At 43.5% G+C, this 144179-nt stretch overlaps 3 protein-coding genes across 4 annotated transcripts; 2 read left to right on the forward strand and 1 right to left on the reverse strand.

Moving 5' to 3' along the window:
• Window positions 1-4716: 4716 nt before the first annotated feature.
• LOC120026176 (high choriolytic enzyme 1-like) lies at window positions 4717-10349 on the forward strand. Its single transcript, XM_038971001.1, has 9 exons — window positions 4717-4753; window positions 4897-4962; window positions 5523-5572; window positions 7602-7683; window positions 8253-8367; window positions 8557-8729; window positions 9740-9821; window positions 10112-10233; window positions 10345-10349. The coding sequence occupies exons 1-9, from the start codon at window positions 4717-4719 to the stop codon at window positions 10347-10349; spliced, it is 732 nt and encodes a 243-aa protein (XP_038826929.1).
• A 10206-nt stretch (window positions 10350-20555) lies between these two features.
• On the forward strand, window positions 20556-28073 carry uck1 (uridine-cytidine kinase 1). Of its 2 annotated transcripts, XM_038971029.1 has the most exons (7): window positions 20556-20730; window positions 21639-21798; window positions 22123-22219; window positions 24055-24197; window positions 27298-27392; window positions 27603-27651; window positions 27724-28073. In XM_038971029.1, exons 1-7 carry the CDS (start codon window positions 20644-20646, stop codon window positions 27921-27923), a joined length of 831 nt encoding a protein of 276 aa, XP_038826957.1. In that variant the 5' UTR covers window positions 20556-20643; the 3' UTR covers window positions 27924-28073. The 2 variants fall into 2 exon arrangements, with proteins under 2 accessions (XP_038826957.1, XP_038826958.1); XM_038971030.1 differs by lacking the exons at window positions 27298-27392; window positions 27603-27651.
• A 3050-nt stretch (window positions 28074-31123) lies between these two features.
• rapgef1b (Rap guanine nucleotide exchange factor (GEF) 1b) lies at window positions 31124-103581 on the reverse strand. Its single transcript, XM_038971075.1, has 25 exons — window positions 103305-103581; window positions 71346-71491; window positions 69799-69977; window positions 62076-62232; window positions 61662-61753; window positions 61437-61574; window positions 55637-55751; window positions 55107-55293; window positions 54194-54751; window positions 53815-54032; window positions 40760-40849; window positions 40253-40335; window positions 39825-39933; window positions 38960-39035; window positions 38405-38489; window positions 38066-38158; window positions 37376-37490; window positions 35320-35390; window positions 35108-35192; window positions 34853-34947; window positions 34586-34664; window positions 34264-34365; window positions 34010-34107; window positions 33746-33874; window positions 31124-33358 (listed from the first exon to the last, which is right to left on the reverse strand). Exons 1-25 carry the CDS (start codon window positions 103330-103332, stop codon window positions 33208-33210), a joined length of 3279 nt encoding a protein of 1092 aa, XP_038827003.1. The 5' UTR covers window positions 103333-103581; the 3' UTR covers window positions 31124-33207.
• Window positions 103582-144179: the final 40598 nt, after the last annotated feature.

Below are 144179 nucleotides of genomic sequence, written 5' to 3' on the forward strand. Positions count from 1 at the left end.
ATGGAAGCAACCAAGTCAAGAAGTATTATGTAGAGTTAGGGGTTCAGCCAAACTCTTTTTCTTTTGTGAAGGTAGCAACAGCCAACATAGTCAGTATGCTGGCAGAGCTTAAATGCTCCAAATCCACAGGCCTGGATAATATTCCTGCAAGGTTTCTAATAGATTCTGCTGAGCAAATTGGCCCTTGTATTACGCATATCGTTAATCTCTCTCTTGAACAAGGCACCTTTCCCAGGGACATGAAACAAGCTAAAGTTGTACCTCTGTATAAGACGGGGATAAAGTCTGACCCTGGGAATTATAGGCCTGTATCTATCTCTGTGTAACATCAAAGATCCTGGAGAGAATTGTACATGTGCAAATGTATGAAGATGTTAACAAACAGGGTCTAATGTATGATTTTCAGTCGGGTTTTAGAAAAACATACTCCACTGATTCATGTCCACTTTACTTGACTGACTTCATCAGGAAAGAGATTGATGAGGGAAATCTGTGTGGAAGGGTACTGATTGACCTACAGAAGGCCTTTGATACAGTTAACCACTGTCTCCCAATCTCCAAACTGGAGGCACTGGGGTTAAGCAGTATCCCTCTAGGCTGGGTAAAGTCTTATTTATCAGGAAGGGAGCAAGTAGTAGAGGTTAATGGTTCACTGTCTCAGGCAAAACCAATGAGTTGTGGTCTTCCACAGGGGAGCGTGCTTGGGCCTCTGCTGTTTTTATTGTATATTAATGATATGAAAGATGCTTGTTCTTGCCGTCTTTTTCTTAATGCAGATGACTCTACACTTCTGGTGTCTCACAAAAGTTAAACTATGTTGGAGAGCATACTTAGCACAGAGCTTACTAACATTAGCAAATGGCTTGGAGATAATAAGCTACACTTAGGGAAAACTGAAGCAATTCTTTTTGGATCCTGACCTAAATTGTGTAGGTCGTCTGAAATCAGAGTGGAGTTAGGGGGTGAGGTGCTGACTACTAAAACCTCTGTTAGCTACTTGGGATGTATCCTTGATGGAAGCTTGGGAGGTGTGAGCATGGCCAATAAGGTGCTAGAGAAGGTTAATGCCAGGACTAAGTTGTTGGCTAGAAAGTCCAAGCTGCTTGATAAGGACTCCATGAAAGTGCTAGCTACTGCCCTCATTCAATGCCATTTTGACTATGCTAGTACTTCCTGGTTTGGGTGCTTTTCTAAACTCATGAAGGGGAAGCTCCAGATAGCCCAGAATAAGGTGATCAGGGTAGTATTGAAGGTGAGTCCACGTACTCACATAGGCAGGAGCTGCTTTCAGGAACTAAACTGGCTGCCTGTTGAGGCTAAGGTGTCCCAGATTAGACTAGGTTTGGTTTACAGGAGTATTTATGGTCCTGCGCCCAGATATCTAAGTGATTACTTTCCTCGTGTTAGGGATGCACACAATCACAGCACCAGCTCAGGTGTTGCTGATGTGTGCTTATACAGGTTCAGGAGTAATGCTGGGAAAGGTACTTTCTTGTATACTGGAGCCTCAGAATGGAATGAGTTACCTCTGCCTATAAAAACAACGTCCTCTCTGGACAGCTTTAAAAATAAAGTAAAAATATGTTTGATGTCCTCTGTGCCCATATGAATAACCCCTATGATGTAACTGGAATGAGATAGATGTTCTTCTTTTATGTTTTTGTTTTAATATTTCACTGCCATACTGTGTTCGATCTTGTCTAGCCATCTTGTCTCAAGAGGACCACAATGGAAGTCCCAGACTTTATTGTGTGTTATCCTCGATGATTTTATTCATGTGCATGTATGGCTTTTAAGTTTTATGTGTGCTTGTTTTTTTAAATGGTCAAATGAATAAACTAAACTTCTCTGGGGTAGGCTAACTCGGAGCTTTCTCATATATCCTGAATGAAGTGTCTGGTTTGCGAGTTAAGGACCAATGAAATCAGATCAATAGGAGTGGGGGAAAAGGGGCTTGTGCATTGATAAGCACATCACAGACGTTAACAATAGGTCAAATATGACACTTTTGCCCATAAGATGGCTCTAATTTGGACTATTTTACACCATAGCCTGATGAAATTTGCAATACCTTTTCAAGAGTAAAGGCGTCCCCATACATAGGTTCAGTTTGCTCCTAGCAGAACTCAGCTAGGTTATGCAAACTTCTGTGCTCGCACTACCTAAAGACCTTCGCTTGAGAAACTAGAAGAAAGAAGCAATATTACTGTTTGTCTCTCTTGAGCCACCGTAGTAACAATATAGCCAGAAACACTTCCTCAAAATAGATACAATAAGAAATCTGTATTGAATTTTTTATGTTTTTGCAGAGGAGGTCTTAGTCACGCAATTACACATCAGTTTAGTGCAGTTCTTCTCAAGTGAATGATCGCAAACACTTCATTGAAGAATCCCGTCCATAGTTCCCACCCCTACTGTGAACCAATCACTGATGAAGGGGTGTAGACTTCGACTACCAAACTTCGACTTTCCTCAACAAAAAAATTGGTGTGTACACCAAAATGAACATAAACTTCACAAAATGTATAAGCTTAAACTGTTTCGACTGGGAAGCATGTGACAGCCTTTTAAGGAAGGTGGACGAGCAAAATCCACTATTGTAGTACGGATGAAGCCTGAGCTGGAATGTGAAGCTAACTGAAGCTGGCTAGATTTAATAGACCCTGAGTAGATTTAGCTTGCTTCTTGGTATACCACTCTGGGAATACCCTGGACTTACGACATGGGCTCTATGCTACATTATGGACAGAACTGTTCACTACTCTATACTATGGATGCACATGACCACTGTCTATACTGCACTATACATGAACACTAACACTGTCTACACTGATTCCCACAGCAGATATTTATTTTCTGTCAATGGGGAGCCCACCATCATAGCCAAGATCCACAACAAGATATCAGAGATGGGCCAGAGAACACATAGGACTGAACTAAACATCCAGAAAGTCTGAACGCTCTACAACTGTGGCTGTATGACATGCCATACTCTTTTTGACCAGACGGCATCAGATACATGGCCTATACGTGTACACATGGCCTACACATTTAGCCAGCAGCATACCACCCTGCATTCCACTGCTGGCTTGCTTCTGAAGCTAAGCAGGGTTGGTCCTGGTCAGTCCCTGGATGCGAGACCAGATGCTGCTGGAAGTGGTGTTGGAGGGCCAATCGGAGGCACTCTTTCCTCTGGTCTAAAAAATATCCCAATGCCCCAGGACAGTGATTGGGGACACTGCCCTGTGTAGGGTGCCGTCTTTCGGATGGGACGTTAAAACGGGTGTCCTGACTCTCTGAGGTCATTAAAGATCCCATGGCACTTATCGTAAGAGTAGGGGTGTTAACCCCGGTGTCCTGGCTAAATTCCCAATCTGGCCCTCAAACCATCACGGTCACCTAATAATCCCTAGTTTACAATTGGCTCATTCATCCCCCTCCTCTCCCGTGTAACTATTCCCCAGGTTGTTGCTGTAAATGAGAACGTGTTCTCAGTCAACTTACCTGGTAAAATAACAAATAAAAAAAGATACTAAGACAGAGGAGTGCTGTTTTGCTGTCTCAGATGTTTTATCTGAGGTTGATGTGTCTTTCTGTCAATAATGTACAACTGCAGCCCACATTTCAGGGTGTTCCTGCATCTGCTACATTATGCACAGTACTGTTCACTATATACTATGGATGCACCTTAACACTGTCTATACTGCACAATCTGTTGTTGAGGTTGAATACTTAACAACAAGTGGTCACACCTGCATCTGTTCTGGTGACACAGGAGTTTGAAGTGGAGGGAGTACAGGGCTTAGCAAGTCCTTCAAGGAGGCTTGAATATTTTCAGAAGGAGTCGGGTAATTGGTTAAGGGAGGAGGATTGGAGGGAAAGAGAGAGGAGGTTGAAAAGACTGAGGGAGGCAGAGGATGGGTTTGTATCTGTTGAAGATAGAAATGGCAAGGGAGAGGGTATGTCGAGGAAGATTGGTATCAAGTTATAACAGAGTGGGCCGGACACCAGTTTGAGTTCTGGAGGTGAAATGGAAGGGGTAGAAGGTGTTGTATGCAGAGGAAGTGAAGAAGGTAGTGGAGGGTGGATCAAGTGTGAGGGATTCTGAGAGGATCCCTGTGAATAGTAGATCTTTGCCAGAACAGAGGGATAGGCCAATGAGTGATATATGTTTCAGTGAGGTTGGCTTAGCATTCATAGCAATTGTTATCAGCTGTACCGCAGAGATGACACGTAAGTCATAGAAAATAGATGTTGTGGTGGCAGCTGCAGAGAAGTACTTGGGGGTACGAGATTCGATTTCAGAAGTGTTACAGGGTGTGTTGAGTAGTAGTGTCTCGCCCTCTCGGGTCGTTGGCCTGGGGTAGGATAAGACAGGGTTAAAGTAGTGGAATAAGGTGATGGGTTTTAATGAGTGTAGGGTTAGTTAGTAGAGTCATTACATTTTTCACGTTTCCCCTTTCCCATGTTGTATCACAAAGGTAATGGATTCATACTATAGTTCAGTAGAGGGCGATAATGCAACATATTGGATGCCAACCGTCGTTAAACCTCACAGAAGAAGAAGAAGAAGGAGAAGAAGGAGAATGCACCTGTTCTTTTGTGATTGCTGCCCTGCCCACTATTTGACTGGAAGGAGAGCTATTGCACACATTTGTTTGTGCTGTTTCTTTGGTTGTTTTCTCCCAAATCTTGGGGGACAATCGTTGTTGCAACATGGTTTGGTTTCTGATTCTCATCTGGTTTGTCCAAGGTAGGACCAGTCATTTTGTTTTCGTGACATCCTATTTTTGACTGTTGTCCATTTGAGGTAGGTCAGGCCAGTCTCACTGCGGACGCTAATTGGTGCATCATGTTATTATGTAACATGTATTATGTTACCCATGTGTATTTCAGTGGGCAGTGTTCCCATCGCCAATTTCATAAATGCTACTACTTCAAATTCTGCTTTCCCTGCCACAGGTAAGCAGGGCTGCATTGGAGACCAGTTATTTCGTTAGGTGACAGGCTGAAAGCTAGGCCTCTAATCCATTGTTATTTCATGTAGGCCAGCCCCACTGCAAAACTGTTGTTCTGTTCCTCTTTATAATATTTTCTTTCTGTATTTCAGTGTACAATTCTACAAACCCATCAACAATTCTACAAATGTGACTTTCACTGACACAGGTAGGCCTCTACTGTGATTCTCAAGTCAATCTTTTGGCGTGATGGGCCTAAAGAAACAATTCCATTGGTTGTCTTGGAGTTCATGCCTTATCTATCAAAAATAAAATATTGCAAAATGTGTTTAATGTTAACAATTCCCTTTAGATTCTACTGCCTCAATGGGGCCACGTTACAGACAAAATGACTGGGTTAAAACGGCTGAAACCAGAGAAGGTAACACATTCATTAGATGAAGTGCACTATCCTGGACCTCTATCATGAGGTTTGGACTTTATTAATGGCACTGGAGGTAGTGACTTGTAACCAGTACATGTCATGTCAGTGTGGTTGTTTCAGACCCTCTGTCTCTGTTACAGAGGACTTACAGTTCGACATTGCTATTGTGGAGGGAGACATTATGATTTCGGTGAGTCTATGATCCCTATTGCCTAGGTCCTGTTACTGTGTTTTAGGATGATGAATCAATCAAACTGTGATACCAACTTCTGGTATACACAGCCTGAAACTAATGACTGGACAATCGTTCAAGACAGAATGTTGACTAAAATTACATTTGAATTTACTCTACGGGTAAGTTTGTAATTCACTACTCGACTGAGGGACCTTAAAGATAATGGTATGCGTGGGGTACAGTTATGAGGTAGTCATTCAAAAATCATGCTGGAAACTATTGCACAGTAAGTCAATGCACATAGTTGACTTGTTCAGCACACTTTTCCTCCTGAACTTATTTAGGCTTGCCATAACGAAGGGTTGAATATTTATTGACTCAAGATGTTTTAGCTTTTCATTTATAATTAGTGTTCAAATTGAAAAATAATTCCACTTTGACATTAAGGGGTACTATGTGTAGGCCAGTGTAAACACATTTTCCCAAGGCATATTGCTTGTTCTTATGCTCTGAGTGACTCAATCATTATAAAATCAATGGGGCCCCCATTCATGCCATTTTAGATTCTCCCAGAATGTGTTTTTTAGAATTTATTTAGGTGAATATTAGTTATCACATCTTATAAAAAATATATTCTGAGTGTACAAAACACTAGGAACACATTCCTAATATTGAGATGCACCCCCTTTTGCCCTTAGAACAGCCTCTATTTGTCGGGGCATGGACTCTACAAGGTGTCAAGTGTTCCACAGGAATGCTGTTCCCATGATTTTGCCAATGCTTCCCACTGTTCTGCCAAGTTGGCTGGTAGTGGATCTCTACTCTGAAATGACTTGTTCCATCTCATCCCACAGATGCTTAATTGGATTGAGATCTGGTGACTGGTCAGGCCACTGCAGTAAGCTAAATTCACTGTCATGTTCGTGGAACCGTTCATAGACAATCCTAGCCTTCGGAGATGGTGCATTATCATGCTGAAAAAAATTATATTTGTAGATGGATACTCTGCTGCTATGAAGGGATGCACCAGCTTTTCAATGCTGTTCAGATATCCTGTGCCATTCAAACGTTGCTCCACTTAAATCATGGGGCCCAATTTGTGCCATGAAAATGCACCCCACAGCAAGACACCACCACCACTCACCAGCCTGCAATGTTGACAAGTGGCATGATAGATGCATGTACCCGTGGGTTTCTCCATACCCTAGTCATCCCATCAGCGTGAAACGTCAAGAACCGGTGTTCATCAGACCAGACAACGTTTTTCCAAATCACCATTGTTTCTTAGCTCACTGCAACCACAGTTTCTTGGTGGAATTCTGTAAGGTTTTGGGTGTCATACCCCATTCGTGTCAAGGTACTATAAGTTGTGAAATATTTTATGGGTCTTTGGGCATCAATGTTATACTTGACTGTCAGTTGACTAACTGTTGCTCGGCACAATTCGTGTCAGCCTCCTTTGTCCTCTAACATAAATGACCCGTTTTCGATCATTGGCCTGCCGTTGGCCGGATGTCCTTTGGGTGGTTGTCCATCCTTGACACACGGAAAACTGAGTGTGAAAAACCCAGCAACGTTGCAGTCCTTGACACTCAAATTGATGAATCTAGCACCTACTACCATACCCTGTTCAAACGTACTTAAATGTTTTTGTCTTTCCCATTCACCCTCTGAAAGGCACAGATACACGATCCATGTCTCAAGGCTTAACAAGCCTCCTTTTAACCTGGTCCTACCCTTCATATACACTGATTTGAAGTGGATTTAACAGGTGGCTTCAATAAGGATCAAAGCCTTCACTTGGTCAGTCTGTCATGGAAAGAGCAGGTGTTCCTTATGTTTTGTACACTGTGTATATTGCTCCGTTACCTTTTCTATATAGTTAATCTGGTTTTAGTCATTTAAGTTGACACTGAAAAGGTTTCTAATTCATAATTTTAAGAAATAATTTCTGGAAACGCAGAAATAATTGAATGAATTAATATCTGAGGCCTATACTCTACCGAAATCTGGATTTAAGACGATGTGTTGATTTGTCCTACAGGAAGACCGATTAGCTGTGAAGTCACTTTGGCCAGAGAAAGAAGGCGTCACTTCTATCCCCTACAAGATCAACGATGATCTCGGTCAGTGTCGAATACAGTAGGAGAGATGAACACTGTAACACTAGATGTTTTTTAATACAGTGGGAATCAGTGGTGGGAAAAGTACCCAATTGTCGTACTTGAGTAAAAGTATAGATACCTTAAAAAAACATTACTCAAGTAAGTCACCCAGTAAAATACTACTTGAGTAAAAGTATTTGGTTCTAAATATACTTAAGTTTCAAATTCCTTCTATGAAGCAAAGCAGGCACTCATTTTAAAACAAGAAAATGATGCCGGATAGCCGGGGGCATACTCAACACTCAGACATAATTTACAAAAGATGCACTTGTGTTTTGTGAGTCTGCCAGATCAGAGACAGAAGGGATGACCATGTGTGTGAATTGGACCATTTTCCTGTACTGCTAAGCATTCAAAATGTAATGAGTACTTTTGGGTGTCAGGTGAAATGTATGGAGTAAAAAGTACATTATTTTCTTTAGGAATGTAGTGAAGTAAAAGCACAGATACCCGAAACTACTTAAGTACTTTACACCGCTGGTGGGAATGGTATGCACCGTCTAATGGTAGATTGTCTCTGATCCACACAGTGGACAGAAAGAGAACCATACTAGCAGCGTTCAAGCTCATTTCAGACCAGACGTGTATCCGCTTCCACGAATACACCAATGAGATTAACTACATCGAGTTCATCTCTGGGACAGGGTGAGTCCAAAGTGGGCACATTAACACATTCTCTCCTTCCCAGCAGTTTACAGTTAACTCACAACCTCTCCTTCCTTTTCCTCTGTTCAATCTTCTATTTTTTTCCCCTCTTCCCGTCATCCCCTATTTTTCCTTCATTTCTTTCCTCCCCCTTCTCTCACCTTTTTCTCATTCTTCACTTAACTCTAGCTGTGCTTCTTATGTAGGACTTCAGGGTGGGGCCCAGCCTCTGTACTTCGGTAGAGCCTGCAATGTGGGGAACCTGTGTCATGAGCTGATGCATGCCCTGGGCCTGCACCACGAACACACACGGCCTGACCGTGACCAATACGTCACCATACAGTGGGACAATGTGGTCCCAGGTAACTCGCACCAACAAACATACTACACCACCTCACGGGCATTGCTTGTGGATCAGGGGCTGGGCTGGTCAATTTATCCCATGGAGCGCTGCAGTGTGTAAGCTTTTGTACCAGCCCAACACTAACATACCAGATTCAGCTTTTTGTGGTCTGGAGTGAAGACCGTATAGAATAACTATTGACATTTAGTATTTTATTAGGTACTGCCTAAGCAGCAGCTACTCTTCCTGGGGTCCACACAACATGAAACGCTATATAACATTTAATAGACAGTACAGCACAAGGACAGAACGACATTAGTTTAAAAAAAGAATACAGGCTTACATACATTTATGCCTTAATGTTCCATTCATGTACTTAATATAACGGAAATACTGGAGTCATTAATGGCCCCATTGTGACCCTTTGCTTTACTGTTAAAATTGCTTTGTCTCAGCAGGTCCTGATATCCTAATCTCACAGCACCAGTTCTGTAAACACCAGAGAATCTCACATCAGGAACCATGAGTGTTCTTGTGTTTGATGCCAATACTGTGCAGACTTATGTAATTCATAGACTACTGAATGCGAGTGCAACACATGGAAATGCTATTATGTGGAGTTTAACTGAGGTCAACTCATTGTCCCTGGTGTGAACAGAGCCACATATCGTATTGATTTGCACCTAAGTTTCACCCCTGCTTTGTTCCCCTGACGTGAATGCTGGACCTTGTTTCGCTAAATTCCCCTGACATGGATAACGCTACCTTGTCATCTACAGTTACTGCCCGTAATGGGGTAACATGTAAGCTCTTGAACTGGTAGGCTGTTTTATGTTACCACCTGCTATGGGGTTCATTAGGTAAGATGCAATATTCATGCCTTGAATTGTGTAGTTTCCTCCTGCTAGAGGTTCAACTTAATGGTTTCCATCTCAACAACTTGTCTACATTTTCATTCCCCTATATCACATTCAGACCCAGTAGCATCCACCAGTCACACAATCTACCTCTTGTAACTCTGTCTTCCAGGAAAAGCAAAGAACTTTGTGGTGAAGAAAGGAGACACTCAGGACCTGCCCTATGACTACGACTCCATAATGCACTACGGAACGTCAGTCACACTCCTCTCCTCCTTATTCCCACTAAAGTCCTAATTTTACTCACCTTGTTTTTAAACTGCTAGCAATAAGTACATATTAGTTTTACTGGGCCTCTGTACAGTATCCAGCTCCAGTAACATTTCCCGGTGCTTACCAAGTGGATCCCTATTTAGGTCACTATTTTTTACCTGGGCTCTGGTCAAACTATGTGCACTATATTGGGAATGGGGTGGCATTGTGACGCAGTCCTTGTTAAAGTAGCAAGTCCTCTAATCCCCCATTGTTGGGTTTCTCCTGGCAGATACTACTTCTCATCAAACCGGAACCCCACTATTGGCTCCAAGAAGAGTGGAGTCCAGATTGGACAGAGAAATCACCTGAGCCCCCTGGACATAACACGCCTTAACAAACTCTATCAATGTGGTAAAGACATGCACACACAGAGACAGGAAAAATATCAGAGTTGGGCTGCCTTTGTAAATGCAGTCATTCTCATGCTGTATTCTAACCATGTTCATGTCCTGTCTTTCACAGAATAACAATGCACAGTTTAGCATTTATTACACCATCAAAGATTTCAACACTGCTGCTGTCGACTGAAGATTCCAACACAAATGGCACTGACATTTTAACTTCTCAACAATGAATAAGTTGAACTAGTCCCTTAAAGCTTTCTGATGTATTATACGTGTGTTCAGCAGCAGGCAGTAGTTTAATTTGTCCTGTGTGCTCTTGCTGCCTTGAATTAGGCCTATTCCACTGCACTTGTCTTGGAAATAAATAAAATGACCTAGACTGAAAAGAATCCAGTCAGTGTGATGTTTCTTGCAGTGTTCTATTTCATTCTATAATGGACCTTCTCAGCTATGCTCATCATACATCCCAAGGTGGGATCAGAGATGAAGTAGATCTAGCATAGAAGGAGAGACGACTTAAATTAATGGTGATTAAGGTATAAAACTTGGCTGACTAGCTAGGCAACAAATTATTTAAAAACGATGATGCTGTAACACAGGACTTAGACAGAAAAAGTTTGTGGTCACTTAGAAATGTCCTTGTTTTTGAAAGCCTTTTTGTCCATTAAAATATCAACTTCATCAGAGTGTAGATAATGTAAACTATTGTAGCTGGAAAAGGCAGATTTTTAGTAGATTATCTACAGTTGATTTCGGAAGTTTACATACACCTTAGCCAAATACATTTAAACTCCGCTTGAAACAATTCCTGACATTTAATCCTAGTAAAAATTCCCTGTCTTAGGTCAGTTAGGATCACCACTATATTTTAAGAATGTGAAATGTCAGAATAATCAAGATTAATTTCAGTTTTTATTTCTTCACGTTCCCAGTGGGTCAGAAGTTTACATACACTCAATTAGTATTTGGTAGCATTGCCTTTAAATTATTTAACTTGAGTCAAACATTTTGGGTAGCCTTCCACAAGCTTCCCACAATAAATTGGATGAATTTTGGCCCATTCCTCCTGACAGAACTGTTGTAACTGAGTCAGGTTTGCTTGCTCGCACATGCTTTTTCAGTTCTGCACACAAATTTTCTTTAGGATTGAATTCAGGGCTTTGTGATGGCCACTCCAATACCTTGACTTTGTTGTCCTTAAGCCATTTTGCCACAACTTTGGAAGTATGCTCGTGGTCATTGTCCATTTGGAAGACCCATTTGCGACCAAGCTTTAACTTCCTGACTGATGTGTTGAGATGTTGCTTCAATATATCCACGTACTTTTCCTCACTCATGCAACCATCTATTTTGTGAAGTTCACCAGTCCCTCCTGCAGCAAAGCCCCCCACAACATGATGCTGCAACCCCTGTGCTTCACGGTTGGGATGGTGTTCTTTGGCTTGCAAGCCTCACCCTTTTTCCTCCAAACATAATGGTCATTATGGCCAAACAGTTTTATTTTTGTTTCATCAGAGCAGAAGACATTTCTTTAAAAAGTACAGTCTTTGTCCCCATGTGCAGTTGCAAACCGTAGTCTGGCTTTTTTATGGCGGTTTTGGAGCAGTGGCTTCTTCCTTGCTGAGCGGCCTTTCAGGTTATGTTGATAGGACTCGTTTTACTGTGGATATAGATACTTTGTACATGTTTCCTACAGCATTTTCACATGGTCCTTTGCTGTTGTTCTGGGATTGATTTTCACTTTTTGCACCAAAGTACGCTCATCTCTAGAAGACAGAACGCGTCTCCTTCCTGAGCGGTATGACAGCTGCATGGTCCCATGGTGTTTGTATTTGCATACTATTGCTTGTACAGATGAACGTGGTACCTTCAGGTGTTTAGAAATTACTCCCAAGGATGAACCAGACTTGTGGAGGCCCACAATTTTTTTCTGAAGTTTTGGCTGATTTATTTTGATTTTCCCATGATGTCAAGCAAAGATGCACTGAGTTTCAAGGTAGGCCTTGAAATATATCCACAGGTACACCTCCAATTGACTAAAATTATGTCAATTAGCTTATCAGAAGCTTCTAAAGCCATGACATCATTTTCTGGAATTTTTGAAGCTGTTTATTAAAGACACAGTCAACTTAGTGTATGTAAACTTCTGACCCACTGGAATTGTGAAATAATCCGTTTGTAAACAATTGTTGGAAAAAAATGACACACCTACTGTGTCATGCACACAGTAGGTGTCCTAACCGACTTGCCAAAACTATAGTTTGTTAACAAGAAATTTGTGGAGCGGTTGAAATAACGAGTTTTAATGACTCCAACCTAAGTGTACGTAATCTTCCGACTTCAACTGTACATAGTTGTACAGAGGCCCATTATCAGCAACCATAACTTCTGCGTTCCAATGGCACATTGTTAGCTAATCCAAATGTATCATTTTAAAAGGCTAATTGATCATTAGAAAACCCTTTTGCAATTACGTTAGCACAGCTGAAAACTGTTCTGATTAAAGAAGCAATAAAACTGGCCTTTAGACTGGTTGGGTATCTGGAGCATCAGCATGTGTGGGTTTGATACAGGCTCAAAATGGCCAGAAACAAAGAACTTTATTCTGAAACTCGTCAGCCTATTCTTGTTCTGAGAAAATAAGGCTATTCCGTGCAATAAATTGCCAAGAAACTGAAGATCTCGTACAACGCTGTGTACTATTCCACAGAACAGTGCAAACTGGCAATAACCAGAATAGAAAGAGGGGGAGGCCCCGGTGCACAACTGAGCAAGAGTACATTAGAGTGTCTAGTTTTAGAAATAGATGCCTCAACTGGCAGCTTCATTAAATAGTACCCGCAAAACACCAGTCTCGACGTCAACAGTGAAGTGGCGACTCCGGGATGCTGGCATTCTAGGCAGAGTTGCAAAGAAAAAGCCATATCTGACTGGCCAATAAAAAGATTAAGATGGGCAAAAGAACACAGACACTTGGCAAAAGAACACAGACACTGGACAGAGGAACTCTGCCTAGAAGGACAGAATATTCATTGGGTTTACACCAATCTTACTACTACCGCACTGATCACAATCAAACAGAAAAGGCTGATGCTTGCAATTCATTTTTATTGTAAAGTTGCATGATATAAAGCAGGATGAATTAACATCCAAAAGCCCATTTAGGGCCATGGCAAACTGCCTATCATAGTCCCTCTCCCTCTTCCTCCATGGTGTCCTCCAGCAGCTCATGAAAGCAATGCTGTCAATCCACATGGAAGCAGAACATAGAGTGCTCCTGTAAAACAATTATCCCGTCAGGAATGAATCAAACAGTCATTGAACGAATGGGATTCACAGTAATACATTTGTCTGAGAATTTTCAATCATGAACCCCAGTTCTGGAGCCCCTATCCTCTCATCACAAGCCCAAGCACTTACCTCATCTGCTCTTCTGTGTTTTCCTCTTCCTGCCTCCCTCCCTTTCATCCTTTCCTATTGATGCTTCAACAGATAAAGTGACCTCATATGCCACAATCTGTTTCAGGAAAAAAACATCCGAAAGCCCACTCACATGAGGTGAATAATCACATGAGATCAGGAATTGTAGTGTTTGAGTTGAAAGACATTGCATAAATGCACGTCTATCAACACTAATACAGTTGTCTACAGAGAACAGGCGTTGATAGTAAACACTTACCTAATGTAGTCATCCAGCTGTGCTCCTGCAAACCTCCCATCCTTTCCAATTGATGCTTCAACAGATCTGTTTCTTTGGCTGCTCTTTTCATCTATCTCAGACTTGAACAGGCTTGGAAAGAGGACAAAAGGAAACCAAAGCAACTTTAAAAGAGAAGTAGAAGAGGCAGACTTCATTTCTTTTTGACATGTCTGTTGGCTCTTTTTCCTGTGCTCTTGGTCTTCTCCTTTTCTGCTCATCCTTAGTTATTTAGATAGTTATTTTGGCCATATGTCCATCAGAATTCTAGTTCAATCTCATCTCTTTTACTCTTATAAAATGTTTTCACCTCTTTTCTCTGGGACTCTGTTTATCTTGCCTCCCCCCTTGTGTTTTCCATTACTTTCTTTTGATCCACTCAGCTCTTCTTTACTGCTAATCTCAATTACCTTTTATCACATGGTCCTTCCTGAATCTGTCCATCAGAACTTGAATTCTATATCTTCTACTGACCTCCTGATAAACCACTCTGGTCTCCCTTCCTCCTCTCTCATGTTTCCTCCTCTTCACCCTCATGCCTGGCTTCCTTATAATTTTTTCCTCCTTTTGCTTATTTTCTCGTTTTTTGTTAGTTTTTTCTCTTTAAAAAAACTAATTTGTTTTTGTTTATTTACTTCTATTAACATACCTAGGAGCATTGACTTGTACATTTCTTCTTTTGTCTACTCCCTTTCTTTTGTCATCTACTCAAAAGTTGTCAATGCCTCGTCCGCCGCTTTCTTCTGCTTCTTCCTTGTTCTCCTCTTCGCAGACTGTGCGTGAGCGGTCTCTGGACGCTGCTCCCTCTCTTCCCTCCGCACAGAGGCGTCAGATGTAGACGCTGTGACCTCGTATGCCACCACCTGTTTTGCTCTCTGTCTGCCCTTTTTTCTGACACAGCGCACGCCTCTTTTCTCTTTCAATCTGTGCATTCCTCTCTTCTCTCTCATACAGTTTCTCCATCTCCATCTTGAACCTGGCCTCGTGATCTTTTATTCTTTGAAGCTCTGCTCTCTTCTTATCCTCGTCCCGTATCCTTGCCCTTCTTTTCTGTTCCTCCTTCTCTTGTTCCTGCTGTATCTTCAATCTCCTTTTCTGTTCCTCCTTCCTCCTCTTCTCTTCTTTCTCTCGTGCCTTTTGCTGCATCTCCAACACCTTCATTCTCTCCTTTTCCCTGTTCCTCTCCTCCTCCATCCTCTGTTTCTCAATCTTTTTCAACTTCTCTGCCCTCTTTTTCTCCATCTTTTTCTCTTCCTCTGCCCTCTTTTTCTCTTCTTTTGCACGGGCCTTCTGTTGCATCTCCTGCTTCTTTCTTTCTTTTTTCTCTTGCTCTTGTCTCTTTTTCTCATGTTCGATCTTTAGTTTCATCTCTGCCTTCTCCCTTTTCCTCTGCTCCTCTAACTTGTTTTTCTCCATATTTTCTGTCCTTTTCCTTTCCTCCTCATTCAATTTCTTCTGTCTCTTTTCCCACTTTTTGAGCTCTTCGTCCCTGGCTTTTTCCTTCCTCCTTTCAATCTTCATCATCTCTTCATTTCTCTTAGCCTCGTCCTTGAAATATTTGATCCTGTCTGCGTAGCTCATGGCATTAAGTTCTTCTCTCCCTCGGCTCACCATCACAGACATTGCATTGGCGGTTGCATATCTCCCTTCCATTTTACCACTATCAATCTCCTTCCTGTCCCTCTCACCATAAGGTTCCCTGAGTAGACATCTCTGCTGTTGTCCACTCATGCTCTCCTCACTTTCACTACTCCCCTCCTGACTTGTGACCTCACTCACACTCTGAGACACATCATCCTCAGACGAGCACGAGGGAGTCACAGCCTTCTCAGTGATGACGCGGAGCGCCTTGATGTAGTCAGCTTCTGTGTTCACCCTGTGAGCGAGCGGGCACAGCTCCTCGTAAATGGACTTCCATGTGAGTGACTCCTCACAAACGTTGTCAGGCAGGTATAGATCAGATGATTGCCTCTTGAGCACATTCACAACCTCTGCCAGGTCCTGCTGGGTTTCCCCCTGAGTGTCCTCTCGGGCGGCCACTGGCGTGGCGTCTGGGCTGGCCGGGCGCCCGGGAGCTGTGGCAGGGGTATTGGATTGTTCTACTGCAGAGGAGCAGGAGGCCTCAGTGTCATCGTTCTTGTCATTGTTGTTTACCCTTTTCTTCAGAATCTCTTCCTTTCTCTTTTGGGCCATCCTCTCTTTCAGCTGTGCTTTATACATATTCGCAATTTCTGCACCTCTCCGTTGAACTTCTTCAGACAATTCCTCAGACGATGTAATTTCTGGCCTATAGACCTCTTTCTTGACCTTTGCCTGGCCAGTCAATGAGGACCTGGGGTGGACATGCGGATGGGTCTGTCTCATCTGGGCAGGAGGGCCGGAAGCCAGGGGGTGGGATGGGACAGCAAATCGTAGTGAAGCGTGTGGGTGTGACATCTTGGACTGAGAAGGAGGCCATTTATCAGGGGAGGTGCAGCTCTGTGTGTCCAGAGGGGGAAAGATTGACTGTTTCTTAGATGGGTCCTTCTGGGTGCCGGCAGCATGCTGGTCAGGCTCCGATTGGCTGTTGGCGATGTACCTATGGAGGATGTACCAGGGGAAAGCTGGCAGTGTCGGGGAGACGGGACAAAGAATGGAGGAGGTGGAGCGCTGCTTGATCACCTCTTTATCCACCCCAATCTGTATGATGACAGACACATTTTTATTACTTAATAGCTTGATGGTCATTGATATTACTATCTAAAAAGAATTACATGTGTATGGGTAATAAATATCATAGAGAAAACATGTTTTATTACTGTATATTAGCCTATTAGGAAAATGGGAAGGTCCACACTTGTGGATTTATTCCAATTCTTCAATTTTTTTCAACTTTATTCTAAGAATGCAGACCTTCCTAAGAATACAACCAGTGCAGAATGCAGACCTTCCTATGAATACTACCAGTGCAGAACGCAGACCTTCTTGAGAATACTACAAGTGCAGCATGTAGACCTTCTTAAGAATACTACCAGTGCAGAACGCAGGCCTTAAGAATACTACCAGTGCAGAATGCAGACCTTCCTCAGAATACTACCAGTGCAGAATGCAGACCTTCTTAAGAATACTACCAGTGCAGAACGCAGGCCTTCTTAAGAATACTACCAGTGCAGAACGCAGACCTTCCTCAGAATACTACCAGTGCAGAATGCAGACCTTCCTGAGAATACTACCAGTGCAGAATTCAGACCTTCCTGAGAATACTACCAGTGCAGAATGCAGGCCTTCTTAAGAATACTACCAGTGCAGAACGCAGGCCTTCCTCAGAATACTACCAGTGCAGAATGCAGACCTTCCTCAGAATACTACCAGTGCAGAATGCAGGCCTTCCTCAGAATACTACCAGTGCAGAATGCAGACCTTCCTGAGAATACTACCAGTGCAGAACGCAGGCCTTCCTCAGAATACTACCAGTGCAGAATGCAGACCTTCCTGAGAATACTATCAGTGCAGAATGCAGACCTTCCTAAGAATACTACCAGTGCAGAATGCAGTCCTTCCTCTGAATTCTACCAGTGCAGAATGCAGACCTTCCTCAGAATACTACCAGTGCAGAATGCAGACCTTCCTGAGAATACTACCAGTGCAGAATGCAGACCTTCCTCAGAATACTTCCAGTGTGCAGTTTTTTTCTTGCCTTCTTTTTTCAATATTTAGATCTCATTTCTGTGTATCAGGATTGGGAACATCTAAAGCAACTACAGTATATCTACTTATATGAAAGTCTGATTAAAGAAAACTGCTCTTGTTACCTCCTCCAAGAGTTGGTGCAGCCTAAATATTTCTCCATACAGCGCCTTAATCTCCCTCATGTTTCCTCGCTCAGTTCTCCATGTCTCTCTAGCCAATCTCCAATGGGCGAGGTCAAGGTCATGGATATCCTCCCGCATGCCTAGTTCAACCTGGGTTCCCTTCTCATTTAGCCTCTTCTTTTTCCTCTTCTTCTGGGTTGAATCGGTTTTCTCCTTGCCCTGCCTACACACCTTTAGGGCAGTAGGGATATTGAGGTTGGTATATGGTATATTTTATTTTACTCTTGGATTATTATGTGCCTTCCATTGTATTTCATTGATATACAATATCAATAAGGTATAATGTTGACACTAGATCAAGCCGTAGTTAGTACAAAGTTTACACTGATTGGCCATACATGAATAGTCTGGACCACTTTAGTGGGTCGTAGATTTAGCCTGCAGATGGGACTTACATTAAGGCTGGGGAGTTGTGAGGAGTTGTGAGGCTGGTGTGTTCTGGGCCTGTGGAGTTCAGTAGTTTCTGTGCAGAAATCGTCCTGTGCAGTCCGATTTGCCCATGGCTAGAAATGAAAATGATGACAAACATGCAGTCAGTAATGAGGTTATCGTGATACAAGTTTGTTATTTTCAATCCTAGAAAAGCTCATAGGCCTATATGTCAAAATGATGATTTTAAATCACTGGAGTTTTGACTATGAGGGTGGTGAGAGAAAAGAGATTCTAACCATTCTTATGATGAGCCTTGGGAAGGAGAACTTTCCCATAGTTCCTTCAATTACAGTAATCCTGAAAAAGATACAATATGGCTTAAAAATATGATTATATTATTTAAATCATCTAAATTAAATTGTGTCACAAAGTACGCCTACTCACACTAAATCACAAGTGATCACAACTACTTACCACCAATCACTTCAAAAATAACCATCCAAAATATAGCAATGATTTTGACCCTGAATTGAACTTTCAAGCGTTGCCGTAATGTGACAGTAACGCTATGTCAAACCATTTAGGCTGCCATCATATCAGAATACAATCATTTATGACATCACAATTGTGATGTAATGTGGTGCCATGGGAGACCACACCCCCCCTGACAGACAGCAAACACCAGAGCCACATAGGCCTGTTAACCAATTAATCCAGTTCTATGTTTAAAATACAGTATATTTAGTACTAGTAAGCTCATAAACATAGTAAAAACCACACTGTAGCAATGTGTATCACTTCACAGCTACTGTCCATAATGCATCATGAGTGGGTGTCCTCTGATAGCCAGGATGTCTCTAGGTCTGTGTCCTAAAATGGCACTCTATTATCTACGTAGTGTACTACAATAGGGTGCCATTTGGGATACATGGGACTATGTAAAAATGACCTTTGTTCGTCCACACGATCAGTTTTGTGTTGATATTAAATATTTTTTGCTAAGTGAACATTCTGGGACAACAAGAAAAAAATGTATTCATAAGTTTAAAAAATTACTCATTGTAATTTCAAAGTAGATTCCATGTTAACTCTTGTTGTACCCCCCCTGAAATCAAGGGTTCTTTAGAAACTATACTACAATACATTTAGAAAATGAACACTTGAACAACTGTTGAGTGGTTGATAATCATCATTGTACATCCCTTTAGAAGCATGGACTTTGATGCATATTATGATTGTTTTTATTTCATATATATATATATAAATAATTGTTTTTATTTCCTGAGGGGTCTCCTGTGTGTATTTGGGCCCGAAAAGACCACTTTCTTTCAAATGCACTAGTGCAATCATTGTAGTCCTCTCCTGCATGCTTCAGAGAACCAGTATGCCTATGCAATAGAACATTATTACAAAAACGACATGGTGGCCAATTGAATGTATAATTGCAACATTACAGATTTTTTACACACTTATTTAATGAGTTTTTCCCCAAAAAATTCTGAAGGAAGAGATGTCAGTGTTCTCATATGAACGTGAACATCTTATTGTTTTGTAAAGCAGGTGGACTGGGGAGACTCAGTATTGTTCAACAGTTGAGGGAAACTGATAGGCTGATTGTGAAGAAGGTGGATTATATGGTGTTTATCGCGCATGTGATTAATTGTAATGCACAAACGAACTAAAAAACTGGACATAGTAGTATCTGCGGCTGAAAGGTTTTTGGGTTTCAAGGTCTACACTGCTCAGTGCAAAGAATACTGTCCGAAGATGCTCTTTCTTTCTGTCCCCGGTGCCTGTAGGGATAGGCGTTGGCAGTTGAATCGGAATAAAGGAGTACACCGAGTTTTGTTTTTGTTCAGTTTTATTTTGTTAATTGTTTGGCCAGATATACAGCCAAAACAGTAGGTGGCGGCATGCACCAATATAATTTGTTTGCGGACCGCCATAATATCAAAGAAGAAGTCCCCGTACAGCAATACAGTGATCCCTCGCCACTTCGCGGTTCACTTATCGCGGATTCGCTATTTCGCGGATTTTCATAATGCATTTTTTTTTTTTTTTTTGGTGCATTGTGCTCTGCATTCTGATTCGCTAAAAACTCACTCCCGCTTCTTGTATCAAAACATGCTACGAATTGTGCTATCATTTTGTCGTCTCGTGCAGTTATGTGTACGTACATAAAACAGCTTGGCAAATTTACATTAAGTTGGCCAAATTATCTTGTAATTTCGAACATCTCCTAAACCCATAATGTCGACGAAACGGCCTACACGTGAGTCACTGTATTTGTATACATGTAATAGTTGCTAATTGTAAAAAAAAAAAAAGTTTTCTATTTCGCGGATTTCACTTATCGCGGGTCATTTTCGGAACGTAACCCCCGCGATAAACGAGGGATTACTGTACACCAATTTGTGGTCTGCCATATAACTTTCAAGAAGGAAGCTTTCTAAACAAGCGACGATAAGCCTGCTATTAATCGACAAATTGGCCCGATATGACTGCTATCAAACCATTCGAGATGGAGCGTCCAAGACACCGTCCGTTTCTGATTGGTGTTAGCGGAGGAACTGCCAGTGGCAAGGTAGGTAACTAATAACTAGTGTACCGTATCTAGCTGTATGGGTTAGTAAGAGCCAGTTTATGCTTGATCCAAAAATGTGGTCGGGGGCGCCGTATTGATGGTGTGACGCAATCGCGGAGCCTCTGGAGGCACGTAGAGGCCAAATTGAGCTCTGTACCGCATCGCTTTGCGTCTCTCAAATGTTGTAATAATGCTGAAGGAGTCGTATTGCTCCGCATTGACATTATTGAGGGCGGAAGGTCCTGTGTAAACACAAACTCACTTTAACTTCTTCACATCAGCTCTGCGAAGCGCAAGAATAATGAATGCCTTGACTCCTGTAGAGGCCATATCACCGTAAATGCTGCACGGCCATTGCAGATAACAAATTGACCATCAAACGCCTAGGTCGTTAGGTCGTGTTAACAACCAGTAACATTAGTCTCAAACGTTAGCTTTCGTTTCCCCGCGAACTGAGAGCAGACACGCCCCTGTACCAAGACGTGCGTCTATTTTCATTCATTTAAGGCACTTAAAGTTAGCTAGCTAACGTTAACGGTATGCAGCTAACTAGTTAGAATTATTGCGCCGTAGCTTGGTTGTCATGCAGGAATAGGATAACTCTTGATGTGACATCGCTAATGAGTTGGGGTTGTCACGATGTCTCTTGCCACCAATTCAACTAGTGTCTTGTTTTCTGTCTGAGATTATTTTGAAATGTGCCAACTACCGCTCTCTGCTCCGACCTCATCAAACTGAAAATATGCCAAATGTCAATACATTTTCTGCGTGTGACAGGTCTTTCACATGGCATATTACACACACTTCATGGAAACTACTCACAACTTGAAATACACAACCCCTTTCTATATGATAGATTTAGGTAAATTGTGCTAATCTAGGAAATAATAAACCTGTCTGTTTTTTAGTCTACCGTATGTGCCAAAATCATGGAGTTACTGGGCCAGAACAAGGTGGACCATCATCAGAGGAAAGTTGCTATCGTCAGCCAAGACAGTTTCTACAGAGTCTTGACACTTGACCAGAAGGCCAAGGCACTCAAGGGCCAGTACAACTTTGACCACCCAGGTAGGGGTGGCAGGTAGCTTAGCGGTTAAGAGTGTTAGACCGAAAGGTCGCTGGTTCAAATCCCTGAATTGCTCCTGTAAGTCGTTCTTGATAAGAGCGTCTGCTAAATGACTAAAACTTAAATGTAAAATGTACTACAGGCCTGTATGAATATTGTAATAATATAAGTATGATCATTGTAATACATAAGCTCTCCATCAGTCACTTAGATAACGTGGATTTAGTTAATCATGGTGGTTAATTAATCTTAGCTAGAATTATAAATAGCTAATGTTCTGGCCGAACAGTGTAATTGAGTTAATAACCTTGAAATGTTTATTACAGACGCTTTTGACAACGAGTTGATGTACCAAACCCTGAAGGATATTGTGGAGGGGAGTGTGGTGGAGGTGCCAACATATGACTTTGTCACGCATTCCAGGTGAGAAGGAAACATTCCATCCAGACCCAGTGTAACAGAGTTAGAAATCCCATTCTTGAATTCAGACAGACGGGATAAAAAATGCCCACATTCCACAGAGCCCAGATAGATGACCCTTGACTGAAAAGAAAAACCAAAATAACTAGGTGTATTCATTAGTCTGATTTCATTGCATTAGTCCATTGCAAAATGTTTTAGCGTTTACTCCAAATGAAAGCGTTTACTCCAAATGGAAAACTTTGTGCAATAAAAACAATTTTAATTCAGATAGGTCTTTCCCCTTTTTGTTAAGTCTGTGCACCGTTTGGTCCCTAAAGTAAACGGTTACTGTTGCAAAAGACCAAATGTTTTGCAATGGAATCAGACTAATGAATACAGTCCTGCTACAGAGTGCCTCTGTCTGAGTTGTCAGCTGCAATCTCTTACATGTTTTCTGACACACTGCACACTAGGGCAGTTCCCGAGTAAAACAAATCTTGGTCGACAGTCGTCTGTTCTTTGTATAAAAATATGTATTTTTCCTTAGATAGACACACCCTATGTTTGAATAAAGTAAACTATATGTAGGCTGTAGGCTATTTTGCGCAGGGGATAAGAAATAATCAGGCAGGCCTATATTGTGACGTTTCCACCGATCAGAGGATTACATTTTCTTTTGCCTTTCATGCTGAGTGGTTATCTCAATGGATGTTAAAACAGACTTCATTTACTTTCTGTTTGAGGCGAAGAAAAAAATACTTTGAGAAGCTCCACAGTGATGGTGAGTTAAGACAATCAGAAATAGTATCAGATCCCTAAATAGGCACATTTATAGGCCTACATTTGCGTGCAGGCCAGGTAGCCTAGGCCTACTTCTGAGTTACCAGGTGCATGTCCTTACTCAAGATTGACAGGAGCACTCCAAACAAAAGACAATGAATAAATTGACAACTCAGAAATAAACCTAGGTTGTGCACTCTGCAAACAACGTGTCCACTCCTACAATGACAACGCTAAGACTGTAATAATAATATAGTGAATGCATTAACAAAAAAACAGCTTTAGCAGAAACTACCAAAAACAGACATTGTAATTATAAATGATGGGAATTAACGGTAAATGTACTACTGGTGATACTGATGTGCCATCTTTGTGGTCTCCAATGGATTAGTCCACTGAGACAGGTGTGTATCAGACAGGTGTCGTGTGCCATATATATAAAAAAAAAAAATTATTTGCCACTGCTCTACAAAAAAAATATACAGCCAATCAATCGCCAAGTCGACTAAATGGGGTCAGCCCCACTTTACGCACTGCCCAGACTACAGACTCAAGCTATTTGTATTTTTTTCCTCCTTTTCTAACCAATTTCAATCTTGTCTCATCGCTGCAACTCCCCAATGGGCTCCGAAACATGGCCTGCCAAACCACGTTTCTTAACACCCCCCGCTTAAACCGGAAGCCAGCCGCACCAATGTGTCGGAGGAAACACCATTCACCTGACGACCGGGTCAGCCCGCAGGCGCCCGACCCGCCACAAGGAGTCGCTAGAGCGGAACCTGGGTCTGTAGTGATGCCTCTAGCGCCACTCGGGAGCCTTCTTTGTATTTCTTAAGCTTCACTTTAGTTTTCGCTGGGGAAGAGCACCCTACTACTCTGGCTTATTTGGCTCAAGGGTGTGAACTAACCGCAAACAGCTGTTCATCATCCTGATGTGTGCAGCCTCAGACATGTCATTGCATTTGCAGATGAACTAACACATGCCAATCATGCATTCAGGTGAAAGTTAGTCTGTCTATAGAATACCTCTGTGTACTATACATTTGGTGCTTAATGTGTGTGTACGTGTGTTCCAGGCTGCAGGACAGGATCACGGTGTACCCGGCTGATGTGGTTCTGTTTGAGGGCATTCTGGTATTCTACTCTCAGGAAGTGAGGGACATGTTTCACATGAAGCTCTTCGTGGACACTGACTCTGATGTCAGGCTTTCCCACAGAGGTACTACTGACAAACACAACTAACTCTTAACAAGGGGATGCACCAACTATGCATACACACATTTTTCTCTAGCATATTTGATGTATATACTGAATTGTCACATTTGTCTAGGTCCTGACCTGGTTGTGGTTGTTGTCTTGGTCCTGACCTGGTTGTGGTTGTTGTCTTGGTCCTGACCTGGTTGTGGTTGTTGTCTAGGTCCTGACCTGGTTGTGGTTGTTGTCTAGGTCCTGACCTGGTTGTGGTTGTTGTCTAGGTCCTGACCTGGTTGTGGTTGTTGTCTAGGTCCTGACCTGGTTGTGGTTGTTGTCTTGGTCCTGACCTGGTTGTGGTTGTTGTCTTGGTCCTGACCTGGTTGTGGTTGTTGTCTTGGTCCTGACCTGGTTGTGGTTGTTGTCTTGGTCCTGACCTGGTTGTGGTTGTTGTCTAGGTCCTGACCTGGTTGTGGTTGTTGTCTTGGTCCTGACCTGGTTGTGGTTGTTGTCTTGGTCCTGACCTGGTTGTGGTTGTTGTCTTGGTCCTGACCTGGTTGTGGTTGTTGTCTTGGTCCTGACCTGGTTGTGGTTGTTGTCTTGGTCCTGACCTGGTTGTGGTTGTTGTCTTGGTCCTGACCTGGTTGTGGTTGTTGTCTTGGTCCTGACCTGGTTGTGGTTGTTGTCTTGGTCCTGACCTGGTTGTGGTTGTTGTCTTGGTCCTGACCTGGTTGTGGTTGTTGTCTTGGTCCTGACCTGGTTGTGGTTGTTGTCTTGGTCCTGACCTGGTTGTGGTTGTTGTCTTGGTCCTGACCTGGTTGTGGTTGTTGTCTAGGTCCTGACCTGGTTGTGGTTGTTGTCTAGGTCCTGACCTGGTTGTGGTTGTTGTCTAGGTCCTGACCTGGTTGTGGTTGTTGTCTTGGTCCTGACCTGGTTGTGGTTGTTGTCTTGGTCCTGACCTGGTTGTGGTTGTTGTCTTGGTCCTGACCTGGTTGTGGTTGTTGTCTTGGTCCTGACCTGGTTGTGGTTGTTGTCTTGGTCCTGACCTGGTTGTGGTTGTTGTCTTGGTCCTGACCTGGTTGTGGTTGTTGTCTTGGTCCTGACCTGGTTGTGGTTGTTGTCTTGGTCCTGACCTGGTTGTGGTTGTTGTCTTGGTCCTGACCTGGTTGTGGTTGTTGTCTTGGTCCTGACCTGGTTGTGGTTGTTGTCTTGGTCCTGACCTGGTTGTGGTTGTTGTCTTGGTCCTGACCTGGTTGTGGTTGTTGTCTTGGTCCTGACCTGGTTGTGGTTGTTGTCTTGGTCCTGACCTGGTTGTGGTTGTTGTCTTGGTCCTGACCTGGTTGTGGTTGTTGTCTTGGTCCTGACCTGGTTGTGGTTGTTGTCTTGGTCCTGACCTGGTTGTGGTTGTTGTCTAGGTCCTGACCTGGTTGTGGTTGTTGTCTTGGTCCTGACCTGGTTGTGGTTGTTGTCTAGGTCCTGACCTGGTTGTGGTTGTTGTCTTGGTCCTGACCTGGTTGTGGTTGTTGTCTTGGTCCTGACCTGGTTGTGGTTGTTGTCTTGGTCCTGACCTGGTTGTGGTTGTTGTCTTGGTCCTGACCTGGTTGTGGTTGTTGTCTTGGTCCTGACCTGGTTGTGGTTGTTGTCTTGGTCCTGACCTGGTTGTGGTTGTTGTCTTGGTCCTGACCTGGTTGTGGTTGTTGTCTTGGTCCTGACCTGGTTGTGGTTGTTGTCTTGGTCCTGACCTGGTTGTGGTTGTTGTCTTGGTCCTGACCTGGTTGTGGTTGTTGTCTTGGTCCTGACCTGGTTGTGGTTGTTGTCTTGGTCCTGACCTGGTTGTGGTTGTTGTCTTGGTCCTGACCTGGTTGTGGTTGTTGTCTAGGTCCTGACCTGGTTGTGGTTGTTGTCTAGGTCCTGACCTGGTTGTGGTTGTTGTCTAGGTCCTGACCTGGTTGTGGTTGTTGTCTAGGTCCTGACCTGGTTGTGGTTGTTGTCTAGGTCCTGACCTGGTTGTGGTTGTTGTCTAGGTCCTGACCTGGTTGTGGTTGTTGTCTAGGTCCTGACCTGGTTGTGGTTGTTGTCTAGGTCCTGACCTGGTTGTGGTTGTTGTCTAGGTCCTGACCTGGTTGTGGTTGTTGTCTTGGTCCTGACCTGGTTGTGGTTGTTGTCTTGGTCCTGACCTGGTTGTGGTTGTTGTCTAGGTCCTGACCTGGTTGTGGTTGTTGTCTAGGTCCTGACCTGGTTGTGGTTGTTGTCTAGGTCCTGACCTGGTTGTGGTTGTTGTCTAGGTCCTGACCTGGTTGTGGTTGTTGTCTTGGTCCTGACCTGGTTGTGGTTGTTGTCTTGGTCCTGACCTGGTTGTGGTTGTTGTCTTGGTCCTGACCTGGTTGTGGTTGTTGTCTTGGTCCTGACCTGGTTGTGGTTGTTGTCTTGGTCCTGACCTGGTTGTGGTTGTTGTCTTGGTCCTGACCTGGTTGTGGTTGTTGTCTTGGTCCTGACCTGGTTGTGGTTGTTGTCTTGGTCCTGACCTGGTTGTGGTTGTTGTCTTGGTCCTGACCTGGTTGTGGTTGTTGTCTAGGTCCTGACCTGGTTGTGGTTGTTGTCTAGGTCCTGACCTGGTTGTGGTTGTTGTCTAGGTCCTGACCTGGTTGTGGTTGTTGTCTTGGTCCTGACCTGGTTGTGGTTGTTGTCTTGGTCCTGACCTGGTTGTGGTTGTTGTCTTGGTCCTGACCTGGTTGTGGTTGTTGTCTAGGTCCTGACCTGGTTGTGGTTGTTGTCTAGGTCCTGACCTGGTTGTGGTTGTTGTCTAGGTCCTGACCTGGTTGTGGTTGTTGTCTAGGTCCTGACCTGGTTGTGGTTGTTGTCTTGGTCCTGACCTGGTTGTGGTTGTTGTCTTGGTCCTGACCTGGTTGTGGTTGTTGTCTTGGTCCTGACCTGGTTGTGGTTGTTGTCTTGGTCCTGACCTGGTTGTGGTTGTTGTCTTGGTCCTGACCTGGTTGTGGTTGTTGTCTTGGTCCTGACCTGGTTGTGGTTGTTGTCTTGGTCCTGACCTGGTTGTGGTTGTTGTCTTGGTCCTGACCTGGTTGTGGTTGTTGTCTTGGTCCTGACCTGGTTGTGATTTTGACCTGCAGTTCTGCGGGACATGAAGAGGGACAGAGACCTGGAGCAGATCCTTAACCAGTACACCACGTTCGTCAAGCCAGCCTTCGAGGAGTTCTGTTTACCTGTAAATGTCCAGCAGAGCCACACACCGATACCATAGACCGATGATAACAGATAATGGACACTTTCATTCTTTATTAATAGGGCTAATTATGGACACTTAAAATATGACACATTTAACACTGTGACTAATTTGTGACATGTATATTCTGTTCTAAATGCAGTCTTTTGAAAGCATTAGCTACCAAATTTACATTGAGTTATTTTTCCCCAGACCAAGAAATATGCAGATGTAATTATTCCTAGAGGAGTTGACAACATGGGTGAGTTATAGCACTGATGAAGCCTATAGACTCTCTCCATATCCCTCTTATTAATCTTCCTCTCATTCTCAGTGGCCATCAACCTCATCGTGCAGCACATCCAGGACATCCTGAATGGGGACCTCTGTAAGTGGCAGCATGGAGGAGTGGTGAACGGGCACAGCCGTGGCTTCAAGCGGGCCTTCTCGGAGCAGGGGGACCTGGACAACGCCACCTCCAACCTTCCCCTAGGGAAGAGGGTCCTACTGGAGCCGAGCAGTCGCCCCCACTGAGGCAGCCATCTCTGTGCGTGTTTACTCTGACTGACAGTCTACTTCTATATACAATTTCCTAATATTGAGTTGCACCCCCTTTTGCTCTCAGAACAGCCTCAATTCGTTGGAGCATGGACTCTACAAGGTGTTGTAAGCATTCCACAGGGATGCTGGCCCATGTTGACTCCAATGCTTCCTACAGTTGTGCCAAATTGGCTGGATGTCCTTTGGGTGGTGGACCATTCTTGATACACAAGGGAAATTGTTGAGCTTGAAAAACCCAGCAGCGTTGCAGTTCTTGACACACTTAAACCAGTGAGCCCGGCACCTACTACCATACCCCGTTCAGAGGCACTTAAATATTTTGTCTTGCCCATTCACCCTCTGAATGGCACACATACACAATCTATCTCAATTGCATCAAGGCTTAAATCCTTCTTTAACCTGTCTTCTCCCCTTCATCTACACTGATTGAAGTGGATTTAACAAGTGACATCAATAATGGATCATAGTTTTTACCTGGATTCACCTGGTCAGTGTCATTTAAAGAGCAGGTGTTCCTAATGTTTTGTACACTGTGTTTATACAGAAAGTATTCATTCATACCCCTTGATTTATTCCACATTTGTTGTTACAGCCTGAATTCAACATTTATTAAATTCTACACACAACACCCCAAAAGGACAAAGTGAAAACATGTTTAGACATTTTTACAAGTGTATTGAAAATGAAATACAGAAATCTCATTTACATAAGTATTAATTTAAGTCTTGCCATAGATTTAAGCAATTTAAGTCAAATATAACTAGGCTACTCAGGAACATTCAATATCATTTTGGTAAGCAACTAGTGAATATTTAGCCTTGTTTAAAGTTATTGTCCTGCTAAAAGGTGAATTTGTCTCCCAATATCTGTTGGAAAGCAGACTAAAACAGGTTTTCCTCTAGGATTTTGTCTGTGCTTAGCTCTATTCAGTTTTTATTTTGTCCCCCAAAAAATCCCTAGTTGTTGCCAATGACAAGCATACCCATAACATAATTCAGCCACAATATGCTTGAAAATATACTGAACAAAAATAAATGTAACATGCAACAATTTTAAAGATGATGGATTTACAGTTCATATAAGGAAATCAGTCATTTGAAATAAATTCATTAGGCCCTCATCTAAATGCATCTGTTGGTCATAGATACCTAAAAAAATAGGTAGCGGCGTGGATCAGAAAACCAGTCAGTGTCTGGTGTGACCATTTGCCTCATGCAGCGCAACATCTCCTTTGAATAGAGTTGGCTGTTGATTGTGGCCTATGGAATGTTGTGCCACTCCTCATCAATGGCTGTGTGAAGTTGCTGGATATTGGTGGGGGCAGGAACACGTTGTCGTACACTTCGATCCAGAGCATCCGAAACATGCTCAATGGGTGACATGTCTGGTGAGTATGCAGGCCATGGAAGAACTGGGACATTTTCAGCTTCCAGGAATTATGTACAGATCCTTGCGACATAGGGCCATGCATTATCATGCTGAAACATGAGGTGATGGCGGCTGTTGAATGGCATGACAACAGGCCTTAGGATCTCATCACGGTATCTCTGTGCATTCAAATTGCCATCGATAAAATGCAATTGTGTTTGTTGTCTGTAGGTTATGCCTGCCCATTCCATAACCCCACTGCCACCATCAGGCACTCTGTTCACAACATTGACGTCAGAAAACCACTCTCTTATGGTAGAGATATGAACATTAAATTCTCTGGCAACAGCTCTGTTGGACATTCCTGCAGTCAGCATGCCAATTGCACTCTCCCTCAACTTGAGACATCTGTGGCATTGTGTTGTGACCAAACCACATTTTAGAGTGGCATTTTATTATCCCCAGCACAAGGTGCACCTGTGTAATGATCATGCTTCTTGACATGCAACACCTGTCAGGTGGATGGATTATCTTGGCAAAGGAGAAATGTTTACTAAAAGGGATTTAAACAAATTTGTACACCACATTGAGATCTTTTATTTCAGCTCATGAAACATGGGACCAACACTTTACATGTTGCGTTTGTTTTTGTTCAGTGTATGAATAGTGGTACCGAGTGATGTGCTGTGTTGGATTTACCCCAAACATGATGTTTTGTATTCAAGACAAAGTTCATTTGTTTACCGCAGTTTTACTTTAGTGCCTGACTGCAAACAGGATGCATGTTTTGGAATATTTTTATTCTGCACAGGCTTCCTTCTATTCTCCCTCTCATTTAGGTTAGTATTGTGGAGTAACTAATGTTGACCCATCCTCAGTTCTTCTTTCACAGCCATTAAACTAACTGTTTTAAAGTCACCATTGGCCCCATGGTGAAATCCGAGCGGTTTCCTTCCTCTCTGCCTACTTAGTTAGGAAGGACGCCTGTATCTTTGTGGTGACTGGGTGTATTGGTACACCATCCAAAGTGTAATTAATAACTTCACCATGCTCAAAATGATATTTAATGTCTGCTTTTAAAATGTTTACCCATCTACCAATAGGTGCCCTCCTTTGCAAGGCATTGGAAAACATCCTTGGTCTGTGGGGTACAGAGAGGAGGTAGTCATTAAAAAAAATCCTACTAGACACTTATTGCACACAATGAATCCATGCAACGTATGTGACTTAAGTACATTTTTACTCCTGAACTTATTTAGGGTTGCCATAACAACAGGGATGAATACTTGGATTGAACAGGTGACATAACTTTGACATTATGGGGTATTGTATTGTGTGTAGGCCAGTGACATTATTTTAAATTTAGGCTGTAACACAGGGGTGTCAAACTCATTCCATGGAGGGCCTAGTGTCTGCTGTTTTTTTGTTTCTCCTTTCAGTTAAGACAACCAGGTGAGGGGAGTTCCTTACTAATCAGTTAAGACAACCAGGTGAGGGGAGTTCCTTACTAATCAGTGATCTTATTTCATCAAGTACAAGGAAGGAGCAAAAACCCGCAGACACTCAGCCCTCCGTGGAATGAGTTTGACACGTGCTTTAAGACACTCAGCCCTCCGTGGAATGAGTTTGACACGTGCTTTAAGACACTCAGCCCTCCGTGGAATGAGTTTGACACGTGCTTTAAGACACTCAGCCCTCCGTGGAATGAGTTTGACACGTGCTTTAACAAAATGTGGAAAAAGTCAAGGGGTGTGAATACTTTCTGAAGGCACTGTGTGTGTATATTAATATATGTATGTGTGTGAATATGTATATATTAATGTGTGAATATGTATATATTAATATGTGTTATATATATATATATATATATATATGGTGTGTTGGATTTGAGCGTTGATGCTTTTACAGACATTGTCTGGGAGAGACTAGCCTGCCCTTAACTCACCCCTGTCACCTGCAGACTGCAGAGCATCCAGTCAGATAGGGAAGTCTGGAGGAAAATGAGTCTGACACATTAGTAATGATTCATTAGTATATTACTGAAATAGATACCACTGAAATTGCAAGCATCAATGAAACAGAGCAATCACAGGTACACAATACAACTCTTCCACTTTTTAATCACTCTGCCTTCTATGTTTTACCCTGCGATGGCTTGACTACCTCTGTGGCTGAAATAGGAGTGAGGGTGAGATGAAGGAAGGAAAGCTGTCCTTTTAATGTTAGTTTCAAGTTAATGTCTGTTTTGATTTTGGCTTTGCACATTGTGTTTTAGCTGTTGGGCTTTCACAGCCAACAATGAATAACTAGTAATGTAGTAGACTTCATGTACTACCATGATTCACTGTCTTTGTTTCATACTGAACAAATATATAAATGCAACATGTATCAAGATGCTTGAAACATGTAGAAATCAGATTATGTATCGAATATTATAGACAAATGAAGGATTTCATACAATATGTATCACATTTTAAGTATTCTTTAGACTTTGCTTCATGAACTGTATATTTGTTGGATCATTCCTCGATGCCAAGGTAAATTCATGCCTTTATTTTGTAAAACATTTTCCAATGACCATGATATTTAAGAAATATTAAAAATATTACGTTCACTATCAGTGGCTTGTGGTTGTTATTGTCTAACCAGAATGACCAGTTGGGGCTGAATCCTAACTTGCGAGCGCAACAAGACTTCCATTGATATCAATGCATGATAATGCAAAAGTCAAAGTTAGGAGCGCCAATCTGGTTGGGATTTTGCCCATAAGGAACATATAAGCAGCATAGTCTGTCAAACCTCTTAAGATGGTGATACACAGTGATGCCTTGATGTATAGAAACTGAGCAGTTTTATTGCATAGTGTAATGAGGATGACAGGATTATTCCAAAGGAATCAGAATGAAGAACTACAGCACACAATGGACAGACAAACACAGATCACACACACACACACACACACTACTGGCAGTTCTCTCACTCAAACATGGCACACAATGATTGAATATGACATACATAGATCACAGCATCTTTAGTCATTCTCTTTTTGGGTCTTTTTGTTGTGTTGCTTTTTAGAGTGCACATTATGGCACTTGGGTAGAAGCTGAGCGCTTCTCTTAATAGCATAATAAACATCCTTTTTAAGAACAAAAGGAGCACTGTATAATACATCACAACCATACATGATTAATAATAATACACAATATCCCAAATACACTTGCTACAAGTCCAGTCCACCTCTACTAACCCTCAGATTCCCATTCCCTAGACTGCAGTCCAGAATACTGACGATTCCATGGATACAAGGAACTTTATCTTCCTTCAATGTTGGAGGGAAGTTAAGTCAGGGGAGGGGGGCAGTAGGGGCTGACCCAATGGTGGCACACACTATGTAGGGAGGAGGAGAAGGGAATAGGGTGTTGGTATCAGGGTGTAGAGGAGCTTTCACCTCCCACTTACACACTAAAATGGGAGAGGACGGGGAGCGGTATCTCCACATCCTCCTTACATGACGTCTCTTATACAAGTCTTTCTCCTCTCTCCTCCCATTGGCTAGGAGTTTCTCCCCTGCCAACAGCAGTTCGGGGTGGAGAAAATCCCATGTCAATCATAAAACCCCCATAATATCCCAGTGTAGCAGAGCAGTGCAGTCATTTAAAACCAGTCTTTTCCTCCATACTAGCCTACTGTATGTGCTCTGGTCCGGCCCTAGTCAGTCACTCTTCCCATGTTAGTTAGGTCCAACTGATTGTGTCCATCCATCTATCCTTTCCGTCCGTCTGTCTGTATGTCTGAATGTCCTTCCATAGTAAAGTGGAGTTAGTGTCTGTAGCACAGTGGTGGTCCCTCGGTGGGACCTGGTCCCGGGTTTGGGCACCACGCCGTGCCCCTAGGTCTTCTCTTCGCGCTCTGTCCGCCTCCGGGTGATGTTTCGAGGCTTGATCTTCAGTGAGAGCTCCCACAGCGCCTCCTCGGCCAGGTGGTCGCTGAAGTCGTTGAAGAAGCACACAATGTCGTCGTTACGCTTCAGCTCATAATGCCTGGGGTGGGTCGGAAACACAGACATAACGAGTTGATCAACTAGATGCCTATGGATAAGCCATATAAATATGAACGCTGGAAATGGTCCACCTTCTGTTGTATGGGGGTTAATATGAAGGTTTTCATATAAGATTTTGGTCACTGCTTACCTCACGTGGGATGACTATTGTAGTCTTATTGATTGACATGAAATAGACCAAGGAAGGCAACTGATGGGTGCCACAAAAAAAATCTGAACTCATGAGGAGCACAGTGGCTCCGCAAGCCTACAAAAGGGGGGGCCACTGCCAGTTGCCCATCCCTGAAATAGACCATATTTATACCATGCGCTCTATCTGTTTGGAGATTTGTGGATGCTTTTCTCCTGGGATGACCTTTCTACTCACACTTGCTGGAAGCGCCTCATGCTGTCCAGGATGTTGAACTGCTGCCAGCGCTTAGAGAAATTGACCTTCCCATCGATGAGATCAGGGTTCCCCAGGTGGACGAATGTCAGGTCCTGCAAGATTAGACCGCTGGGAGAAGAGAGGAGGATGAGTTTAGAGAGGAGAGAAGAATAGAGATAAAGACAGACAGTCCTATGAAGAGTAGACTAAAACCCAATGTGATGAAAAATCACCCGCCTCAGGTGTACATGTACACAGACTTACAGGTATGGGATGCATGGAGGCTCCACGTCGGCCAGAGCCGCCCGGTACACTCGGAAAGACGACGAGCTGTCAATCAAAGTGCAGTATTCCTCCAATCCCTGCGAGAGACCAACAGTGTGTCACAATGTGTTATACCCATAGTATATTAAAAAGAGATGCCATAAAAATACAATTAAACAATTTTAGTGTGGATATCTACTATACCTATATCACATATCTGTATGTTAGACTTAATACACTACTGTTTGAATCACCTCTGATGTCTGTTTCTGCCACTCCAGTCTGCGGAGGGGGGCTGAGTCCAGGGCAGACAGTATTGCCAAGTACGAGTTGAAATTGTTCAACTTTCTTAAGTGCTACATAAGAAGAGGAGAAATAGGATAAGAACAGTTGTCCAGAGAGTTAGTCATTAACTAGATATAGGAAGTTATATTAGGGTTTGGTCGGGGTAGGCCGTCATTGTAAATAAGAATTTGTTCTTAACTGACTTGCCTAGTTAAATAAAGGTTAAATAAAAAATATATATATTTAGTTAACAGGAAGAGCTGTGGTTGTATGAATGTTGAGGTTGGTCACCTTCATGATCTTAATGAACTTGAGGAGCAGCTTCTCTCTGTCCTGGCCTTTCTCCTGCTGAATGATTAGAGAGCGCACCCTATAGGACAAACACAAACAGTGTTCTGTGAGAGAGAAAGTGAGACTGTGTGTGTAATTTATTTTGCCATTTTGAGGTGTTGAACAGCCATTGCAAAGCTAGGTGACTTAGGAGTGATTAGGTCTATCTAGTGGGAGTTATGTAATGCATAGACAGCCTGTAAGTATAGGCTCAGGTCCAGCTCTCACCAGTAGCTCATATTGTTAAAGTGCTCTGTGAACTGAGTCAGATTGGGACTCTTTTCCTCGTTCTGTTCTTTGGCCCAAAGCAACACCTCAGGAATCTGAGCAGAGACAGAGATATAGAGTTAGGATAGTCAATAACCCCAACACCTCAGGAATCTAAGGAGAGACAGAGAAAGAGGGAGAGATATAGGGTTAGATCACTGGAGCACAATGAGAATTGGAAGCAAAACAAGGACAGTATAAAGGGCTCTCTGGTACCTCGATGTTGTAGAAAAGTTCTGCATCCAGGAGCGTGAGCTGATCGGCGATTTCATGGCTGCGGAAGTCATGCAGGGTTCCGGGCCTGTGGTCACACACACAAAAACACTTAATGACAGAAAGTAAACATGGATGGTACAAGCAAATGCAAGAAGAGGTTGTCATAGCCCCTCCCATTGTCTCCTGACCCTTAACCCCTGGTTGACGCCTACCTGGCGGACACGCCCCGGGCAGCCAGCGGCTTGAGGGAGTTGGTGCAGCGCAGCAGCTTCTTCTGCTCCACCTTCAAAACAATAACAACAATTCATTTACAGACATACCATTCAAAATGCCTCCCAATCACAAGCTACTGCAGAATGAGAGCCTTTCCTGAATATTCTAATTGACATTAACAATATATCTATACACGACAGCACTTTTATTAAGTGCAACACAATGTGAAGGTGTTGAAGGGGATAGGTGTTGAGGTGAAGGTGTTGAGGGAGGTGAAGGTGTTGTAAGAATATGTTGAAGATAAATACACAACGCAGAAGACGAGAGGTCAAGAGTGCTGAAAGTCAATATAGTACTAAAGGTCAATAGAGTACTAACGGTCAATAGGGTACTAACGGTCAATAGGGTACTAAAAGTCAATAGGGTACTAACGGCCAATAGGGTACTAACGGCCAATAGGGTACTAACGGCCAATAGGGTACTAACGGCCAATAGGGTACTAACGGCCAATAGGGTACTAACGGCCAATAGGGTACTAACGGCCAATAGGGTACTAACGGTCAATAGGGTACTAACGGTCAACAGGGTACTAACGGACAATAGGGTACTAACGGTCAACAGGGTACTAACGGTCAACAGGGTACTAACGGTCAACAGGGTACTAACGGTCAACAGGGTACTAACGGACAACAGGGTACTAACGGACAACAGGGTACTAACGGACAACAGGGTACTAACGGACAATAGGGTACTAACGGTCAACAGGGTACTAACGGTCAACAGGGTACTAACGGACAACAGGGTACTAACGGACAACAGGGTACTAACGGACAACAGGGCACTAACGGTCAACAGGGCACTAACGGTCAACAGGGCACTAACGGTCAACAGGGCACTAACGGTCAATAGGGCACTAACGGTCAATAGGGCACTAACGGTCTATAGGGTACTAAAGGTCTATAGGGTACTAAAGGTCTATAGGGTACTAAAGGTCTATAGGGTACTAACGGTCTATAGGGTACTAACGGTCAATAGGGTACTAACGGTCAATAGGGTACTAACGGTCAATAGGGTACTAACGGTCAATAGGGTACTAACGGTCAATAGGGTACTAACGGTCAATAGGGTACTAACGGTCAATAGGGTACTAACGGTCAATAGGGTACTAACGGTCAATAGGGTACTAACGGTCAATAGGGTACTAACGGTCAATAGGGTACTAACGGACAATAGGGTACTAACGGACAATAGGGTACTAACGGACAATAGGGTACTAACGGACAATAGGGTACTAACGGTCAATAGGGTACTAACGGTCAATAGGGTACTAACGGTCAATAGGGTACTAACGGTCAATAGGGTACTAACGGTCAATAGGGTACTAACGGTCAATAGGGTACTAACGGTCAATAGGGTACTAACGGTCAATAGGGTACTAACGGACAATAGGGTACTAACGGACAATAGGGTACTAACGGACAATAGGGTACTAACGGACAATAGGGTACTAACGGACAATAGGGAATTATCAATGGAAATAGTTGGTTTTCAGTTCAACGTCTGTTAGGAATGTCAGTCCTGAACTCATAGCTACGTGTGGCACGTTCTCATTGGTCCAACCTGAAATAGGATACTTGTTATTTGGCCATCGGCCCAGTTTTATTGCAAGGAATTCTAATTGGTCAACCACAGGCTAGGGCTGGGCTATAAAGTACATCCTGTCCCTTTGTTCTGTGGAGAGAATCCCTGGAGAGAATCACTGAGGACAGGGAAGGAACGACCATCTACCTCTCAGCATAACATCTATGATTTGAATAAACCTATTTTCCTCCCCCTGATTTGCTTTGGGTTCCGCGTTATTAAAGAATAACATCAACTGCTAAGAGTGTTGAGGTGAAGGTGTTGAGGGGAAGGTAGTGGTGTTGAGGGGAAGGTAGTGGTGTTGAGGGGAAGGTAGTGGTGTTGAGGGGAAGGTAGTGGTGTTGAGGGGAAGGTAGTGGTGTTGAGGGGAAGGTAGTGGTGTTGAGGGGAAGGTAGTGGTGTTGTTGGACAGACCTTGTCCAGGATGTTCTTACGAAGCACGCGGGCCAAGCTCAGCTCGCCGTTACACACCAGCCTGAACACCAGGTCCATCAGCTGCTTCAGGATGTCCTCTGTTAACTCCACCAGACTGATGGAAAGGGGGGAGAGGAGAACATTAAAGGGAGGAGAAGTTAATTCACTTAATACTGAAAGGTAAGTTAACATTGAGGGTTGTCTGCTTCCAACACACTCTTTGGAAGTAATTTCTATTCTGTTGGATCCCCAGGGCTATCTACTGCTTAAACAGTAAAAAGCCACTTCTGTGGCTGTACTGAGAGTCTGAGTAAGGTACTGTATAAATTATGTGACTGTACTGAGAGTCTGAGTAAGGTACTGTATATAATATGTGACTGAACTGAGAGTCTGAGTAAGGTACTGTATATAATATGTGACTGTACTGAGAGTCTGAGTAAGGTACTGTATATAATATGTGACTGTACTGAGCATGAGTAAGGTACTGTATATAATATGTGGCTGTACTGAGAGTCTGAGTAAGGTACTGTATATAATATGTGGCTGTACTGAGAGTCTGAGTAAGGTACTGTATATAATATGTGGCTGTACTGAGAGTCTGAGTAAGGTACTGTATATAATATGTGGCAGTACTGAGAGTCTGAGTAAGGTACTGTATAGATTCTATAGAATATGTCCATCCATACTCACCACAGTTCGTCCACCAGTCTAACGAGCACAAAGAAGGTGTTCTTGCTGACCCGCTTCTTAAACGTGTCTGGACTGTGACAGAACCTGGTGTATGTGGTCCGTGGTCAAGGAGAACACTGAAATGACCTGCACTCTCAAGTATTACGTCCCACATTCACAAAATAGTGAATATATTTTCCACTCTCACAGAAGTCACTTTAGGTGTCAACATAGTAGGGACACAATCACGTTTACCTACGCACCTTTTCTGTATTTATCTCATCACCACAAGCCAAATCCATTCAGTTGTTAGTATTCCAACACACAATATTCTAGCTGGTGGCGACCAAAAAAGGATATCTGTAGTGGAGCTTCTTAATGAGGTCCTCTGGGCTGATGAAGGTCCTGTATGTGGTCAGGAAGACCTCACAGTACAACACCAGATCTGTAAGGGAGCAGAGGAGAACACCACCCCTTTAGTGCACCCTTTTAAAAGTCCACCCCAAATTATCCGAGGTTGACAACTAACGGTGGATCATCTCAACTTTAGAGAATATGGATGACATGAATAGATGGGACACGTCTGGTAACCTCTGATATTCAGAGAAATATAAGTTGGTCAAGACATACTGTAAGTCAAGACATACTGTAGCTATTCTACAACTTAACATTTCACTGTAGACCAATTTAACAGACAAAAAGCGTGATCAGGTTTGAACTACATCTACGATACACACACACACACACACACACACACACACACACACACACACACACACACACACACACACACACACACACACACACACACACACACACACACACACACACACACACACAGTGCCACTGACCCAGAACCACAGTAACACACATTTGAATAGGGGCTGATGTCGAACGGTGATAAATGCTACCTACCTTTGCGGTCTGTCTCTGTGGCGTGGACTAACAGAATATCCCCTGATCCAGCACGCACATCAGGACCATCGTCATTCTGAGAGAGAGAGAGAACGAGAGAGATGAAGTGAGAGATGAATAGATGAAGAAAAAGAGAGCAGCGAGAGAGAGAGACAGGAGGGAGGCAAGGCAGATCGATAGAGAGAGGTGAGGCAGATAGAGAAAGGAGAGGGGAGAGAGGGAAGCGAGGCAGATAGAGAGACAGAGAAAGAGGGTTAGGGAGAGATTTTATGAGGATTAAGGCAGGAATGCAGTCTAGTCCAAAATGCAGCTCTCTCCTCTCTGTCCATGTTCTCTCGCCCTGCAGCAGCTCCACTGACGAGAGAGCGAGAATGAGAGAGTAGGGGGGAGAGAGAGAGGGCTGCTATACGCAGGACATACACTGATCACACAAGCAGACAGATCCCCAACAATAAAACTCTAATTTACCGCTACAGTTGTCCTTTGTTGTTTAACCAGACCTCCCCCTCTCTCTTTATCCCTTTCTGACCTTGCAGAATGGGGACCAACACACACACACACGTCTGTCAGACTGCACCAAACCGAAAAAAGGAAAGGGAATTTTAATGGAGAAACATCCCCTGCAGTTCCTCTAGAGGTCAGTAGTATACTAAGAGAAAGAAGGAATGTGAGTGAAATGTGAATATCACCAGTGTGAAGGTTGGTGTCTTATGTCAGAGTTTCACATACAGTATGTAACATGAACAAAATAGCATTTAAAGAAATTGTAGCCAAAGACAACCACAAGCTTTCTAGAGACAATGCTTACTTAGCCAATAGACATGGGTAATAATGTTAGTTCAGTCATGAATGAGGGCAGCATTACCTCCTGTTTAAGTGTTATCCGGGACATGATCTCTTTGTGGTCGATGAGAGAGAGCTCATCCACTTCCTCCTCATCGCTCTGGACCGAGTCTGTCGACTTCTGCCTCCTGCTGACAGAGAGACCGATGGAAGCACCATTAGGTCTGTTTACCTAAACTTACATACATAGATGCATAATGATTACCTAGAATAAAATTGTTACCCATGATAAATGTTCCATTCAAATTGCACTGGTCAGAAGGGGCTTAGTCTCTTCTAGTAATTCTCTCTCTATGCTTACATAGACCTAGCATTGGTCATTAATCAGTATCCATTTCATTCAATTGCTGTTTTACCTTCTAGGATCACCAGATCAAGTAAAGACATTACGCCTGAAGGGGAGAGGGAGTGTTTATGCAATGTGACCTGAACAGTCACTTTATCCCATACCTGTCCTTGTCCAGAGCCTCCTTGCTATTGGAGGAGTGCATTTGTGGCGCGGGGTCTTGAATGACATCGTCAGCAGCGATTGGCTGTGAGGGGCAGAGTAAGCTCTGTCAAGGTAGGTTGAGGAGCAGGAATCATGGAACACGTAATTTACACAAAGGCTGTCTCCATCAAAAGAGTTGAAATGGAGTTAGCTACCCCTAATGTAATAGGTAGAAGTTGTCATTAACCACTGATACAGATATTTGCTCATCCCCTTAATGGTTACAGTTAGTATTGTTGCAATAATCTGATCCTAGAGTTGTAATTTCTTAAGGAAAACAGTCCTAAACTGCCTTACGTAGTCACGTGTTTATTTCCCCACGCTTTAGCACACGACGTTTGGCATAAAGCAGGTTTTTAAAGGATCAACGAGTTTAGTCTGCTTTGTGCTTTCATTTTTTTGCCATGGAAAATCGAGTATTGTAGTATCGTGACAATCCTACTAGGTTGAGTGCATTAGTTACTTACTCTGAGGCAGGGAGGCAGCTCCAGCTCCCCATTGGCCTGGCTGGATGAGTACAGGTTGACATACTCGCCCTCGCCACCCTCGTCGACGCTCTACGGGAAGAGAAGAGGGACACCATGATTGAGAGGGACGGCCACAGAATAATTTAGCATAGAACATACTGTGGGGACAGCAAACTCAGAGCTACGGTGAGGTATGGAGAAGCACTTCTACATTGAGTTGTATGGTTTTTACTGGTTGGAAGTGTCAATAATTGGCCACCAGGTGGCACTGGTGTACATGATTAGTGTTTAATGAGTGTACAGTATTTCAGTATAATGCGTGTCTGTTGCACATGGTGAACAGGTGAAACAGTCAAAAGTTCTATGGGTTCCATTTAGACCCACAACTACAATCAGTCAGGATAATACAATAAGCAGTAGTCAAGAATCCCCAAAACAGGAGGAAATCTTTCACTATGGTCCACAGTTTAGATGCTTTGTGATTACTGGTATGACAAGATAAATGGTCCTGGAAATCAATGAGTCACCAACAATGTTATTGTCTGACGGGCATCCACCTTAAAATGACTCCTTATTACTGAAACATATCTCCCCGTTATCATCTTCTGTCTGTCTGTCTGTCTACCAGTATCACCCGTTTGTCCGCCCGTCCGTCCGTCTGTGTCTGCCCGCCCGCCCTTCCGTGTCTGCCCGCCCGTCCGTCTGTCTGTCTGTCAGCTCACCACTGCCGAGGTGCGGAGGAGAGAGTCAGTTAGAAGAGAAGTGGTCTCAGGAGGAGGAAGACAGACGGCAACAGAGCCCAATGAGTCGGCCAGGGAACCGTTGGGCCCGCCCCTGCTGCCTTCCAATATGGTGGCATTGGTCAAGGCGACCTGGTCTGAACTCTGCGATTGGTGGGAAGTAGGAAAGGAAACCAGGAATCAGGAAAGAAGGACAGTGTTATGACAGGTTGAGAAAATAAATCAGACAGAATCAAAGCTGAAAAGTAGAAAGAAAAAAAGTCCCCATTAGCACCTCCTCTCCTGGACTAAAGTGGATGTATGGTTCAACATACTGTAACAATGAATGGACTGATATCAATCTTTCCATGCCTTCCATGTGACTGTATGTGTGTAAGTGTGAATCAGAGTGTGTGTTTGTCTGAGATTGTGTAGTCATGGCGACCAGGTGAGCAGATTCCTGTGAGGAGGAGAAGCAGAAAGCTAGTAACCTGCTGTAACACGCTGTGCACTGTCTACCAACCCTGTTACGTTCAGTAGCGGTATATGAGCCAAATCATAGAGGAAGCCAAGCCAGTGAAAAGCCATATTACAACCTATGGTGTGATAATTGCGTTGTTTGCTCTATAACCCATTGGTTCAGATGCCACCGTGGTATGCAATAAGGCCGTGACAACAAAAAGACAACAGTCACACAGTGGCAGAATAAATTCAACTACACATAGGCTTGTTTTATCACAAAACTGTAGAGCAACATCTGTCCGGTGAAGTCCACAAAGCAAATACTGCATGTAACAAACAGTTATATCACCTGCATATACCAGTTATATCAGTCTCACATTAAGCATCTCCAATCCAAAGTTAAATCTAGAATTGGCTTCCTATTTCACAACAAAGCCTCCTTCACTCATGCTGCCGAACATACCCTCGTTAAACTGACCATCTTACCGATCCTTGACTTCGGTGATGTCATTTACAAAATAGCCTCCAACACTCTACTCAGCAAACTGGATGTAGTCTAATCACAGTGCCATCCGTTTTGTCACCAAAGCCCCATATACTACCCACCACTGCGACCTGTATGCTCTCGTTGGCTGGCCCTCGCTACATATTCGTCGCCAAACCCACTGGCTCCAGGTCATCTATAAGTCTTTGCTAGGTAAAGCCCCGCCTTATCTCAGCTCACTGGTCAAAATAGCAACACCCACCCGTAGCATATGCTCCAGCAGGTATATTTTACTGGTCATCCCCAAAGCCAACACCTCCTTTGGCCGCCTTTCCTTCCAGTTCTCTGCTGCAATGACTGAAACGAATTGCAAAAATCACTGAAGCTGGAGACTTATATCTCCCTCTCTAACTTTAAGTATCAGCTGTCAGAGCAGCATACCGATCACTGTACCTGTACACAGCCAATCTATAAATAGCACACCCAACTACCTCATCCCCATATTGTTATTTATCTTCTTGCTCTTTTGCACCCCAGTATCTCTACTTGCACATCATCATCTGCACATCTATCACTCAAGTGTTAATGCTAAATTGTAATTATTTTCCCTCTATGGCCTATTTATTCCCTTACCTCCCTAATATTCTACATTTGAACACACTGTACTTAGATTTTCTATTGTGTTATTGACTGTATGTTTGTTTATTTGTAACTCTGTTGTTTTTGTCACACTGCTTTGCTTTATCTTGGCCAGGTCACAGTTGTAAATGAGAACTTGTTCTCAACTGGCCTACCTGGTTAAATAAAGGTGATTTTTTTTTTTTTTTTAAAGCAACATGAAACATTGCATCAACTATCAACTTTGTCGAGCAGGAAGCTTGTACTAACAAACTTGCAACATTGTATAAAATATTCTCGACTGATCAAAGCATGACATTTTTTTCCCTTTTACGCCTAGTGGTTATCAAAGGGAGAGACAAAGATTTTTGAAATAGGCTACATTCAGGAACTATTGTCATTCTCAATGGATGTAAAAACAGACTGTTTACTTGCTGTTTGAGGTGAAGAAAATGTGTATTTTGAGAAGCTGCACAGCTCATTATTGGTGGTGAATTAAGACAATCAGAAATACTATCAGATCCCCAAAATGGGCAAATGTATAAGCCTACATTTGCACGCAAGCCTGGTACCCTAGACCAACTTCTATGCGTAATCAGGTGTGCGTTCTTACTCAACATTGACAGGATTGCTCCAAACAAAACAATTAATACATTGACAACTCGTAAATTGGAATGAAATAAATCAAAACTTGTTTCTCACTAGTGTAGCCTAGCTTGTGCGCTCTGCAAACAACGTGTCCACTCCAACAATGACAACTGTAAAAGACTGTAATAATAATAATAATAATAATATATTGAATGCACTACTAGAAATTACGGTAACCAAACAACCATTGTAGATGAGAAATTATGGGAATTAACTGTAAATGTACACTACCATTCAAAAGTTTGGGTTCACTTAGAAATGTCTTTGTTTTTGAAAGAAAAGCCAATTTGTTGTCCATTAAAATCACATCAAATTGATCAGAAATACAGTGTAGACATTGCTAATGTTGTAAATTACTATTGTAGCTGGAAACGGCTGATTTCTTTTAATGGAATATGTAGATATTCCATAAAAAATCTGCCGTTTCCAGTTACAAATGTAATTTACAACATTAGCAATGTCTACACTGTATTTCTGATCAATTTGATGTGATTTTAATGGACAACAAATTGGCTTTTCTTTCAAAATCAAGGACATTTCTAAGTGACCCCAAACTTTGAACGGTAGTATACTACTGGTGATATTGGTGTGCCAGCCCTGCAGCCTCCGCAATGGATTAGTCCACTGAGACAGGCGTCAATCAAGACGTGCCATCATTTTGTCTCTGCAGACGAATAGCCTATCAACCAACATTTACATTTTTATAAATGTTTTTATTTAACCTTTATTTAACTAGGCAAGTCAGTTAAGAACAAATTCTTATTTACAATGACGGCCTAGGAACAGCGGGTTAACTGCCTTGTTCAGGGGCAGAACGACAGATTTTTACCTTGTCAGCTCGGGGATTCGATCTAGCAACCTTCCGGTTTCTGGCCCAACCCTCTAACCACTAGGCTACCTGCCGCCCCACAAAACAAACAATCGACCAGTCGAGACTAAATGGGGTCAACCCTACATAGATCACTGATAAACACCACACACAGGCGGGCGTGTACACACCATCCCTCCCTCCCACACACACACACCATCCCACACACACATATAAGAGACACTAAACCTAAAGCAACATGGGTATGCAAAAGTGTAGTGAGAACGTATGAGGATGTTTCCACTGAAGACTAAGAACAGTTTATATTCTTTCCACCCAACAAAATGTTCCAACATACTATTCCCCACAAATGTACAACCATAAAACATACTACACACACACACACACACACACACACACACACACACACACACACACACACACACACACACACACACACACACACACACACACACACACACACACACACACAGACAGACAGACAGACAGAGCGGAGAAGAAAGATTTTCCACTGAAATGGCATTGTTGGCACTAAATCGAATTACTAAATCAAATATATTGCATATATTTTCTATTTCCTTCCAGACCTCCCATCCTCATGGCATCCCCCCAAAACATCACGCCCCGAGGACTTGAGGAATGTGAACATTCCATTGGCACAAACACTGGGAGGGGATTGAGGGGTTGGGGGAGGCATGAGAGGTGTGAGAGAGAGGAGGGTGAAGTAGACGGGGAGCGGGGATTTAAATTGTAAAGTCTACTGTAATGTTTAATGTGTAAATGAAGTTGGATTTGATTTAGTGGGCACAAATGGTTAGAGGTGAAATGGACTGAGAAAAGGAGAAGAGTGGTAGAGGAAGAAGAAGGGTAGAGGAGGAAGAAGAAGAGCAGGAGAGGGAATCTATTTTGCATCAGGCCAGGTCCAAATGGAGTGATTCAACAGGGAGATACACACCCCCTCTCCCCGATCTCCTCAGCGTGCCCCCCACACCCAGGGGCCATACGCAGTCAGCCCACTCCCCAAGACCAAGATCATCTGCTTCATATCCATTAGAGATCAAGGGTCACGGTATAACAGCAGCAAGTGTTAGCTTTGTTAAAGATGTCCCCGGTGATTTAAAAACAACAACTTTGTGTTGAAAAGTGATATCCTTTTGTACTGTAAAGTACAAAACTAAAGTGGGGGGGGCAAAATGTTGTTGCATTCAAGGAGTTGGTCTGATGGGAATCCGTGATGTCATCGGCCCCCTCCTTTGCTTGATGAACAATAGAGGAGCAATATGTTGAGGATGGTGATGTTGTTTTTTGTTTTTGTCAGCACATTGATCATATGTTGTTGACCATATGATCTAAGAATGCACAGAGCACAACTTTGGCTTGCTATACTTTTGTGCTACTTCTAATGTGGATCACTAGTAGGCCTACTGTATATACTAGTATTGATGGCTGTCAGCCCTATGACTTGATGGACTAGCCCATTGTATTGACTTAACTCTGTGTCATTGTGGATTCTATATGTTCAAAGTTGTTTTTATGTTCCTTTGCTACAAAACCAATTGCACTATGGGACATTAAAGTTGAAACTTGAACTTGGAGCCATTGAGAACAAAATAAATGCGTTAGTCATGCGCGCAGCTAACCACCTCAACCTCATTCATCAACAGGTATAGTCCATCTGCTGTGGAGGTCCCTGACGCAAAGACAGTACAGTACTATCACTTGCTCACGTAGGGTCTGCTTGCTTTGTATGAATGACATTTGGGACTCCTCTTTAGCCCCACTTTTTTCCACAGTATGCACCCACTTCTGTGTCAGTTGTTTCTTAGTCAAAACGCATTAATTTGTATCCTATGATACAAAGCCTGAGGTGGCTTAGAACACACTGCAACAAATGCACACGTAGTACGTACACACACTTACAGGTAACTGCCAAAATAAAGGAAACACTTGAGTAAATGAGGAATACAAAGAATATTGAAAGCAGGTGCTTCCACACAGCTGTGGTTCCTGAGTTATAAAAAAAAAAAAAAAAAATCAAATCAAATTGTATTAGTCCCATGCGCCGAACACAACAGGTGTTCGGCGCCTTACAGTGAAGACCTTACTTACGAGCTCCTAAGCAACAATGCAGTTAAAAAAATAAAAATAAGAAATAAAAAAGTAACAAGTAATTAAAGAGCAGCAGTAAAATAACAATAGCGAGACTATATACAGGGGGTACCGGTACAGAGTCAATGTGCGGGGGCACCGGTTAGTTGCGGTAATTGAGGTAATATGTACATGTAGGTAGAGTTATTAAAGTGACTATGCATAGATGATAACAACAGAGCTTAGCAGCGGTGTAAAAGAGGGGTGGGGCTATGCAAATAGTCTGGGTAGCCATTTGATTAGATGTTCAGGAGTCTTATGGCTTGGGGGTAGAAGCTGTTTAGAAGCCTCTTGGACCTAGACTTGGCGCAGAGAGAACAGTCTATGACTAGGGTGGCTGGAGTCTATTTCTGTTCTTAGTTCTACATTTTTTGAAAGGGGCGTGCTTATTTAAGATGGTGAGGAAAGCACTTTTAAAGAATAACCAGGGATCCTTTACTGACGCGATGAGGCCAATATCCTTCCAGGATACCGGGCCAGGTCGATTAGAATGGCCTGCTCGCAGAAGTGTTTTAGGGAGCGTTTGACAGTGATGAGGGGTGGTCGTTTGACAGCGGACCCATAACGGACGCAGGCAATGAGGCAGTGATCGATGAGATCCTGGTTGAAAACAGCAGAGGTGTATTTAGAGGGCAGGTTGGTCAGGATGATATCTATGAGGGTGCCCGAGTTTACGGATTTAGGGTTGTACCTGGTAGGTTCCTTGATAATTTGTGTGAGATTGAGGGCATCCAGCTTAGATTGTAGGACGGCCGGGGTGTTAAGCATATCCCAATTTAGGTCACCTAACAGTACAAACTCTGACGATAGATGGGGGGCAATCAATTCACATATGGTGTCCAGGGCACAGCTGGGAGCTGAGGGGGGTCTATAACAAGCGGCAACAGTGAGGGACTTATTTCTGGAGAGATGGATCTTTAAAAGTAGAAGCTCGAACTGTTTGGGCATAGACCAGAATAGTATGACAGAACTCTGCAGGCTCTCTCTACAGTAGATTGCAATTCCGCCCCCTTAAGCAGTTCTGTCTTGACGGAAAATGTTGTAATTGGGGATGGAATTTTTGGTGGCCTTCCTTAGCCAGGATTCAGACACAGCTAGGACATCAGGGTTGGCGGAGTGTGCTAAAGCAGTGAATAAAACAAACTTAGGGAGCAGGCTTCTGAGGTTAACATGCATCAACCCAAGGCTTTTACGGCTGCAGAAGTCATCAAATGAGAGCGCCTGGAGACACACAGGGCCTGGGTTAACCTCTTCATCACCAGAGGAACAGAGGAGGAGTAGGATGAGGGTACGGCTAAAGGCTATAAGAACTGGTTTTCCAGTGCTTTGGGAACAGAGAATAAAAGGAGCAGATTTCTGGGCGTGGTAGAATGGATTCAGGGCATAATGTACAGACAAAGGTATGGTAGGGTGCGAGTACAGTGGGGGTAAACCTAGGCATTGAGTGACGAGAGGTTTCATCTCTGGAGACGCCTGTTAAGCTAGGTCGGGTCTCCGCATGTGTGGGGGGTGGGACAAGGGGGCTATCTGAGGCATGTTGAGCAGGACTAGGGGCGCCACAGTAAAATAAAACAATGAGAGCTGCCCTAAACAACAGTATGCAAGGCATATTGACATTAGAGAAAGGCATAAAGCAATCACAGGTGTTGATTGGGAGAGCTAAGACAACAACGGGTGAGACAACAACGGGTAAACAGCTAGGACAACAACAACAGGGACAACAACAACAGGTAAATGGCGATGAATGGACAGAGCGGGTCAGTTAGCTACACACTGGCCCTGAGTTCAAGGCTGGGGCCGACAGATAAACAAAATGAAGTACCGTGTTAATGAACAGTCCAGTAGGCATCAGCTGTGTAGCCGAGCGATCATATGGTCCAATGAGCAGCAAAGACGAGACAGGGAGCTGTTCGGTAGTTGATTACTACGTAAGGCGAGCGGGAGACACGGCATTCAGGAAGCTAGCAGGCCGGGGCTAGCAGATGGATCAACACCAACATCCACGACGAGGAGGCCGGTTGAGCGCACATCGGCCGAATTACGTCAGCAGACCAGTAGTGATGGATCGGCGGGGCTCGTGTTGACAAAGGGTCCAGGCCAATTGGCAAGAGAGGTATTGTAGTTGGTGTACTTCGTTTGCTAGCCGGGAAATGGGCCAAGCTCGAGGCTAGCTGATGCATGCTTCTGGACAAGGGCGTTAGCCACAGTAGCAACTAGCTAGCTGCGAAGATCTGGTGTGATGGTCCAGAGCTTGCGGCAGGAATCCGGTGATGTAGTGGGGGAAAAAAGCAGTCCGATATGCTCAGGGCTGATATCATGCTGTGCAGACTGGCAGGTATTATCCAGGCTATCTGGGCTAAAGCGGCTGGAGTTCGAGCTAAAAGGTAAAGACCGCTAGCAGTGGCTAACAATGACTGAAAAGCTAGTAGCTAATTAGCTGTCTAGCTCCTGATGGAGGTTTCAGTTATAAGGTCTAAAAAAAATAGCAGATCCGTACCACACTGGGTGAGGCGCGTTGCAGGAAGGTATATTTAATAAAAAAATGGAAAAAAGAGACTGAGATGAAATGTACACAAAAAGAAAAAGACAATATTTACATGGGACGAAAACAAGCACGTCTTACTGCTCCGCCATCTTGGTTTTTGTACCAGGCAGTGATGCAACCAGTCAGGATGCTCTCGATGGTGCAGCTATAGAACTTTTTGAGGAGCTGAGGATCCATGCCAAATATTTAAAGTCTCCTGAGGGGGAATAGGTTTTGTCGTGCCCTCTTCGTCTTGGTGTGTTTGGACCATGTTAGTTTGTTGGTGATGTGGACACAAAGGAACTTGAAGCTCTCAACCTGCTCCACTACAGCCCCGTCAATGAGAATGGGGGCGTGCTCGGTCCTCTTTTTCCCGTAGTCCACAATCATCTCCTTTGTCTTGATCACATTGAGGGATAGGTTGTTGTCCTGGCACCACACGGCCAGGTCTCTGACCTCCTCCCTATAGACTGTCTCGTTGTTGTCTGTGATCAGGCCTACCACTGTTGTGTCATCTGCAAACTTAATGATGGTGTTGGAGTCATGCCTGGCTGTGCAGTCATGAGTGAACAGGGAGTACAGGAGGGGGCTGAGCATGCACCCCTGAGGGGCCCCTGTGTTGAGGATCAGCGTGGCGGATGTGTTGTTACCTACCCTTACCACCTGGGGGCGGCCCGTCAGAAAGTCCAGGATCCAGTTGCAGAGGGAGGTGTTTAGTCCCAGGGTCCTTAGCTTATTGATGAGCTTTGAGGGCACTACGGTGCTGAACGCTGAGCTGTAGTCAATGATTAGCATTCTCACATAGGTGTTCCTTTTGTCCAGGTGGGAAAGGGCAGTGTGGAGTGCAATAGAGATTGCATCATCTGTGGATCTGTTAGAGCGGTATGCAAATTGGAGTGGGTCTAGGGATTCTGGGATAATGCCGTTGACGTGAGCCATGACCAGCCTTTCAAAGCACTTCATGGCTACAGACGTGAGTGCTATGGGTTGGTAGTCATTTAGTCAGGTTACCTTAGTGTTCTTGGGCACAGGGACTATGGTGGTCTGCTTAAAACATGTTGGTATTACAGACTCGGACAGGGAGAGGTTGAAAATGTCAAGTTGGTAGTTTAATCTTCCGCGTAGGTCATCAATTTTATTTTCCAAAGACTGTACGTTTGCTAGCAGAATGGAAGGCAGTGTGGGTTTATTCGATCGCCTACGAATTCTCAGAAGGTAGCCCGCCCTCCGGCCACTTTTTCTCCGTCTTCTCTTGACGTAAATGACGGGGATCTGGGCCTGTTCCCGGGAAAGCAGTATGTCATTCACATCGGCCTCCTCGGATTTGTTAAAGAAAAAAAAGGATTCTGCCAGTTTGTGGTGAGTAATGCAGTTCTGATGTGCAGACGATATTTTCGGTCATAAGAGACAGTAGCAGCAACATTATGTACAAAATAAGTTACAAAAATTGTTCCAAAAAACACAATAGGAACACGTAAAATAGGAACAAGTAAAACGTCAGCCTTCTTCTCTGGCGCCATCTTAATTAAGCAATCAGCATCCCATCAAATTAAAGTGTGTGTGTGTCAGTCACCAGATCTCAACGCGATTAAACACTTATGGGAGATTATGGATCGGCGCCTGAGACAGCGTTTTCCCCCACCATCAACAAAACACCAAATGATGGAATTTCTGGTGGAAGAATGGTATAGATTTCCAGACACTTGCAGAATCTATGCCAAGGTGTATTGAAGCTGTTCTGGTGGCTCGTGGTGACCCAATGCCTTATTAAGACACTTTATGTTGGTGTTTCCATTATTTTGGAAGTTACCTGTTCATCATGAGCACACCTTTATCATAATCAATGTTAGAACCATGCCCAGAGACGAACAACAAAACACATCATAACCGCATAAACATAACAGCGGGCCGTGAGCCACTCAGGAGAAACACAACCACATCATTCAGGGCTATCAACAATCAGATCCAGACAACACAGCCCTGGAGGCCTGCCAATTTGGGCCGTTAGGGCCAATTAGGTAGACTCACCATGGGCGTGGTCAGCGAGGCATGTCCACTCAGGTAGGAGGAGCTAGAAACCAATAGGCTGAGGCCTAGCCCAGAGCCCGCCTCCTCCGCCGCCACCACCAATGACGGCTGGAGGTGGCATGACAGAGAGGAGGATGAGGAGGAAGAGGGGGAGGAAGAGTGGGAGGCCTGAGGAGGAGAGGAAGGAGAAAATGGAAAAACAAAGGAATGGGGAAAGATAGATAAGAAGAAAGAGACAGAAGCAGTGAGAATAGGGAGCAAAAAGGAATAGGGGAAGAAAAGGAAGAAAAAAATACATGAAAGATTAAGAAGAGACAAAGAGAGAAAAGTAGTAAAGTTTATTACCCTAGATATAGAGCAGATGGAGCAGCCGTTTTAGAACCAGAGACAGAAAAGAGGGTTAAGCAGAGGACAGCACCAGTAATGATGGTGACTGTCAGACATGCAGAAATCTACCACAGAAGAAGGGAATCAATGGAGAAAGGAGAAGACTCCTTGTTGCTGACACTGAACATGAATTCAGTGTAATTAGTTCAGCCACACGGTCAGCAAAAGTCAAAGGTCATCATTAGGGGTCAGAAGCTTAGAAGTCACCAAATAGTCCAGACACCTGTATTCGCTCACAGTGTTCAGATCTGACTGTGGCACGCTAAACCTACCAAGCTCTCATGGTCTGATTACGGTCCAAACTCTACAGCTTCAAACAAACCAGGTCAACTACAAGGCCCAAAACACACTTGAAATATGATTCTCCTCCCCCATCAGTCTTCTTATCTGACTGGCACTGGCAGACCGTCAAAATGACATTTTTTTCACAAAGCCGTGTAAATCCTGTGACATGGTGGCTTATTGGACAAGAGGAATAGGATGAGGAGGTAAACAGGCTTTTCCCACCCGGCCCTCGACCTCATTAAGTCCACTACACCACCAGCCAAGATTACCAGGCGAGAGAGAGGATGAGGACATGGAGGAGAGAGAGAGAGAGGGAGGAGGATATGGAGGAAAGAGAGAGGGAGGAAAGAAATACAGTTGGAGGAAAATAATACTTTACAACAGAAATCATCAAAATAAAGGTCTGGAAAGTGTTAAAATATAGAGTTGTTAGTGGACGGCAGAAGACCACAGACGGTCTCTCTCAGTCCTACTGTACGAAGTGACGTCTGCTTACTGTTAGGGCTGGGGGCTGATTCTATATGTATTGCGATTCTATACTGTGATTTTATTGTGATTCAATGTTCCAAACATATTGCTAAACACATGTCTCCTGCAGAGGGACAAGAGAGAGCCATGATAACACAAGTTTTGATCAGTCATTGACATAAGTGCTGAAAACAAATTGGCTCCCTTTTTAAAAAGAAGATGGAGAACAAGCTATGAAGGAAAAATACAACCAACTGGCTGGAATGGAATAGATGAAACGGTATCAAACACATCAAACATATGGAAACCACATGCTTGACTGTTCAATTTATTCTGTTCCAGACATTACAATGAGCCCTTCCTCCTATAGCTCCTCCCACCAGCCTCTGCTAGCCTCTACCCAGGTCTAGTCTGACAAATCAAATGACACTTGTCTAACTGGTGACACCATAAAGGTTTTATCTCTACAGGTTAATGCATAGTCTAACCTTACCACTTGACACCTCAATCCCCAGTTATGTTGAACCAATCCCCATTAACCTGAAAATCGATCTGACCTCCCTAGCCCCTCCCCCACAGCTCTCCCCTCTATAGACTGATTGACCGAGAAAAAGAGAAAAATGAGAGAGCAAGAGAAGAAAAAAAACAAGAGAACGAGAGACTAGGCAGACTGAACCAAACCTCTGGACTCTTGTCCTTTCCAGCCAACCAGCCTATAACCAACCTGACGAGTACAAATGACCTCAGAGTTTTTCTTCTAGGTCGTGTTCAAAAAGGACTGAAACAGAGAGGGTCCAATAAGAAAGGTCCCTTTTCCTTTCCTGTTGCACGTTTTAAAACATTTTCCATCACATGCCCTAATGAACACGACCCTGCTCTACATTGACACGTGTTCTGGTTGCAAATGACCTATAGACAGTCAACTGTCTTCTGGGGGGGTCATACAGCATAAATGACCCCAGTGAAAATCCGACGCCTCACCTTTGACCCCTAGGCAACTAATGTTGCATGACCATGACCTCACTGTTTTGGTTTCACCACATGGGGTTAAACTTTCACCTTTTAGATTACCATGCTTAATTGTTGACATGGAACTAAGTTAGAAGTGTTAAATCATTAACCTTCAACCCCTACGAGTAAAACATTTAACCATTCAGCACTCAACCATGACCACATGGATGTCCACCTGGAGAGGAGACCTCACACAAAGAACCTTGGGCCCCGATTCTTCACACTTTTCCTGTAGTGTGCACTGGCACGCTCCACCTTCATAACCAATGCATCAATCTCTAGTGTCCTTCTGAAACAAGACCTCTACAATGCATCAATCTCTAGTGTCCTTCTGAAACAAGACCTCTACAGAGGATTGAGAAATTCTGAGGTGGTGTAGCCAATAAGGGCTCCCAGAATGTTTGAGTGGGGGGTGAAGACTTGAGGGTGATCATACACACTCACCAGCTGCCTCTGCTTGGGGGGCAGGGCGGGGGGCGGGAAGAGGGGCATGGGAAGGGGTTCGTGGACCGAGTCGGTGCTACTGAAGGAGTCGTTGAGGCCGTAGACGTCCTGGAAGCGTTTGTTCCTCTGCTCATAGATGCTCTCATTCTGTGGGGTCTGGTAGAACACTGAGGGCTGGGGCTCTGAGTAGTCCTCCACAAACTGCATGTACGCCAGGACTGGAGGGAGATTACATAGCAGGAGATTAAAAGTGATTCAAGTGAAACGTTAAACACGCACACTACCAGCCTCAATTTTCTTTCCCTCCATCTCTTCCAGTCCTATCCCTTCCTTTCTCCAGCCCCCCCCCCCCCTCTCCATCTCTCCCTCTGCCACTCACCGTGCTTGCTCCTCTTCTCAGGCAGTGGCGGTGGACTAGAGGGCAGGTCGGCGCTCTCGCTAGCCAGGTACTGGGCCACGAACACCCCCCCGTTGCTCTGGGGCATGGGCGAGTTGGGAGTGAAGAGGGGCGTGGGGTGCAGCAGCTCCTCCTCCGACAGGTTATCGTATTGGGAAGGGGACCTCTCGTTGAGGGGCCCCCCCGAGGAGCCACACCCGTCCTGATAGGGCGAAACCTGGGAGCTGCGCCGCTTCTTCTGGGGTAATGCTGGAGGAGCACTGATGCGGGATGGTTGTAAGGGGATGATGTGGGAACCGGGCTGGGGTGTCCAGTACTCAGACTGGGGTGGGTGGGGTTGTTGGTGGTGGGGGGCGGGTGGTGACCTGAACCGGGGGTGAGGAGGCACAGGAGAGGAGCACTCACTGTGGGACTCGGGGAGGGGGGACAGGGACATGACCCCTGAGGGGGTGGCAGTGGAGGGCAGGTGGGTGTCCCCTGTGAAGACAGCGAGGTCCTGGTGGAGGAAGTCATAGTCGGGGTCGTAACTCTCTGTGTTGTCTGGAGAAAAATATATATGTTTTTACTGTCAAATACACCAGATAGGTGCAGTGAAATGTGTTGTAAAAGAGAGACAAGAGGTTAGAGAGGGGGACATTTGTAGAGAAAATAACAAGTGCTTGTGGTTAGGTGAGGCTGTTGACATGTAAAGTGGGTGTTTGTTCAGTCTATGTATTTTTGTCCATCTTTACTAAAACAATTGTGTGCATTCTATTGTGTGTATTTTCATTTTGTGTGAGAAAGTATGCACATGTTCAAAAATGTGTGTTTTTCTATTTCAGTACAGACAGTGTATAAAGATCAACCGTGACTATGATGACTGTCTAATTGTATGTATATGTGTTTGTGCCCCTACCCAGTGTCTCACAGCTAGTATTTCTGGAGCACTGTCCACTGTCCTGTTCCATGGAGCAGAGCTGCTCTTCAGACCTGCTGAGCTTCCCCATGCTGCTGTAGGGCGAGAGGCGCGGAGAGTCACACCCATTCGACTGGCTGCCCCCCGAGAAACGCCTCTGGAGGAACTCCTGCTCATAGTGCTGCTGCTGCACACACAGACAGACAGAGACAAAGACAAAGACAGACATATACACAGACAGACAATCAAAGAAGAAACCAGTGAAGTCGGCTACACAGTCAGTTTCATCAAACAATAGAAAACTTTGTGGATATATGATCCAGTGATGGCCGGCCTAATCAAGTCTGATTTAGTCAGTCACTAGTTATGTATCCATCACTGTATCACGTTATTTCACTATAGTCTGGTAATCCACCCTGATCATACTCTGATGCAGATGCTCTATAGTAGACCAGTGTACAAGATCACAGTATTACTATCGAGTAAGTGGGTGTTATTCAACCATAACCCTTGGTGTGGGTTGGTGGTACCTGTCTGTGGACGCTGCAGGGCAGGCTGGAGCCGCGGCTCATGGGGGCCACCACTGCCACCCGAGTGGGCGACGAGGCCGACTGACGTTTCTTTGGGGGCAAAGCTGGAGGAGGACTGGAGAGAGAGAAGTAGGACGTAGGACAATCAGTGAGAATGGAGGTTTTTAGGCTTCTGATACCCAACCAGGCTGACAAAAAAAACACACAGATTACTGCTCCTTGAGCAAGATTGTGGGATATGACACTGAGGGGTTGTTATGGTCAGCATTTCCTGCTTAATGCCTCTTTTTCGATCACCTCTGGAGTAGCACAAACAGAAGTTGGGCTTTCCAGGTTATCACACTGCAATCATCACAAGTCAATGGCAGATTTAAAGGCACAACATAAAATCAGCAGGTCAAGGATACATGTGGGACCATGACTGGGAAAGTGATGACAGTTATGATATGTACAAACCAAACAGATACATATATGAATGTTTATATGACATCATTGGTACACACTCATGCACCAAGCTTTCTCCTGATTGGATGAGGGCTTCATTGTACGGCGTGCATAATTAGGAACTCAAGCATGCAAGACAAGACACTCCACCAATCAGGCACTCAACCTATCAAGACTCTTCCGGGACGGGATTGGACAGTTATTAAGGAAGCAGGATGTCACAATGCAGGGGGATGACCCTACTGGCTAACGTACGTGTCAGTCTTTGTGGATCTCCGTTGGCCAGCGAAAGTGGGGTCAGTAGCCAAGTGTGCTCTGTTCCCAGGACAACATGGAGAGAGGGATGGAAAGTAGATAAAGAGAGTGAAAGAGAGAGGAAGAAAAAGTAAGAGACAGACAGCAGTGCACCTCAAAAGCCTAGTAGTAGTAGTATTCAAGGTTTTGATCTAATCTTCCGGCCAAGTCCAAGGCCTATTGATTTTTCATAGCTCCACTTCCTTAAGCCCACAGAAAATTAATGCCTGTCTACCACCTTCCGTTTCGCCACCTCTTATGACGACCCTTTTTCCACTAAAGAGGAGAAGGCCATCTAGGCCAGTGGTTCCCAAACTTTTTATAGTCCCGTACCCCTTCGAACGTTCAACCTCTAGCTGCATACTCCCTCTAGCACCAGGGTCAGCGCATTCTCAAATGTTGTTTTTGCCATCATTGTAAGCCTGCCACACACACTATGCGATACATTTATTAAACATAAGAATGAGTGTGAGTTTGTCGTCACAACCCGGCTCATGGGAAGTGATGAAGAGCTCTTATAGGACCAGGGCAGAAAATATAACAATAATCAATCATTTTGCTCTTTATTTAGCCATCTTACATATAAAACCTTATTTGTTCATCAACAATTGTGAATAACTCACCAGATTAATGAGAAAGGTGTGCTTGAAAGGATGCACATAACTCTGCAATGTTGGGTTGTATTGGAGAGAGTCTCAGTCAAATAATTTTCAACACAGTCTGTGCCTGTATTTAGTTTTCATGCTAGTGAGGGCCGAGAATCCACTCTCACATAGGTACGTGGTTGCAAAGGGCATCAGTGTCTTAACAGCGTGATTTGCCAAGGCAAGAAACTCTGAGCGCAGCCCTATCCAGAAATCTGGCAGTGGCTTCTAATTAAATAAAATTTTCACAGAACCGCTTGTTGCAATTTCGATGAGGCTCTTGTTCAGATATCGGTAAGTGGACTGTGGGCAGTGCATGAAAGGGATAACGAACCCAGTTGTTTGTGTCGTCCGTTTCGGGAAAGTACCTGCGTAATTGCGTACCCAGCTCACTCAGGTGCTTCGCTATATCACATTTGACATTGTCCTTAAGCTTTAGTTCATTTGCACACAAAAAAAAAATCATACAATGATGGAAAGACCTGTGTTGTCCTTGTTAATGCAGACAGAAAAGAGCTCCAACTTCTTAATCATCGCCTCAATTTTGTCCCGCACATTGAATATAGTTGGGGGAGAGTCCCTGTAATCCTAGATTCAGATCATTCAGGCGAGAAAAAACATCACCCAGATAGGCCAGTCGTGTGAGAAACTCGTCATCATGCAAGCGTTCAGGCAAGTGAAAATCATGGTCAGTAAAGAAAACTTTAAGCTCGTCTCTCAATTCAAAAAAACGTGTCAATACTTTGCCCCTTGACAACCAGCGCACTTCTGTATGTTGTGAAAGCGTTACATGGTCGCTGCCCATATCATTGCATAATGCAGAAAATACACAAGAGTTCAGGGGCCTTGCTTTAAAAAAGTTAACCATTTTCACTGTAGTGTCCAAAACATCTTTCAAGCTGTCAGGCAATTCCCTTGGCAGCAAGAGCCTCTCTGTGGATGCTGCAGTGTACCCAAGTGGCGTCGGGAGAAACTGCTTGCACGCAAGTTACCACTCCACGTGGTCTCCCTGTCATGGCTTTTGCGCCATCAGAACAGATACCAACACATCTTGACCACCAAAGTCCATTTGATGTCACAAAGCTGTCCAGTACTTTAAAAATATCCTCTCCTGTTGTCCTGGTTTCCAGTGGTTTGCAGAAGAGGATGTCTTCCTTAATTGACCCCCCATAAACGTAACGTACATATACTAGGAGCTGTGCCATGCTCGGCACCTCTGTTGACTCATCCAGCTGTAACGCATAGAATTCACTGGCTTGTATGCAACGCAGTAATTGTTTCAAAACATCTCCTGCCATGTCACTCATGCGTCATGAAACAGTGTTGTTTGATGAAGTCATTGTCTATATAGTTTTTTTGGTGCCTTTTCCCCCAGCATTGTCCCAGCCATATCCGCGGCAGCAGGAAGAATTAAGTCCTCCACAATAGCATGGGGCTTGCCTGTCCTAGCCACTCGGTAGCTCACCATATAAGAAGCTTCTAGCCTTCTTATTAATGGTATCTGTTGCTTTTATACATGTCTTACTACTCGAAAGTTGTCTTTATTCTCACTCAAAAAACTCCCGTGGCTTATTTTTCAAATTGTCATGTTTCGTTTCTAAATGTCTGCGCAAGAGTGAAGGTTTCCCACGAGAGAGTAACAGTTAATGTGATTGGATGTTAATTATTTGACTAGGCTACCTGTATTTGACATCGTGTTGTTATTTCGCTGAACACTAGATGGTTTAATTTTATTTTTGGCAGTGAAACGAGGCTACTCAGGCGAGAGAGAAAAAAACTCACCCAAATGTATAGCCCTGTTGAAAATAAATGTACTTGTTTGAAAATGTGAATCACATTTTTATTTGGCGTACCCCCAATGGCATTGTGCGTCCCCCAGTTTGAGAATACCTGGTCTAGACTTCAGAAAGTATTCACACCCCTTGACCTTTTCCACATTTGATGTTACGAATTGAGATTAAAATAGATTTAATTGTCTTTATTTTATTTTTTATCTACACATGTATTTATTTATTTTTGATGAATGGAATAAATAAAAATATATCTTGATTAGATAAGTATTCAACCCCCTTTGGCAGCAATTACAGTCTTTTTGGGTAAGTCTCTAAGAGATTTTCACACTTGGATAGTACAATATTTGCCCATATTCTTTTTTAAACTCTTCAAGATCTGTCAAGTTGGTTGTAGATCATTGCTAGACAGCCAATCTCAAGTCTTGCCATAGGTTTTCAAACTGATTTAGGTCAAAACCTTAACTAGGCCACTCAAGAACATTCAATGTTGTCTAGGTAAGCAACTCCAGTGTATATTTGGCTTTGAGTTTCAGGTTATTGTCCTGCTGAAAGGTGAACTTGTCTCCCAGTGTCTGGTGGAAAACAGACTGAACCAGGTTTTCCTCTAGGATTTTGCCTGTGCTTAGCTCTTTTCCACCCCCCCAAAAAAACTCCCTACCCCTTGACGATGATGAGCATATCCATAACACGATGCAGCCACCTCCATGCTTGAAAATATGAAGAGTGGTAGTCAGTGATGTTTGCCCCAAACATAATGCTTTGATTCAAGACAAAGTTAATTTCTTTGCCACACTTTTTGCAGTAATACTTTAGTGCTTTATTGCAAACAGGATGCATGTTTTTGAGTTTTTTTTCTTTCTGCACAGGCTTCCTTATTTTTACTCACATTTAGGTTAGTATTGTGGAGTAACTACAATGTTGTTGATCCATCCTCAGTTTTCTGCTATCACAGCCATTAAACTAACTTCCTCTCCAGCAACTGAGTTAGGAAGGACGCCTGTATCTTTGTAGTGACTGGGTGTATTGATACACTATCCAAAGTGTAATTAATAACTTCACCATGCTCAAAGGGATATTCACTGTCTGCTTTAATTATTTTTACCCATCTAACAATAGGTGCCCTTCTTTTCGAGGTATTGGAAAACCTCCCTGTTCCTTGTGGTTGAATCTGTGTTTGAAATTCACTGCTTGACTGAGGGACCTTACAGATAATTGTATGTGTGGGGTACAGAGATGAGGTAGTCATTCAAAAATAATTTTAGACACTATTATTGCACACAGTGAGTCCACGCAACTTATTATGTGACTTGTTAAGCAAATGTTTACTCTTGAACGTATTTAGTCTTGCCATAACAAAGGGGTTGAATACTTATTGACTTAAGACATTTTTTTTTTTTTTATAATTTGAAAAAAATTAAATTTAAAAAAAGATCCACTTTGACATTGTGGGAAATTCTGTGTATGTGGATCAGTGGCACAAAATCTCAATTGAATCCATTTAAAAATGTTAAATTCAGGCTGTAACAACAAAATGTGGACAAAGTCAAGGTGTGTGAATAATTTCTGAAGGCACTGTATGTTGTAGATTAATAGAATTCCTCTTTAAGATAAAAGTTTTCTACCAAATTTGTTTGAAAATTATGGATAAAGAGACTACAGCCATGGTCAAAAGAAGTGCACTACACAGGGAATAGGGTGCTATTTGCGAGATACCATGACATGTTTCAGACTCAATTAGACCTAATTCATAAATAGACCCTGACCTCATGTCAATCAAAAATGATTAATGCTGACTTGCATCAACATTTCAGTTTATCTACACTTCACCTCCTCTCTGGCAGATTTCTAAAATAAAACATTCAGAAGGTCTCATGCAACAGCACCAAAAATGATTTATGCTGACCAGCACAAACGTTTCAGTTTTATCTTCACTTCACTTCCTCTTTGGCAGAATTCTAAAAAGAAAAAGCTTCCAGAAGTGCTCACGCAACAGCACCACAGAAGCGGTCACTTACACCATGTGGCACTGGACCGCTTCTGCTTTTTTTCTGACTACAGACACTCGAGACTGCAGGTTCCTTCTCATTACTCTGGCAGGGGGGAACTTCTCTTTCCACTGGGAACTTACACTAACAAACATGACCGCTTTAAGACAGTCAGAAACAGGAACTTGAAAGCGATTGAATGACAATTTCACTCATTGAAATCAGTGTGCGACAACTCATACAGAGAGTGAAATATTATTTGTTTTTGTTTCACTAAGGTAAAGCGAGTCTAAGCGGGACAGTACTGAAAAACCACTCTCACGCTACATGGGTGCATCTCAATAGTCTCAAGTAGCTTCATCTCCTCATTTCTTCGCCTTCTTCCAAGTTAAAGAAATATCTCACTCAAAATATCTGGAAGAAGCCAATTCAATGAATTGCAGATGAGGACAGGGCGATGAGAAGATGAAGCCCTACACAACTGAAAATGTTGAATACACCATATTTAAGACCCAGGGAAAAACTCTGGGCCCTAAAACTAAAAGGCCCTAAAGATTCGGTCTGGTCTAGTGGGCCCTGGTGCATACTATTGGTATGCCACTGTCGATTATATCCAAAGATGGAGTCCAGTGTTCCTCACCTGAGTGCATCCATTTTCAGGCCAGGGAGGGGGGGTTTGGGCGGAGCTACGTCCTCCTCTGCCATGTCCGTCACAGCCTCGGTGAGCGGGGTCTTACTCAGGATCTCCCTCTCCCGTTCTGTCAGTGGCAACTCTGACCTGCTGGGAACAGCAGTGTGTGTGACAGAGATAGACTGACAGGAAAAAGTCTGGTGTATGTAGGGTTGTTTGTGTGCGTTCACTCACCTCTCTGGTGTAGTGACAGGTGGTGGTGGGGGTTTGTTGGGTATGGTGGGGGAGGGTTGCTCCTGTTTCTCTATGGTGAGTTTGACCAGCTCCTGTTAGAACAACAACTTCAATGTGTACAGTATACTGTTTTCAATCAGATTAAGATGTTTTCATTACATCATTTAGACAAAAACTGAGTGGTCATTCAGTTGCAAAGACTTTTGAAGTATTTGCACTTTCAGGACCATTCCATTTGGTGCCATTGTACGAGGCAAGCTAACCAAACCACAGCATACGTATTTGAAAGTAGGCCTATTTGACAAATGTATTTGCCCCAGCTCGGCAAGGGAGAAACAGACACTATGACCCTCTCTGAGAGCCGTGGAAAGCTGCAAGCTATCGTTTCACAGACCCACCGACTGTCCCTCTTACCTTGACCCCATCCAGGACGGCTTTGATGACTGTCGTGACCGCGACCACGTTGTCCTTGTCATCAAGGTCGATGCCGTCCAGCATGACGTGGTCGGACCAGCGGATCAGGTTGGCAAGGCTCTGGTACACCCGGTTGTGACACGACGACACAGCCGAACTGAAGAGAAAGGAGAGAAGTGACAGTAAATGACAGGAAGGAAGAGATGGACAGAAAGGGGAGGCTGAGATTGGGGGGGGGTGGAAAAGCAAAGATGGAGAAAAAGGGGGAGGGCGTAGAACAGTAGAGTGATGGCAGGATTACAGGGAAGAGGTAAGGAAGGATGGAAACAGAGAATGGAAGAGGGCAACAGAGAATGGAAGAGGGCAACAGAGAATAGAAGAGGGGAACAGAGAATAGAAGAGGGGAACAGAGAATGGAAGAGGGGAACAGAGAATGGAAGAGGGGAACAGAGAATGGAAGAGGGGAACAGAGAATGGAAGAGGGGAACAGAGAATGGAAGAGGGGAACAGAGAATGGAAGAGGGCAACAGAGAATGGAAGAGGGCAACAGAGAATGGAAGAGGGCAACAGAGAATGGAAGAGGGCAACAGAGAATGGAAGAGGGGAACAGAGAATGGAAGAGGGGAACAGAGAATGGAAGAGGGGAACAGAGAATGGAAGAGGGGAACAGAGAATGGAAGAGGGGAACAGAGAATGGAAGAGGGGAACAGAGAATGGAAGAGGGGAACAGAGTGGGGGTGTAGGGAAGAGGAGCGAGGGATACAACCTTTAATGTCAGGTTCTATAGATTGAGAATACGGACAACTAGCTAGACTAAAGGACTACATCTCTTCTCCCGCACTGTGACAGCCATATGCGTTAACTCAATGTCTCCCCTGAGGGGATTTATTGAGGAAGTGTGTGTGTGCGCGCGTGTGTGTGACTGGAAAAAGTGTGTTTGTGGTGGTATTAAGTGGAGAATGTGTCTGTGCTGGTTTAGGTGTGAGGTGTCTGTTCTGGTCTAGGTGTATGTGGCTCTGCTGAATGGACCCTTGAGAAACAGTAGGGCGTGGTGGAGGTTCAGACCAGTCACAACACGCTGCAGCTGATTCACAACTCTGGAATATCCCTCCTGTCTCTACAGGATACAGCTCAGAGAAATAGCATCTATACAACGGTCCTCCCCATGAGTTTACCAGTCAAATTTCAAGGGTTACAGGTTCCAAGCCTTTTCTATAGATTCTATTTCTATGATACTGCTACAGTAGAGCTAAGGGCTGTATGGGCAAAATGGAGCCTAAGACCGGGGCTTGGCTCGTGGCCACAATGAACAAACTAAGTGGGCAAGAGGAGAGAGCCAAGCAAAAGACAATTAAGCAATAACAACTGGGGTCATATTAAAGCATCTCAAAGTAGAAGTGCAGCTGATCTAGCATCAGATTTGATTTTTAGATCACATTGAATAAGATTACATGGACAATGAGGACCTGATCCTAGATCCGAGTCTAGTCTAAGACACTTTATGTCTAAGAAACTTTATGAATACAGGCACTGGACCCAGGTGGTTCCAGAAGCAGAGGTGTAGGACTTGAGTCCCTGAGGCGGGTTGTGATCTCGGACGGTTGTCACCAACCTTTTCCGAGCCAAGATCAGTTTCTGAGTCAAAACGCAGGCTGAGATCTATCGCTCAGAATTTAAAAAACAAGACATGAAAAACATAAGCCTATGCAACATTAAAACCAGTTCTGTAGCAATGAGGTGTGTGCAGTAGGCGATAGGCCCAATACAATGCTTGAATTTCCCTGCCAATGGCATTGCAACGTTGTTCTTCTCAGATGTTTTTATTATATTTCAAAACTTGAGGTATATGATCACACTGGTATTATAAAACGGGTGGGTCTAATCCTGAATGCTGATAAAACGGGTGGGTCTAATCCTGAATGCTGATTGGTTAAAACCGCAATCCAGCTGGTGTCTATTTTACAACTTACCACCCGCTAAATCTATGACGTTGAAATGCGTTGTATGACTTGTGGGGCAGAGCTGAGTGAGCATAAATTGAATTAATTTCCTAAATGTTTTATTTTACTGGACTGATGGTGCCTGCATCTGATGGTCAGTCTCAGTGGGGGAAGACTGACCTAAAAGGAGACAACGTCTTCCGGTTGGTGGCGAAAGTCGAGTTAGGAGTAACAAATAATGAAGTGCTATGACCAAAGAACGGGAAATATTCCTTGATATTAAAAAAGACACAAGCCGCTAATAATAACAAAACAAGCCTATTGATACACTTTGTAGCACGAGTGGATAAGAAGAAGCGTGTGGCTCATAAAAGTGTTGAATAAAGTGTTGACAGTGCTGAATAAATAGGTAAACATTAACTCAGTCAGAATAACAGGAGCTCTTTCCAGATATGAAATACCAGAGCACTCGAGATGAACAATCACACTGAAAACTCCAGGAAGCCTGAGGTGATTATATCTCACCATGATGTCACCAAGTGTAGCTCCTGATGATGTCACAACATCCGTTCTCCTTTTTGAGCAACGTTCCAACAGGACATGTCAAAAGCAGCTAGATAGCAGTTGATGATCAAACCACTTCAATTAGGTTGTTACATAACGTCTTTGGGAATGGAGACACCATTTGTTTACATTATTTTGGGGCAAAACAGCAAGAACATTCTGTGAGGATGTAGTACGCAGCCCATCTCACTAAGGGGCAACATGCCTAGGCTATGACTGGGTAACAATATGTAAGGAATGACCAACGGTCTCCCCTAAATGCTCAAACGTGTATATATGACACAACAAACAACAAAGTGAATAGAAATTTGGTAACAAAAAAACTCACCAAAATAAAAACAAAATACAGTATGATCATATACTGGGCCAAAGATCCCTCACCAATGCTGAATACTAACCAAAGCCCATTTCCTTTTACCTATAGTACCAGTCAAAAGATACAACTACTCATTCAAGGGTTTTTCTTTATTTGTACTATTTTCTACATTGTAGAATAATAGTGAAGACATCAAAATTATGAAATAACACATATGGAATCATGTAGTAACAAAAAAAAAGTGTTAGAAGGATCTAAAATCTAAAGTATATTTATATTTGTTTAACTTCTTAGGTATAGGGGGCGACATTTTCACTTTTGGATGAATTTGTGCCCAAATTAAACGGCCTCGTACTCTGTCCTAGATCATATGATATGCATATTATTATTACTATTGGATAGAAAACACTCTGAAGTTTCTAAAACTGTTTGAATTATATCTGTGAGTAAAACAGAACTCATATGGCAGGCAAACTTCCAAACAGGAAGTGAAAATTCTGAAATGGGTCGCTGTGAAAGGCATCGCCTATTCAATTGCCTTATATTTATGGATCTGTATGCACTTCATACGCCTTCCACTAGATGTCAACAGGCAGTAGAACATGGAATGAAGCATATAGCTTTATGTGGGACCGGATGAGAGCCTTTGGAGTGACAAGTCAGGCAGATTGCCAGTTCTTGGCCACGCACAGAGGGCATGTGATGTCTTTGTCTGCACTGCGTTAGATAGACATGAAGAAATGCTCCGTTTGGGACGTTATTGGATATATATGAGAAAAACATCCTGAAGATTGATTCTCAACTGAGTTTGACCAGTTTATTCGACTTGTAATACCACTTTTTGAAGTTTTCGTTCAACGTTTTCGTTCAATTGCGCAAGTGTTTGGACACGTGAACTGCACATGCTAGCCAAAGTTGCTAATTCGACAGAAGTAATGGACATTATAAAACAAAAAAACGATTTATTGTGGAACTAGGATTCCTGGCACTGCATTCTGATGAAAGATCATCAAAGGTAAGGGAATATTTATGATGTTTCGTATTTCTGTTGACTCCAACATGGCGGAGAATGGCTGAGCGCTGTCTCAGATTATTGCATGCTGTGCTTTTTACTAAAGTTATTTTTTTAAATCTAGCACAGCGGTTGCATTAAGAACCAGTGTATCTTTAATTATATGTTAAACATGTATCTTTCATCAAAGTTTATGATGAGTATTTCTGTATTTCACGTTGCTATCTATAATTACTCTCGCTATTTTGGAGCCATTTCTGAACATGGCGCCAATGTAAAACCACGATTTCTGGCTATAAATATGCACATAATCAAACAAAACATAAATGCATTGTATAACATGATGTCATATGACTGTCATCTGATGAAGTTGTTCAAAGGTTAGTGACTAATTTTATCTCTATTTGTGGGTTTTGTGAAAGCTATCTTTCCTGTGAAAAAATGGCTGTGTTTTTTGGGATATGGTGGTGAGCTAACATAAATATATGTTGTGTTTTCGCTGTAAAACATTTTAAAAATCGGACATGTTGGCTGGATTCACAAGATGTTTATCTTTAATTATATGTACAACATGTATTTTTCATCAAAGTTTTATGATGAGTATTTCTGTATTTCACGTTGCTCTCTGTAATTATTCTGGCTATTTTGGAGCCATTTCTGAACATGGCGCCAATGTAAAACCACGATTTGTGGCTATAAATATGCACATAATCAAACAAAACATAAATGTATTGTATAACATGATGTCATATGACTGTCATCTGATGAAGTTGTTCAAAGGTTAGTGACTAATTTTATCTCTATTTGTGGGTTTTGTGAAAGCTATCTTTCCTGTGAAAAAATGGCTGTGTTTTTGGGGATATGGTGGTGAGCTAACATAAATATATGTTGTGTTTTCGCTGTAAAACATTTTAAAAATCGGACATGTTGGCTGGATTCACAAGATGTTTATCTTTAATTATATGTACAACATGTATTTTTCATCAAAGTTTTATGATGAGTATTTCTGTATTTCACGTTGCTCTCTGTAATTATTCTGGCTATTTTGGAGCCATTTCTGAACATGGCGCCAATGTAAAACCACGATTTGTGGCTATAAATATGCACATAATCAAACAAAACATAAATGTATTGTATAACATGATGTCATATGACTGTCATCTGATGAAGTTGTTCAAAGGTTAGTGATTAATTTGATCTCTATTTGTGGGTTTTGTGAAAGCCATCTTTCCTGTGAAAAAATGGCTGTGTGTTTTGGGATATGGTGGTGAGCTAACATAAATATATGTTGTGTTTTCGCTGTAAAACATTTTAACATGTTGGCTGGATTCACAAGATGTTTATCTTTCATTTGCTGTATTGGACTTGAGATTTCATGAAATTATATTATATTATATCCCTGTGGCACTAGGCTAGGCTAGGCTATGCTAGTCAGCGTTTCTGATGACAGTTATCCCGGATCCGGGATGGGTGGTCCAGAGAGGTTTGTTTAAGTAGCCACCCTTTGCCTTGATGACAGCTTTGCACTCTCTTGGCATTCTCTCAACCAGCTTCACCTGGAATGCTTTTCCAACAGTCTTGAAAGAGTTCCCACATATTCTGAGCACTTGTTGACTGCTTTTCCTTCACTCTGTGGTCCAACTGATCCCAAACCATTTCAATTGGGTTGAGGTCAGGTGATTGTGGAGGCCAGATCATCTGATGAAGCACTCCATCACTCTCCTTCTTGGTCAAATAGCCCTTACACAGCCTGGAGGTGTGTTTTAGGTCATTGTCCTGTTGGAAAATAAGTGATCGTCCCACTATGTGCAAACCAGATGGGATGGCTTATCGCTGCAGAATTCTGTGGTAGCCATGCTGGTTAAGTGAGCCTTGAATTCAAAATAAATCACAGACAGTGTCACCAGCAAAGCCCCCCCACACCATGCTTCATGGTTGGAAACACACGTGGAGATCATCCGTTTACCTACTCTGCGTCTCACAAAGACACGGCGGTTGGAACCAAAAACTTTACATTTAGACTCATCAGAACAAAGGACAGATTTCCACTGGTCTAATGTCCATTGCTCATGTTTCTTGGCCCAAGCAAGTCTCTTCTTCTTATTGGTGTCCTTTAGTAGTGGTTTCTTTGCAGCAATTCGACCATGAAGGCCTGATTCATGCAGTCTCCTCTTTCTGACCTAGAATACGTGGACAACTACAAATACCTAGGTATCTGGCTAGACTGTAAACTCTCCTTCCAGACTCATATCAAACATCTCCAATCCAAAATCAAATCTAGAATCGGCTTTCTATTTCGCAACAAAGCCTCCTTCACTCACGCCGCAAAACTTACCCTAGTAAAACTGACTATCCTACCGATCCTCGACTTCGGCGATGTCATCTACAAAATAGCTTTCAATACTCTACTCAGCAAATTGGATGCAGTCCATCACAGTGCATTCCTTTTTGTTACCAAAGCCCTTACACCACCCACCACTGCGACCTGTATGCTCTAGTCGGCTGGCCCTCGCTACATATTCGTCGCCAGATCCACTGGCTCCGCTCCAGGGCATCTATACGTCTATGCTAGGTAAAGCTCTGCCTTATCTCAGCTCACTGGTCATGATAACAACACCCACCCGTAGCACGCGCTCCAGCAGGTATATCTCATTGGTCATCCCCAAAGTCAACACCTCCTTTGGCCGCCTTTCCTTCCAGTTCTCTGCTGCCAGTGACTGGAACGAATTGCAAAAATCGCTGAAGCTGGAGACCCTCACTAACTTTAAACATCAGCTATCTGAGCAGCTAAACAATCGCTGCAGCTGTGCATAGTCGATCTGTAAATAGCCACCCAACCTACTTACCTCATCCCCATATTGTTTTGTTTTTTACTTTGCTGCTCTTTTGCACACCATCATCTGCTCATCATCATCTGTTCATCTATCACTCCAGTGTTAATCTGCTAAATTGTAATTACTTTGCTACTATGGCCTATTTATTGCCTTACCTCATGCCATTTGCACACACTTTATATAGACTTTCTTTTTTTTCTATTGTGTTATTGACTGTACGCTTGTTTATTCCATGTGTAACTCTGTGTTGTTGTTTCTGTCGCACTGCTTTGCTTTACCATGCCCAGGTCGCAGTTGTAAATGAGAACTTGTTCTCAACTAGCCTACCCGGTTAAATAAAGGTGAAATATCTATATATTTTTTTAAACAGTTGATGTTGAGATGGGTCTGTTACTTGAACTCTGTGAAACATTTATTTGGGCTGCAATCTGAGATGCAGTTAACTCTAATGAACTTACCCTCTGCAGCAGAGGTAACTTTAGGTCTTCCTTTCCAGTGGCGGTCCTCATGAGCGCGAGTTTCATCATAGTGCTTGATGGTTTTTGCGACTGCACTTGAAGAAATGTTCAAAGTTCTTGAAATTTTCCGGACTGACTGACCTTCGTTTCTCTTTGCTTATTTGAGCTGTTCTTGGTCTTTTACCAAATAGGGCTATCTTCTGTATACCACCCCTACCTTGTCACAACACAACTGATTGGCTCAAACTCAAATTAACTTTTAACAAGGCACACCTGTTAATTGAAATGCATTCCAGGTGACTCCCTCATGAAGCTGGTTGAGAGAATGCCAAGAGTGTGCAAAGCTGTCATCAAGGCAAAGGGTGGCTACTTTGAAGAATCTAAAATATATTTTGATTTGTTTAACACTTTTTTTTTGTTACTACACGATTCCATGTGTTATTTCATAGTTTTGATGTCTTCACTATTATTCTACAATGTAGAAAATAATAAAAATAAAGAAAAACCCTTGAATGAGTAGGTGTCCAAACTTTTTGAGTGGTATTGCCCATACCATCTTGAACACTAGCCTTTCTCCTGTCCCGTCTCAGCCCACGTACCTGTGTGTTATCCGGGCCTCCACCTGCACCAGAGGTAGAATGGCCTCCAGCACCTTGCTGGCCGAGCCAGGCAGCATCTCCAGCACCTTCTTCTCCACCACCATCTTGTCCACGATGGTTTTGAAGTAGCGCAGCGCGCTCACCACCTCCTTCTCCTGCTCCTCCAGCCGACTCACCTTCTACAGAACAGAAAGAAATAGAATGACACATTCAGTAGGCACCAAAAGGATGGAAACAGAGTGAAACGGGGAGGTACTATTTGAACTTGTCCAATGAGAAACGCTCAGTCGTTTTCTGTTGCAAAATGGCCCTAATGAACACAATGAAACATGGTAAGCTCGGAGGAAATCAGCTGTCTGTGACATAATAATTGATGGATGGAGAAAATGCTATTTCCAAAGAGAGCTTCATCCAGGGATTATAATTAAAGCACACCTTTTGACGAAAACAACATTGTAATTTATCATTGTCCAAAAATCAAAAAAATTAATTATATTAAATATAATCCACATAATAATTCACATTTCACGTTGCTGTTGGATTATTTTCCTGTTGGGGCAAACTGGCTCAAATTAAGATCCTACATACTCTGAGTGTACAAAACATTAGGAACATTAGGTAAATCCAGGTGAAAGCTGTTATCCCTTAATGATGTCACTTGTTAAATCCACTTCAAATCAGTGTAGATGAATGGGAGGAGACATGGATTGTGTATTTTTAAGCCTTGAGACAATTGAGACATGGATTGTGTATGTGTGCCATTCAGAGGATGAACAGACAAGACAAAATATTTAAGTGCCTTTGAACAGGGTATGGTAGTAGGTGCCAGGCACACTGGTTTGAGTGTGTCAAGAACTGCAACGCTGCTGTGCTTTTCAAGCTCAACAGTTTTCCGTGTGTATCAAGAATGGTCCACCACCCAAAGGACATCCAGCCAACTTCCCACGACTGTGGGAAGCATTGGAGTCAACATGGGCCAGCATCCCTGTGGAATGTTAGAGTCCATGCCGCAACAAATTGAGGCTATTCTGAGGGCAAAAGAGGGTGCAACTAAATATTAGTAAGGTGTTCCTAATGCTTTGTACATTCAGTGTACGTACAAAACTGTCAGGGAATTGAAGTCATTACACTAAAGCCTTGGGAGTGAGAGAAGGTTATTCAGGAAACTGGCCAGCTTCAGTTCCATTCATATGTGTATGGATGTGTCCCTCAAATGGCACCCTATCCCCTAAGTAGTGCACTACTTTAGACCAGGGCTTTATGGGTAATAGTGCACTATATAGGGGATAGGGTGCCATTTGGGGGGGACCTACTGGTGGTAGCACCTGTTACCCAGCCAAAGGCAGCACTCACAACAACTCAGAAACCACAGGAAACTCTCACACAAACACACACAATAGGGCAGAGCAATACAATACAAAGCAAGGTACTGGACGGAAAACCACACACACACGTAGGTAAACAAGCGCATGGGATAGGTGGGAGAGCTGGGTTTCCCACAGCAAGCACACACACACACACACGTAGACGATTCTACACACACACACCTTGTTGACAGGTTTTTCTTGGCTCTTGACCACTGGTTCGACCTGCAACTGCTTGCCCTTCTTCGATGGCGTCCTCTTGATCTTGGGCGAGTGGAACTTGTCCATCAGCTTCATGGTGAAAGAGGAGAGGTGGGAGCGCTGCGAGTCTGAGTAGGAGAGGAAGAGAGAGATGAGACGTCAGTCAGAGGAGAAAGAATGGCAGAGAGGGGAAATAGAAGTAGCCTGGTAGATATGTAGGACTTTGGCACCACAGTGAATGTCAGAGAAGTAGGCTAAAGCAAAAACCATGGAAAAACCCAGCACAAAATGGAAAGAAACGTTTTAAAACAGACGGAAATGGGGAGAAACACTACATTTCAATTTCTAATACTTTACCCTAATGAACACAGCCCAGGCTAAAATAGAGAAACCATAAGAGTCTGAGGGATTTCAATAAGAGACAGTGCCAATCAAATGATCATAACCCTGACAAAATGGCATTGCAGTAGCAGTGTTTCTGTCAGTGCAGAAGGTCCTAGCGGTTGTACTAGCATTGGCCCAGCAGGCAGGCTGGTGTAGGCCTATCTGTCTGTGTTCAGCTGAGGGTGCAACAGAGATGCTATCAGGTCTTATCACGTTCTCATTTCCACTGTCTGTCCACAGACTTCCCTCGGGTGATAACATTGCTGCTGGTCTGGTCGATCCTATCTCTGAGAGGCCAGGCAGATCGGGGAGTACACACGCACGCACGCGCACGCATACAGGAGCTGACAGATAGACAGACACGAAAACATGCACACACACTTCAATCTCCACTGTCCATTGAGAATAGGCTGGTTAGTGGGAGAAGAGATGGAGAGATGAAAATCGCTTTATGCTGCATAATTGCCAGCAGCTTCATAATAGCAGAGTCATTCAGCGGAGTTTCCCCAAGCCGCTGCCGGAGTGTTGAAGATATTTGGGAGAGAAGACAGTGCTCCCCGTTTCTCTCCTCCCTGGAGAACCTCCCCCCTCCCTCTAACTCCATCTCTGGGCTGCACACACACACACACACACAGACAGACACACACACACACACACACACACACACACACACACACACACACACACACACACACAGACAGAGGTAGGAGATAAATACTAAATAGCCCTGTTATAAAAGAAAGAACGAGAGAATGAATGAGAGAAAAGAGAGACAGGAGAGCGAGAAAGAGAAGAGATGGAGGCTAGACAGAGCTGCTCTTCTAGCTGATGTAATCCCCTGTACAATGTAGTGACCATATTAATAGATCCAGACTTGACTTCTATGGTAGTGACAGACATCTGGCTGTGGACCATCATCACTGCAGAACCACTAGGGCAAACAACAACATAGGCCTCCATTCAGTGTGTTGTCTCTTTTTCCTCCAGTCAACAACAAAAAACACATGCATTCCAGGGTTGAATGGCAGGAAATCGGTTATTGAGATTTACCGCCCAAAACCACTCCCTTTTCCCGGGACAAATAACTGCAAGAAACCGATAAATTATAAAAAATTATTTATATGAACAGCATGACGTGAAATGGAACTGTTAAATTATACGCGATGTCTAAATGTGGCTTCTCTACAGCCTTCTCTCTACATGATCAATCATCAACGCTCAGGCTGGGGACAGACAGCCCATTTCAGTATGGAGCGCAGTTCACAATGTATGTAGACCTATCATCTCATCATGGGAACTTGTTTTCTTGTGACAGGTTGGCCCTACATTTGCTGCAGCACAGCCTATTCTACAGTAGAACCGCTCCAGAGTACAGGCCTCAGTGTAACGCTCATTCCTTCGACAATAAACGCGAATCTGACCATCACCCCTGGTGAGACAAAACTGTGACTCGTCGGTGAAGAGCACTTTTTGCCAGTCCTGTCTGGTCCAGCGACGGTGGGTTTGTGCCCATGGGCGACGTTGTTGCTGGTGATGTCTGGTGAGGATCTGCCTTACAACAGGCCTACAAGCCCTCAGTCCAGCCTCTCTCGGCCTATTGCGGACAGTCTGAGCACTGATGGATTGTGCGTTCCTGGTGTAACTCAGACAGTTGTTGTTGCCGCCATCCTGTACCTGCCCCGCAGGTGTGATGTTCGGATGTACCAATCCTGTGCAGGTGTTGTTACACGTGGTCTGCCACTGCGAGAACGATCAGCTGTCCGTCCTGTCTCCTTGTATCGCTGTCTTAGACGTCTCACAGTACAGACATTGCAATTTATTGCCCTGGCCACATCTGCAGTCCTCATGCCTCCTTGCAACATGCCTAAGGCACGTGTTCACGCAGATGAGCAGGGACCCTGGGCATCTTTCTTTTGGTGTTTTTCAGAGTCAGTAGAAAGGACTCTTTAGTGTCCTAAGTTTTTATAACTGTGACCTTAATTGCCAACTGTATGTAAGCTGTTAGAGTCTTAACGACCATTCCACAGGTGCATGTTCATTAATTGGTTATGGTTCATTGAACAAGAATGGGAAACAGTGTTGAAACCCTGTGAAGTTATTTGGATTTTTACGAATTATCTTTGAAAGACAGGGTCCTGACAGGGTCCTGAAAAAGGGACATTTCCGGAGTCGCCTCTTCACTGTTGACGTTGAGACTGGTGTTTTGCGAGTACTATTTAATGAAGCTGCCAGTTGAGGACTTGTGAGGCGTCTGTTTCTCAAACTAGACACTCTGATGTACTTGTCCTCTTGCTCAGTTGGCCCTTTATCTGTGGAATAAAGACTGATACAAATATTTCTGTGAAAGGCTAACATCGGCCGATAATATCAGTCAACCGATTTATCAGTTGGGCTCGAATGTTCAATGGAAGTATATGTGTGGAATTGGAGGTTGCTAGGCTAAATGACAGCAGTAAGTCACAGAGGTCTCAGTGCCAGCTGTTAAGTAATGGGAAGAGTACAAAGCAGCCCCCCCCCCCCACACACACACACACAGAGCAAGAGAGAGCGAGAGAGAGCGAGAGCAATATACAGAGAGAAGGGAAGGAGAGCAAGTGAAAAAACAGAGAGAAAGAGCAACACAGAAGAGAGATGGAGAGAGAACATCAGCTAAAAGCAGTAGAGAGGATTGGGTGATGATTAAATGAGAGTGAATCATCCGCTTAAAGTGGGACTCCCTTCATTTCCTCAAAGCACATATTAGCAGAAATTATGCATGGTGAATGACTAAGAGAGTTACTGATCACTTCCCGGGGAGTGTTCTCTTCTTCGGGGAGCTGCAGACTCTCTCTCTCTGTGTGTGTGTGTGTGTGTGTGTGTGTGTGTGTGTGTGTGTGTGTGTGTGTGTGTGTGTGTGTGTGTGTGTGTGTGTGTGTCACTGTATAAAAACGCAAGTGATTTAGAAACGTGCATAATTAAAAGCCCACGATAAGTAGCATTAAAAACAGCTTCACTAAGTGACTGACATAACGAGACTACACACACAAACACACTCTTATTTCTGACTATATTGAGATAAATCAGCTGTTGCAGTCGTACTCCTGTTGCAGGCCGAGGGAGGGAAAGCTTGTCAGCTCAAAATGAACCACTGCTCGATGTAGTTTGGTTATGAGAGCAGAATCTGCTATCACCAGAACTTCATAAACACGCTACTCTTCTTAGAAATGGATAGAACTGGAATGCTACCATCATGGGTGTACCACATAATTCATAGACCTGACATATAGTATACATATTCATGGCTAAATTAATTATAATACAGGATATTAGGGTTGTCACGATAACAGTATTGCGATACTCCGAGGTATCACGGCAAGGAAACAAAACATGGCTCGTACTGAATTTCCTGAGGAAAACAGTCCTAAAGCTGGTAACAAGCAGCCTGATGTTGTCACCCAGAATCCCATGTTTCTTTTCCAAGCTATAGCACACTATATGTCACATACAGTGGGTTTTTAAAGGACTAAAGAGTTTAGTCTGCTTTGTGTTTTCCTTTTTGCCAAGGAAAATCAGGTATCGTAGTATCATGATACCCTACAGGATATATTAAGTATATTACTGAAATAGTGCCGTGTGACCTGGCGGAACAGAGGCTGCTATTTGCAGTTAGACTCAAGCTGTTCTAGTCACAGATGAAGACCTCACCGAGTAACAGATGTGAAGTCTAAAATAAGAGACCTACAGAGAAATGGAAGACTTCTCAAGGCACGTGTGAGACCCCCCAAAAGGTTGAATGCTGAGTGAATGATTTATGCGTCGCCATTGTTTTGATGTCTATACATGTGTTGCCTCATATTGGGGTAGGCTTGGCAGGGATCATGGAGGACTGGGTCCTGTCCGGTGATTGGTGGGGGTTTTCCTGGTGGGATTCCGTTTCGAGCCACGCTCCAGAACAATGAGCCACAGGAAGGAGCACTGGGGCAGACAGGAAGTCAGATTGTGTTAAGGGGTGTGGTGTCAGTACACACCCCTTTGGGACTCCAGTGACCAACCACTCTCCATCCACTCCCATATAGTAGAGAAGGAGACTAGTGTGACTATGCCACATGTCAACTAAATGACTTGTAGGCATGTGAAGTCTTCCTCCAGTGTGTCTACCCATTCCTCGATCCCTCCCCTCAGTATGGACTGTGCTCCTTTAATGTTTTTAACTGACTTGCCTGGTTACATAAATGTTATATTGAAATAAATAAAATACAACACCCTGACTGTGTAAGTGAACTCTAATCCCCTACAGAATTACCAACTACGCACCATAACAACTCAGGACTACATTTTAATTTATTTACCCAAACTACAACACCCAGGACAACCTCTCCTTTTCCATCTCTGTTATGTCCTCCATCCGTCACACGCTCTCATTATTCGCAGGCTACGTGACGCGCGCTCACACACACACACGGTCTCCGTTCGTCAATGAGTTTTAATGCAGTTCAACATTTGACAGCGAGTAAATATCAATACACTGGGAGCTGATGTATTGGTGGACCATGTCTAACAGAGCATAGTGAGAATGTAAACCACAGATAGATCTACTAATACTGTGTGGATCTATCGTACTAATACTGTGTGGATCTATCGTACTAATACTGTGTGGATCTATCGTACTTAAGTGATAATGCCAGAGAAGCCGGTGTTTGGATTATACAAATCTCCGCTGTCGAAAACTAAATGTTAGTCTAAAAGAAACGGGAGATATTGTCAAGATGCTTTTTATAGTGGAGATCAATTGTATAAATTGTCTGGCTGGGCTGATGAGACAGTGGATTGTGCAGTGAGATGGAACAGAGTAAATAGGCATTTCAACGTCATAGCTTCAGTCAGGGGTAAATTGTGGAATAGACACCGGCTGGAATGAGGATTTAACCAATCAGCATCCAAGATTAGACCTACCCATTGTATAATATTATAATGAACAAGTGTGTTACGGTCTTTTGATGTCCCTCTATGGCTGTGATGTCCCCATACAATCTATTTTTGACAAACCTGAAATGCTTCGGCTCTAACCTCAAGTTTCAAAGATGACAACTAGATGTCTACAAGAGGAGATGCCCAAGTCTGATAGGGGAGTACGCCTACCATGTGACTATCAGGGGGAAATCCAGCTCTGTCAGTTACAGTGCCTTCAGAAAGTATTCAAACCCCTTGACTTTTTCCACTTTTATTTTATTACCCCTTTTTATTTTTCTCCACGATTTCGTGATATCCAATTGGTAGTTACAGTCTAGTCCCATCACTGCAACTCTCGTATGGACTCAGGAGAGGCGAAGGTCAAGAGCCATGCGTCCTCCGAAACACAACCCCCCCAAACCGCACTGCTTCCTGACACACTGCCTGCTTAACCTGGAAGCCAGCCACACCAATGTGTCGGAGGAAACACCGTACAGCTGGCGACCGAAGTCAGCGTGCATGCGCCCGGCCGCCACAAGGAGTCGCTAGAGCGCGATGGGACAAGGACATCCCAGCCGGCCAAACCCTCCCTTAACCCGGACAACGCTGGGCCAATTGTGCGCCGCCTCATGTGTCTCCCGGTCGCGGCTGGCTGCAACAACTGTTGTGATGCCTCTAGCACTGCGATGCAGAGCCTTAGACCATTGCGCCACTCGGGAGGCCCCGACTTTTCCCACATTTTGTTGTGGATTACAATTAGATTTTTTTGTCACTGGCCTACACACAATACCCCATAATGTCAAAGTGGAATAATTTTGTTGTTGAAATTTGTACAAATAAATAAAAAATTAAAAGCTGAAATGTCTTTAGTCAAGTATTCAACCCCTTTCTTATGGTAAGCATAAATTCAGGAGTAAACATGTGCTTAACAAGTCACATAAGTTGCATGGACTCACTCTGTGTGCAATAATAGTGTTTAACAAGATTTTTGAATAACTACATTATCTCTGTACCCCACACATACAGATAATTGTACGGTCCCTCAGTCGAGCAGTGAATTTCCAACACAGACTCAACCACAAAAGACCAGGGAGTTATTCCAATGCCTTGCAAAGAAGGGCAACTATTGGTAGACGGGGTACAAATAAAAAAAGCAGATATTGAAGTTATTAATTACACTTTGGATGGTGTATCTATACACCCAGTCACTACAAAGATAAATTCGTCCTTCCTAACTCAGTTGCCGGAGAAGAAGGAAACCGGTTCTTGAATAATAAAAGTTCTAAATACGCTTTATGAGTAGTTCATGACCCAAGGATGGAAACACAAATAATTGATTTTAAAATGAGGCTTTTCCATTTATACTGTTCAATCCAACTCCAAACAAACATAATTTTCAGGATATTGATCCATTTCTAAATTTCCTGTACTTTTATTATCATTTCCACACTGTGCCACGCAGTATGATAAGGGAAAATAATATAAGCCTAGTTAATTGGTGAAGTGTTGGAATCATGGAAATTTAAGGATTAATCTAATTCGAATAGTTGGAATATAGTGGGCAGCACCTTGAATACATTGCCGTTTGACATGACAACAAATGAATAAACCAGGGAGGAATTATTGACAGGGTAGGAACCAAAGTGTTGGTCAGTGTTTCCAGGTGACCCCAATTAGATGTTATATCCCGTTTTCTTACTTCATGTAGCTAGATTGCCAGCCAACATATTCCTTTCTGATGGGATACCACTGCACAAACATGCTTATTTAGGGCTACACCAGCACTGATACCAGTCAGTATTAGCTAACTAGCTACGCTTGCTCTGACTCTTAGTACATTTACCAAGCTAACTAGTGATTAGCATTAGCTGCTAACACAAATTATTTTAGCAACACCAAGACAAACTAGCAGAGAGTAGTTTGCAGACAGTAAGATACGAACTAAGCGTATAGAACGCTTGTGGAAATCAGCATGTCACCAACATTGTTGCATCCATCTAACCATGCAGAGCAAACGGCAATAAAGTGCTTGTGACTCTGTGATCGAGCAACTGCTATCCCTTTGAGTGACAGGGGGCAGTGCTTGGATTGGTTAGCGGCATGCAGCAGCAAGAGAAGAAAGAGAGAGATGACTCAAGTAGCAAACAGAGTAAACTATAAAAACTGACATTATACCCGCCGGAGTTGCATGAATACCGATAGCAAAATACGGTATGTCATCATGAGGCCAATGGTGACTTTAAAACAGTTAGAGTTTAATGGCTGTGATGGGAGAAAACTGAGGATAGATCAATCCTCAGACCCCTTGTGAGACCATATGCTGACACATGCACATTTGTGGCCTGCTGGAGGTCATTTTGCAGGGCTCTGGCAGTGCTCCTCCTTGCACAAAGGCAGAGGTAGCGGTCCTGCTGCTGGGTTGTTGCCCTCCTACGGCCTCCTCCACGTCTCCTGATGTACTGGCCTGTCTCCTGGTAGCGCCTCCATGCTCTGGACACTACACTGACAGACACAGCAAACCTTCTTGCCACAGCTCGCATTGATGTGCCATCCTGGATGAGCTGCACTACCTGAGCCACTTGTGTGGGTTGTAGACTCCGTCTCATGCTACCACTAGAGTGAAAGCACCGCCAGCATTCAAAAGTGACCAAAACATCAGCCAGGAAGCATAGGAACTGAGAAGTGGTCTGTGGTCACCACCTGCAGAACCACTCCTTTATTGGCGGTGTCTTGCTAATTGCCTATAATTTCCACCTTTTGTCTATTCCATTTGCACAACAGCATGTGAAATTTATTGTCAATCAGTGTTGCTTCCTAAGTGGACAGTTTGATTTCACAGAAGTGTGATTGACTTGGAGTTACATTGTGTTGTTTAAGTGTTCCCTTTATTTTTTTGAGCAGTGTATTTCAATGCCTACCTTCAAAGTCAGTGCCTCTTTACTTGACAACATGGGAACATCAAAAGAAATCAGCCAAGACCTCAGAAAATAATTTGTAGACCTCCACAAGTCTGGTTCATCCTTGGGAGCAATTTCCAAACGCCTGCAGGTACCACGTTCATCTGTACAAACAATATTACGCAAGTATAAACACCATGGGACCACGCAGCCGTCATACCACTCAGGAGATGAACGTACATTGGTGTGAAAAGTGCAAATCAATCTCAAAACAACAACAAAGGACCTTGTGAAGATGCTGGAGGAAATAGGTACAAAAGTATCTATATCCACAGTAAAACGAGTCCTATATCGTCATAACCTGAAAAGCCTCTCAGCAAGGAAGAAGCCACTGCTCCAAAACCGCCATAAAAAAGCCAGACTACGGTTTGCAACTGCACATGGGGACAAAGATCGTACATTTTGAAGAAATGTCCTCTGGTCTGATGAAACAGAAATAGAACTGTTTGGCCATACTGACCATCGTTATGTTTGGAGGAAAAAGGGGGAGGCTTGCAAGCTGAAGAACACCATCCCAACCGTGAAGCACGGGGGTTGTTCCCCTTGCTCTGCATGGGTAACGCTGCTTCGAGGGTGGCTGTTGTCGATGTGTTCCTGGTTCGAGCCCAGGTAGGAGCGAAGAGAGGGACGGAAGCTATACTGTTACACTGGCAATACTAAAGTCCCTATAAGAACATCCAATAGTCAAAAGGTATGCAGAATACAAATGGTATAGAGAGAAATAGTCCTATAAATACTATAATAACTACAACCTAAAACTTCTTACCTGGGAATATTGAAGACTCATGTTAAAAGGAACCACCAGCTTCATATGTTCTCATGTTCTGAGCAGGGAACTTAAACGTTAGCTTTATTACATGGCACATATTGCACTTTTATTTCTTCTCCAACACTTTGTTTTTGCATTATTTAAACATAATCGAAATTGTTTCATCATTGATTTGAGGCTATATGGATTTCTATTGATGTATTATATTAAGTTAAAATAAGTCTTCATTCAGTATTGTTGTAATTGTCATTATTACAAATAAAATAAAAATGTTTTATTTAAATCGTCCGATTAATCGGTATCGGCTTTTTTGGGCCCTCCAATAATCGGTATCGGCGTTGAAAAATCATAATCGGTCGACCTCTACTTTATAGCATCTGCTGCATCTTGCCTATACCGTTCGGCCATCGCTCATCCATATATTTATATGTACATATTCTTATTCATTCCTTTACACTTGTGTGTAAACGGTAGTTGTGAAATTGTTAGATTACTTGTTAGATATTACTGCATGGTCGGAACTAGAAGCACAAGCATTTCGCTACACTCGCATTAACATCTGCTAACCATGTGTATGTGACCAATCAAATTTGATTTGATTTAATTGAGTGTATGTAAACTTCTGACCCACTGGGAATGTAATGAAAGAAATCATTCTCTCTACTATTATTCTGACATTTCACCTTCTTAAAATAAAGTGGTGATCCTAACTGACCTAAGACAGGGAATTTTTATGAGTATTAAATGTCAGGAATTGTGAAAAACTGAGTTTAAATGTGTTTGGCTAAGGTGTATGCAAACTTCAGACTTCAACTGTATATGCAGGTAGGCCACCAGACAGACAGTCAAAACCGTGCACTAGGTCTATTAAAAGCTGTATCTTGCAATGGAATGCTGTATCTTTACATTTTTTGGCTTGCAATGTCTTGCAACTTCAGTAAAACAAAGCTTATCATCAATGAATAGGCTAGAATATTCAACACGCAAACGACCGAAGACTGAACACACACTTGCATCATTAGCGAAGAGCAAGAGCAGCTGAGTCAGCGCGAGGGAGAGAAAATGGGGGCAGACAAACAATATCTTGGTACTCTGTATCTCGCAATATCTTGTCTTGATGCCTCACAAATTCACCAAAGTAGCCTAAAGTTCACCTCTTCCCCTCTGGTTTTATTTAAAATTACACAACTTTCCCCAGGCCTTTATAGCCTATCGTCTAGCTAGGATATAACATGAAAAATAACGTTTTGTGATAAGCGCACTGAGAATTAAACTTTGTGGCAGTAAAAAACATTGTTTCCGGTTAAGGATTTTTCCTAACGTTAAGGATCCCAACTTCCTTTAAAAAGTTTGAATGTCTAAACTTTCACACCCCTACTCTAAAACAGGTCATTAAAAGCTCTTGGATAATATATTATTTGACATCAAGAAACCACCGCCACAGAACTTTATAAGGTTAATAAAATAAGTAACTTAAGATACATGTTGTATAAACACTGAATGAGCCATAGCCCACTAATTACATTCCAATACACTGTGTTAGGACTACAATGATCCCATTTAATCATAAGTCTTCCTTGGAAGAGTGGAACTATGAGACGTGTGCTTGAGGGTAATACAGGCCTATTATATTATCATCAAGACAGTCTTAAGAAACATGCTTCAACACCTATTCAGACTCAGAGGAGCCATTCTGTGTAAAATGTAGGACAGCAGCACTTTGACAGTAAGGAAAAGGCTGGGATAAGGGCTTGTGTGCACATTGTGTGGGGCACACATAAACATTGACCGAGACATGCCTCAATGCCGCCTCTGTTCAACTAAGTACGGAGCCAACAAAAGTCGCAATCGCTCTCTCTCTGCCTTGGGGAGTGTCATTTCTCACTAATGGCGTGTTGATTATATGGTTGAATGGTGCAAGGCACAAGCTGTATTAACATACTACTACACCACGAGGGCCCGGAGGTGAGGAAAAACACAAAACACATGAAATCTATGCATCTCTCCACACACACAATCAAAGAGAATAGCCTGGTGCTACAAACGAAAGACCTGTGTGTGTCCTGTATAGCCTATCCAGCATTTTCAAACAGCCCAGCAACTAACATCAAGCCTCCTGGGCCTATCACCAATCCATATGCAACTGACTGGAAAAACACTAGGTCAGATTATCTGGCAACTATTTATATTCCATAGCAGGGATGAAACTAAAGTTCTAAAGGACTTTACCCTTTTCGACATGGTCCCAATAAAGTTAAATGAATTGGAGTGAATGCTCCCAAGTGCAGTGGGCTTCCCAGGCATTGTGTGTGTACTCCTACATAGAATCCATGTAAAATGTACTTTTGAAGACAGATCCTTTTGAAGGTCTTTGTGTTCTCTTGAATGTTCATCCATCTATTGATATGGATCAGATCTGGGTTGAGGTCTTATCATGTACAGTAGGGATGGGGGGGGGGGGGGGGTATTAGTTTATGGGAACACTTGGCACGCCACCAGTGAGGCAGTATGGGTGTCCATGGGGACAGCACGGTGCCTGGGTGCTGGGTCATTCAATTGTCCTGTACACACACACCTATCTAGGCTATTCATGAGGCTATTCATCCTGACTCAACAAAACGACTCAAATACAAGAAAGAATGGACCAACTGGACTGCAGTCAAATGGCTCACAAGCCTTTGCAGAGAGCTTTTACTATTGAGGCTGTGACCCAAATGCTAGCATAAACACAACAAGCACACTCTCTCAGACAGACAGACCATACATTACATACATGTAGGCCTAAACTCCTTTACGCCATGATGTCCACAGAGCCATAGGCAAGGATAGGATTATGGTTATTATAGAATTTCTGTCACGTGACCTCCAGTCAGTAGGCCTAAACCCTGTCACGTGGTCACGTTTTCTACTGTTCTAGCTGGATGTGCATGTGTGTGTGTGTGGCCTGGTTGTGTATCATTCCAGCCTGGGTACCCCTCCTGCTCCTTCCCCCCTGACGCCAGCCAGGTCACTGCCACTATTTCCTGCCCCTCCCCCCTGCCGGCTCCCTCCCATCCTCTCTACCCGGCTTCACAGCCATTAACTGCCTGGGTATACAACATGCTGACTAACCTAGGATCACCAAGCTCACAATGCACACATACACAGAAATTAGATGCACGACACGCACACACACACACTTCAAGTGACCTTCTGTGTACTGTTGCTTGTATTTTGGCCGCTGGCCCTGCTTTGTGTTTCAGCAGAATGTTGTGAGGAGAGAGAGAGAGGCTGGGCTTGCAGCAGGTCACCTGAGACAAGCAGACTAACTAAAGCATCACAAACATATAGAAATTAGGGCTGGGACAATGCCAGATACTCGTATTGTGGCAAGATTTAACTTCTTTAGGAAAACAGCCCTAATGTTGGAAACAAACATCATTATATTGTCATCCAGAGATACATGTATATATTTTCCCAGCTACAGCAGGCAATATTTTACATCCAGCAGGTCTTTAAAGCTGCACCATGCAGAAATCCTCCAGAGTCCTCTTTGCATTCACATTGCTATGTTTATAAAGGAACCAAGATCTTTTTCCAACATTCACTCAAGCAGGCTGAGTTTTAACAAAGTGCAGGACAAGCCATTACATCAGAATGTGTTATCGGACAGCTAGATATACCTACCTACATTTTGGAAGCTAATAGATTGCATTCAGTTAAAATATGAGACATAATTGTAATTTGTTTGGTAACAGAATAAATAGCAATAGAATAACTGCATAATAAATGAAAATTGTACACCCAAGGTAGGCTACTGCCCCTTTAATAACCTCTTGAGCCTATGGGGGCGCCATTTCGACTTTGTAAAAATGAGTTCCCAAATTAAACTGCCTCGTACTCAATTCTTGCTCGTACAATATGCATATTATTATTACTATTGGATAGAAAACACTCTCTAGTTTCTAAAACCGTTTGAATTATTTCTCTGAGTGAAACAGAACTCATTCTGCAGCACATTTCCTGTCAGGGAGTGAGATTTCAGAAATCGAGGTCCCTGTTCTGAGGTCAGTTTATAAGTCCCCATGTAAGCCATCGGGCTACATGCACTGCATACGTCTTCCTCTAGATGTCAGTAAGCGGGGAGAATTTGAATGGAGTGGATTGCGCAATCTGGGACCTTATATAAGACCGTGGAACGGAAGTACCGTCCTTTTCAACGGTGCGCCTGACGCATGAAGACATCACAATGGCGTCCTGCAAACGCTTTCGTTTTAGTAGTTCTATATCTCCGGTCATGTTTTTATTCGTTATAGGTGTTAAAGACATCATAAGGTAGTTAATTTAAACCGACTTATAGCAGTTTATAGCAGTTTATTGCGATTTTCTGGGATTTCTTTGTCATGCGCTTTCACGAGTTGGACACGTCTCCAGTGGGTGGCTATCGTTAGCTGCTATTTCGACAGGAGAAGAGGACATCTTTCAACCCAAAGACGATTGTTCTGGAGAAAGGACACCTTGCCCAAGATTCTGATGGAAGCTCAGCTAATAGTAAGCAGTCTTTATGCTGTTAATTCGTACTTATGTTGACAAATGTCAAATAATAATTCCGCCATGAATTATGGTGCGGTCTCGCTTTGGCGCACGCTGTATTGCGCAGTAACGTTAATTTTAAAAATCTAACACAGCGATTGCATTAAGAACTAATTTATCTTTCATTTGCTGTCCAACTTGTATTTTTTAGTCAAGTTTATGAATAGTTTTCGATTAGAATAGGTGCCTCTCCAAGATGGCGCCGGACAGATTGCTTGAATTTTTGGCCACTATTCTCATTGTATAACCACGATTTGTGACGCTAAATATGCACATTTTCGAACAAACTCTATATGCATTGTGTAATATGATGTTATAGGACTGTCATCTGAAGAATTCTGAGAAGGTTAGTGAAAAAATTAATATATTTTGGTGGTTTATACGTTATCGCTATTTTTGCCTTGAATCAATGCTGTTGTGATGTTTGCTATTGTGGTAAGCTAATATAATGCTATATTGTGTTTTCGCTGTAAAACACTTAGAAAATCTGAAATATTGTCTGGATTCACAAGATCTGTGTCTTTCAATTGCTGTACGCTGTGTATTTTTAAGAAATGTTTTATGATGAGTAATTAGGTAATACACGTTGCTCTCTGTAGTTATTCTAGTCGCTTTGGTGAGTTGTGATGGTGGCTGCAATGGTAAACTATGATCATTACCTGAAATATGCAAATTTTTCTAACAAAACATATGCTATACAATAAATATGTTATCAGACTGTCATCTGATGAAGTTGTTTCTTGGTTAGTGGCTATTTATATCTTTATTTGGTCGAATTTGTGATAGCTACTGATGGAGTAAAAAAATGGTGGAGTAAGAAAGTGGTGTCTTTTGCTAACGTGGTTAGCTAATAGATTTACATATTGTGTCTTCCCTGTAAAACATTATAAAAATCAGAAATGATGGCTGGATTCACAAGATGTGTATCTTTCATCTGGTGTCTTGGACTTGTGATTTAAAAATATTTAGATGCTAGTATTTACTTGTGACGCTATGCTAGGCTATGCTAGTCAGCTTTTTTACTGATGGGGGATCCGGGTTTGGGAGGAACTAGAAGTTAAGAGCTAGAATAGATGTTTATACCCTATGGTTGTTTATACAACCTTATGCTGTGATTCTCACCAAATATAGCCTTCTCACACTATTCAAACCCCACAATCATAAGCAGTTTATGAAGCTCTTAGCCTATAGATTACATATACAGTACCAGTAAAATGTTTGGACACACCTACTCATTCAAGGGTTTTTCTTTATTTTTACTATTTTCTACATTGTAGAATAATAGTGAAGACATCAAAACTATGAAATAAAACATATGGAATCATGTAGCCACCCTTTGCCTTGATGACAGCTTTGCAAACTCTTGGCATTCTCTTAACCAGCTTCATCTGGAATGCTTTTCCAACAGTCTTGAAGGAGTTCCCACATATGCTGAGCACTTGTTGGCTGCTTTTCCTTCACTCTGCGGTCCAACTCATCCCAAACCATCTCAATTGGGTTGAGGTCGGGTGATTGTGGAGGCCAGGTCATCTGATGCAGCACTCCATCACTCTCCTTCTTGGTCAAATAGCCCTTACACAGCCTGGATGTGTGTTTTGGGTCATTGTCCTGTTGAAAAACAAATGATAGTGGGGCTAAGCGCAAACCAGATGGTATGGCATATCGCTGCAGAATGCTGTGGTGGTAGCCATGCTGGTTAAGTGTGCCTTGAATTCTAAATAAATCACAATGTCACCAGCAAAGCCCCCCCCACACCATCACACTACCTCCTCCATGCTTCACGGTGGGAACCACATATGCGGAGATCATCCGTTCACCTACTCTGCATCTCACAAAGACACGGTGGTTAGAACCAAAAATCTCAAATTTGGACTCATCAGACCAAAAGACGGATTTCCTCCGGTATAATGTCCATTACTCGTGTTTCTTGGCCCAAGCAAGTCTCTTCTTCTTATTGGTGTCCTTTAGTAGTGATTTCTTTGCAGCAATACGACCATGAAGGCCTGATTCACACAGTCTCCTCTGAACAGTTGATGTTGAGATGTGTCTCTTATTTGAACTCTGTGAAGCATTTATTTGGGCTGCAATTTCTGAGGCTGTAACTCTAATGAAGTTATCCTCTGCAGCAGAGATAACTCTGGGTCTTCCTTTCCTGTGGCGGTCCTCATGAGAGCCAGTTTCATCATAGCCCTTGATGGTTTTTACGACTGCACTTAAAGAAATTTTCAAAGTTCTTGACATTTTCCGGGTTGACTGACCTTCATGTCTTAAAGTAATGATGGACTGTCATTTCTCTTTGCTTATTTGAGCTGTTCTTGCCATAATATGGACTTGGTCTTTTACCATATAGGGCTATCTTCTGTATACCATCCCTACCTTGTCACAACACAACTGATTGGCTCAAACACATTAAATTCCACAAATTAACTTTTAACAAAGCACACCTGTTAATTGAAATGCATGACTTGTTAAACACTTTTTTGGTTACTACATGATTTAGTTTGTGTTATTTCATAGTTGTGATGTCTTCACTATTATTCTACAATGTAGAAAATAGTAAAAATAAAGAAAAACCCTTGAATGAGTAGGTGTGTCCAAACTTTTGACTGGTACTGTATATAGATCACATATATTGCAAACAAATAATCTGAACTAAAAATGTCTGTGCGTCCTCGCTAATCAATACCCCCAAAAAATGTCTCTCTTTTGTGGCACCAATGTGAGGGTTTATGGCAGGGGAAATGGTGTTGCAGTAGTCTAGTGTGTGGTGCAGGAATAATGACAATCGAACCTGGAGAGCTTTGAGTTTACATTGTCCTACAAAAGTGAACCAGAACATGGAATTCAAGCGAACCGAAATGTGCGTACCGTACGTCAGCTACAAACTGACAGAAATGTCCGTACGTCAGCTACAGATAGAAATGTCCATACGTCAGCTACATGGCAGGAAAATGAATGAGAGGTGGAAAATGAGATGACCCTTTGTCCTTCTTGTCTCTTATTCTGAAATGGTGACACTTTTTTAGCCATCTTTCCTCTCGTTTATGGACTTTTCTGTATTGATATAAATACTGTCAGTAGATCTAACAGTAGCTGAGAGCAGAGATACATATACCATCTGATCCAGGGAGATAAACACTAGGCCCTATAGCAGCTCTGTATGACGTGAACCACTGTTGTTTGGTGGTGGAGAGCGAGAAAGACAGAGAGGTGGGGGAGGCAGAGGAATAGAGGTAGACAGAAAGACAAAGGCTTTCTGAGAGCGAGAGAGGCAGCCTCTAAAGCTCTTCAGACAGAGACACTCAAAGCACATACAGCCCCAGATCAGCCAAGTACTTCAGCGCTGCTTAAGTGTGAGCAAGCACTGATGAGGATATGAGTAAATGACCTTTAGCACATTAGAGAGAAGAGAGTACTACTAGCCTATTTCTTCCTCTCCGTCGCTCTCTCGCTCCCTATACAATCCTCCTCTGTTCATTCAGCTCACACTCTGTCAGTGCTGAGAGAGATGAGGACTATGGAGAGATATGTGGAAGGATTCCCAGCTGATGTCCCCTATGAGATGTTCTGAGTGGGCAGGACTGGCCAGGAGAGATCCCTGCCGTGGTCTAGCCTCCAGACGGCCTGTTGCAACAGGAGAGGAAGAGGACATGAGGAAGTGGGTCAGGCTAAGCCTGATGTACTCAAGCAGAAAGCCCACACACTGCCTAGAGGGGCTAAAAGCAACCAACCGCCGCACTGCCTGATGGGATGACCTAGTGTGTGTGCGTGGTTGTGTGTCATACTGTGTGACACAGGTGTCTGAGGGATTGGTGAGCAGGCACAGGGCTGCCGTGGGGTTGGGAAGGGAAGAGAGGAGGGAGAGAGTTCACACACCCTTCTCTGCTTCCTATTTCAACTGGGTTCGGAAATGGATTAGTGGAGGAAGGAATACCCCTTTTCACACCCCCCCCCCGACATGCCTAAACAGGGAGCCCTGAAGTTCCACATTCCCCACACGCCTCGTCCCCACATGCCTTGTCCCATCCCCTAGTCAGCCTAAGCCAGTGCTATGTCTGCTCCCCTCCTCTCCGGCTACAGAAACATTACACATAATATGAGGTCTTTTACACTACATACATCGACTCCTGCAGGATGTACCCGGCTCCACAAGGGGGCTTAGCCCCCTCATTTGAAACTTGCTCTTCCTCTGTTTTCGTTTTAGATTCCCAAAAAGTGACAGGTTCCTGCTAAATCTGTATCTCCGCTAAGTCAGCACAATGGACAGAGCGCGGTGTGTGCAGGGGGGCTATGGAAAACCACTGGGGTGCAGGGTTTGTTAGCCGGTAATTGCCAGCTTTTGGACGACAACAATAATGAAAAGCTGATGAATAAAATTATAGCTGGCCAAATTGTCCAGGCCTGCAATGCTGGTGAGCATAGCGAGAGAGGAGCCTTGGCCTAGGTTACTGTTGATCGCAAAGATTGAGGCCTTTTTCATTTAAGTAAAACGAAAGTTAGAGTACTCCTATAGTGAAAAGCCTACATTAAGTCGTATTTTGCAACCTATAGGACACCTGGCTGTGGTAGTAAAAAAATGTATTGGTTGCATTGATGCGGGCTGCACATTCATTCCCCTCACTGAAAATGTCCTATTTTTTTTTAGGAGGCTAAAACCATGATTTGGTCAAACAGTAAAGTACATTATCCTCATGATTCCTGTAATGAAGGTGTCTGCCTGCCTGCCCCTGTACCTGTTTCACTGGGGCCTGCTGCTGTGTCGAGCGAGCCACTTTCTCTCTCCTTTCAAATGTTCCCGGAGAAAGACGTGCTCTGATTGTAAACCATTTTTTTATCCAATTGCTGGAAAAACACAGCTATCCTGTTGTCACAGATGGAGAGAGGATGTTCTCAGCTTTCAGTAGGTAAATGTTTTGTTTTTCAACTCTATGAGCTCAATAGCAACTATTTCACAAAGATATTTAATATGGCTTGGAGATATGGAGCATGCGAAATGCGCATTGGTCATTGTGGGTGCTTAGGCCTCATTAGACGGTAGGCTACAACTGCAAAGAAAATAAGGAAATTAAATGTACTGTTCGATTTATACACGGCTACTATGAGTGGGTATTATCTTGAGAGTTAGTGAGCTATCTTTAGAGTAGTTGTACAATGGCCTTACTGAAGAGCTCAGTGACTTTCAACGTGGCACCGTCAGCTCGTCAAATTTCTGCCCTGCTAGAGCTGCCCCGGTCAACTGTAAGTGCTGTTATTGTGAAGTGGAGACATCTAGGAGCAACAACGGCTCAGCCGTGAAGTGGTAGGCCACACAAGCTCACAGAACGGGACCACCGAGTGATGAAGCAAGCGCGTAGCACTGAAGTTGGAAGCAATGTCAGCACAAGAACTGTTCGTCAGGAGCTTCATGAAATGTGTTTTCCATGGCTGAGCAGCCGCACACAAGACTAATAGGCTGTTCTAGCAGCAAAGGGGGGACCAACTCCACGTTAATGCCCGTGATTTTGGAATGAGATGTTCGACAAACAGGTGTCCACATACTTTTGGTCATGTAGTGTATTTTAACAGTATAATATAACGATAGTATAAAATGCATGACAATCACTGGATTAGATGGCACATTAAAATATTTTCAATCACATCACAAGATGATGTGAGGGTTTGGCCGGGGTAGGCCGTCACTGTGAATAAGAATTTGTTCTTAACTGACTTGCCTAGTTAAATAAGGGTTAAAAAAAAAAAAAATGAAATAACATTTACTCAACACCATCTCTCAGTAGTCTACTACGCTTTTTAATAAAGCACTGTGACTTACTTTATAGGACTAATCATTTTTTCTATTGCGCAATGCCCCCCAAAAAAAGAAGTGGTGCAACCAAATTATGGGCTGGTGCCCCAGTGCACCCAGGGGAGTCTGTTAGTCTGAAGCCGGGCTACAAGGGGAATGTCTGTATGGAAAAGTTGTGATATTGTAGTGGACTAAGATGACTCAGCCAAAGCAGGCTATTGAGCAACTCCCTATTCAAGTAGGATGCAGTTTTGGAATTTAAACGTATTTATTTTTTCGTATTTAGTCATTTTTTTTAATGATAATTATTATTGTATATCATTATTATTGTAGGCATATTTATTAATCCAAACCATTTCTTTAAATATGCAAAACGTGCATTGTTTAATTCTTTTGAGACATTTTCCTTAGCTAAATCAAGTTTGATCTGTCTTTTTAATAGTGTGCTCCGTATTTAGTTTAAGATAGGTTATAAGTAGGCCCGTTGTAAAATGGTTATAAGTAGGCCCGTTGTAAAATGGTTATAAGTAGGCCAGTTGTAAAATGGTTATAAGTTAGACCGTTGTAAAATGGTTATAAGTAGGCCCGTTGTAAAATGGTTATAAGTAGGCCCGTTGTAAAATGGTTATAAGTAGGCCCGTTGTAAAATGGTTATAAGTAGGCCCGTTGTAAAATGGTTATAAGTAGGCCCGTTGTAAAATGGTTATAAGTAGGCCCGTTGTAAAATGGTTATAAGTAGGCCCGTTGTAAAATGGTTATAAGTAGGCCCGTTGTAAAATGGTTATAAGTAGGCCCGTTGTAAAATGGTTATAAGTAGGCCCGTTGTAAAATGGTTATAAGTAGGCCCGTTGTAAAATGGTTATAAGTAGGCCCGTTGTAAAATGGTTATAAGTAGGCCCGTTGTAAAATGGTTATAAGTAGGCCCGTTGTAAAATGGTTATAAGTAGGCCCGTTGTAAAATGGTTATCAGTAGGCCCGTTGTAAAATGGATATCAGTAGGCCCGTTGTAAAATGGATATCAGTAGGCCCGTTGTAAAATGGATATCAGTAGGCCAGTTGTAAAATGGATATCAGTAGGCCAGTTGTAAAATGGATATCAGTAGGCCAGTTGTAAAATGGATATCAGTAGGCCAGTTGTAAAATGGATATCAGTAGGCCAGTTGTAAAATGGATATCAGTAGGTCAGTTGTAAAATGGATATCAGTAGGCCAGTTGTAAAATGGATATCAGTAGGTCAGTTGTAAAATGGATATCAGTAGGCCAGTTGTAAAATGGATATCAGTAGGCCAGTTGTAAAATGGATATCAGTAGGCCAGTTGTAAAATGGATATTAGTAGGCCAGTTGTAAAATGGATATTAGTAGGCCAGTTGTAAAATGGATATCAGTAGGCCAGTTGTAAAATGGATATCAGTAGGCCAGTTGTAAAATGGATATCAGTAGGCCAGTTGAAAAATGGATATCAGTAGGCTAGTTGTAAAATGGATATCAGTAGGCCCGTTGTAAAATAAATATCAATATAAAGAAAGCAATCCAATGTTATTTGTTGCCTAGACTTTACTGCAAATGACACAAGTCTTGATAATACACTAATATTGCAGTTAGCCATGAGAGCCTTTATAATAGAACGCTTGTGACCACCCACCCACACTGCACTTGGGAGAAAAAGAAAAAAAACATCTTAAAGTAGAAATAGAATGAAACAAACAGGCATTCTATTTTTGCTCTATTATAGTGGCCACTATAGTAGACATCGATCAAGTGAACAAGGCTACATGTGTGCAAAAATAGCATTCACTGAGTAAAAAAAATATAATAATCCCCCCTCACTCACAAGTGTTACTGTCAATTTCAACACAACAAAAGCAATATCTTCAGGTTACACTGCACATTATTATATTGTACACTTTTTGCCTGTGGACATCTGTTCTACAATGTGCCAGCAGATTATGATACCCTTTGTTGGCATAATTGATCTCTTTCAGGCAGAGTACACCTGGCATACCCTTTTTTATCCACTGTATTGAAAAAGTGAGAAAGAGGGAAAGTGTGTGGTGTTCCTTTCACCTCTACAGTGGCATGCAGCTTAAGCCAGGCCCAGCTACAGCTACACTTGACCCCTGAATCCACTTGTTTAACAAGCAACGCCTCATTTTCACCTAATTCTCTCATTCTGAAAATTAACCACATATTGTAGAGAAACCATTTGGCCGGGGTTAGTAGTTAGTTCGTTAGCTAGTTCGTTAGCTAGTTAACATTTCACACAGATTTCCAGGTTCCAGTAAGCAACTAACGCGTTATAACTTGAGGGATGGCAAGGAGTCGTATACCAGTTAACGTAAACTCACCCCATTCCGTACAAATGTGCGCAACCGCGACATTCAAACGAGGCTGCAAAGAAAACTAATGGGACTGTAGCGACTGTGTTGACTTCAAAATCTGGGGTGTGAACTACGTTTCTATTCAAGCGTTGATCGGCATGGTAATGGCGCTAAAGTATTGGAGAAGAGTTGAAAAAACTGACCCTCCGTTACATCGTGACGTGTCATGCCGTAACGTACAGCACGCGTAAAGCAACTATTTCTGTCTTACAATCTCTCTCCACCAGGTGTAGCACTTCTCTCATCATTTAAAAACAAGAAATGGACAGTGACAGTAAGGGGGGATACCTAGTCATTTTTTGCGTCGTCACTGCAAGCGATCATGACCTTCAAAAGACAATGTTTACTTCTGAAGATCACTTTAGCACCGCCCTAAAAACCCGATTCAAATTCGACACAAACCTTTAAATAGGTATGCAATGACACATTATATAAACTCTTTATAGTGTTGTATTTACATTTTAGAGGCGATAAGGTGCTAAGTTGGACAGATCGAGTGGAAAAAAAGCAGATTTCACGTCAACCTGTCAATTGTTGGTCAAAAGCATGAGCTTTTGGTGGTATAGCGTGATACAAGCAGAATTCCAAATAATTCCAATGCAAGAACCCAAATGATGATATAGCTACTTATCGGTATGTTTCATCATAGAAATAGATCTATTCTATTATGGTTTTCTTGGAGGCCAATTGGTTTTCGTGGTAGGTAATGGAACTATCCTTATTGGAAACGTGTTTATGGTAGGCTGGCATTGCTTACGTGGGTCGAATTTGATTCACAGAAGTGTATTGTGCCATATCACAACGTGTTGCTGAACTCATGAGCGGCATGATTTTCCATGTCTGAAGTGGGCCTATTTATTTGGCAAGACAGCTGTGCATGGCTGCATCTCACTGTAGTAGGCTGTAGGCTACATCTCACTGCAGTAGGCTGTAGGCTGCATCTCACTGCAATAGGCTGTAGGCTACATCTCACTGTAGTAGGCTGTAGGCTACATCTCACTGTAGTAGGCTGTGGGCTACATCTCACTGCAGTAGGCTGTGGGCTACATCTCACTGCAGTAGGCTGTGGGCTACATCTCACTGCAGTAGGCTGTGGGCTACATCTCACTGAAGTAGGCTGTGGGCTACATCTCACTGAAGTAGGCTGTGGGCTACATCTCACTGCAGTAGGCTGTAGGCTACATCTCACTGCAGTAGGCTGTAGGCTACATCTCACTGCAGTAGGCTGTAGGCTACATCTCACTGTAGTAGGCTGTAGGCTGCATCTCACTGCAGTAGGCTGTAGGCTACATCTCACTGCAGTAGGCTGTAGGCTACATCTCACTGTAGTAGGCTGTAGGCTACATCTCACTGCAGTAGACTGTAGGCTGCATCTCACTGTAGTAGGCTGTAGGCTACATCTCACAGTAGTAGGCTGTAGACTGTTTTGGTTATTTGGATCTCCATTCACCTTATGTTTACTGCGTTTGTTTACTGTTAATGTAACTAGCCTAAATATAGATTGTGTCAAGCCTTTATCGAGCTGATATTTTGTTGACTAGGCCTACTATTTGGTAGCTCTGTTCACATTAATTTGTTCGCATTCACAGTTGTGTCGGTATTCTAAGCCAAACTGCTATTCAGTAACCAATGACCCCGGAGTCTCAACATTTTAAGCTTGTTTATTGTGGTATTGCGTGATTTAATCAGAATTCAATCATTCCAATGCAAGAACCTCAACAATAGTTTTACTCCCTCCCTAATTTCAATTGCCCCCTTACCTCCGCATGCTTCGGTTCGGCTGGCGTCTAGACGAACGAGTGCGCTCACATACTCCCTTAAAAGACCTTAGCTTGAAAAATGAGAAAAGGCGGCAATATTACTTTGTCCATCTTGAGGTGCCGTAGTCAGTATACACTTCTTCAAAATAGTCAGAATAAATCTAAGACAACTCATTTTTACCAAGGAAATTTTACATCTAACTAAGATAGTATTTGGTACAGTATTTGGTACAGTATTTCTCAAGTGAAAAAATTTGCATAAAACGAGTTGTCCATCATTGAATGTCAACAAACACTTCACTGAATAATCACCACTGTTGACCAATGACTGACATAGGGGCGTAGACTTTGGCTACCGAACTCACGTTGCCTCGAAAAAAAACAGTGTTCATGAACAGCGGGGGGGGAAAAACTCTTGCCAAAGACCAAAATTAACAAAAACGTCACAAAATGTCATCATAATATACGCATGAACTGTTCCGAATGGGAAGCATGCAGAGCTTTAAGTCACTTTATCCTGGTGCCGGGTCTGCTGCAGGACAACAAAGTGGGTGTGTGTATGTGCGCGTACACTGAGTGTACAAAACATTAAGAACACCTGCTCTTTCCATGACAGACAGACCAGGTGAATCCAGGTGAAAGCTATGAACCCTTAATGATGTCACTTGTTAAATCAATACAAGGCGGCAGGTAGCCTAGTGGTTAAGAGCGTTGGGCAAGTAATCGAAAGGTTGCTAGTTCGAATCACCGAGCCGACTAGGTGAAAAATCTGTTCGCTCTGGATAACAGGATCTGTTAAAATGTCAAATCAAAACGGTAGATGAAGGGGAGGAGACAGGTTAAAAGAAAGATTTTAAAGCATTGAGACATGGAGTGAGACATGGGGTGTAGGTGTGCCATTTGGAAGATGAATGGGCAAGACAAAATATTGAAGTGCCTCTAAACGGGGTGTGGTAGTAGGTGCCTGGCGCACCGGTTTGTGTCAAGAACTGCAACGCTGCGGGGGTTTTCCTGCTCAACAGTTTCCCGTGTGTATCAAGAGTGGTCCACCACCCAAAGGACATCTCGCACAACTGTGGGAAGCATTGTAGTCAACATCGGCCAGCATCACTGTGGAACGCTTGACACGTTGTAGTAGGGTTGGCCGATAAATCAATAATTAGAGGTAATTACTTCCCTCAATAACGATATAAAAACAATTAGATTCATTTTCGATAATGTCGACATAGAATAATTATGTACAGCAGTCCATTTCACCTCTGACGCAGCAGGAACGTGCGGAGAAGTGACAATATGCACGTGGAGAGGTATACGCCCACTAAAAACCACTTAGCACCTCGAGTGATGGAGTAGCCACTGTTAACCACGAAAAATGAGTGATGTAGGTGAAAACAGCGGCAGTGATAGCCATGGAGAAGGAGCAGCTTCCAACGAAGAAATGATTGATAAAAAGGGTTCAACTGTTTCAGTCATTTGGAAGTGGTTTGGCTTTTTGAAGTCCGACAAAGAGCAGAGCAATGTTCGGTGCAAATTGTGCCGTAGACAGGTGTCTACGAAGTCTGATAATACGACAGACCTTTTTCAACATCTGAAGCAAAATCACTCATGGAACATGCAGGAAGTTTGAGTTTGCGCCACGGTATTGATAAACGCCCCTCAAGCACCAGCCAATCTAGGGATGTTTGCCCGAAGCAGTCAACACTGACAGCGCTTATGCCCTACAAGCAAACATCAAAAATACGTCACAAATGCTAATATGCATTGCAAAGGACATGCTACCAATTAGCACAGTCAAAAAGGAAGGTTTCAAGAGGCTTATCAAATCAAATGTATTTATATAGCCCTTCTTACATCAGCTGATATATCAAAGTGCTGTACAGAAACCCAGCCTAAAACCCCAAACAGTAAGCAATGCAGGTGTAGAAGCACTTGCTCTCTGGCCGCAAACATGGAACAATTTTCATTCAAGTATAATTTTATGTGTAGCTCACATCATTTAAAAAAATGTAACCTTATTTAACTTGGCAAGTCAGTTAAGAACAACTTCTTATTTACAATGACGGCCTATCGGGGAACAGTGGGTTAACTGCCTTGTTCAGGGGTAGAATGACACATTTTTACCTTGTCAGCTCGGAGATTTGATCTAGCAACCTTTCGGTTACTGGCCCAACGCTCTAACCAGTTTGTTCAGGCATTCTTGAGTTTGAAGCAGATATGCACCTTTTAAACATTATTTGATTAATATTGTGATAATTATCGTTATCGAATGAAAAAAAATATATAGATATCGTAATAATTTATCTGCCATGTCGCCCAGCCCTACGTTGTAGATTCCAAGACCCCGGCGAATTGAGGCTGTTCTGAGGGCAAAGGGGGGTGCAACTCAACTCATGTTTTGTACAGTCAGAGGATGTGCGCACTCAATGTGGACCCAAACCAAGTAAATGACTGATTATCCAAAGACAGAGTGGCAAAGTTCAAAAGTGATAGAGATGGTAACATTTCCTGAGCAAAAAGCACAAAGTGAATTAGTGCACCTATATCAGCACCTGCAGCCAAGATATTCGCAGGCAGGGACCCACCTGTACTGCTGCGTGGCTCAACTTTGGTTGCAGTGAGGCCTATAGTGACTGTCTAACTACTGTACTAGCTAGCAGGTTTTCAGATCTCCCACCAGTCTGTCTGACACAGACTATTACTCACACACTGCTGAGGTGACTGCACAGGCCACGATGGGCACGCACACACACAGACACACACTCTTTTCCACCTGCCAGGTTAAACGCAGCAGCAAAGTTTCATTAGGCTCGATGGCGCACGGCGTGTTTTCAAAACATGGCATTACGCCACTCTGTGCTATGTAATTACACGATGGACTCAACCACCTCAATCACGGAGCCTCTCTTCTCTCTGTGCAAGCCTAGCAGCACACCTGGGTCTCTCGGTTCACACACTGCTAACTGGCTGAGCCGAAGAGGCAGTGATTACAAAGCTAAATAAATAGGGCTAATGTGGCTAACGCTAAATATTGTAAATGTTCCTGCTACTTTTCACATGGCACAGATCGACAAGGCCACCGGCTAGTAGTTTGAGACTCCCCAAACAAAATTGACCAAGAACAAGCGAAATCAATGGTTTTCAGTTTATATTTTTTGGAATAGCCTAACCAAAATTTAACCCCCCAAAAAAACAGTTTCTGAAGTTGGTGGATGTACAGATGAAACAGTGAGACAACTCAGGGTTGAGAGCCTAGGCCCATGCAGTCTAGTCTGGGCAGGCTGTAGAGAGCTGTGGCTAGTGGCCTCCTCTGGCTGGCTGGGTCCACCCTAGACTTCAGCACAGCAAATGAGCACCTTCACAAAAGCCACACTACATAAAAAACCTAGGGAGGAATGTCCCCAGCGCTTCATTTCTGCCAGCACTTCTATTTTTCTTTACATAAAAGCTCTAAAACAGGATGGCTTTGACAGGCTGGTCTTTGAGAAGAAAAGAACACAAGAGCCAGGTTTGTCCATCCATCCCCCAAAAAAGAAAACAAATGCAAGCATGGATACATTTAGCGCAAGAACAAATAGGCCTGCTGAGGTGCAATGGTGAAGAATTTTTCATTTGGCTTTATATTTAAGTCATTTAGCAGACACTTTTTCAAAGCAATTTACAGGAGCAATTAGGATTAAGTGCCTTGCTCAAGGTAACTTTTTTTTTTTGTATAGTCGGCTCGGGGATTCGAACCAGTGACATTTATATTACTGGCCCAACGCTCTTAACCGCTAGGCTACCTGCCTCACTTGTCAGGTCAAATAAAACCATTCAACAACCATTTAATATAGATAGCAAAAACATTCCAATATGAAACACGGTCAGTCAGAGTTTCAAATCAAATCTAGTTTTATTTGTCACGTGAGCCAAATACAACGGGTGTAGAATTTACCATGAAAGACTTGCTTAAGAGCCCTTCCCAAAAATGCAGAGTTCTAAAAAAAGTATGTAAAAATAGTCAAACAAGGAATAAAATACACAAGAATCAAGCTATATACAGTACCAGATCAATGTGCAGTGAGTTTGTCTTGTGTTCAGTACCGCCAAACTCTTGAAACTGAAACATAATTTAACCATACATGTCACGGTAGTCGTAAAATGACAGCCATCCCTGTTGATGCGACCATGTGTGTTGGTTTACCTGGCTGTTCCTCATCTAGTTCTCCCTGTGAAGAGGACTCTGTATCTTCAGAAGAGCCTTGGCTCTTCCAGCTTAAGTTTCCCATCCAGGAGACCTGAAGTCCTCTGATCAGACACTTGGTCCAGGTCGTCCAGTTTGATTCAACTGTGAACTTGTTCTGTCCAACCACTGTTTGCAGCCACCTCAATGGAATGTAGGCAACCTAGGCTAGATGATGATCACCAACCAATTTACAGAGTAGAAATAATTTCACAACTGCTGTTTACAGTCAAGCCACCGCTGTGTGATGAACTCCACAGTTCATTTAGAATGTGAATTGGCCAATCTTCTGTCTATGACTGTCAGTCATATTAATCAGTCACTGAACTGGCGTCCCATGACTCTGCTTGACTCAGACCACATAACATGGGTGGAAATATCAAAAATAGAACAGGCTTAACGATGAGCTGGATCAAAAGTTTCCTCCAATCACAAGAGGTTGAAGAATAATCTAGTTAAAGTCTTGAGAAATATGTCTGCAGTCACGTACTCTCGTCTCCTTCAGCAGTGTTTCTCAATAAACAAGTCAGAACAATCATCACTAAAGTAAGCTAGTCCATGACCGTCTGTATCAGTGACGTCCAGAGAAGGCTTGATTGAATATTGATTGACATTTAGACCACAGGGGTCGCAAGGACCGGGTCCATGATGTAAACACAGTGATCAAATCATTTTCCCTGCTGCATCAGATGCCAGAACACCCCGGAGAACCAGGAAGTCACTGAAACAGGTACAAGGGTGGATGCTGGATGTTGCACAACCGTGTGAGAAGTCACTTCAGTGCTAAAAGTTTCTGTACAAGAGTGGTTCCATAAAGAGAAGATGGTTGTGACTCCTGGAAACATTTATTATAGGGCTCCACAACTGATGCCAGAAATGCAACAGTGAGTGCATCCTTCAGTAGCTACTAGAAAACATTTTGGCCATGAAAATGTTCTGTTGGAGAAAGTCTGCTTTCCTCCAATGTAGTATTCAGCTCTGCATCGCTCTCCTCCATCCATTTGTTTGTAACTCCATTCCCACCAGGCCTCCAGTCTCCGCCCTCTCTGTCTCCCTCTCAACACACTTGTGCGCTCCTAAACACATAATTACAGCCCACGTAGGTCTATAGAGTAAATGCAAGTCTCATTCCAAGGCTGAGTAAAAATACTTCATTTCCACCAAACCTCAACATTGCAGCACCAGGGCTTATAGCTAAGGACTCTGGTAGTCAGCAAAATGTAGATGAACCCTGTGAGACACCTTATAGTCATAACCAGAGCTTCTAAATACATGACTCTGGTCATAACAATAACAGATACTCTACTCTGTACCCTGTTCGTTTGTAGAACACTAGAGATGGGAGAATACTGTCTGTGTCTGTCTATATAGTGCAGCAATGAGGCAAAAGATCTGTGAATGATTTTTTTAATGCAGTCAGCAGTCGCTGTGCTACCTGCTCATCCAGACGACTTGTGGCCTGGTCTGTAAGGCGTGTGCGCGTTCACACACACACACACACACACACACACACACACAGCTGGGGGTAAGGCAGGCAGAGTGGCTAAAATAAGGAACTAATGTTCCGCTGAGGCCGGCTGCTCCATTGGCTATGTCCAATCAGAGACAAGTCACTGATCTTATTATAAAGCCTGGGGGGTAGTGGTGGATGTAGCAGACATATGAGCAATATGTTTGGAATATCAAATCGCAATAAACTCACATTGTTGAATCGCAATACATATAGAATCGCAGTACATATCATATCGGCACCGAAGTATCATGATAATATCATATGGTGAAGTCACTGGCAATTCCCAGTCCTACTACCCACTCATATCAGCTGTCTCTATGAGGGAAATAGCCTGAAACAACCCACTCCTAGATAGAGTCAAACGAATGGTCCAGCCCAATGCTGCTCACCACCCCCACCTAGTCTGTGACAAACTGGACACAAACTACAAGTCTCTTTATATGGTGAAGGCTGTTGAAATCCCTTGCTGGCCTATTTCACTGTTCCCCTCCACCCCAGGGATAGAAGTTGTTTAAATTTTACAAACTAAAAATATATCCTTAAGAACAACTGTCACAGCAACAAACATTTACAGGTGCAAAAAATTAAAATCAACAGGCCGTCACACACACAGCATCCCCATTCATTCGAAAGCACTTCAAAACGGCCTTGAGGACCCCATTCCTTCATCAGTTTACCCTACATTCTTCTGCGTGCTAAGACAAGTTTCAAGTTTTAATGTCACGTGCACCAGTACAGTGCAATGCATTTCTTGCTCGCTCTTTGCCAACAATGCAGTACTGCATTTTTTTAAAGTTGAGTACAACAAAAACACACAAGAAATAGAAATAAGTAGAACACAACAAACACACACACACTTAATTCTTCCTCCACCCAGTTAATTTTCTCACTGTGGGAGGAAAACACTAGGATGTGAGATTGGCTTCCGGCTGTTGTTAGCTTTTGGGCGACACCAGAGGCACAGCATTTGTTACTGTTGAAGCCCTCCTAGTGAACGGGTGGTGTGTGTGTGTAAGATTGGGTTGCAGTCAGGACAGCCACCCTCTGGATGCCATCCCTAGTGCCTTCAGCAGACAAAAACACAGAACATTTCCAAACAGGTGATGGTGTTTCTCCCCACTGGGCCTGAGACAGCAGCAGCAGGACACTGTGCAAAATACCCCAGTGTCATATGTAAGCACACACTCTTCCTATCTGCTTCAGTTCAAGTACTGCTGTCAAGTTATTGGTTAAATGATCTCCTCTTAACCATGAGACTGAGCTATCTGAAGTCTCCTTAGAGCCCACACAACATAAACACTTCCTTTAAATTCTCTCTCTCAAACAAAACATATGCTTAGTTTTCACCAGCTCTGCTATACACCCAGTCCTTATGCCACTGGTGTGCATCTGCCTCCATTGTTTCCATGGTGCACGGGCCAGGCCTAGTCCCCGTTTCCAGCATAGTCTGTTGCTCTTCCCTGGGGGGGACATATAGTGTCTGGGATCGATGGGCACACGTGGAACAGAAAGTGACGCTCAAACAGGTGACCCGGTAAACACGAGCAGGTAGAAAAAGCCCAAGAGACCAGCCAGACAGCCCCCCACTTATGGTATTCACTCATAGGACAGAAAACAATTACTATAGTTTATTTGTGGGCAAAACACGACCTTTAAAGTCATACTCTCTGTGTGCGCACATCACGGCAGCTCAGCCAATCCATGGCTACTGCCATAACAACTAATTGACCAACAATCAGAAACTTTACGTCTGTTTGGAGTATTCTCTCCATGGACAACACTCACACCCCGCCCAGTGAGCTGCAGGCATCACCGCCCAAGGTTGAGGCGAAACCGGGAGACAGCTGGAGGGGTGGGATACTAGTAGGGAAATAGTTTCAAAAGCGGCGTCAGACCCCCCTCTGTTTACATCCCATTGCACTGAACACCGTGTGTATTGATATGCTTTATATTGCATACTGTTAACGTTTTCATCCCAATGTGGATATACCGTCAATAGCGTGCCAGACAGTGCTCGAAAAGCAGATATGCCACGTTCACAATGGAAAGTCAATTTGACAACACAGGGAGTGTGTGATATTACTCCGATTTGATTGAAACCCCAGTTACAGCTGGTGGGTTAAATTGAGTGCGCTAAAGTTACTGAGCCAGCTTGCAAGGTAATTGGCTACCACACGAGACGCGCTTGCCAGCTGTGTGGTCCCACTGTTTTTATCATCCATCCAGGCATCGGATAACTTCTTCAACGGGCTAAGCTAACCTTAGGTTTGAAACATCTGAAAATGAGAAATGATAAATTGATGAAGCTGAGAACGAATGTTTACAGTCATTACTTCGACTACTTAGCCAAATATAAGCTTGCTGCTTAAGATAAGGTAAAGAGCTCGCACTGGCTAGCTGGAATGTTGGCTAACTAGCTAGCTTTTCTACGCCGCTATCCCGACTCACACATCTTTAGCATGGAGCACCCGTTTGTTCGACTGGATAAGACAGAAGACCAATCTCCTACACACAAGCACGGCTAGCAAAAAGATTGTCCTATATGTGCCGGACAAAATTTGAAGACCCCTGAACGAGACTTTCAAACTGGGCCTACCCATCCCCAATGTGTGATATCACAGTACCTGACTTTATGCAGGGGTATGATGAGAGGCCAGTCGGCTGGGCTGCTTACCTTGCTTACTCTCTATTTTCCCAGACATTTCGTAACCAGCAGTGATTTCACTCGCTATAAAAAATGTTTTAAAAAATCAACTAGCCAGAAACCAACGCGTCTCCCTCGATTATTCCTGTATTCTTGGCTCACATGTGTCAGTAAGATGAATTCGTTGGAGGTACGAGACCAGATTTGTGGCACACACATCGATGTGTGAAACTGTTTCTGTCGGTCTCCAAGCTATTTTCACTGAGCGGAGAGTCCAACACAGGAGCGCTGCCTTGACCCCGCGCGTCCTCGGCATGATGCACAACTGCACCTCCTCGCGCATGGAATTAGCTACGTCATTCTTTCAACAAGAAGGATTTCAATGGAAAGTGCCCCTTGTGGCAAAAATCTGTAAAGCATTTTGGGCTGGTCAGAGCTGACCAATACAATAAAACCGTTTATAACAATGCTCCGACCAAATACAATAGGCAGGAACATTTGTATTTAGGTTTATTTGAAATCTGTATAAAGTCAACCTTGGCTGTATATATAACTGTTGTCAGAGTGCCCTCTACTGGATATTTTGTAAAGTCTTAAGTATTATATATTATAAATCATAAAATATACTGTATGTGGTTGCTCAGTGTCTGTCAACCCTGGTGGTCCTAATACACAATCATATGCCTACTTAAAAGACATAATCCTGGTTTTAGTGCATAAATTAAAGCACCCACAAAGCAGTCTGACATATTATGAAGTAGTCAGTGTGAGGATGCCCTTATCTTCTTGTTCTGAATAATTTATATAACTGGCAGAGTGGATCTGCGTTCCATCCTGTCAGTGTTGAGTGATCTGGGTCATCCTGATCTCCTGATGGGCCAGGGAAGAAGAATGGAGTGGAATCTTGGACCTCAAGCTGAGAGGTTGACATGGACATGACTCAAGCTTTTCTCTCAAATCTTTGGCATTTCTGGTATATCACTGTTGAGTTATAGTACATTGTCCTATCAATGTGTGGTGCCAATCGTAATTGCAGTAGATATATTTGCAATGTGAGAAGAGTGTACTAAGTCACAGGCAGCAGGTCTGCCTTCTGACTTTAGGTTGTGTGTGTGTGTGTGTGTTTGTGTGTGTGTGTAAACTGTGTGTAAACTGTGTTTGGAATGCATTTCCAGGGGCTATGGTGAAATCCCAGAGAGGAAAAATGGAACAGTGAGTTCCTGAGCAGAGACTATCCTGTCAGGACAGGATAGCGCTCTGCTCATTGACAGAATGATTGTCTGCTAGTTAGCTGCTTCCCTACGGGTGCCTCAACATACAGCACAGCCAATGCCTCTGCCAGTTTCTTCTACGTAGCTCTAAGCTCCTGCTATTTACTCCATATCACTGAGTGATTAGTCATTCCATTCAATATTGTTCACATTATTTATTTTGATTGTCACCCACAGTGTTGTTCATTCGCTGCAGGTAAGATTTGTTTGATAGTGTCACCCACAATGTGATTTTGTATGTAGAGACGTTAGTGTACTTTGTATAGTGGTGTGGCGTGTAGTAGATATAACCAACTTTGCCCAGGGAATTTATTAGGAAAGAGAGGAAAGAGGAAGTAGAATATTGATGATGATGATATTTATATATATCAGGGTAATCAACTCAAGGGTTGGTCACTGTATTAATAAGGATATTTTCCACAGAGCATTACGGGTACTGTATTCCAGTGTTAGGCAATCCTGGTCCTGGTACATGATGCTACAGCCACATTTAATCCAAACAGTGACAATGTAACATACTTTGGCCTTTCCGCTTCTAGTGGTGTGATGGTTTGTCGCCATTTTTGGTAGAATCAAAGATTGTACAGTCAGGTTTCCAGTTTTCACCCGTTTGCTAGAACCAGAATAGAATAGCTACTGGCTAACACCTAGGGGCCACACTTTGACAACACACTCTTAGTGACAAAAAAAAGACAGATGAAAAGCAAAGCACTGCCATTATTTTCTTTTCCACCAAGCGGTGCTCAAGTTCTGCGTTAGATCCATCTATGTTTAGAACGGGACTGCACTGAGTCTCCATTGGAGGAGGACTGCACTGCGTCTCCATTGGAGGAGGACTGCACTGAGTCTCCATTGGAGGAGGACTGCACTGAGTCTCCATTGGAGGAGGACTGCACTGCGTCTCCATTGGAGGAGGACATTGTGCAAAATGTTGGATTGGATTCCGTATGACACGGTTTCAGAACAATAACAGTACTGTATACTGTTACTATGGTAGTAACATCTAATTAAACCTCTAACCCCCCCCAAAGGAAGTAGTATTGTAAGAACTTTCTGATTATTCAAATGGAAAAGTCTAAATGGAATCCTTGGGAAGTCCTAACTCTGATATCATACCGTTGAAGTTTACAACGGTTAGGGTTTAGGGTCAGGACGTCCCGAGGATCCCGGATAGCACTAACCATATTCAAAGTGCCTGTTCTCACAGAATTTGATAAATCAGACTATTATCCTGTTTTAACGAGACTGTGAGAAGTTTGGGTATGGTTTGTGGTCTGAGGTTTAAATTCAACATTATGGATCACATAATCGGTTATTCAGGGGTGATGTGGAAGTTCCAGAGATGGACTGGTTTTGGTTCTGACTGCGGGACTGACCTGTTCTGGATCTGTTTTGCAGAAGGCCACCAGTAGATAACAAGTGGTTTAGTCTGGATCTCAGGAGCATAGTGAGCCTGTTTTTAGAATAGTAGGATGTTAGTACAGAGGGAGCAGAGAGACGTAGCCTAAGTTTGATCTCCACGATGGTGAGCGTAGAATGGAGAGCTTAAACCCAGTTTAGGTGTCCGTTAACCTTGGACTAGCCACCTGGGACTCTCCCTCCCTCACACATCAGAGAGCTGCAGAGAGAGGGAGGGATCAGTGGGGCTTAGAAAGACTGAATACATTTTCAGAAGGAGAAAAAAACACTCAACAACAAATGGAGTCCTCTGTCTTTGGCCCCTCTGCAATGACACGCCATCGACTGCATTTCTCAGAAGCATTTTGTTCAATGGTGGAATTAAGATAAACGGCCCAAGATAGCGTTGGGGGGAGGTTTGAACCCTAGCCGATACAGCCAGGAGATTGGAGGGTTGAGCCGTGGGCAAAGAGGATGAGGTGTCTAGGTTGGAACCCACTCAATACTGCATGAGAGTAGAGTACTCTGTCACTGACACAAACATACATACATACACACAGATACAAGGTCAGGAGACGAGGAGGAGAGCTATAGAAAGGCACTTACACACACATAGACAGACGTGCAAGGTCACACGCACTGTATGAAATACTATTTTTACACACCTATTCACAGACAGACAAAGACACACAAAGGTCAAAAAAATCTCTCACACGCTCTCTGACATACACACACACACACTCACACAGGCTCTAACAGAGGAATTATTTCTGTGCTGAGCCAGGCATTGTGTTGCTGCTCTTTGCAGCGCTACAGGGTGGTGGCCCTGCCTGGCTTTTGGAGAGCAGAGCTGCTTTTCAGGATCTCTCTGTCCTATCGCCCTGACAGTGGGGATTCTCTCTCTCTCTCTCTCGGTCTCTGTCTCTCTCCCTCTGTGGAACGTTCAAATGGTGGGATTGACCCCTCTCTGTGGTCTTCGTCACCAGACCCCCTGACTGACATTTCACGCCGAGAGCAGAGCAGAAAGAGGCCTGCAACCAGGCCAAGCTCTAGGCCCCGTAGGAACCCTCAGTCTCAGAGGTCAATGGAAGAAAACCAGGGTGGGACACAGACCGAGGTCTATAGGCCATAGAGTGGCAACGGCCCCAAGACACATCTCTGTGGTACACCCCCACTTAACTCTCTCCACTCATTTAGTAAATGTCATCCATTCATCCTGTCCTTTATTCAGCTATGCAGGACGGAAGCATTAATGAAGCATTTGAAGTCACCCCTAAAGGCCACCTCTGCCATACAGGACACCCCCCTAGGCGACAGAGATTTTGTTTGGAATTCAAGATTTTTTTTGTACGATTATATATTTTAATAACAATACAAAACATACACATACAAACGACAACATCATACAAACATCAACTATATTCCACCTGCCCAGACCCACTAGCACACACCCCCATCTCCAGCGCTGCATCACTTTCCACCACATGGCCTGAAACTGCATCATGTTGTTTCTCTCAGTAGACCACGCACTTTTAATATTTAAATAATAAATCATTAGATTTTTCCATTGTGTTAATGATGGCGGATTTATTGATTTCAAAGTTTTTAGTATATGTTTTTTCAAGATGTGTGATGAAAAGAGAATCGTCCAAGCTATTGGGTATCTCACTACACCCCCATATACCATGTCTTGAAATATGCAGACAGACGGATTAAAAGTATGTTTACATGACAGCCAACTTTCTAGCTCCGCCCACAATTTCCAGACTTTATAGTAATCCCAGAAAACATGGATTATTGAGTCATTATTAGTTTTACACTTAAGACGTGACTCTGCCATCGTGCTGTAGAATTTCTGAATTTTGTCTCTTGTGTAATACATTAGCTTACACTTTAATTTCCTTAGTTATGCTCCAACTTTCCCTCCATCTTTTTCCAACATCTGTTCTTTTTAAGTCTTGGTTCCAATAGTAAAAATAATTCTAGGGATTGTCAGTTGGATATGCTCTCTGCAAGGTTTTCTATCTCTTCCCTTTCATTTTTGTTTGGAATTCAATTAAACTATACACTTTGGGTGAGTGCCGATGGCAAAAAACAACAAGCACGGCCTCAAAATGTTTTTTTTAACAGGGGCAGGGTGGCCTGTAGAGGCTGTGGGTCTGTAGAGGCAGGGTGGCCTGTAGAGGCTGTGGGTCTGTAGAGGCAGGAGGGTCTGTGGGTCTGTAGAGGCAGGGAGTCTGTAGAGGCAGGGTGGCCTGTAGAGGCTGTGGGTCTGTAGAGGCAGGAGGGTCTGTGGAATTCAAGGGGGTCTGTGGTAGAGGCAGGGAGTCTGTAGAGGCAAGGGGAGTCTGTAGAGGCAAGGGGGTCTGTGGGTCTATAAAGGCAAGGGGGTCTGTGGAGGCATGGGGTCTGTAGAGGGAGGGGGGTCTGTGGGTCTGTAGAGGCAAGGTGGTCTGTGGGTCTGTAGACGCAAGGGGGTCTGTAGAGGGAGGGGAGTCTGTGGGTCTGTAGAGGCAAGGGGGTCTGTGGATCTGTAGAGGCAAGGGGGTCTGTAGAGGGAGGGGGGTCTGTGGGTCTGTAGAGGCAAGGGGGTCTGTGGGTCTGTAGAGGCAGGGGGGTCTGGGTCTAGAATCAGGGAGTCTGTAGAGGCAAGGGGAGTCTGTAGAGGCAAGGGGGTCTGTGGGTCTATAAAGGCAAGGGGGTCTGTAGAGGCAAGGGGGTCTGTGGAGGCATGGGGTCTGTAGAGGGAGGGGGGTCTGTGGGTCTGTGGAGGCAGGGGGGTCTGGGTCTAGAATCAGGGAGTCTGTAGAGGCAAGGGGAGTCTGTAGAGGCAAGGGGAGTCTGTAGAGGCAAGGGGGTCTGTGGGTTTGTAGAGGCAAGGGGGTCTGTGGAGGCATGGGGTCTGTAGAGGCAAGGGGGTCTGTGGGTTTGTAGAGGCAAGGGGGTCTGTGGAGGCATGGGGTCCCGTGTGGCTCAGTCATGGGGTCCCGTGTGGCTCAGTTGGTAGAGCATGGCGCTTGCAACGCCAGGGTTGTGGGTTCATTTCCCACGGGGGACATTTCCCACGGGGGACCAGGATGAATATGTATGAACTTTCCAATTTGTAAGTCGCTCTGGATAAGAGCGTCTGCTAAATGACTTAAATGTAAATGTAAATGGGTCTGTAGAGGCAAGGGGGTCTGTAGAGGTAGGGTGGTCTGGGTCTAGAGTCAGGGGGTCTGTAGAGGATGGGGTTCTGTGGGCAGGGGCGTCTCTGGGTCTGTAGAGTTAAGGGGGTCTCTGGGTCTGTAGAGGCATGGGGGTCTGTGGGTCTGTAGAGGCAGGGGGTCTGTGGGTCTGTAGAGGCAGGGGAGTCTGTAGAGGTAGGGTGGTCTGGGTCTAGAGTCAGGGGGTCTGTAGAAGATGGGGTTCTGTGGGCAGAGGCGTCTCTGGGTCTGTAGAGTTAAGGGGGTCTCTGGGTCTGTAGAGGCATGGGGGTCTGTGGGTCTGTAGAGGCAGGGGAGTCTGTAGAGGCATGGGTGTCTGTCAAGGTAGGGGGGTCTGTGGGTCCGTAGAGGTAGTGTGGTCTGTGGGTCTTTAGAGGCAGGGGAGTCTGTGGGTTTGTAGAGGCAGGGGGGTCTGTAGAGGTAGGGTGGTCTGGTTCTAGAGTCAGGGGGTCTGTGGTCTGTAGAGACAGGGGGATCTGTAGAGGCAGGGGGTCTGTGGTCTGTAGAGACAGGGGGATCTGTAGAGGCATGGGTGTCTGTTGAGGTGGGGGGGTCTGTGGGTCCGTAGAAGTAGTGTGGTCTGTGCGTCTGTAGAGGCAGGGAGTCTGTGGAAGGTAGTGGTTTATTCATCTATTATGGTCCTGCTGTGGTCTGCCCATGGGGTGCTATACTGCCTAGTAGGTCTGACAACTCTTTCAATGACTATCAGTGTACCAGGCCCACTGATTAAGTGAGTAATGGATTGGATCATGTAGTTAGTTAAGCAATAAAGCACGAGGAGGTGTGGTATACGGCCAATATACCACAGCTAAGGGCTGTTCTTACACACGGCGCAACGAGGAGTGCCTGGATACAACCCTTAGCCGTGGTATATTGGCCATATACCACAAACCTCAGAGGTGCATTATTGCTATTGTAAACTTGTTACAAATGTAAACAGAGCAGTAAAAATACATGTTTTGTCATACCCGTGGTATACGGTCTGATGTACTACTTGCACGCAATTCAAGCCTTGGGTAGAATAAGATTTTGGTGTTTTTCTGCCAATAGAAAATTGCACACTGCGCAGAGGCCACAGATGTCAACAATCAATCTTAGTATAATCATTGTTACTTGTATAATATATTAAATAATCGTAAATGACAACCAAAATGTACTGTTCTTAAGAGTGAGAGTTGGTTGAGAGGAAGGGTGTGAAAAGTGTGTTTGATGGGGGGGATGAGGTAGGTGAGTGGGTTTATGAATTCATGAAGTGTTGCAGTGGAAAAATGAAAGCGGTGCTTTTTGTTTGACGTATTTAATGTGTGGCTCAGACTGTCACATGCAGAGCAAGTCAGACTTAATCGCTTCCACTGTCGGGCGAAAACACACACTGACAGGTCATTATTAATGTAGAGCTGCCCTACCTGCTCACGCAAACACACACGTTTATAAATGCATACACACAGCACCCGTTTAGAAACGGATACACATTTTTAAACAAGCGCACACCTCAACTTCCCTCTCAGTATACACTGCATTCGGAAAGTATTCAGACCCCTTTACTTTTTCCACATTTTGTTACGTTACAGACTTATTTTAAAATTGATTAAATCATTTCCCCCCCTCAATCTACACACAACACCCCATAATGACAAAACAAAAACAGATCTTTAGAAATGTTTCCACTTTTATTTTGATATCGTATTCAGACACTTTACTCAGTACTTTGTTGAAGCATCTTTGGCAGAAATTACAGCCTTGAGTCTTCTTGGGTATGATGCTACAAGTTTGGCACACCTGTATTGGGGAGTTTCTCCCATTCTTCTCTGCAGATCCTCTCAAGCTCTGTCAGGTTGGATGGGGAGCGTTGCTGCACAGCTATTTTCAGGTCTCTCCAGAGCTGTTTGATCGGGTTCAAGACCGGAATCTGGCTGGGCCACTCAAGGACATTCAGAGACTTGTCCCAAATCCACTTCTGTGTTGTCTTGGCTGTGTGCTTAGGGTCATTGTCCTGTTGGAAGGTGAACATTCACCCCAGTCTGAGGTCCTGAGCGCTCTGGAGCAGGTTTTCATCAAGGACCTCTCTGTACTTTGCTCCGTTCATCTTTCCCTTGATCCTGGCAAGTCTCCCAGTGCCTGCTGCTGAGAAACATCTCCACAGCATGATGCTGCCACCACCATGCTTCACCGTAGAGATGATGCCAGGTTTCCTCCAGACGTGACGCTTGGCATTCAGGCCAAAGAGTTCAATCTTGGTTTCATCAGACCAGAGAATGTTGTTTCCCATGATCTGAGACTCCAAGCGGGCTGTCATGTGCCTTTTACTGAGGAGTGGCTTCCGTCTGGCCACTCTACCATAAAGGGCTGATTGGTGGAGTGCTGCAGAGATTGTTGTCCTTCTGGAAGGTTCTCCCATCTCCACAGAGGAACTCTAGAGCTTTGTCAGAGTGACCATCGGGTTCTTGGTCACCTCCCTCACCAAGGCCCGATTGCTCAGTTTGGCTGGGTGGCCAGCTCTAGGAAGAGTCTTGGAGGTTCCAAACTTCTTCCATTTAAGAATGATGGAAGCCACTGTGTTCTTGGGGGCCTTCAATGCTGCAGAAATGTTTTGATACCCTTCCCCAGATCTTTGCCTCGAAACAATCCTGTCTCTAAGCTCTACGGACAATTCCTTCGACTGCATGGCTTGGTTTTTGCTCTGTTATGCACTGTCAAATGTGGGACCTTATAGATAAGTGTGTGCCTTTCCAAATCATGTCCAATCAATTGAATTTACCACAGGTGGACGCCAATCAAGTTGTAGAAACATCTCAAGGATGATCAATGAAAACAGGATGCACCTGAGCTCAATTTCGAGTCTCATATCAAAGGGTCTGAATATCGTTATGTAAATAAGGTATTTCTGTTCCTTATTTTAAATAAATGTGAATCTGTTTTTCGCTTTATCATTATGGGTTATTGTGTGTAGATTGATGAGGATTTTTATTTAATCCATTTTAGAATAAGGCTGCAACGTAATAAAATATGGAAAAAGTAAATGGGTCTGAATACTTTCCGAATGCACTGTATGTCCCCCTGAGAACCACAGATGCCAAACTCCAGCGAACAGCAGCAGTCAGTCTGGCAGGCAGCACTGTTATGCTGTGCTGACAACTTTCCAGGAGCTCATTTTGCGAAGGAAGGTACATCTGTTGAGCCGTGACAGACTGTGACAGACACTGGGTTGTTCAGGCCTCTTTTCACTGTGATGTAGTGTGGTGAACTCCAGGTTCCTTCTATGCACACTGAGTAACCCAGTTTACACTTTGTAGGAGTGGAACCCCGAAGCCTCATAGAACAGCCATGGTATTGCACTGGATACTGTTTGTTTAATTGTCAAAAACAAATCCTGCTATAAGAAACATGAAACAGGGGATCCTCCCAAAGCTATACACACAAACAAAACACACACACCGGTAGACTCACAGACATCAGAGGCTCTGTCTCTTTCTGTCTCCATCTCTACAGTGTTATAGAATTCAGACTGTCTGGGGAATTTTCATGTAAAAAAAAAAAACATGAGCACTAACAAAGTTCATATGAGCACATCAGATTTGGTGTCAAAGCTAAGAGTCTATTTTTGAGAAATTAAGGCAAATAAACTCAGCAAAAAAAGAAACGTCCCTTTTTCAGGACCCTGTCTTTCAAAAATAATTTGTAAAAATCCAAATCACTTCACAGATCTTCATTGTAAAGGGTTTAAACACTGTTTCCCATGCTTGTTCAATGAACCATAAACAATTAATGAACATGCACCTGTGGAACGGTCGTCAGTCTATTCTTGTTCTGAGAAATTAAGGCTATTCCATGCGAGAAATTGCCAAGAAACTGAAGATCTCGTACTACTCCCTTCACAGAACAGTGCAAACTGGCTCTAACCAGAATAGAAAGAGAGTGGGAGGCCCCAGTGCCCAAATGAGCAAGAGGACAAGTACATTAGAGTGGCTAGTTTGAGAAACAGACGCCTCACAAGTCTTCAACTGGCAGCTTCATTAAATAGTACCCACAAAACACCAGTCTCAACGTCAACAGTGAAGAGGCGGCTCCGGAATGCTGGCCTTCTAGGAAGAATTCCTCTGTCCAGTGTCTGTGTTATTTTTCCCATCTTAATCTTTTCTTTTTATTGGCCAGTCTGAGATATGTCTTTTTCTTTGCTGCTCTGCCTAGAAGGCCATTTGCTTTTCTCAACAGGACAATGACACAACACACCTCCAGGCTGTGTAAAGGCTATTTGACCAAGAAGGAGAGTGATTGAGTGCTGCATCACATGACCTGGCCTCCACAATCACCCAACCTCAACCCAATTGAGATGGTTTGGGATGAGTTGGACCGAAGAATTTGTGAATTTTTATTAGGATCCTCATTAGCTAACGCCGTAACGTTAGCTAATCTTCCTGGGGTCCAACATCAATTAATAAGACATTACAAACAATTACAAATTAAGACTTTTCAAACATTTAGCAAGTAGACAATACAGACAATTTAAAATACCTGACAGGAAACACATTTAACATTCAGTTGATGCTTTCTATTTCCTGTCCAGTCCTTTGGTCTATCGCATTTAGATTTTTTTTTTCTTCTTGAATGTAGTTTAACTTTTTTCCTGAGAAACATGGATTGGTGAAGAGTTCAATTCAGCTATGGCTCTGTATAAACTGTAGTTTCAAGGCGATTTGTCCTTGGCTTGGGTTGTCTTAGATGCCCTTCATTTACGTGTTTGCTTTGGTGGTTATGCGTGTTGCATAACTGGACTGAAAAAGTTGTTTTTAAATATTACATTCCTAAAGAAAATCAGAAGACTGGATAGTAATTTGTTTTAGACGTGAAGCCATGAGAGAATCTGATGCATTTGGATAATATTCGTACAAATAGAGCAATGAAGAGCTAATCTGGCAGCCCTCTTCTGAGCCATTTGGAGCTTTTTTATATCTTTCTTTGCTGCAGATGACCATATAACTGGACAGTACTCTAAGTGTGATAGGACCCGGGATTGACCATATAACTGGGCAGTACTCTAAGTGTGATAGGACCAAGGATTGAATCACCTGATTCAGTGCTAGATGTTACATACTCTGAAGATTTTCTTGTAACACCAATTCCCTTACCCATCTTAACAACAATATTATCTATGTGTTCTGACCATGACGCCTAGTAGTTTTGTTTTTTTCACTTGCTGTACATGTGTTCTATTCATTGACAAATTAAATTGGGGATCATCAGCAAGCATATATCTTCAACCAAATAAAATACATTTAGTTTTAGAAATGTTCAACACCAATTTGTTCATATCAACCCACTCAAACACCATTCTTAGTTCACTACTCAGTACATCTGTTAGCTCATTACATTCTGATGCTGTGCAATATTGTAGAGTCATCAGCATACATTATCACTCTTGCTTTGTTCATAACCGAAGGTAAATCATTAGTAAAGATATAAAAGTGGGCCTAGGCAGCTTCCTTGAGGAAGTATATCTTTACTGTTTGAAAAGGTACCATTAAATAACACTTTTTGCATTCTCCTGGATAGATAGCTTTCCATCCAGGATAGAGCTGCAGACTTAAAAACATAACATTTGAGTTTACCTAGTAACAGTTCATGATCAATTACATCAAAGCAGCACTGAAATCTAGCAGCACTGCACAAACTAACTTCCTGTCATCCATACTCTTTAACCATTCATCTGTCTTTGTGCTAAGGCCGTACTCGTAGAATGCCCTTCTTTGTATGCATATTGAAAACCCGTTATCAGACCATTACATTTAATTTTTTTATTTAACCTTTATTTAACCAGGTAGGCTATTTGAGAACAAGTTTTCATTTACAACTTCGATCTGGCCAAGATAAAGCAAAGCAGTGCGACACAAACAACAACACAGAGTTACACATGGAATAAACAAACATACAGTCAATAATACAATAGAAAAAGTCTATATACAGTGTGTGCAAATGAGGTACGATAAGGGGGGTAGGGCAATAAATAGGCCATGGTGGCGAAATAATTACAGTATGGCAAATTAAACACTGGGGTGATAGATGTGCAGAAGTTGAATGTGCAAGTAGCGGTACTGGGGTGCAAAGGAGCAAAATAAATCAAATAAATAACAATATCGTGATGAGGTAGTTGGATGGGCTATTTACAGATTGGCAATGTACAGGTGCAGTGATCTGTGAGCTGCTCTGACAGCTGGTGCTTTAAGCTAGTGAGGGAGATGGGAGTCTCCAGCTTCAGTGATTTTTTTTGGCAGCAGAGAACTGGAAGGAAAGGCGGCCGAATGAGGAATTGGCTTTGGGGGTGACCAGTGAAATATACCTATTGGAGCGGGTGCTGCGGGTGGGTGCTGCTATGGTGACCAGTGAGCTGAGATAAGGCAGGGCTTTACCTAGCAACGACTTATAGACGACCGGAGCCGGTGGGTTTGGCGATGGATATGTAGCGAGAGCCAGGCAACGAAAGCATACAGGTCGCAGTGGTGGGTACTATATGGGACTTTGGTGACAAAACGGATGGCTATTTTGTAAATGACATCGCAGAAGTCAAGGATCGGTAGGATAGTCAGTTTTACTAGGGTATGTTTGGCAGCATGAGTGAAGGAAGCTTTGTTGCGAAATAGGATGCTGATTCTAGATTTCATTTTGCATTGAAGATGCTTAATGTGAGTCTGGAAGGAGAGTTTACAGTCTAACCAGACACCTAGGTATTTGTAGATGTCCACATATTCTAAGTCAGAACCGTCCAGAGTAGTGATGCTGGACGGGTGGGTAGGTGTGGGCAGCGATCGGTTGAAGAGCATGCATTTAGTTTTGCTTGCATTTAAGAGCAGTTGGAGGCCACGGAAGGAGAGTTGTCGGGCATTGAAGCTCGTCTGGAGGATAGTTAACACAGTGTCCAAAGAAGGGCCAGAAGTATACAGAATGGTGTCGTCTGCGTAGAGGTAGATCAGAGAATCACCAGCAGCAAAAGCGACATCATTGATGTATACAGAGAAGAGTCGGCCCAAGAATTGAACCCTGTGGCACCCCCATAGAGACTGCCAGAGGTCCGGACGACAGGCACACTGAACTCTGTCTGAGAAGTAGTTGGTGAACCAGGCGAGGCAGTCATTTGAGAAACCAAGGCTGTTGAGTCTGCCGATAAGAATGTGGTGATTGACAGAGTCGAAAGCCTTGGCCAGGTCGATGAATACAGCTGCACAGTATTGTTTCTTATTGATGGCGGTTATGATATCGTTTAGGACCTTGAGCGTGGCTGAGCTGCACCCATGACCAGCTCGGAAACCAGATTGCATAGCGGAGAAGGTACGGTGAGATTCGAAATGGTCGGTGATCTGTTTGTTAACTTGGCTTTCGAAGAGCTTAGAAAGGCAGGGTAGGATAGATATATCGTAGGTCTGTAGCACTTTGGGTCTAGAGTTTCTCCCTCTTTGAAGAGGGGATTATTGTGGCAGCTTTCCAATCTTTGGGGATCTCAGATGATACGAAAGAGAGGTTGAACAAGCTAGTAATAGGGGTTGCAACAATTTCGGCGGATAATTTTAGGAAGAGAGGGTCCAGATTGTCTAGCCCTGCTGATTTGTAGGGGTCCAGATTTTGCAGCTCTTTCAGAACATCAGCTATCTGGATTTGGGTGAAGGAGAAATGGGGGAGGCTTGTGCAAGTTGCTGTGGGGGGTGCAGGGCTGTTGACCAGGTTAGGGGTGACCAGGTGGAAAGCATGGCCAGCCGTAGAAAAATGCTTATTGAAATTCTCAATTATCGTGGATTTATCGGTGGTGACAGTGTTTCCTAGCCTCAGTGCAGTTGGCAGCTGGGAGGAGATGCTCTTATTCTACATGGGCTTTACAGTGTCCCAGAAGCTTTTGGAGTTAGTGCTACAGGATGCAAATTTCTGTTTGAAAAAGCTAGCCTTTGCTTTCCTAACTGACTGTGTATATTGGTTCCTAACTTCCCTGAAAAGTTGCATATCGCGGGGGCTATTTGATGCAAATGCAGTACGCCACAGGATGTTTTTGTGCTGGTCAAGGGCAGTCAGGTCTGGAGTGTACCAAGGGCTATATCTGTTCCTGGTTGTAAATTTTTTGAATGGGGGATGCTTATTTAAGATTGCGAGCAAAGCACTTTTAAAGAATAACCAGGCCTCCTCTACTGACGGGTGGTCGCTTGACCGCAGACCCATTACGGACGCAAGCAATGAGGCAGTGATCGCTGAGATCCTGGTTGCAGACAGCAGAGGTGTATTTGGAGGGCAGGTTGGTCAGGATGATATCTATGAGGGTGCACATGTTTACAGATTTGGGGTTGTACCTGGTGGGTTCATTGATAATTTGTGTGAGATTGAGAGCATCAAGCTTAGATTGTAGGATGGCCGGGGTGTTAAGCATGTCCCAGTTTAGGTCACCTAACAGCACGAGCTCTGAAGATAGATGGGGGGCAATCAATTCACATTGCCCCCCATCTATCTTCAGAGCTCGTGCTGTTAGGTGGTTTATAGCAAGTGGCAACGGTAAGAGACTTGTTTCTGGAGAGGTGGATTTTTAAAAGTGGAAGCTCAAATTGTTTGGGCACAGACCTGGACAGCAAGACAGAACTCTGCAGGCTATCCCTGCAGTAGATTGCAACTCCGCCCCCTTTGGTAGTTCTATCTTGTCGGAAAATGTTATAGTTAGGGATGGAAATTTCAGGGTTTTTGGTGGTCTTCCTAGACCAGAATTCAGACACGGCTAGGACATCCGTGTAGGCAGAGTGTGCTAGGGCAGTGAATAAAACAAACTTAGGGAGGAGGCTTCTAAAGTTAACATGCATGAAACCAAGGCTTTTACGGTTACAGAAGTCAACAAATGAGAGCGCCTGGGGAATGGGAGTGGAGCTAGGCACTGCAGGGCCTGGATTAACCTCCACATCACCAGAGGAACAGAGGAGGAGTAGGAAAAGGGTACGGCTAAAGGCTAAAAGAACTGGTCGTCTAGTACGTTCAGAACAGAGAGTAAAAGGAGCAGGTTTCTGGGCACGGTAGAATAGATTCAAGGCATAATGTACAGACAAAGGAATGGTAGGATGTGAATACAATGGGGGTAAACCTGTGCATAGAGTGACGATGAAAGAGATATTGTCTCTAGAAATATCCTTTAAACCAGGTGAAGTCACCTCATGTGTGGGAGGTGGAACTAAAGTGTTAACTAAGGCGTATTGAGCAGGGCTAGAGTGAAATAAGGCAATAATTACTAACCAAAACAGCGATTGGACAAGGCATATTGACGTTAGGGAGAGGCATGTGTAGCCGAGTGATCATAGGAGTCCAGTGAGTGGCTTCAGGCAGCTTGCGGGCCGGGGCTAGCAAGCTAGCAGAAGGACCTTTGAGGGACGTCGCGACGGAAGAAAGTCTGTTGTGGCCCCCTCGTGCGAAATAATAAATAAATACATGAGAAATAATCCTTGATTTGTACCAGATGATTTGTCATCCGAAAGAGACAACAGCATCCTTTCTACCTCTTCCCTTTCTACTTGGTGAAATTCAAACATGCATTGCCTCTCCTTCATGATACAATCTTTTATAAGGGTATATGACATGGAGCCATCAGTTGGAATCATAGCATTCCTCAACTTGTCCACTTTGCCTGTAAAATATTCATTAAAGTGGTTTGCGATGTCGTGTGGTTTTGTATTAAATATACCCCCTGATTCAACAAAAGAGGCGGACATGTTCGAATTCCTCCCCATAATAGTGTTCAACTTTTTCCACTGTTCTTTCCCCATCACCCTGTACTTCATAAATTTTGTGCTGATAGAATCCCTTCTTCTGTCCTTTGTTTAGTTTGGTCATAAGATTTCTTAATTTACAATAACTTTGCTTATCAAACAGAGTGCCAGTTTATCTGCTGCTTTATTGGCATCATAACGTTAAATCATTACATTTCTCAGCTCATCATCAATCCATGGGGCACTGTTTGACCTCATAGTGCATTTTCTTATTAAAGGGACATGCTTTTCAGCTATACTCATAAATAATTTCATAAACAAACTTAGTGACATTTTAGGATCACCCTTACTACACACTTTGCACATTCTTAATCTCATCCACAAATGAGTCCTGATTGAACCCTCTGTAGGACTTTCGGTAGATTACCTTAGGGCCAGCCTTTGGTATTTTAGTTGTCCTAGTGAGCGCAACCAAGTTATGATCACTGCAACCTCGTGCCACTGATACAGCTTTAGAAAAATGTTCAGCCATGTCAGTAAAAATGTGATCGATACAAGTTGATGTGATACCGAACATATTAGTGAACATTCTGGTTGGTAATGTCATAACTTGGGTCAGGTTACATACAGTTGAAGTCGGAAGTTTACATACACTTAGGTTGGAGTCACTAAAACTTGTTTTTCAACCACTCCACAAATTTCTTGTTAATAAACTATAGTTTTGGCAAGTCGGTTAGGACATCTACTTTGTGCATGACACAAGTAATTTTTCCAACAATTGTTTACAGACAGATTATTTCACTTATAATTCACTGTATCACAATTCCAGTGGGTCAGAAGTTTACATACACTAAGTTGACTGTACCTTTAATCAGCTTGGAAAATTCCAGAAAATTATGTCATGGCTTTAGAAGCTTCTGTTAGGCTAATTGACACCACTTGAGTCAATTGGAGGTGTACCTGTGGATATATTTCAAGGCCTACCTTCAAACTCAGTGCCTCATCATGGGAAAATCAAAAGAAATCAGCCAAGACATCAGAAAAAAAATTGTAGACCTCCACAAGTCTGGTTCATCCTTGGGAACAATTTCCAAACGCCTGAAGGTACCACGTTCATCTGTACAAACAATAGTACGCAAGTATAAACACCATGGGACCATGCAGCCATCATACCGCTCAGGAAGGAGACGCTTTCTGTCTCCTAGAGATGAACGTACTTTGGTGCGAAAAGTGCAAATCAATCCCAAAACAACAGCAAAGGATCTTGTGAAGATGCTGGAGGAAACAGGCACAAAAGTATCTATATCCACAGTAAAATGAGTCCTATATCAACATAACTTGAAAGGTCGCTCAGCAAGGAAGAAGCCACTGCTCTAAAACCACCATAAAAAAGCCAGACTACGGTTTGCAACTGCACATGGGGACAAAGATTGTACTTTTTGGAGAAATGTCTTCTGGTTTGATGACACAAAAATATAACTGTTTGGCCATAATGACCATTGTTATGTTTGGAGGAAAAAGGGGGAAGATTGCAAGCCGAAGAACACCATCCCAACCGTGAAGCACAGGGGTGGCAGCATCATGTTGTGGGGGTGCTTTGCTGCAGGAGGGACTGGTGCACTTCACCAAATAGATGGCATCATGAGGGAGGAAAAGTATGTGGATATATTGAAGCAACATCTCAAGACATCAGTCAGGAAGTTAAAGCTTGGTCGCAAATGGGTCTTCCAAATGGACAATGACCCCAAGCATACTTCCAAAGTTGTAGCAAAATGGCTTAAGGACAACAAAGTCAAGGTATTGGAGTGGGCATCACGAAGCCCTGACCTCAATCCCATAGAAAATTTGTGGGCAGAACTGAAAAAGTGTGTGCGAGCAAAGAGGCCTACAAACCTGACTCAGTTACACCAGCTCTGTCAGCAGGAATGGGCCAAAATTCACCCAACTTATTGTGGGAAGCTTGTGGAAGGCTACCCAAAATGTTTGACCCAGTTAAACAATTTAAAGGCAATGCTACCAAATACTAATTGAGTGTATGTAAACTTCTGACCCACTGGGAATGTGATGAAAGAAATAAAAGCTGAAATAAGTCATTCTCTCTACTATTATTCTGACATTTCACTTTCTTAAAATAAAGTGGTGATCCTAACTGGCATAAGACAGGGAGTTTTACTAGGATTAAATGTCAGGAATTGTGAAAAACTGAGTTTAAATGTATTTGGCTCAGGTCTATGTAAACTGCCGATTTCAACTTTACATTGGCTACATAAATATGTTTCTTTCTCATTAGACAGTTGGTGTTAAAAAAAAATCTATATTCATATCTCCCCCAAAATGTATTTCCATATTTTCATCAGATACCTTCTCCAACATTTCGCAAATGACATCAAGATATTTCACATCAGCACTAGGTGGCCTATAGCAGCAACCAACTAGTATAGGTTTCAAATGTGGTAAATACACCTGTACCCATTGCGCCTCTAATCCATTCAACGTTAAGTCCTTACGTTGTTTTGCTGGAATATTTGACTCTGGATGTAAACTGCAACTCCACCCTGATATCTATTTCTGTCCCTCCTGAACAAACTATATTGCCAATACATTAATATTGTTTTACTACACTAGACATTATATTTCATGAATCTTGTTCCTTAAACTGCATATATTCAAGTGAGCAATTATTAACATACCTTTATTTGGTAGATTTACAGTATTTATATGTCCAAACATGAATCAGCAGTTGGAATCTGAGAGAGATATTCAGTGTTTGGGGGGGGGGGGGGATTACTTGTTGCTACTCCTGACTCCTTGGGAGGGAGGGTGAACACAATCAGCTTGTCATACCTTCATAGCTGGTATTAGTTCCTTTCTTCTTTGGCGGACTGCATCAAAGAAATCCTCATTGATGAAGATGTAGGATCCTTTAAGGCATTTGGCTTTTTCAAGGACTGCATGCTTATCCTTGAACCTGAGGAATTTCACTACAATTGGCCTGGGCCTGGTTCCATTGGCACCACCACTTTCCCCTGGTTTCCCAGACCGGTGAGCACGTTCCAGCTCAACCTGTTGATCCAATTGTAGCTCCTCAGAAAACAGCTTTTGAACTTTGTCCTCTGATTCAGCCCATGTCTCACTTTGGCTCTCCTGGATACCATCTATTACAATATTATTTCTCCTCGATTGTCCATTCCCAGACATGTTCTGGAGGCTCTCCCTGACTGTGGTGATTTCATTCCACATAGAGGAACAGTTTCTGGGAAGTGTATCCTGTGTGGTCTTCAATACATCCACATCCTTCTGTGTGAACTGAAGGCTTGTTTTAATGTCTTGTACATCTTTAGTCAGGTCATCCAGCCATTTGTTGGTAGACTCCATGATCATTTGTATGAAGCTTATAAAGTTATTTTACTGCTATTTTCCTATTTCCTTATGGAATACTTTCTGTTTCTCCAAGAGTTCAAGTACCTGCCCAGCAGAGATGTGATCCTCATCTTTTTTCAGAGGCATGGTAGTACTAATAGTAGGGAGAGCCCACTATTCACTCCGTAAAATGAGAGACGCCGGCAGGAGAAAACCCTAGTAATCGGTAGACCTAAGCCCCAGACAAATAGCCCTTGTGGCTAGGGCTGCACTTCTAACTGCTTAGCGGGCTTGGTATCCAGCAGTAGTAGACCAGGTTGCCTAGCTTGATAAAACAAACCGAATCTCTAGTCCTGAACTGCACATGATGACGTAGTGAACTGCAGAGTGAAGGAAAAGCAGCCAACAAGTGATCAGCATATGTGGGAACTCCTTCAAGACTGTTGGAAAAGCATTCCAGGTGAAGCTGGTTGAGAGAATGCCAAGAGTGGGCAAAGCTGTCAAGGCAATGGGTGGCTACTTAGAAGAATCAAAAATATATTTTGTTTTGTTTAATACTTTTTTTGTTACTACATGATTCCATATGTGTTATTTAATAGTTTTGATGTCTTCACTATTATTCTACAATGTAGAAAATAGTACAACTAAGAAAAACCCTTGAATGAGTAGGTGTATCCAAACTTTTGACTGGTACTGTATATTTTACTGTCATTCATTCTGTTACCTAAATTTAAATCTGCACTGTTCCTTGAGTAAATGTGTTTTTGTAAAACGTTCAGTTGAAATTATTAGTTTTTCTCAATTGCTTCGACACAATTCCTGGAACAACTCACCATTTTCTCAAATCTTCACACACAATTTAAAAAACTCACACCCAACGGTACAAACAGTTAACTTCTGGGTCCCAATTCAAACTTTGCACTCAGACAACACACACAACCTGTCAAAAACACAGACTACATGACTGTTTGTTACATACTGGATGGATTCATTCAAAACACTGCTACCAAAATGTTTAGAATAGGTTTCAGATAAAATAATTTGAAACTGTAAAATCACAGCACTGACTATCCAGATAACCCTTTCAGGATCACCCTGGCGAGAGAACTTAAACAGTACTGTAATAAATACCTCTTACATTAGTGGATAAGGGAATGCTACTGTATATGCTGTTTTGGTCAAAAAAATGACCTTTGAAATGTCCATGCACAGTAAAATACCCAATTTCCAAAAGCTTTATTTCCGAATGCAGCAAATGTACAGGTTACTCAGCTTCAGCTTTCTCATCATCTCGTCTCAGGTCTGGGTCAGGCCACAATATCTCATCAACGTCACACATTATGTTTGCTCTTGCCAGGCAGCATGGGAAAAATGCCCTTGTGTGCCTTAGAAAACCCTGGATAGACTCCACAGACACATCACCACAGGCATCCACCATTGCCTCCAGGATGTTTTGCTGTGTGTAGGGGTTTCAGTCATACACTCTCCACTGCCATGCTGAGAAAACTTCTTCAATCGGATTCAGAAATGGGGAAAATGCTGGCAAAAAAAGAACGGTGAACCTGGGGTGGTCATTGAACCAGGCGCGAAACCAGAGCAGCCCGATGCAAACTCACGTTATCCCAAATGGCAACATATTGGGCTTGCTCTGGTTGCTCTGGCTCCCATTCCTGTTGAAGAATGTTATTGTGCAGCTGATCTAGAAATTGAAGGAGTTGTGCCGTGTTGTATGGACCCACTTTGACATGGCGGTGGAGGACGCCACGATTGCTGATGGCTGCACATAGGGTGACTCCTCTCTGGCCAGGAGCTTGTATGATGACACGGTGACCAATGATGTTGCACCCTCTTTTGCGCCTTTTTGTCAGGTTGAACCCTGCCTCGTCGATGAAGATGTACTCCTGTAGGTCAGCCATGGCATCCAGCTCAAAGATTCTCTACAGAAGTAAAAAAAACAAAAAATGTACTGTACTACAAATATAGTACTGTATTGTACTACTGTACTGAAATTAAAGATTGTGTACTGCAGTTACAGTATCACATTACTATACAGTACTGTATTGATATGCTGGAGAGATAGGCCATACTCTACAAATTGTAAAAATTCTGTACAGTATAGCAATTACCTGCACATATTGGAATCGTTACTCCTTAACTCTGTTTGAATTCCTTTCAAAAGGCACACGGTACAGCTGCTTTGTCCTTGTGGTTCTTCTGAACGATCCGGTCAATGATGGAAATGCTGATGCTGCCAATTCCTTGGAAGACTACCCGGTCTTCAGCTATTTTGGGGTTTGAATTTACCATTACTGGTCATCCATTACTGTGGTAAAAACTACCCTGAGAACAAAGTGGAGATTCAGTCTATATGCACTACAACATTACATGTATCACAGTAACAACAAGGCAAATTACCTGTTTTCCTTTCTGAAAGTACGGACAATGGATGCAACCGTGTAGCGGCTTAGGTTGGGTTCCACTAGCTATCCAGCTTCTCGCATAGTCCTCCCATGTATGAGCACATGATGAACTAGGGTGGCACGGATTTCATCTGTTGTTGTTGTTGTTGTCGTCCTCTTCCTCTCTGTTGTTTTGCAACTTCGGCATTGTTAGGATCCATTGTTCCAAAGCGCATGGACATGCCTCTAGGCCCTATTTATTGATCCTGCAATTCTGATTGGTGTGTTAACCTGTTTGGGCTGCAGGGGGAGTATTGAGTAGCCAGATAAAAGGTGCCCATTTCAAACGGCCTCGTACTCAATTCTTGCTCGTACAATATGCATATTATTATTACTATTGGATAGAAAACACTCTCTAGTTTCTAAAACCGTTTGAATTATGTCTGTGCGTGAAACAGAACTGGACTTTCCCTATGTGGAGTTGAGAATGCAGATTTTTCCAACCTGTTCTCAGACCTGTGTATAACTTTGCCTGTCTTCTATTGGTTGAGATGCACTGCATACGCCTTCCCCTGGGTGTCAGCGAATAGAGGGCCTTGAAATGGAGTCTCTACGCAGATCAGAAAGTCTATAAATTGATTGGAATCGATGTGTCCCTCCTTTTGCTTCTTCGCGCTGACGCACTGAGGACCGAGACCTGACGCACTGAGGACCGAGACCTGACGCACTGAGGACCGAGACCTGACGCACTGAGGACCGAGACCTGACGCACTGAGGACCGAGACCTGACGCACTGAGGCATGTCGTTTTAGAAGCTCCCGTTTTAGCTTCTAGTTATATCCGGCTCTGTTTTTATTCGATATAGGCTTTAAAGACATCATAATCTTGTTATTTTGAACCGAATGATATCAGTTTATGTCAGTATATTGCGATTTTCAGGGTATTTATTTTCTTGGCGCTGTAGGAAGTTGGGTATCTCTGGCCCACATGGCTAATGTTTACTGCTAATTGCAACGTGGAGACGACATTCTACAACCTAGCAACGATTCTTTTGGACAAAGGACACCTATCCCAAGATTCTGATGGGAGGTCATCAAAAAGTAAGAACTATTTAGCTGATAATTCATTGTTCTGTTGAAAAAAGTCAAATGCATAGACGCCATTACTTGCAGTGTAGCCTTGCTTTATCGCACCCTGTATTTGCGCAGTAACGTTAATTAAAAATGTAATTCAGCGATTGCATTAGAACTAATTTGTCTTTCAATTGCTGTCCAACCTGTATTTTTTTTGTCAAGTTTATGAATAGTTTTCGATAAGAATAGGTGCCTTTCCAAGATGGCGCCGGACAGATTGCTTGAGTATTTGGACACTATTGTCATTGTATAAGCACGATTTGTGCCGCTAAATATGCACATTTTCGAACAAACTCTATATGCATTGTGTAATATGATGTTACAGGACTGTCATCTGAAGAATTCTGAGAAGGTTAGTAAAAATTAATATATTTTGGTGGTTTACGTTATCGCTCTTTTTGCCTTGAATCAATGCTGGGGTGATGTTTGCACATGTGCTAAGCTAATATAACGCTATATTGTGTTTTCGCTGTAAAACACTTAGAAAATCTGAAATATTGTCTGGATTCACAAGATCTGTGAGATTTCTTAAAAATACAAGATTTCTTAAAAATACACAGCGTACAGCAATTGAAAGAATTGCTGTACGCTGTGTATTTTTAAGAAATGTTTTATGATGAGTAATTAGTAATACACGTTGCTCTCTGTAGTTATTCTAGTCGCTTTGGTGAGATTTGTGATGGTGGCTGCAATGGTAAACTATGATTTATACCTGAAATATGCAAATTTTTCTAACAAAACATATGCTATACAATAAATATTTTCAGACTGTCATCTGATGAAGTGTGTTTCTTGGTTAGTGGCTATTTATATCTTTATTTGGTCGAATTTGTGATAGCTACTGATGGAGTAAAACTGATGGAGTAAAAAAAGTGTGGTCTTTTGCTAACGTGGTTAGCTAATAGATTTACATATTGTGTCTTCCCTGTAAAACATTTTAAAATCGGACATGTTGCTGGATTCACAAGATGTGTCCTTTCATATGCTGTATTGGACTTGTTAATGTGTGAAAGTTAAATATTTAAAAAATATATATTTTGAATTTCGCGCCCTGCACTTTGAGCTGGCTGTTGTCATAAGTGTACCGGTGTCGGGCTGCAGCCATAAGAAGTTAACAATTGAGGCTTAGTGTGTACACCTGGAGAAAGGTGTTGTCACGTTCGTCGTAATCCTCCTCGTCTGAGGAGGAGTAAGGATCGGACCAAAACGCAGCTTGGTTTGAATACATACTTAATTTAATGAACGAAGACCACTAGACAAACTATACAAAACAACAAACGAACATGAAGCTATAAATAAACAATACAGGCACCTGACATAGACAATAACCCACAACCCACAATACAAAACAGGCTACCTAAATATGGTTCCCAATCAGAGACAACGCAAAACACCTGCCTCTGATTGAGAACCATATCAGGCCAAACACAGAAATAGACAAACCAGACATACAACATACAATGCCCACACACATCACACCCTGACCAACCAAAACATAAAAAACATACAAAGCAAACTATGGTCAGGGTGTGACAGGTGTGCTCTTTGAGTTTAGGTTGTGATGACTTCAGTTAATTATATTTAGAGCATGTGTTTGCTGAATGAATATATAGTGCAATTAATTATTTATTTGGCCACTTTTTTGTAAGGTTTTGCAGAAAGAGTTTTGAATATTGAAACATGTGGAAACAGGTGAATAGTGTTGACGGTTATGGGAAATGTGTGTTTTTGGGAATGACGTAAGGGTATGGGTTTTTGTTCTATTACAGGAACCAGTTTTTGTGTTTAAGCAATCAAGAAAAACTGTAAAAGTTGTCCATGTGCATGTCCATGGTTTGTTTAACTTTGCAATAAAATGTTTTTTTTGTTTGGCATACTTTTAAAGTGGAAAATCGATGTCTCAGCGTCATTCAGTGGAATTACAGTGGAATTGCCCTCTATCTACAAAGCCCAAATTCCATGGCCGAAGAAGGATGTCTGCTGGCTTGTCTACGTGTTTGCTCTTTACTCGGGTTGAGGTCACTGCCCTGGGACTGTGTGTGTGTGTGTGTGTGTGTGTGTGTGTGTGTGTGTGTGTGTGTGTGTGTGTGTGTGTGTGTGTGTGTGTGTGTGTGTGTGTGTGTTGTGTGTGTGTGTGTGTGTGTGTATATATGTGTGTGTGTGTGTATGTGTGTGTGACCCATATAAAAACCATTACCCGCTGCTTCATTCCTATATTCCGGTAGACCCGTTTCTCACTACTGAGCTGAGCCTAGCTGTACTGCGCTGGCCTGGTTCTTTATGTTAAAAGAAAATATCAGAGCCAGCCAGCACATTACGTTTCCGGTCAGCACGATACTGTGAAAGGGGTATTAGAGGGGCAAATGGGTCTAGAGAGTAGTAGGGCTTAAAAGTCACCTAGATCCAGCGTTAATCTGAACACTCCATCCATCCACTGGAACAAAGGCAGATTATCATCAGGAGTGGTAGAAAAGGGGATTAGAGAAGGATCAATAGCTGGAACATAGATGTGCAGTGATTTCAGAGGCAGAGGAGTAATCCTCAAGGCGGTTGTTTTGAGTTGTTTCAGTAAATCCACAAATAACACAGGAGCAGGGGACGACAGGTACAAGACCCCATATGAGTGACAGTTATACATACATAGGAGATACTGTATATCAGGTGTAGGACCCAGACAAAGTGACAGCGGAGAATAGGCCACCTCAGTGATCTCAGAATGGCAATGGCCTCAAGACGCATCCCCGTGGAACATCACCACTCATTTAGTGGTGTAAAGATCTTCCACCCAGAGTGCGAATTATACCGTGACATTCGGGAGAGTCTCATGCTTGCACAAAAAACTTCCCCATAATTCGCACTTTGCTTCCACCCCTGGTTTCGGGGGACCACAGGCACCTTTGGCTAGTCACTGATATTGATCAATTAACTCATTTGGTAAAATGTATTATTATTATTATTATTATTATAGAGTCAAGTGGTGCCTGGTTGGAACTAAACCTTGCACTACAGGACCAGTGTTGTTTATACTGATACTCTATGCATATCATCATTACATCACTTCTTATCACTTTTCACACTTTTCGACTGTACAGCAAGATAACAAAAAGTAATACCCACCACGGCCTCACAAGTCTCGACCAGTCAGGATGTTGAGACTGCCAGGAACAGAGTTTTTTTTGTGGCTCCAAACGGCGGGTCAACTCTTCATGTTCAGTCCAGCATCCCATTAAAATGGGCATTGAATCAATGAACTAACTCACTGCAACCGGAGAGTGCCACTACTGCAGGCCTTCCCCAAAATGGCAGCCACACAGAGAGAGCAGAGGGAATGAAATCTGGATGCAGATTGCCTGCCATTTCAGAGCCAAAATGGCAGCCGTGAGTGATAAATAGATAATGACCCCACAGTTTCCCAATTCACAGGCCCCTCTGCCCCAGTCTTTGATCTCTGCTCCTAATGAGGATTCAAAACGGAGCCAGAGATGAGAAGACCAATGCCTTTCAAACGGACCCTTGGTTCTGGGGGAAGACCTGGGATATAAGAGAACCACATTGCAAGACGATGCCTCTACTACAAACATTAGTATTCTCAAGAACTGGCCTATCTATCCAATCCACTGAATTTCAGGTCATTTTCATAATTATGAAATGAAAATTATACACACACACACACACACACACACACACACACACACACACACACACACACACACACACACACACACACACACACACACACACACACACACACACACACACACACACACACACACACACACACGCTTGTGTAAGAAGTAAAAAGGCTTGTTGTATACTGTAAACACAACTTAATAATGTCAATAATTATCTTTGTAGCAAAACGCCACCCCACGCCCACCTCGCTGTAAATGTGTCGGCTGGATTTGTAGGGGTTGGATTAAGTGCTAAACCACCGGTGGGCAGAGACATTGCCCGGGGGAACAGAGTTTGTTCAGCCAACCAAAGTGCTTGTGTACAGCACATTGAGTTAAAGCAGCAAAGCAAAATCCCTCTGTGTAAAAATATGCTGCTGGAGATCCAGTCAAAAGGAATATTTAATGTGTTCCCCCTCGTTCGGATTCCAAGTACGGAATGCTAGTGTGTGTGTGTGTGTGTGTGTGTGTGTGTGTGTGTGTGTGTGTGTGTGTGTGTGTGTGTGTGTGTGTATGTGTGTGTGTGTTCTCAAATTTATCAGGTGACAGGCAAATACTACTGTAGTGTTCAATACTAAGATACCTAGAAAATGGACGCCTGTACAGTACATCAAGTCACAGGCATGAACAATGACACGGCATCTAAAACTAAAGGGGACCAACAATGGTGTTGTGGACCAATCAAAGAACAGTAACATTTGGCAAATGTTAGGTCACTAATGGACAAAACCCATAGAACTCAACTTCCCTTTAAAAGAGCGGACAGCCAAGTCTTATACTGAGGATGAGACGGCAGGTAGACTAGTTGTTAAGAGCGTTGGTCCTGTAACTGAAAGGTCGCTGGTTTGAATCCCTGAGCCGTCTAGTTGAAAAATCTGTTGATGTGCCCTTGAGCAAGGCACTTAACCCTAATTGCTCCTGTAAGTCGTTCTGGATAAGCGTGTCTACTAAATGACTAAAATGTAAAAAATGATGAAACCGTTAGCGGAAGGATCGGTCTTCTTACCCCGTGACTCATTGAAAGTCCTTAATGATGATACTCTAACTCAAACCCCCTCAAAAGCTGCAGAAGCAGCAAGACATCAAAGAACATCTTGACAGGCAATCAGACTCGGTGTGGCATGTTAAACCCTCTCTTCTTTGTAAGTGAATGAATTAAAAAAGCCCTCATGCTTCATCAACAAAATGTCATCAGCCTCACTAGATGTACTGGATGGGAGACCTTAGGACATGCACCTTTTCATACACTCCTTCAGATATATATTTTTCATGGTCATCAAACGACTCCGGCAGTGTGTGTAAGTGTGTGGGTGGGTGGGTGGTTGCATTTGTGTGTATGTGTTCTGTGTGTGTGTGTAGCCAGGGCCTGCTTAAGCATCATTAGAGGTGTGTGTGCGTGCACATGTGTGTGTGCGCGTGTGTGTGCACGTGTGTGTGTTTGTGGACACTCGCTAATGATGGCTAAGCTCTCTCTCTCAAACACATCCCAGAGCTTGGCTCATTTGTTTCTTCACAAAGCCGTCAGTCCCTCAGTAACGATGTTCTCTCATCAGATGTTCTCAACACAGAGTGTTTGGTATTATAATCAGGCTCGGCTTAGTAAGAGACAAATGACTTGACAAATTTCACAATGTTATGTGGTTGTGAGGAAATGACTGAAGATGCATACTGTTATAAAAGGATGATAGACTGGTGTGTGTGTGTGTGTGTGTGTGTGTGTGCGTGTGTGTGTGTGTGTGTGTGTGTGTGTGTGTGTGTGTGTGTGTGTGTGTGTGTGTGTGTGTGTGTGTGCAATATATGTTTAATGAGTGACAAATTGACATTGGAGCATTGAAGGTTATGATTCACAATTGATAAACTGCCTCTGTTTGTGAGAGTGTTTGTGTGAGGGTGTGTGTGCGTAAAGGTGTGTGAGGGTGAGTGTGTTTGTGGGGGGGGGGGGTTCTCCCACCCAGCTGCCTCTACAAAGACCTGAGCTTTTGGCTTGGATCTTAGGAATCTACACTGTGTATATACAAAAGTATGTGGACACCCCTTCAAATTAGTGGATTCCTCTATTTCAGCCACACCCTGACAGGTGTATAAAATCCAGCACACAGCCATGCAATCTCCATAGACAAACATTGGCATTAGAATGGCCTTACTGAAGAGCTCAGTGACTTTCTTTCTTTATTTATTTTTTATTTTATTTTTTTATCCCATTTTCTCCCCAATTTTCGTGGTATCCAATCGCTAGTAATTACTATCTTGTCTCATCGCTACAACTCCCGTACGGGCTCGGGAGAGACGAAGGTCGAAAGCCATGCGTCCTCCGAAGCACAACCCAACCAAGCCGCACTGCTTCTTAACACAGCGCGCCTCCAACCCGGAAGCCAGCCGCACCAATGTGTCGGAGGAAACACCGTGTACCTGGCCCCCTTGGTTAGCGCGCACTGCGCCCGGCCCGCCACAGGAGTCGCTGGAGCGCGATGAGACAAGGATATCCCTACCGGCCAAACCCTCCCTAACCCGGACGACGACGCTATGCCAATTGTGCGTCGCCCCACGGACCTCCCGGTCGCGGCCGGCTGCGACAGAGCCTGGGCGCGAACCCAGAGACTCTGGTGGCGCAGTTAGCACTGCGATGCAGTGCCCTAGACCACTGCGCCACCCGGGAGGCCCGAGCTCAGTGACTTTCAACGTGGCACCGTCATAGGATGCCACCTTTCCAACAAGTCAGTTCGTCAAATTTCTGCCCTGCTAGAGCTGCCCTGCTAGAGCTGCCCCGGTCAACTGGAAGTGATGTTATTGTGAAGTGGAAACGTCTAAGAGCAACAACGGCTCAGCAGCTTAGTGGGAGGCCACACAAGCTCACAGAACGAAACCTCTGAGTGCTGTAGCGTGTAAAAATCATCTGTCCTCGGTTGCAACAGTGACTACTGAGTATCCAAACTGCCTCTGGAAGAAAAGTCAGCACAAGAACTGTTCGTCTGGAGCTTCATGAAATGGGTTTCCATGGCCGAGCAACTGCATACAAGCCTAAGATCACCATGCGCAATGCCAAGCGTCGGCTGGAGTGGTGTAAAGCTCGCCGCCATTGGAATCTGGAGCATTCGAAACGCATTCTCTGGAGTGATGAATCACGCTTAACCATTTGGCAGTCCGACAGACGAATCTGAGTTTGGAAGATGCCAGGAGAACGCTACCTGCCCCAATGCATAGTGCCAACTGTACATTTTGGTGGAGGAGGAATAATGGCCTGGGGCTGTTTTTCATGGTTTGGGCTAGGCCCAGTGAAGGGAAATCTTAACGCTAGAGCATACAATGACATTCTAGATGATTCTGTGCTTGCGACTTTGTGGCAACAGTTTGGGGAGGGCCCTTACCTGTTTCAGCATGACAATGCCCCTGTGCACAAAGCAAGGTCCATACAGAAATGGTTTGTCGAGATCGGTGTGGAAGAACTTGACTGGCCTGCACATAGCCCTAACCTCAACCCCATCAAACACCTTTGGGATGAATTGGAACGCTGACTGCAAGCCAGGCCTAATCGCCCATCATCAGTTCCCGACCTCACTAATGCTCTTGTGGCTGAATGGAAGCAAGTCCCCACAGCAATGTTCCAACATCTAGTGTAAAGCCTTCCCAGAATAGTGGAGGCTGTTCTAGCAGCAAAGGGGGACCAACTCCATATTAATGCCCACGATTTTGGAATGAGATGTAAGACGAGCAGGTGTCCCACATTTTTTGTCATATAGCGTATCTCTCCCCCAATCGGCCTCTCCATCTCTTTCTTTCTTCTCTTTCCAGATTCCAATACAGACCCCACACACTCACTTTAGGTGCAAGCACTGAACTTGAGCTGGCACAATGCTTGAATGGGATACACACAGCCACACATACATATACACACACACACACATGGAGGTGCACAAACACACACACATGCGCACGCAGGTACACATGCACGCACGCACGCACACACACACCCACCCTCCCATTCCCCCACATCCAAACCTGACCACAGTTGTTGCCCTCCACCATCACTCCAGTTCATATCCCATTTAGCAGAGGAAAGAAACCAAATTATGGTATTCCATTGGTACTGTACCAGTGTGAGTTGAACCACTCATCTTCACTGGGATGTCTATGTAGATCTGCTCTAGAATATTACAGTTTTTTACGATTGCTTACACACTAAAATGTCACTTTTCCCACAATTAGCAAAACCTTACACTCAAGGAGCAAAACACAAGGCTAGATTTGCACAACTGTAAGCACATTGTCAGCTTCACACTATTTGCAAAACATTACACACAGTGATTTGCAAAACACTAAACACACTTGTATACATCAGACACAGAAGTATATCATGATGTCACTTCCTTGCAATTCCAAAGCACTAACTGTCAAATTACCACACCTATGAGCCAATCTGTTAAACACAGCCATCAAGTGCACAAACACATGATTGCTAAATTGTAGACACACCAATCAGGTTTAAGCACTATAAAAATGCAGCAGGTAGGTTCACCTGCCTTCAACCAAAATGGAAGGAGTTAGAAGAAGAGTGAGGGTGAGAGGAGGAGTACACAGAGGAGGAGAAGGAGGTAGAGGAAGAGGCAGAGGCCGAGCCAGAGGTCGAGGAAGACCTGAAGCAGGAGGAGAACGTGCACAAAGAAGAAGAGGACCAAACTTATCAAATGACATTCGTGCAACACTAGTGGACCATGTTGTGAATCACGGATTGTCGCTGAGGGAGGCTGGACTGAGTGTTCAGCCAAATCTTAGCAGATATACAGTGGCATCTGTCATAAAGACTTTTTGACAGGAAAACAGGTAAAAGATCTGACTACAGTTACAGTAATTAGCCGCTTATTGTATGCACCATATCAGCACTTGTGATACCCCTTCCTGTGACATTGTACAGTAAGATACATGTATTATTCTCTACATAGGATTGAGGGTCGGGAACAACAAGGAGGAAGGGGGCCCATATTCACGCAAGAACAAGAGAGAGAGATAATAAACATGGTTTTGGCCAATAATGCTATCAGGCTCAGAACTACAAGCCAACATTATCGGTGACCAGGCCATTTTCAATAATGTCCATCAGGTCTCTGTCAACACTGGCACGCATCCTGAAAAGACATCAGGTTGAAATGAAACAACTTTATCGAGTGCCTTTTGAGCGGAATTCAGAGAGGGTCAAACGGCTGCAGCATGAGTATGTGGAGGTTTGTATTGTTCACTTTAGCACTGTGATGTTGTATACTGCACACAGGACTTTTTTACATTGACTGTATACTAGACCTATCCTGAACTACACAATCTTGTCTTTCACTGTATTTCAGGGAGTTTTGCAGATGGATGCTGAGGAAATCCTGCATGAATTCATATATATTGATGAGGCAGTGTTCAACCTCACAAAAGCAAGGAGAGGCAGAAATATCATTGGCCACAGGGCTATAATCAATGTCCCAGGGGAACGTTGGGGTAACGTCACCCTTTGCGCTGCCATTTCACAGCATGGGGTTGTCCTCCGTCATGCCAAAATGGGCCCTTACAACACACCTCACATTCTCGCATTTTTGGACCGATTGCACCACATCGTCACAGCAGGTAATGAAATGCACCAGATGAAATACATTGTATACACTGCTCTGCTTTGGTCCAGAACTGGTTTCAACACCATCCACAGTTGACAGTACTATACCTTCCACCATACTCTGTTTCTAAACCCTATCAAAGAGTTTTTCTCTGCATGGCGGTGGAAGGTTTACGATCTCCAGCCCCAGGCTCAGGTACCCCTCATTCAGGCCACGCTGTGCAAGGATGGATTCGACATTCCAGACGGTTCTTCCCACGTTGTCTTGCTAATGATGATATTGCTTGTGATGTTGATGAAATTCTCTGGCCAGATCCAGCTAGGCGAAGACATAATGTATAGTATGTTTACTGTAGTATTTTCTGTACAATATTGTCCGTTTTTTTCAGATTATTTTTTGTGTTGTTATTTACTATAATTGTAACCTGTACTGGATACAGTATTTTACGTTTGTCTGTATGCTGAGCTAACAGTGTTATGCACACTACTGTAGTAGCATGAAAACTGGGACATGTTTTGTTGTGATTCTCCATGTTGACTGATTTGGGTATATGGAGAGAAATAAATGATATTTTCCTCAGTCTGCAGCATTGGTCTTGTGTAGTGTTTGTATAGTTGCACTTTCTCTGTGTACTTAATTTACAGTACTCTAATCACTGACAATTAGACTTGCTAAAAGTGTTTTAGGTTAGCAACAGCAGTGTGTAACTGGTTCAAAAAGATTGAAGTCATATGAAATGTGTGTTTCGTATGGTAACAAAATATTATTTTTATGAAGTCGTGTATAGTTTTGACAAAAGTGTTCCATTTTGCAAATGATCTGAAGTGTTGTGCTACTTTGGTGTAGGGTTGTGCTAATTGTGTGTAGTGTTTTGACAAACCGGGCCCTGTTTTCAAAATTGTGCTCAAACAATTGAAAAAAACTAACACCTGAACATACCAGGAGTATTTTTACGGCTGTTCTGGGATCAGACCATGTTTACATCACTTCATAAACTGCCCTGCCCCCGTGTTCCCTGGTTCCCAGGGTGATAAAAGATTAGAGCATATTGTGGACAGGCCCGGCCCTGACAGAACCCTACAGCTCACTGCAGTGCACTCATCTCCACACACAGGGGTGCTGGTGTGTGTGTGTTTGTGTGTGGCTAGATGTGCAAGACTGTGTGTCTGTCACTGTCCATTGGTGTGTGTGCACACATGCGGGTATGTACTTGAAACACGTGGAAGCTCTGCTGTCCCGCTGCAGTTTTTTAAGGTTATTTTCCCTTTTTTTATTCTGGATCTTTTAGCAGGTTAATTTCTCTCTTCCCATCTCTTGGCTGTCAACTTCAGGTTTTGAGTCATTTTTTACAGGCCGCCGTTGCCGAGGACGGAGACTGATTGAGTTGTGGGCTTTTTCTGAGTGGGTAAAGAACAGGATTAATGTGCAACCACTAGAACCATCTCCCTGCAAAACACAGCCGGGTAAAGCAGGCCGTACAGGCAAAAGAATTGTCAAATAATAGTAGTTGATCAACAAAAGCAAATGACCTTAGATTAGGTCAGGAGTCTGATGTAATGTAAGTACACCTACCCCCTTACTCGCCAGTGTGTGAGGGGTAGGTGTGTGTGTGTCATGGATTAACCAAAAATCATATGAGAGGTGATAAAGACGTGTTTCTTCCATGTCTAAAATAACTTTACAAAAGGTATGTTGAATGACCGACTTGCGATACCTCTGTACAGGTGGATACTTGTAGGTAAATTATGACTATATAACTTGGTAACCGAAATTGCCTTAATGCACCTCAAGGATAAAGAGCCACAAGGTCAATGCAGCATTCTACGCATCGCTCCGTCCCACGTTTATTAACTGATGCTTTGTCTAGCAGGACTAAACTCACACTCACTCAGCCCAATCCCCCCCCCCCCCCCCCCCCCCCCCCCTCGTAAGTCACTAGAGACAGATACTGGTTGGCACATGACTAAAATAAGATTATCACTGGAACCCTCCATTCATCAACTGGCTTAGCTCGATCAGCCTAAATGGGACGTTCAGGAGATAGAATCCTGGAATATAAGAGGGAGTGGAAAAGAGGAGTTACATTGCCAATGTGATCAATCAACTTAATTTATGCTGGTTTTCCTGACCTCGGCAATCTATTGGCTAATGACTATTGATTGACCTGTCTATTGACCAATGAATGAACAATAATGACATCATCATGCTGCAGTATATTCGGTCCGATTGCAATAGTTAAACTAGAGGATCACTAATGGGATGACTCATAAATCAACCTATTATCAAGTCCATAGGAAACAGAGTGTATTTAGAAACCTGCCTTCACGGGCGGCGATGGAAAGGGGAAAGAAGTGGAGGATGAACATCCTCAAAAAAGAAGAGAGAATGAATCAGAGTGAAGGGTTCTGGGCCTGCACTTCCTCATGAACTCCTCCTCCTCCTCCTCACTCCATCCCTCCCTCTCTCCCCTCCCTGCCGTGCTGAATGGCTGATTAAGCACACATTGACTAGCGCAGGCTCATTAGCATCTTGTTAGCGTTGACCTGCGCTTCGCCCCTCACCCCCCTCTCCACCCACCCGCTGTAGCCTTTTACACCCCCCTAACCCCTCTCTCCTCACCCCTCCTCCCGAGCCCCCATGGTGCTCCGACTCAAATGGATTAACAAGCACAATATTTTTGCCAGGGACAGGAAATCACTGAACACTTGTCAGGGGGCCCGGGATCGATGGGAATCACATCATTGACCCCCCACACGTCCCCCCGACCTCTCCACGGGACCCACCACAGCACTTTCTACAGTCACTCTGGGTGGCCCCCTGTCTCAACCCACCTCTCATATTTGCATTTCTTTACATAACTGCCTGATCGGCTGGCTATCTGGCTATGATGTAGTGTAACAACGTAATGTGATGCGCGCGCGCACACACACACACACACACACACACACACACACACACACACACACACACACACACACACACACACACACACACACACACACACACACACACACACACACACACACACACACACACACATGCATGCAGACAGGCAGGGGGGTGCACACACATGCACATGCACACCTACACACACACCGCCTCCCACCCTCCACACACACTCAATATTGTCTCCATTATGGGCCCACAGACTTCTCCTAACCCCCAATCTCTTTCTTGGGTGGAACTTCCAGTTAGAGTATCGGTGGCTGCCTGGTTTCTTCTCTCTCTCTCTTCTAATACCCTGCAGAACAGAGTCAGAGGAGGATGCACAGCACACATCAATGCCAGCGTTGCTCTCCATACCTGGAGCACCACAGGGCGTCTCCAAGGTTGACTTCATTACATTACAGTCAGAGATAGATAGAGACAGAGAGAGAGAGACAGAGAGACAGAAAGAGAGCAGCGAGAGAGGGACAGAGAGCAAGAGAGAGCAGAGACAGAGAGAGCAGAGAGAGAGAGACTACAGAGAGAAAGAGCAGAGACAGAGAAAGAGAGAGCAGAGACTGAGACAGTACAGAGAGAGAGAAAGAGCAGAGACAGTAAAGAGATAGAAAGCAGAGACAGTAAAGAGAGAGAGAGAGAGAGCAGAGACAGTAGAGAGAGAGAGAGAGAGCAGAGACACTAAAGAGAGAGCAGAGACAGTAAAGGGAGAGAGAGAGCAGAGACAGTAAAGAGAGAGAGAGCAGAGACAGTAGAGAGAGAGAGAGAGAGCAGAGACAGTAAAGAGAGAGAGAGAGAGAGAGCACAGACAGTAAAGAGAGAGAGAGAGAAAGAGAGCAGAGACAGTAGAGAAAGAGAGAGAGAGAGAGAGAGAGCAGAGACACTAAAGAGAGAGCAGAGCAGAGACAGTAAAGAGAGAGAGAGCAGAGACAGTAAAGAGAGAGAGAGCAGAGACAGTAAAGAGAGAGAGCGAGAAAGAGAGCAGAGACAGTAGAGAAAGAGAGAGAGAGAGAGAGAGAGAGAGAGCAGAGACACTAAAGAGAGAGCAGAGCAGAGACAGTAAAGAGAGAGAGAGCAGAGACAGTGAAGAGAGAGTGAGAGAGCATAGACAGTAAAGAGAGAGAGAGAGAGAGACTGTATAACACTGTATATATATAATATGACATTTGTAATGTCTTTATTGTTTTGAAACTTCTGTATGTGTAATGTTTACTGTTAATTTTTATTGTTTATTTCACTTTTGTATATTATCTACCTCACTTGCTTTGGCAATGTTAACACATGTTTCCCATGCCAATAAAGCCCCTTGAATTGAATTGAATTGAATTGAGAGAGCAGAGACAGTAAAGAGAGAGAGAGAGAGAGCAGAGACAGTAAAGAGAGAGAGAGAGCAGAGACAGTAAAGAGAGAGAGAGAGCAGAGACAGTAAAGAGAAGTCAGCGAGAGAGAGAGAGAGGTCATTAGCAGGTGAGCTCCTGCATTTTTCAGCATGTTCTTGAAGAAATATAGATTTAGAGTTAGATAGACTTGGATTTTTTGTCAGGGACATATACCGGATGCTACCCTTTACAACATAACATTCACTCCAAATCAAAGAACCTACAACCTGATTTTGGACGGAATTACGGAATCACCTGGAAGGATTATTCCAAAGCTATACAGCAAACGCTCTGGAAAACAACAGAAACCTGAAAACACCATCCAACCTGGAACTGAGTGAGTAATGTTAAGTCTGAAGCTATATTTTATTTCCAAAAGCCAAGAAGAAAAATACATGACATTACTTTATAAGGACTGAATGCTAAATGAAGGCTGCCAAGCTTGATATAACTTCAATTAGCACTGACGTGTCAACTGAGAGGTGTCAAAGCCCTTTAGCCCAACAACGGCAGGAGAGTCACTCTGTCTACTCCAACCAAATGGAGAGGCCTTAGAAGCTGCCTCCCGCTGTTCAGCGGTAATTAAAATACAGTACCCTGTGTATGTAAAGAATGATAAGACACGAAAAGAGCACAAAATTAAGCTCCTTATGTAAAATCAAGAGACACTTTTTGCTGACTATTATAAAAATGGGAACATCAGCAACCTCATCTTCCACACAGACCATCACCTGGCAGGGCACAGTGCTATATTAACCAGACCATCCCCTGGCATGGTACAGTGCTATATTAACCAGACCATCCCCTGGCAGGGCACAGTGCTATATTAACCAGACCATCTCCTGGCATGGCACAGTGCTATATTAACCAGACCATCCCCTGGCAGGGCACAGTGCTATATTAACCAGACCGTCTCCTGGCATGGCACAGTGCTATATTAACCAGACCATCCCCTGGCAGGGAACCGTGCTATATTAACCAGACCATCCCCTGGCATGCTACAGTGCTATATTAACCAGACCATCCCCTGGCATGGCACAGTGCTATATTAACCAGACCATCCCCTGGCATGGCACAGTGCTATATTAACCAGACCATCCCCTGGCATGGCACAGTGCTATATTAGCACACTACCCCTCTGTTAAGAGAGGGGTGTTAACGAGGGGTGGAAACTCAGGATACTAGACAACGAGGACTCTGAGTCAGCTAATATAAATCTCTATAAGTCTGGAACAGTATCGGTACAGGGCAACCCCAAACAGTTTCAGCTGGACTTTCACCTAATCAAAGAATTAGCTCAGCAGGAGAACCTCTCCCTTGAGAAAGATATCCCCACCCCGAGCGGGTCAGACCAGACCTCTTCATTATATAACCCCACAGACGAGCAACCCCAAGCGGAAAGTCAACCTCCCAGCTCAGAGTACTACTCCCTCGTTGAAATGAAGGATACATTTACCCAGCTGGAGGTAAGGCAGGTGGAGCTGGAACAGCAGGTGAATACACTCCAGTCATCACATGTCCTCTACTGTATGCTTATTGTTATTGTTCAATGTATGGTTATTTTGACACTTGGTTATTGTTGTTACTATTGTCCCGTTGACAATTTTGATTCTTATTATTTTCATATTATAAATATCCAAAGTAAGCTTTGGCAATATGTACATTGTTACGTCATGCCAATAAAGCAAATTGAATTGAATTTAATTGAGAGAGAGAGAGAGAGCATAGACAGTAAAGAGAGCGAGAGAGAGATAGCAGAGAGAGAGAGCAGAGACAGTGAGAGAGCGAGCAGAGACAGTAAAGAGAGAGAGAGCAGAGACAAAAAAGAGAGAGAGAAAGATCAGAGACTGAAGAGAGAGAGAGAGAGATCAGAGACTGTAGAGAGAGAGCAGAGACTGTAGAGAGAGAGAGAGAGATCAGAGACTGTAGAGAGAGAGCAGAGACTGTAGAGAGAGATCAGAGACTGTAGAGAGAGAGCAGAGACTGTAAAGACAGAAAGAGAAAGAGACAGAGCAGAGACTTTAAAGAGAGAGATAGAGCAGAGACTTTAAAGAGCGAGAGAGAGAGAACAGAGACAGTAGAGAGAGAGAGTGCAGAGAAAGTAGAGAGAGAGAGTGCAGAGTCAGTAAAGAGAGAGCAGAGACAGTAAACAGACAGAGAGCAGAGACAGTAGAGAGAGAGAGAGAGAGAGAGAGAGAGAGAGAGAGAGAGAGAGAGAGAGAGAGAGAGAGAGAGAGAGAGAGAGAGAGAGAGAGAGAGAGAGAGTATAGAGAGAGAGAGAGCAGAGACAGTAAAGAGAGAGAGAGCAGACAGTAGAGAGAGAGCAGAGACAGTAAACAGACAGAGAGCAGAGACAGTAGAGAGAGAGAGAGAGAGAGAGAGAGAGAGAGAGAGAGAGAGAGAGAGAGAGAGAGAGAGAGAGAGAGAGAGAGAGAGAGAGCAGAGAGCAGAGAGAGAGAGAGAGAGAGCAGAGACAGTAGAGAGAGAGAGAGAGAGAGAGTAAAGAGAGAAGAGACAGTAAAGAGAGAGAGAGAGTTTTGAGTTTTAAGTAATCTTTATTGGGTCTGGGAGCCCACAACACTATAAGCACTCATACAAAACCATAGTTACACATCAATTAAAAACACAACACCAAATTCTCCTCCACAGTAACTAAACATAACAGCCTCTGAATACACCATATACTCATAAACAGATCAATATTCTTAACCAGTTTATAATAGGCAAACTCAACCCTCAGTCTCGCTGCCATCATTCCCTCCAGCATTCCCACCACATCCACAGACCCTTGTCCCCGAATACTGTTCTTTTGGGTCTTCCATATTGCTAATTTGGCTGCCCCTGACACAAAATTAAGAAAAGTAACTACACCCTTTCGACTAAACCTGTACTTTAGCCCAAATATAAACAGTTGGGAAGAGAAAACCTCTCCCAAAGCTGAGAACCAATTAGTGATCAGATCAATTATCCCGACCAACCTGGGACACTGTAAAAACAGATGTGCCAGAGTTTCAGACTCTGGCACAAAAAGGACACCCTTCCTCAACAGTAGGATCCAGGTGTACCAGATGCATATTTGTGGCTATGACTCCATGTATTATCCTCCATTGTAGGTCAGCTGTCCTCTTTTCAATAGGCAGTTTGTATAAAGAACTCCAACAGCCTTTTGGGGGGGCACCTGGACCAAACACACCCGCCCACCTCGTCGATTTTACCCCTTCCAGGGAAGAGGCAAAGGACACTTTTACACAGATTTTATACATGGCCTTCTTTCCCACCGCCTTGAACTCCCCCAGGTCCGGGGTATCGAAGGAAAGCAGCATCCCCACGTCCTCCTCGAATGACCCCGCCGCAGCACTAACAATCAGTGCAGGGAACACATAATCCAGACCCTCCTTCCACCGATCAGAATTGGAAGTGTCAGTCGCATAATGTCGATGAAGTATTGGCAAGGAATTACAGACTTCATCTACGACCTTCCTCAGTAGGCGAGATGATCAGATCCCTGCTCTTTCTCCCAGCTCCTCCAACGATCTGCTCCTGCTCCGCATCAGATGACCCAGCTTAGTACACCCCACACCTAACAGGCATGAACGTAGGTTGGCTGAACCCAGAGTACGAGACTGGATGGCAGTGTTGTAAAAAAGAGGCTCTTCAAAAAGCCACATCCCTGGTGGCGTGACGGCCTTACGGGACTTGACAAGAACTCTCCAAGCCTGCATAACAGACTCATAAGATGGAGTCAGGCCAGACAAATCACCCCCCTCCAGCTTTAAGAGAAAAATATGCTTGTCTAAGCCCAAACAGCCCGCTCTCCTCGTCAATGTGTAGGCTGTGTCGACCCAGCTAGAACCGTCACTGTACAACCGTCTCTGGGTTGCTTGAAGCCGGAAAGCCATGATCCTGGAAGAAATGTCCATCAGACCTTGCCCGCCCTCATGCAGTGGCAGGTACAGGCTTGCAGCTTTAATCCAATGTTGTCCAGACCAAAAGAAAATGACAAGGGTCCTCTGAAGCTCTTTTATCAGACCCCCCAGTGGCTGTAAAATCATTAGTCTGTGCCACAGGGTAGAGGCAGCAAGATTATTGGCTACCAGTACCCTTCCCCTATAAGACAGCTGGGGTAGCACCCATTTCCACCTTGACAGTCTGGCACACACTTTCTCCACTACACCCTCCCAGTTACTTTTCTGAAATACATCGGAGCCTAGAAAAAAAAACAAAGTCTTCATCCCATCTCTTCCCCACTGAAGCCCCCCTGGTAACCGTAGAGTGGACCCCATCTGAAGCTGACCTGCCCACAGCGATTCACTCTTTTCCCAATTGACTCTAGCTGAGGAGGCCCCCTCATACACCTTTAAAGCGTTTGAGAGAACCTTAACATCTTCACCCCCTGTAATAAAAACTGTCACGTCATCTGCATACGCAGACAGTGCTATCGTGGGACCCTTCATTACTCCTGGCACAGAGAAACCAGTAAGCCTCTCTCTTAAAAAACAAAGCATTGGTTCAATTGCCAGACAATATAACTGTCCTGAAATTGGGCATCCCTGCCTGATACCCCTTTGGACGGGGATGGGGCAACTCAAACCACCCCCCACCTTCACCATACATGAGGCCCCAGCATACAGTAAATTCATCCAAGACAAAAAAACATCCCCAAACCCAAAAGCTTTCATTGTCTTGAACAAGTACTGGTGGTCCACACGGTCAAAGGCCTTCTCCTGATCCAAAGAAAGTAAACCCACATTTACATCAGACAGTTTACAAATGTCTAAAACATCTCTCATTAGAAACAAGTTATCAACAACAGAATGGCCAGGTACACAGTAGGACTGGTCCTT

This window comes from Salvelinus namaycush, chromosome 31 (genome assembly GCF_016432855.1).
Source record: "Salvelinus namaycush isolate Seneca chromosome 31, SaNama_1.0, whole genome shotgun sequence".
Lineage (NCBI taxonomy): Eukaryota > Metazoa > Chordata > Actinopteri > Salmoniformes > Salmonidae > Salvelinus > Salvelinus namaycush.

What these genes read in the sequence shown, in the direction of transcription:
- LOC120026176 (XM_038971001.1), top strand. Translation starts at nt 4,717, where the DNA reads ATGGTTTGGTTTCTGATTCTCATCTGGTTTGTCCAAG. An exon ending in TCTCATCTGGTTTGTCCAAG is followed by an intron (nt 4,754 to 4,896) that starts GTAGGACCAGTC and finishes TGTGTATTTCAG; the next exon opens with TGGGCAGTGTTCCCATCGCC. An exon ending in TTCTGCTTTCCCTGCCACAG is followed by an intron (nt 4,963 to 5,522) that starts GTAAGCAGGGCT and finishes TCTCTGTTACAG; the next exon opens with AGGACTTACAGTTCGACATT.
- uck1 (XM_038971029.1), top strand. Translation starts at nt 20,644, where the DNA reads ATGACTGCTATCAAACCATTCGAGATGGAGCGTCCAAGACACCGTCCG. An exon ending in GAGGAACTGCCAGTGGCAAG is followed by an intron (nt 20,731 to 21,638) that starts GTAGGTAACTAA and finishes TCTGTTTTTTAG; the next exon opens with TCTACCGTATGTGCCAAAAT. An exon ending in TCGAGGAGTTCTGTTTACCT is followed by an intron (nt 27,393 to 27,602) that starts GTAAATGTCCAG and finishes ATTTTTCCCCAG; the next exon opens with ACCAAGAAATATGCAGATGT.
- rapgef1b (XM_038971075.1), bottom strand. Translation starts at nt 103,332, where the DNA reads ATGTCTGGGAAAATAGAGAGTAAGCAAG. An exon ending in GAAAATAGAGAGTAAGCAAG is followed by an intron (nt 71,492 to 103,304) that starts GTAAGCAGCCCA and finishes TCTCCTACTCAG; the next exon opens with ACTCGCAGCGCTCCCACCTC. An exon ending in CACAGAGACAGACCGCAAAG is followed by an intron (nt 38,490 to 38,959) that starts GTAGGTAGCATT and finishes GCTCCCTTACAG; the next exon opens with ATCTGGTGTTGTACTGTGAG.